Raw genomic sequence first — 144179 nt, forward strand, 5'->3', positions numbered from 1 at the left:
TACTCAGCTCCAGATGTATACGCCTGGACGGTACAATCCCTGTCTGTGAAAATTGGGGTTCCGTCAAAAAATGTAAAGACAAAATTGCCGCGGGCGGCGAGGGAGCAGGGAGCTTGCACGCCTCTTGGTGATGCCGGAGCCGGAGTGACGTCATATTCCGGCTCCGGCATCACTGCTGTGCGCGCGAGGGAGCTGAGCAGGGAGATCAGAGCTCCCTGCTCCCTCGCCGCCCGCGGCCTATTTGTTTTTACATTTTTTGGCGGAACCCCAATTTGTGATTCCGCGGAACACCAATTGGGAAACGCTGGCATAGATTATTGGGGGCAAAGATGTATGTTTTTTTTTTTAAATATTGGCTAGTTAGGGCAGTTCTGGTTAGTTAGCCTGGGTGTTCAATGCCGGATTAATCTGTTTTATTGATGTGTTAAAGTTAAAGTGTTAAAGTGTTATTATAATAAACAAGAAAAGTTACAGTCTTTGCTTTGAAATGCCTTTAACCCCTTAAGGACACATGACATGTGTGACATGTCATGATTCCCTTTTATTCCAGAAGTTTGGTCCTTAAGGGGTTAAACAAAGTCTACGGCCTTAATTTTTAAGTGTCTTCGTGTGTTACTTTCCATACGCATAGCTTATTTTAGTTTATTTTCTATAACATATAGAGAAAACTACTCAAATTTTAATTTACAAAGTGACAGAGAGTGACATTTTCTTCAGGAAGAGCTTAGTTAGACCAACATGATATAAAATGAATTACCAGCAATATTTGTTTCCTACTTAAAGAGTTTTAAATGCATGACTAATCAACCAGCAGAGGAAGTCATATTTAATGGAATAAAAAAATGGAAGACAGATTGCTGTATATTATCAGAAAAACAGCACATAATATAATCAAGAAGAAAATACATAGGAAGAATATTTACATATAAGATACTTCGCCAGGTAGAACACATAAACATGGTTATTATATACATCCATAATTCACTCCTTTGGAAATATGGCATAATCGGGTCTTACTCCCTGCTAAACCTTATTTATATATTCTTAAATGTTGTACTTAGTTTGGGTCAATCATTATGCAAGTAGTGAGATTATTCTAGTACTAATAATAAAATTATAAATATAGCTAATATAACAATTTTAGGTATGAGTTTTAAAGTAGTCAGTTATAAAGGTAAAAACCTATTATTAGTGAAAATGTGACTTTGCACAATAATGATATTGATACATATATACTAAAACCTTACAATCAAAATAAAATGTTCATTTTTTTCTTTTCAATGGGTCTGTATTTGTGACTAGGGAATTGGATCAAAATCTCTTTCCATGCTCAGTTTAACCCCTTAACCTTCTGAATCCTAACCCAGTCTAAAATATCCTTCCACAGCATGATTTAGCTCTCCAAACCAGACGGTGTAGCAAGGACTACGAATCCCGGCGTGCATTGCGACTGCTCGGAGGGGACCAGCTCAGCTCAAAAAGACAAACCACATCCTTGCCATTGCTATTTTAAGCTGAAAAAATAATTGAATGAGAATTAAATCGCAGTTTTGTATTTTTTTGTGGGGAATTGTACAGTTCCCGCCCCAAAGTGCTGCCAGGCGAGGAGGAGCCCTATGTTATTATTGTGGGCGGTGGAAGGGGCTCTCTCTGTAATGTATAGGGGAGTTTCCAGGAAGTGCAGTGGCCATATTGGATCTCATTGAGATCTAGCAACAGGGATTACATCAATTCAGTAGAATACAGCTCAGGAGACGGCTGGGGATTTGAAACATTTAAGCATTCCATCATGGCTGCCTGTGATATAGAGAGAGGAGGGGTAAGTACCCCCAGAGTAACACTGCCCCCCTTCAGGGGCAATCATGGGCATGGCTGGCAGGGCTGCAGCACACAGAATGTGTCCAGCACACCTTGGGCATTGGCAGGCTGCAGTACATGGGGCTCACTGGGAAAGAGCAGTTCTGTAGAAAGTGCTAACTGTGGAACAGTAACCATGGAAACCTATGGAATGTTCTTTCTGATTGCTCCACAATTAGATTACTGTTTATTTATTTTTGCCAACCAGTGTGAATCGGTATACATACATGTTTAGGTCACATTGATTCAAGATATCAGTTTATTATGAATGGGAAAGTTTCTCTGCCAGCAGCAGCAAGTTAGCCATTCTGTCTGTTACAGTTAAAATGATATCTTTTTATAATCTACCACTCCTCACTGGGCCAGATCAAAATAAGGCTCTGCCAATCCGTGATGGGGCATTGCATTGCTATCTTGTAGATAAGGCTCTGCCAATCAGTGGTGGGGTGATGGGGCATTGCATTGCTATCTTGTAGATAAGGCTCTGCCAATCAGTGGTGGGGTGATGGGGCATTGCATTGCTATCTTGTAGATATATCACTGCTCAGGCCGTCCTGCATTTCAGCTATGTAAATACTAATTCTATATATTTTCTTTATTTGGGTATTTTACGGAAATATAAATGTGCTTTGTGAATCCTATTTTTGAGTTTCATATGAAATATGATGTATAACTTTTACAATCAATAGTGATGTGACCTCTATGGCAGGCATTCTTTTACATGTGCCAAGAAATATTGTTTGGTACTGTCTTTAAGGCAGTCCCTTATAATATTTCAGTATTGTAAAAAATATATTCCGTTAACTGGAAGGTTATGCCATTTGTTTACATTTTTCAAACCATTTTATTTATTTTTGCAATTTTTATGGTGTGCGTTTTGTGTGCGTTTACAATATATATATATATATATTTTTAATTGTATTTTTGAAGCACCCAAAGGGTTAATCGATAGTCATTTTCATTGCTGGTCATTGGGATGCCTGTCCTGCTATGTAAATGAAGGGTTTCTCACTCCAGCTCAGCTTTCTTATTGTGGATGCCACTTTTGCCAGCCAGCTGTTTGACAGGAGCTTTGGACTTGGCTGCCTGTTTTATTCACTCTGCCTAGCTCAGCAAAGTCTACCCTGCACAATGCACTGCATAATGTGTGGAATTGCAATAACAAAAGCTGTAACAATTAAAGCTTAGTGGATGAAGGACCCTCATTGGGGAAACCTAAACGGGATTAACCTGTTAAATGTCACTTTAACTGAAGATTTAATTGGTATAAACTGCTTAAATGGCAAACCAAAACAGATGGGTTGTGAACATTTTTCAATGTTAGTTGCTAAGGTATGAATTGTTGAGAATTCAAGGTGCATTTCATATATAGGCTAAATTACCAGAATGGAAAATATTCAAGTCAATTAGGTCTTTAGATTGCCTGTTTTAACCTAAATTTGGTATCTGCTATCAATTCCTAACAATTCACCATTTATTGAATAGTGATGTTTGTGTGTCTTCCCTGTCTTTTTAAAGTTGCCATCTCTGTTACTCATGCCATGGACTACAACTCCTGTGTCTCTTCTAAAAAATAAATAAATGTTTTTTTTGTTTTAATCACTCTGTGGATTATTCATAAACTGCATTTGGAAAACTTGAAAGTCGGTAGCAGGGGCAGGAATTTTTTTTTTTTTTAACCTCTTAAGGACAGACGACGGATATATTCCGTCATGATTCCCTTTTATTCCAGAAGTTGTGTCATTAAGGGGTTAAATTATTAGCAAAACCTGGAATTGACTATGGATCTGATGCATATTTTAGTCTAAAATTGCAGAGCTATAAAAAAAACAAAAACAATGCTGGTTTCGATATTTCCATTGACAATTGCTGTGGATCCTCTCTACTGGCCTATGTTTTGCAGTTAGATTGTAGTTGCCACAATACATTGTTACATACCCAATATTATGTCTGTGTTTGTCAAGTTTTGTTCTGCAACTCTCTCTGGTGTTCAGTGGCGTGAAGTTATTTTATTTAGTTTGAATGACTTGCTTTAAGACACGATCCCTATCACAGCAGATCTTTGAGTGTTTGCCTGTATGTGATGAAGGTGCCATTGCCTTTCTAGTGATTGTATTTGACAGGTATGCTTGTAATGCAATTGACATGTATTGTTTTGCAAGCTCCTTTTTGACAGCACTACTGGCTGTTCCCTATTCCTTGCTCCACACTTGGCTGAAGTGTTTAGCAAAACACTGTGATTTCTGCGTTCCCACCAAATTCTACATCCTTTTCCTTGTTCTATTTATAATGTGGCATTACATTGTAGCAAGGCGCGTCACACATTCTAATGCTTGGTGTCTGTGAGAAGATGTCATGGGAGTGGGAGGCCTGAGGCCTTTTTTCAGTGTAACGCCTGCCTTTCTGGTTTTACAGGAGGTAAACTGGCAAAATTTTATCACTAAGGAAACCTGTAGTGTATATAATCTGTGTATAAAAGGATTGAATATCAGCATGATGTTCTGGGGAATGAAATTCTAGCAATTGTTGGAGGCTAGACCTTTATACCAGTTAATTAATTGTCAGCTGTTTTGAGACTCTTAAGGTCAGCGAAGGCTAACCCTTGGCTTCTCAAATGTTTTCCATCATACTTGACTACTTTTGAGGGGTCATGCTTGGCCATCAATCTTTTAGGCAATAAAACAACTGCATACCACCTGGAGTTACCGGATACTTGGTTCATCAAGCAGGAAGTGACGGTGTGTTCACAGCCAATCCCAGGGTCCCTTTCTATTTGTGGTGCGATTGCTGAGCATTCCCATACACTCATGCATAGGAGATTTGTAGTTTTGAAGTCCCACATAGCATTCACAGCCTGCCGGTAAATGTGCAATAATCTAAGCATACAGCGAAACACGCCAACCTTAGAATACATGATTTTTTTTTTTTCTTCTTACATTGAAATGTTCTTTTAAAAAGTGAAAATGTTAGTGGTTACAAAAATGTGGGTTTGTGAATAAAAGTCACAGAAAAATATTAATTGCTAAGTTTTTTTTTTTTTTTTTTTGTAATTTTTTTTAATTTATTTTTTTATTTTGTAGAATTTAGCTGGGGTCATATGTCCAGACATGACACACCCTAGGTATTTAGTGCACACAATGTTGGCAAACTTCCTTGAATCATCATAGCATCTCACAGGGTCCGTGTGGACCAATAGATCTTTCAAAATTATGCCCCTTGTATAGCAAAACGTTGTTGTGTTTTTTTTTTTTTTTTTTTTCTTAAAACAATGAGGCAATAATGTCCTTCAGATGCTTGGATCAGTAGTGAACACAGTCAACAATTCTGCTTTGGTCTGCTTGGTCCTTCTTGTGGCACTTCTCAAGTGCTTCGCTCAGTATCTTGGATCTGTATCCCCTCTGTCCGAATCTATCCCACGTTGCAAATATTTGCCGCTCTGCCACATCTGGGTCTGAATTGTTCCTGTAGACCTTCAAAAATTGTGGCTATGGCAGTGAAGCCTTGAAGTGCAGAAGATGGAAGCTGCTTGCTTTCTTGTAATGTATTGCGATCTGTCGGCTTGCTCTATAATGTATGTTTAAACTGGCTCCAGATCTTTCAATTCTCCCATCAAGAAATTCCATGACTTCAGTGCTGCATTTTGCAGTAAGCTGTACTGGCGAAATTCTCCATGAAAATATCATCTATAAACCTCAATTATGTCTGCGTAGGGGGTCAAAATGTGCTCTTATTCGAAACAATACATTTAGCCATTGGCATACATGGGTGCCATGCCTGCACGGATGGATGTGCCCAAGATTTGGAGAAACCACCTGTCCTCAAAACAAAAATAGTTGTTGGTAAGCGTTAATTCTAATAACTCCAACACATCAATTGATGAACCTTAAAATATGTCTCATTGCTTCCATGCCATCCTGGTGGGGTGGAGTATAGTATAGTGTACACACTGCTTACATCACATGTTAACAGAGTTACATCTTGATTTAGCAGTGTGATGGTTTTTAAATGGATTATCAAATCACATGTATAATGCAAGTTGGCTGTTATATGGGCTTCTTGAACAAATAGTTCGGCCACGTTGCCACAGGTTCTATTAACTCTTCTTTGGCAGACACAATAGGGGATCCAGGGAGATTTTTGAGTCCTTGTTTGGGATACAATAAATCATCCACTGGTGTTCTTGGGTTATGTTTCTACAAAAGTTTAAACAGATCTTGTCTAACCCACACTGCAGGACTCCTCCAAAAATAGCCTTCAGTATGAAAGTGAGGTCTCCAGGCTCCCTTTATACCTTGTTTTAGGGATTATCCCTGGTATTTTTTATAGTTTTGAACAACTATTCCTACACCCTTGTCCACCCCTCTAATCACTATAGTATTGTCTTACAAAGATTTGATTTGTTTCCGTTGGTGATGTTGTACTTGTGTAGTCTTTTTGTACTGAATTAAAAAAATGTTTTGATAGTAGTAGATTGATTTGGGTGTGGATCAAACAAACTATTTGGTTGAAATTGCCTTGTTTCTTCTGTCTCCAGGAGATTTACCCTTGGAGAAAATATAAATAAAAAATCATTAAGTCGTAGTGACCTTTTTAACTCTATATAAACCCACTTCCCATTTAAGTGCGTATGGTTGCACCGTAGGTACTTGTAATCTCCTCTGCTCAATACTAAAAAAATTTCTTTATCAAGGTAACTGGAGATCAAATTGAATACAAGCTCTCCTCTCTTTTGTTTAATAGCACTGCATGTTAATTTTGCATTAATTTGTTTGTGTATTAATATCTGCTGTTTAATTTGTAAACTTATTATTATTATTATTATTATTATTTATAAAGCGCCAACAGATTCCACAGTGCTGTACAATGTTTGGACTGACAGACACGTAGTTGAAACCAGAAAAGATGGACCAGAATAGTAGGGTTGAAGGCCCTGCTCGATGAGCTTACATGATAGAGGGAGTGAGGGTAAAGTGACACACAAAGTAAGGGTAGAGTATAAAACTATTCCTGCTCTAATAGTATTCACTGATGGCTTGAGTCTGATGAAAGATTAGTAATTAATCTGAAATGTTGATACTTCTCCAGCCACTGCCAATATGTCCACATGAAGGAGAGCATTCATATATAGTGTAACAACCCTTGATCAGTTAAATTAAACATAGCAATTGATACTTCCTTCTAATGTGTATGTGTATGTATGTATGTGTGTGTGTGTGTGTATATATATATTTTTTTATTTTTTTTACCTTGGCCACCAGAGGTTAAAGGTCACTCCAATGGATCTTACTGGGTTGTGTGTTGCTATAGAATTTTTTTATATGCATTGTGGCACACTGTTTACGTAAAAACCAGCTCCCACAGGGTTATTCACTAAAGTGAATTTAAAATTTAAAGGGCTACGCCAACTTTTTCTTTTCTTTTTTTCTATTATTGTTTAGTATTCCCCGCTGCAAATGCAAAAATAATAAAAAATATGTTAAAATATTACTGAATTCGGCACTCCCCCGTCTGACGGAATGGCAACCGTTGCAAGGTCTACTCAGAGGTTGGAATGTTGAACCGGCTTAGCCCATGCACATGCTCTAGGGAGGGAGAGAAGGTGGGAAGGCGGTAGGAAAAAATAAAAAAAATAAAAATAAATTTGAGGGTAAAGAGTAGTAGGGAGGGCTTCAGTGAAGGAGGGAGGGGAGACAAGCATAAGGTCATTACCACTGTTGCCAGCGTGCAGTGCGCACTGAAAATGGATGTGTTCCTGGCTGCCAATGTCACATGTGCTGGGGATGTAACTAACCTCTGGCACAAAAGTGAAAATATCTCCGCGTGTGCAGTGTTTCAATCTGAAATGCTGCAAATACAGATTTCAACCACCATGAAATCTGAAAGCAGAAGTGCCAAACTAGACATATTTCTAAGCCATGCTTTCAGTTCAGCTACTCTGGCCTTAAATGTACAGATGTTTTTTTTAAATTATTTTTTTTATTTATATTTTTGTACATTTCTTACTTTAATGAATAACCCGGCCAGTACTACAGAACTCATAGCTTATTTTTGTATATAATTATGTGTGTGTTTACGAATTAATTCTCACACATGTCTGTATATTTGTAATGCGTTATTTCTTTGTAGTGACTCTGGCTACCTCTAGAAATTAATCTTATGTTATACTCTGGATTTTTGAAAGCTGCACATTCCTCTGGAGTTAACTGTGTCTGTTATGCTAACTTCTTGCATAAACAATCTTTCTAATTTATCATGCACAAAAAAATGTCTGCCTCTAGCATCAGTTCTTGACATTCTTTCATGTCAAGCTTGGTAAAGCCCCCCAACCCCAGTTAAGAAAAATAAAATATTTTCAGACACGTCAGCGATATACTGTATTCCTGGTTTGTATTGTCCTTAAAGCGACAGTAAAAATATTTTCGTTTTATTCTAGTCTCCACTGGTTAGTGTTTTTTTTTATTTTTTTTTTAAGTTTGTTATTAATTAATAGTACAGTTCACATATGTTCAATTCTGCAGAATTTGCTGGTATCGTATAAATGTCTTTGCAATAAGTAAATGACAAAAATTCTGATTTATAAATGTATCTACCCCCAAAACACAGCAAAAAATAAAACCTAATTTGCTTTCGTTAAAAATGGCCATCAAAAAGCAATAAGTTATAATTGCATGAATCCTTACTGCTGATTTCTCATTGCTATGCGCTATTGAGTTGTCAGACTGTATGTGTTTTTCTGGCTATTAAAATGCCAAGACACGGTCGTCAAGTCAGCGGTTGTGATAGTTTCGTGAATATGTAGCATCTCTGATACGTGTAGCGGGAAATTAGCATTGTTCTTTTGTATTGAATAGCAACACTATACTGATTATTCACAAAACTGCTAAATTTTAGGAATTGCCCAGAAAATTGAAACTTTCAAGGCAAAAGTGCCAAGATAGTTGAGCTAAAATAAATAATTGAGTTGCTTTCTTTTGCAGCTGTTTTTGGGCTAAAATGTGAAATTTTGGAGAGAGGGGGGTGGGGTAGAGCGGAGCTAAATCTCGTGCCAGCAAGTCGTGTATATGTGGAGCTCCAAGCTAGCCGTTATAAGCCTCTTGTAAATTCTCCTTCCTGAGGACTTCCAGGGTGTAGATTACCTGTGAACCTCATGGTTCATAGCACCAAAAAGCATTGGTCTGACCTGGGACTGGGATCCTGCGATATTTGAGACTTGATGTGGCATATGGTTAGGCCTAAAATTGCCCCTTCTGCCCTTGACTCACAGCTTCCTCTGAGTCGTGCCCAGAGGAGGAGGTAGATAGACTTCTGGCACACTACTTGCTTCTGTGGAAGACAGTGCTCCCTATATGTAAAACAGATATAAAAGCCTTATTGAACAATATTTGCAAAATGTACCAGGCGGACATGGCAATTGTTTGTGAGGAGGTTACCATGCTGACAGGCTGCGTCACAGGTGTGGAGGAGGATCTGGAGGTTTACGGGTGGCACAGTCCACCACTGACCATACCCTTTGGGAATTGCAGAAGGGTTATCAAGACCTAATTTTCCGGGTGGATGTGTTGGAGGAAAGAACCAGGACAAGGAATCTTCAAATTAGCGGAATTCTAGATCAAATTAGAACAGTAGAACTTCTTCGTCATTTTTGAAGATTATTTTCCACATTGTTGTCTGCTAAGCAGGCTAAACAAATGGCAGTGGAGAGTTATATACAGCTTGCTTAGGTGGATAAGGGCATCCTGGAAGCCTCCAAGGACGTCTTAATGAAATTTTAAATAGAGGCAGATAAGTGAGAAACATGCCAGCTATTTATTATGAGCTCCCGCAGTTAACCCTTTTTCTGGGATATATTACGGGACACTTTTCAATGGCATAGGGCTTTTCATCCAATTACTAATTTCTCCAGGAAAGGGAGATACCATACACCTGGGGGCTATGCCGTCTCCAAGCAGCTGGAGCTTCTACACGTTTCTTTCAAAGCCTTGGGTTTGCCCACTGACTTATTTTTTATTTATTTTTTGCTTTCTCCATCTCTGCACTGCTGGGATATGGCACCAACGGTTCCTTTTTCCTCCCAGCTAACACCGGCAAAGTAATCATCTTACCCTGGACAAGAGTACCTTGCGGACTGGTTCCATTAGTGCCATGCACCATTTTGTTTTTCTTGAGTTATAGTAAATGCCTTTTTTCAGTTCATACTTTTTACAGTACATCTTGCGATGTTTACGGTTCACATACCAGTAGAATTTATCTCCCCCACTGCGTATAATGCGCTTTATATGGCTGTTAAAGAAGCAGGACATCATTATAATTGTAGCACCTATGCTCTACTCTTATTGCACCATTGTAGTGAGCTATGTTTGTTTATAGTAATGTGCTATATCATCTCAAACAGCTTCCTAAAATCACAGTTCTACTTTTGTGTGTTTCTGTGTCATATACTTGGAATTGCAACCAAATAAATAAATTTGAAATTGCCTGATGATTCATGGTACAGTTAAAACCTTTTTATGTATGCTTGTTAATTTTTGAAGTTGCTTGAACTTTAAACCAGTGCAATCATAATTTTATAGAGGTGTGTGGTTTTTTTTTTTTTTATAAACCTGAACAAGGTTGGAACGCACATGCCGCCTTCTACCTTGCAAAACACTGCACTTCCTGAGCGCAGTCTTTCTTCTTCTCCAACATGCAAAGCAGACCAGTAAACATTAACAGGAACATTGACCTGTCTGCTTTTCAGTGACATTGAATTTGTGTTTTACATTTTTGTTTCTTTAAAAGAAGCTAAATTTACTTGGTTTTTGGGTAGTAAAACAGCCCTTTACAGATTCACACGTTTTAACGCATAGTGTGCTTTCTTCTTGACTGCTGATCTGTAGTTTTGGCTCTTGAGAATCTGTACTTCTCCACAAGCCAGTCCATAGCGGAATTCAGTAAGGTGACAGTATCTCTGTGACCAGCCATCACTTTTTATATGAAATATAATAGTCAACCTATCTGGGATCGCATCTATTAAATCCATAAATAAGATGGCCACCAGGGAAGCCTGTGCATTTCACAGTGAAGCATTGAGGAGCCCTGTATGGCCTATAATGGTTTGTATCACAATGCAGTACAATGCCTTTTGATATTAATTTTTTCTTCCTCTCTTTTTAATAAAGTTTTACTTAAATTTTACTAAATAAATCAGGAATTGTGTACAACGCAGTAATAAATTGCAAGTTATAGGTCAAAATAGTTGTACTGTAATCTATTTTTCAGGCCCAGTTGTTTGGACCTAAAATTTGGAACTCTTGCAATTTTTCTATAGTATCCCGTTTAGTGAATAAATCCTTTATATCTTACAATATGACTTTTTGTCTCTTGTCCTCCTGACATACAGCAGATCTGCTTCCTCTGTTCTGATTACACTGGCTTGCTTTTTGCCACTCTGTTCTGTTTTGCTTTTCACATCCATGTTATCCCAAAACGGCTCACTTCAAACACTGGGTTTGGATACAGATCAAAGCTCCTCAGCTACCACAATCCACAGCAGGATAAGAGTTCTTTGCATATCTTCCTTATTTTTAAGCACTCTCAGAAAGCCTTTTGTGTTCATTCCCTCCTTATTTTGCATTGCAATGATCCCTGGTTGGCAGAGGAAACTGAATAGTAGATGTTCTATTGTAATAAAGGTGTGTGCAAATCTATTTGCCAAGTAACTGTGTTTATTTATCTATCTTATTCTACCCTGCCCATCTTTTGTGAAACAACCAGTTTTAAAATGTTTACTAAGCTGTGGTATTCTATTCAAATATAATATGCTTTGCTGTTGTAAATGCTTGTTATCCGTGTTACTTTTGTGACTAACCGGGTTAGAAAGGCTTTACGTGATAATTAATTTAAAGTGAATTTAAAATTTTAAGGCCAAAGTAGTCCAACTGGAAGCATATCTGACTTTTTCCAATTTTATTATTTCTACCTTTTAATTTAAAATTGACTTTGAAATTTTCACATTTGTGAATAACCCTGTAAGACTCAAATAATGTACAAAGTATTAGCCTGAAGACCCATGCTTTAATTTTAAAATGACTTAAAGCGTTACTATATGCACCAAAACAACTTTAGGTATTGAGGTTTATGAAGCAGTTTTGGTGTGTAGATCATGCCACTGTAGTCTCACTACTCAATTCTCTGCCATTTAGGAATTAAATCACTTTGTTTATGCAGCCCTGGCCACACCTCCCTGCATGTGACTTGCACAGCATTTCTAAACACTTCCTGTAAAGAAACCTCTAATGTTTAAACTTTATTACATGGTCTGTTTTTTTTTTTTTTTTTTTTAATCTCCTGCTCTGTGAATATAATTTTAGAGCTTGCAGGAGCCGTGTGTGTGTGTGTGTGTTTTTGAAGGGACACTGTAAACACCCAGACTACTATAGCTCATTGAAGTGGTCTGGGTGCAATGTCCCATGTCCCTTAACCCTACAGTGGTAAGTTTAGCAGTTTCTGAGAAACTGCAATTATCACCTTGCAGGGCTAAGTTCTCCGCTTGTGGCTGTCTTCAAGACTTCCGGGTGCTTATACATTCATTCTCTGCATGAGGACCTCCAGCAGATTTTCCCATGGGAAAATCCTAATGCGAGACGGCCATTGCCGCGCATGTGCATTAGGTCTCCCCTGTCGGCTGATGTTGACGGGGGAGGAGCGTGGTCGGAGCCTGACCCAGCGCCGAGGGACATAAACACTGGATTCAGGTAAGGGCTTTAACCCGTTCATCACCATGGGATGGGGCAAGAGGGACGGGGGCACCACAGGATTCTACAGTGCCAGGGAAACAGATTTGTTTTCCTTGCACTAGGGAATCACTAAAATTTACAGAGTAGGAGTTTTTTTAAACTTCTTAAGTTTACATCTGATAAATAAAACAAGGTTTTTTTTTTTGTTTTTTTGTGGGGTTTGTGCAGGCTGTGTCAGTCACAGCCAGGGGAGGTGTGACTAGGCCTTTTATAAACAAAGAATGGCAGAGAAATGAGCAGTTAGACTGCAGGGGCATGATCTATATACATTAAAAAAACTGCTTCATTAAGTTAAAGTTGCAGTATCCTTTTGTTAATCATTCTTCAGATGTTCTAATATTTAATAACAAACTAAGCCAAATGCCTTAATTGATCTGACCCAGTGAAAAAGGGGGTGTCCCCCCTTTTTCCATTGCGCTGGAAAAGGCAAACCCGTTTTAAAGAACAGCTGAGAAATTACCTTGATTTTTAATATTGGGTTTACTTAGCCTACATTTTTAAAAAATATATTTATTTGTGAATTGTTTAAAAAAAAAAAATAAATAAATAAAAAAAATATCTCAATGTAGAAATCCATAACTCTATACACTGTAACTGTGTGTATGCATTGCAGCTAGCAGCACCAAATAAAGCCTTCAGAGCAGAATAGAAATGGAAAATATTTGTATTTCTCATTTGCCTTGTGTGTCTTGTCTGTGCTTTGGCTGGATGTAATTTTGCTACATTTTATAAAACCAAAAACACCTGAATACAAGTTATAGCCCTATTTTCAGTGTTGTACTCAATGTTGTAAATGACCGAGAAGTGGTGGTTCACCTTTTTAATTCCATTTGAATTACTCAATTTGTTACAGTAAATTATTAACCTAAAGAGGTAATCCCAGCAAATTATGGTTCTCTAATCTGTGAACGAACTGCATATTCTGATTCTAAAGGAAGTAAGTCTGGCAAAATCTAAACAAATGTATACTATCTGAACACGCAGAGGAAAAATGTTATAAACCTGGCATGGTTGGATGTAATCAGAACAAATCAGAACACACTACTGGGGAGGGGGGAGGAAGCGTTAAATGACTCCTTGATTAAACATGCTCCTGAAGGGCTAATGTTTTGGCTAGATAAAATGCAAGAGCTGCCAATTATGTCTGGAATGTGTAGTATGTTTAGCATGCTATTTATGGAGTTAAAATAATGCAGTAAACCCCTATTAACTTTTTGAATGTATGAGTGAAGCTCAAAACTTGCTTACTAGGACATACTGTAAAGGGGCACTATAACTACTGTAGCATATTTTATTGGTTTTGGTTTTAATTTATTTTTGTGAAACCGTTTTTGAGTAGTTTAACAGAAATCGGGGCTCTCCTTTACCCCAATGCTTGGGGGTTTGCTGCTACTACAAAATTTTTACTCCATAAATGACATACTAAAATATTACAAACTCACACTGGAAGCTCCTATATCAAAGCAATTATAAAACATATGTTTAATCAAGGTTATACCCCTCATTTAGTAGTATTTGATTACATTCACCCATACAATAGTTGTAATGTTACAACTGGAAGGACTCGTGCACCAGCACTGCTCAATTCCGCTGAGGTGGTTATGGTGTTTACTGTCCCTTTAAGTCTTGTATATCCTTTCCTTATGGTAACATGAGCATGGCAATGCTCATAAAACTGAACTTGGCATTTTAGTTCCTATCCAAGAGTTAATTATTTGAAATCGTTAATCAAGTGTCTTTATTCCATTAAATAATTTATAGCTCTCTCTGTGTGTGTGTGTGTGTGTATTGTATTGTAACTAACCAGCAGATATGGATTTAAAGGGACTCCCTCCCCAGAACTTTACTTGTAATAGTATACTGGGTTATAAAGAATGTAGGAGACTAATTTAAAAGTATTTATCTATATGCTGTGTGTTATGGTCCTTATGTAACTGTGATGGTTAGGGAATTAACAGTTGGTAAACCTTTTAATTAGTGTTGAGTTCTTAAAGGACCACTATAGTGCCAGGAAAACAAACTCGTTTTCCTTGCACTATAGTGTTAATAGGTCCTCCCCCTACCCTCATGGCCTTCCTCCCGCCGGGCTCTAGGGGGAAGAAGGGTGTCACGAGCCTGGGCTATAGGCCCAGCCGAGACAGTGGGGAGAGTGTGGAAGGGACAGGGTTAATGACACCAGACCCCTGGTTACCTGTTGCTAGTCCCAGCAACCACTTAATTAACCCCTGCAATCCCTTCTACACTAACCCCCTAGTACACACTTTACTGCCACCACCAAGACTTTTAATCCCGGGCGTTTTAGGTTACTCCACACACAGTTATAGAATCACAGTTCTACTTTTACAGATCACACATATAATTAACCCTTTTTGGTAACGTGTTTACCTTAGCTTTCCTCTGGAGAGTGAAGCTCATAGAGTACAGAGGCACAAGCTGATTAAGTAAACATTTAATCTGACAAAAAAGATTCACAGTGCTGAGTACAAAATACAGAAATAAATGACATACAGATAACAAATTGCAAAACAGTACATAAAATAAAATAGGAGCAAACACAAGAAATTCCTTACATGTGTTTAGCCCATATAGAATTATTGTGGTATAGGTCTCCTAGAAGTTGCTGACCAAAGAAAAAAATGAATAACTCCCCTGGATAGTCCAGCACCCCCATTATATCTAAACTAGTTGTTTCTCAGGGGCTGACCCCTGGGGGTTGGTCTGGCAGTTTATTGCCCACTCTATGCAATTCCTTGTGTCCAGCTCTGGTGATGGTTATCTAGATGTTTTATAGTCTAGGCCTGGTGCAAGATCAAAGACCACAATAAATGTCATCCCAAGGTTTACAAAAAACAACTCTTAACATATCTCAACACACATCAAACACCAACTCATGCTTTTGGCATGACTGGGGTTAAAGGCTTACCTTTCTCCAGTGATGGTCTCCCTCAGCACTGGGGACTTTCCTCCCTCTTCCGCCGAATGCGCATGCACACGCATTCAATCAGTCCATAGCAAAGCATTCTTAATGCTTTCCTATGGACGCTGGCGTCTTCTCACTGTGAAAATCACAGTGAGAATCGCGGAAGCACATCTAGCGGCTGTCAATGAGACAGCCACTAGAGGCTGGATTAATCCTAAAGTAAACATAGCAGTTTCTCTGAAACTGCTATGTTTACCGCAGGCAGGGTTAATCCTAGATGGACCTGGCACCCAGACCACTTCATTGAGCTGAAGTGGTCTGGGTGCCTATAGTGGTCCTTTAACCCCTTAAGGACACATGACATGTGTGACATGTCATGATTCCCTTTTATTCCAGAAGTTTGGTCCTTAAGGGGTTAAAGGTAATTGTTATAAATATTTACAAACTATAAGAACGTTTTTTTTTTTTTGTGTGTGTATGATTTGGAATTTGTATTTTAAGTTCATGCAAGGTTTTACGTTCGTGTTTAGACTAACACAAAATGATTGCTTTCATACATTGGTTACATCTTCATTGAGGGAATGGGAGTGGTCACATTTCAACTTGCCCAAACCCAATAACACTTCATCATGTCAACGCTGACACTGCTGTGAAATAGTTTTATGAGTCTGGGAGTTTCTTATTCCAGCCAAAGGTGACGGAGAACATCTGATTAAAATTTAAGCAAGCCTATGGTTTGCAAAGGCACATGTTTGGTTCTTGTTATATTTGTTTCTCTTTTTTTCTGTTTTCCTTAGAAACTGTTTATTCTTAAATGAGCAATGAAGTGGTTTTTTTCCCCCCCATTTATATGATTTCCAATTGTTCAGTGACTATGAATTTGAACGTTGTTTCTGTGATTACTTTTTTGGTCGGTGACAAAGTCCCCTGGAATTGGAATTCCTGATTCAATTGCTAATGTCTAAGGTTTACATGTTTCCTTACTAATGTGGGGATTCACAGTGAATTTCAGATTTAAAGACATGTAGCCGAACTGTGGAAACATAGCGGACTTAAAGGGACACTCCAGGCACCCAGATCACTTCTGCCCATTGGAGTGGTCTGGGTGCCAACTCCCACTACCCTTAACCCTGCAACTGTAATTATTGCAGTTTTCATAAACTGCAATAATTACCTTGCAGGGTTAAGTCTAGACAGCCACTAGAGGGCACTTCCTGGTCCATAGCACAGGTTTCCTGTGCTATAGCATCGCTGGACGTCCTCACGCTGTGTGAGGACCTCCAGCGTCGCTCAATTCCCCATATGAAAGCATTGAAAAGCATTTTCAATGCTTTCCTATGGAGAGGTCTAATGCGCATGCGCATTAGGTCTCCCCAGCCGGCAGGCGTGATCAGTCCCCCCCCCCCCCCCCCCCCCGGCTGACGTGATGAATGGGAGGAGCGGCGGCGGAGGATGAAGCAGCCTTCAGCAACCGGGGATGGGAGAGGGGACCTGCAGTGCCAGGAAAACTGATTTTTCCTTGCACTGGAGAGTCCATTTTAAAGATTTAAAAAAAAAAAAAAAAAAAAACATTTTGGGGGATTTTTATTTGAAATTTACTTTGGGTGCTTACAATACAGATTTGAGTAAATAACCTTGTGAGTCTCTGAGTTATTAAATAACAATTGTCAATAATCCAAAGGGAATATCAAATTTAAGGCCAAAGTACCTGAATTGGAAGCACAGCTGACTTGGAGAATTTTTCTAGTTCAGTGATTTTGGCCATGGCTTTAGTTTTTAGTGAATAATCCTGCTTGATTTGTTGCAGCTAGTTCTTTTACACTGTGTATATAATTGTTTTATTTATCAACTTTTTATAACGTCTTGTCACGCTGCAGCAAAAAAGGCGTGTGGCTTTTATGATGATGGAACATATATATATATATAAATTGTGACTCAATTCAGCATGATGCCTCTTGAGTTACTTAGTGTCACTGTATTCACCAATTTCACTCATTAAACTGTTTATGGCGCCTGTCAAACCGCTGCCTTACAGTTTTGCATGAGTGCAGGTTTCCACTCTGCTCTCATGCTATAATGACTCGGTTACAAATCCGTTTGGCATTGGTGGAAAGTAGCTCCGCCTTCAGTCAGTCCAGGAGGTGATAGGCTGAGAGGAGTGATAAGCTATACAGTCATTGGGGGCTGGCCTGTGAGCATTGAGGAATCTTTCCTGCATCCCTTTGAATTGGTGAGATAATAGTTTTACATGTAAGTGGAAGGCATCACCCACAGACACCATAACAACTTCCTTGTGTTGAAATGGTTAAGATGCCTATAGGTTTCATTTTCAGTTATTTTTTTTTTTTTTTTTTTTTTAAGGCCTTGGTACTAGTTTGAGATTCCAAAACATATTTGGATTACCCTTGAGGGCATCCATGAGGAAGGTCCTGCAGTGTGCAAACCTGCTGTCGTCATGCTGAATAAACTGTTGGATCAAAATATGTTGATCAGCATTAAATGATCCCTCTAAACACCATCACAACTTTTTGCAAAGATAAATGTACATACAGCATACTCGGCCTACTATCCTCTAGATCTTTTGTTATAGGACCGCCGTAATTGTCAGTTCTGGGTTCAGGATGTCTATTTTATTTGTGATATGGTGTGTACATACTGCATGAATAAATTGGGCTCTGACTTCCCATGTACCTCATACATTTAATTAAGGAAATCCTGGAGGAGAATTGGTTACAAAGTTGGAATCTTTAACTGGAATTGTTGCCTCCAGCAGAGTGACAGTACCTTGTTTTCTCACCCTAATAAACACTACTGCATCACTTACTAGGGCTAATAAAGCAGCGGAGGCAAGTATATTAAAAGTTAAATCATGTCTACGCTATACTTCCATGGTGCTGTCATCCCATGATGCTTTGGGTGCACCCGGCCCTTTATGGAGAGATTATGCATGATGAGTTCATGCACGCTCGACATTATGTCCAGCAGTGCTGGGGTAAACTAATGTGCATGCTTTGCCCAGTCTGCAATGGATGGAATGTAAATTAAAATAAGAAATGTACCGTAGTCCAATTTTTAAAATGGAATAAAAAAAGAAATATTAGCGGAGTCGATATTGACAGTTTTTCTATTAAGTGTTAATACGTATATAGGGGGTTTAGAAAAATATACCTCTGTTATTAGAGATTTTTTTTTTCTTTTTTAAAGCTGAAGGAAGCAAGGTGAATTGTTGGTGTAGGACCCACCTAAGGTTTGCCTTGATATGACCTCTAATGGCCATTGGAGTGTTACTAAAAACCTCAATTTATTTAAATATGCATAGGGATTTGGGATAGTGTGCAAGTAACGATTTTCTTTGGTTTTTATCGTATGTATTGAGGCTGATGTGTACTATGGTCATTGCTGCCGCCCAGAAGTAGTGGGAGTCTGAGCGCATTACTTATTTTTGTGTATTTGCAAGGAAAATATGTTTCACTTCAGTTTTTTGTTTTTTTTTCATTTTACACTTTTTAAAAATGTATGTATTTTTGTTCAAACCATAGCATGCTTTTAAAAGATTTTTGGTTTGGCGATTTTGAGGATTAGTTAACCATTTGGAATAAATACTCCTAATGTGCGTTTTTTGTAGTGGATTTGGGAGTATATATTGGATCATTAGACAGTTGGAATGTACACTTTTGACCACAATTAAGCCTTGTATCACAGGGCACCTGACTCGTGGATGGAATGTCCTGGTATATGCTTGAGTTCATACTTACTCATGTATTTGCAAATACTTTAGGACTATTGGAAGACTGAAAGATTCACAGCTACATTTCCCTATAGATGTGAAGAGATCCCTGGCGTGCATGTCAACATTTGTGACAAGAACAGTCATTGCTTCCGATGTACAGGACACTAAAGGAAATGGAGTTGGACAGCTTCATAATTCCTCCCAATGCGTTTTAAATTTCAGAGATAAATTGTCCTTGCAAACTTGCCATAAATATCAACAATCTGGTAGCTACAGCCAATATCTGTGCTGTTCAACTCTGTGGCAGCAGGACCAGGCGTTGGGTGCCAAGAAAGCTTTATTTTGAAAAAAAAAATGTAATCTTCAAAATCACGGTTGTGAGAGAAAACACCCAAAGATGCTTTCTACCGTGAAACTGTTGTGGTGATTAGGGTATTCCTCAAACCTAGAATTTTAGCAGAAAAGGTCAGTCCCTGGCAGCCTGCAGCACAGCCTTCAGTGACGAAATTGTGGATCACGCCTTACAAGTGGTAGCAGTCCGTGATAAGCCGATTCTCAGCCAATCACTGCTCCTATCCTTGATATAAATTGCTATGATGGAAGCATAGCTCCTCCTCCATCATATCGTAATTGGAGGGCACACTGCAGGCTGCCAGGGACCAAGCATCTCTGTTAAATGTTGAGTAAACCGTTTACAGAACCCAATACCACAGACACCAGGGACCATAAATATTTCAATCCATTTAAGTGGCTGGTTGCCTACTGTGTTCCTTTAAGAGCATACGTTCCCTCTCTAGAGTAACCAAAGCCTGCAGCGAGCAATGCAAATACTGAAGTTAAAGCCCTGGATTTAATGGGTGGATCTTTCATCAAATGTCTGCCTTTATGAACACATCTGGAGTGGGCCATGTTAGGGATAGGAGACTGTTCTTTCTGCTTTTCCATCCGGATTATTTGAATGTAGATATATTAAATGATATGGCCCTCTAGGCACATTCTTTTACTCTGCTTTCTCACATTGCTTTAGTTATCAGATATGAAGAATCCCTCACACACGCACATCACATGTTTTAGCTGTTTTAACTGACCCTTGACGCACCATTGAAACAAAAGACAATTCATTAATGATGTACAAAAACGTATGTTATTAGATTGTTCCACGGTACTGTACAGTGCAACTATAAAAATACATATCCTCACCCTCCCCATCATGTATAGTACAGTCCATTTATCACTGGAGATCTGTAGATCATTGTGACTTAGTTTAGCTATAGGGCTGTAATAAACCAACATGTCAGTCAGAATAAAGCGACTGTCCTTTTAAAGCAGCACACCAACGTTTGACATGTACAAGGAAGATAATTATGCAATAGCATAGTTTCAAAGATGAGGAAGTTGAAAGGCCACAGTGGTTTGGCGGCCCAGCACCAGTCTGCCAACCAAGTCTGCCCAGTGGATGTTATGGAAACACTGTTGCATATTATCCTCATGTAGCTGATGGCCAACTTGATGGGGAAATGCCTGGGATAGGAAAAGAGTGGTCACAAATCACTTCTGCCTTGTTGGATTTGGGAATGTTGGGAGATGTGCAGTAGTTTTTTCCAAATTTTTATATGACAGGATCTATCACTGCAGCGAGGTTGAGCTGTACGGTCATAACAGCAGGGCACACAAAATAACTGATCAGAATTGAATTGTGCCGATCATGTGTTGTGTATGGCATGTCAAGATTCCAAAGTCTGAACCTAGTTTTAACGTTGACGTACAATAATATTTGGTGATTACTGTAACTTTGATTAATAAGCTTAAAGTGTAAATATGAGAGCTGCTATTTATCTAAGAACTGACATCTGTAACTCGCTGGATGGTCTTGTCGGAGAGTTTCTTCCTTTCTCATATCACGCTATCCGATATAACGTGTCCACACACATTCATATCACATGTCTTTGTAAAAGAAAAACATTGATAGAACATTGATAGAAGCATTCCTTTAAAAAAACAAAAACAACTTTTGATAGAATGTATTTACAATTTTCATTATTGGTGGCTTCAAATAAGGAGGGGAAGGGCTCCTGGCATGTTAAACCCACTGAGTACCATAATATAATAAGGTAAACCACTGCTTCTCATCTGTCTAGCGCTGAACAGGTAAAACATTGCAAAACAGTAATTACTGCTGGCATGCTTTAATTAAGCTACTTGCTTATTATCTGTTTGTGATTATACTGTAACTATTGCTGTGAGCTGTTTGATTTGTGAGAATTTGGCTAGCAAATTATACAATTTTAAAGTTTATTTCATTGGGTAGAATACACCTGACTGAGTTGAAACTGATAAAGGTACTTTGACGCATTCAAAATGTTATAGTGCTTCTATAAATATCTACATATTTTACTTTGTCGTATTTGCTCTTTAATTAGAAACTGTCATATTTTTAAGATGGATTTGTTATTTTTTTATTTTATAAAGTGCAATAGCTATTTCTTAAGCATTCAAACGGTTTGACTATTACTTGGCTACAATGAGCAAGTGGTCTTATGACCCGCTAAAGCTATGAATCGGCCAGTGAATTAGGTGAACATTTGCACAAAACTTAATTGTAGCGGATAACATTTGGCTGTCCATCACATTCTCATTTGCAACAGTATTTTCTTTTGGTTTTATTGTATATAAGCAGTTGTTACCTAGCATTCATCTGGTTGTTCGGTAGGAAAGCATATTCGACATACGAACAAACTACCAAACTTCCAGGCCACCCCTGAGAGAAGTGTGGCTCCAATTTACCTCCCCAGCCTTCTTTATTACTGTCTAATTGAAAAAGATGCGTCTATGTGGACTTAGCGCTCCGCTACATTAATAATAGGAACTTTCGCTTTAGTGATATTAAAAAAAAAAAAAAAAAAAGGACCTCAAGCATCAGGTGGCTCAGGTAAGAGTCAAACTGTTTCAAAATCTTTTGACAGTAGAAGGTACCAGGGACTCAAGGCAGCCTAATAACTACAGTAGTGTTTATAGTGCCTCGAGAGCACTTTAAACAAAACCTTTTGAGGGGAAAAAACACTTTGCAGGATTATTAACTGAATTGAGAATTCAAAGTGAATTTGAAATTTGAAGGTCAAACTTGCCAAACTGGAAAACATCTGTAAGTGAGTTATACTTCCAGTTTGGTTAATCTGGTGTTAAATTTGAAATTGACTTTGAATTCTCAGTTTAGTGGAAAAATCCTGTTGGTGTTGAACCCCCACCACCCATTGTTTATTAATTGCAAAACAGCGGTGTGCAGTGGTTATGGTGCTTAGTGTCGTCACATTAGTATAGGCTTAATTTTAAAAACAAACAAATTTTTAAGAAATAAAAAGTCGCAAATTGTTTTGGTTCACAAAACAGCTGGATTCTTAGCTCCCATGTAATGTTCTAATAATTCACTCTCTCTAGAACTGCAGTGAATAAAGGATCCAGGAGATGTCTGCTTTAATTTATTTGTTCTCCTATTGGCCTGCGGCTCAAATTGCATATCTCCTTGACTGACGTTTTGATTATTACTTTAATAACATTTTAATGTGACTAGGGGGCTTGAAGCCATTGCTGGGCTGGGCTCAGGAAAATCTGGATCCATTTCCTGTGAAAATTCTTCAGATTCTGAAATGTGTCATGGATTTGGTCTCTCACAGCAAATACTTTGATTCCGGAACAGCTCAGGAGAGTTTTGACGTATTTTTCTCGGATCTGACCGGGAACTGTAATATGAAAAAATATCTAGCAAAGGGATAATCAGTGAGGGCAAGAATTTAACTTGATCATGTTATCTTATTCTAGGTTTGTTTCGCTTTGCCTTTTGTACTGCATTCTGCATAGCAAAGTATGAAAAGAAATACATGCAACAGAACATATAGGCACCCCTACTCTGAGGTCAAATTCCACTTCTCTCAGGACAATTTGGTCAGCCACTACTCCATTGGAACTGCAGCACTGATGATACTTTGCCAAAATTTCAGAAACCCCTTTTCTCCTTTTTTAATTGCATTTCACACTTGATATTGTAATCCTCAGATGTTTAATATTTTAGTATATACCATTCCCTGCCTATTGTTTTAATGGGTATATCATGCAAGGTGGCACATCATGCAATAAATACAAAGTAACAAAATGGGGCTGTGTGACAATACATGGTGCGCTGTATGTTTCTGTGCCTCTCTGTATTATGTATATGTGAGCTATACATAGAACGCTCATGAATTCATTCTTACTGCGTAATTCTTAGTGAGGACCACTCCTGATTGCTTCCCAAGCATTTTAATCCCACAATGCTATGCTGTTATCCTGTTCATTTTAACACAGAATAGTGTATGTATATTTTTTGCTGCTCTTGTTGAGTTTTGGCATCTTTTTCTCATCCCATTGTTGACCTAGGTCAAGAATAGAAACTTCCCAGCTGGGATAACAGTTCCTTCATTCCTAAAGTCATTCCCATAACCTCCCGTAATACCCGCAGCCCTTGTCTGGTTTGTCCAAGAGCAATTGTTTTTGTGTTAAATATATTTTTCTTTAATTTTAAAGTCAGACTTGTATACTGCATTAATCACTCTTTGTGTAATAAAATGTTTCTAAAAATTAACTCATTCTGCATGAAGATCTTAAAAGCAAGATCTGAATTATAGACCTAAACTAACTTGAAGGTAAAAAGACAAATTATTTTGATGATTGGCTGGTAGTTGAGCTTTGAACATCGAGATACACGGGAATGTTTATGGACCTGAAGCTCTACGATGTCTCCCATAGTTCTGTTAGACCGCACTGATTGGCAGAGCATCCTGGGAAAACCTGCTTTTATCCTATTCTTGCATGGATTTGTACTAATAACACAGAAATGTTAGTTCAACATTAGCACTGCAGCTCTAAAGGGGACTTGATGAACATGGGTGCTGGAGAAAGCCCTTTTTTCTTTTTTCTTTTTTTTTCATTTTTCTTTTTATAATCGTTCCAAAGTAATTTTACAGGACCCAGAGGCAGTTAAATACCCTCCCCTCCCTGGTAAATAAAGGGTTAAAAGCCATTACATACTTACCTTTTCCCAGCACTGGGTCAATGCTCTGTCCGACGAGCGTGGGCGAAGCAAATGCCGCGGGCGCATGAGACCTCCCCATAGGAAAGCAACTGAATCAATGCTTTCCTACAGGGAAAAAATCTGACGCTGGAGCTCCTCCTGCGGAGCGGGAGGACGTCCAGCATCTGATACCGGACCAGGTCCGTTTTGATGCAGGAAGTGACTCCAGTTACTGTCTGGGAGACAGCAACTGGAGGCAGACTTAGTGCTGCAATGTAAACTGCAAAAGGGACACTGTACCCAAACCACTTCAATGAGCTGAAGTGGTCTAGGTGCCTTCAGTGTCCCTTTAAGTGAAAAACGTACCCACCTAAAACATTTTGCTGGGATCCCCAATGGTGGGCAAATATAGCCGCTCATGCCCTTGGACACAATAGGCTAACCTATTGATGGCCAACACAATGTCCATCTCCCGTATAGCTCTAAGTGGGCCTGCATAAGCACTGGCTGTCCTTCGGGTTGAACATTAGAAACCCCACAGAAACACCAAAAATTTCATCTGGGGTATATGTGGCAACTCCACTTAGAGGTGGTGACTATAGTATTGTTTTTTACTGTTGCTTCTTCATCTCATTGGGTGGAAACCCCAATCAAAATATTCAGATGGGATGGCCTAAAGTACTCTCCCTGTCCCCTACAAAATGGCAGTGGGTGGGGGCCCTAATAATATTCTGGGGAAAGGCACACTCTAAATTTTTATTTTTTTTAAAGCCAGATCGCAAAACAAAATCCATTTTCGTCCTGCAAGGGCTTGCTGCAGACTGAGCTATCATAGCATGTCTAAAGATTATAAAGGCTTTCGTATGCCATGTTAGCTATACCATCGCATGGAAAAAATTCCCATACTATGGAATATCATTAAGAGCACTCTTATTGGATTGTAAGCCAACCAATCAGAGCACTTTGGCAACAAAGTCTTGAAGTCTGATTCGGACTTCAGTGAGTTAATAAACCCTGTTTGTGTCAAACTGCTCGAAAATGCACTATAAGGCACTATAACCAATGCAGTGAGATGAAATGGTTATCATGCCTACATTGTCCCTTTTTAGGATTGAAGAACAACCACACTGTGTTTCAGAGAGCTGGTGGGGAACTGTTGTCATTGCTAGACCTTGGCTTCACGCCTGTGATTCTATTGTAGTAGACACTATAAATAAACTGTTCGCTATATGGAATGTCATTGTTGGTGAAATGAAGTCTGTGAATACATTTTGCCTCTACCACTCTAGTGAGTATTCAGTGTTTTCCTGTTTGGGTGTCAAGAACTGGACTGTAAGCTTTTCCAACTCTGTGTTTAGTAGGCAGTGTGAATTTAGAGACAGCAAGCCCCCTTTCCTTAACCCCTCAAAGAGCAACAAATAATTTGGTCATGGCAAGTTAGCCTTTTAAAGATCCTATATACAAATGGAATGTCCAATGCATTTAATAACAGGACTGCATAGATCTGCAAATGCTTAAAGAGACCCTATACTCACCAGAACAAGTACATTAAGCTGTAGTTGTTCTGGTGACTATAATCATTGTATGCAGGCATTTTCATGCAAACACTGTGTTTTCAGAGAAAAGGCAGTGTTTACATTTGGCCCTAGGGACAACTCCAAGTGGCCACTCCTTAGATGGCCACTGGAGGGCCTTCCTGGCTCAGTGCTGCACAGTAAGCAGCCCTGCCATTCAGCGTCTCCACGCTCTGCATGCGGACGATGAATTTTCCTCATAGAGATGCATTAATTCAATGCATCCCTATGAGGAGGTGCTGATTGGCAAAAACAGCCAATGGGAAAGCATTGGATTGGCTAAAAATCTGCAATTCTGATGTCACCAAGAGGGTGGGGCCAGCGCCGGGGGACCCGTGCGGCGCTGGAAATAAAGAGTTTTTTTTTTTTTTAGTTCCTTTTAAGGGGGTTAAAGAGGGGCAAGCCACCCAAATGGTGGGTTTTGTACTATAGGGTCAGGAATACATGTTTGTGTTCCTGACCCTATAGTGTTCCTTTAATAAACTCAATATTCCATATTGCCTTAGGGTCATCAGGGATCAGTGTAGACTGGCTAGTAGGGATCGACCGATTATCAATAAAGATACAGATATTGGCAATAATACATATCAGGACCGCTGGCCGGGCTTGTCATGAGGGGGCCAAGCAAGCACTTACTTATCTTCCCAGCAGCTCCCTTCAGCTCCCCTGTGTAAATCTTGTGAGTCCTGCGGCTGTCAGAGCGTTGCCACAGGTTACCATGGCAACGCTCCACGTGGCACACAGGCTGCGTGATTTACACAGGGGAGCTTAAGGGAGCTGCTAGGAAGATAAGTGCTTGCTTGGCCCCTTTCTGCACAGTCTATGCCACTGGACCACCAGGGAATGCTATATCCCCCCACTCCCTGGCCAGGTAACAAGCAAGGAGGGGGGACAGTTAAAAAAAACAAACAAAAAAAAACACCCCACTTCCTCCCCCCATTTAACACAAATTGCATACCTACAGAAACACACACACACTCTGCATTATATACACACACACTACACAAACACACTGCATTCATTATATACACACTCTGCATTCATATACACACACACTACACAAACACTCTGCATTATATATACACACACACACACTGCATTCACTTTACACACACCACACAAACACACCCTGCATTCATTATATACACGCTGCATCCACTACACATACACACCGCTCCCCTGTCTAAACAGACTGCATCCACTACACGTGGCATGTATATGTTGTGCATTTACCTTTAGAAATAGTTTATTTTTTCAAAATGGTAAATGTTCAGAATATCGGTAAGTTTATTGGCTATCGGCCTGAAAGTTCAGATTATTAGTATCTGCTCTAAAAAATCAATATCGGTCGATCCCTACTGGCTAGGTATAGTGATGAAGTGGCTGAAGTCACTGTTCAGACACTGACAAATCAAAAAAGACTGCAGGGGGAGCAAGGACAAACCTCAGCCACACTCTGTTACTTACCCAGGATACACATCTGTGTGTGAGTAAAGTTTACTTTACAGAGCAGGAGATTAAAAACTTCTAAAGCAAGTTAACGTCTGCTTGAAAAATGAAACAATTTTTTTCACGCAGGCTGTGAGAGTCACAGCCAGGGAAGGTGTGGCTATGTCTGTATAAACAGAAGCAAAAGTGATTCAATTCCTAAATGGCAATGAATTTAGCAGTGAAGACTGCAGGGGCATAATCTATACACCAACATTTCTTAATTGCGCTAAAGTTGTTTTTGTGCCTAGTGTCCCCTTTAGAGGTTAAGTTGAATGTACTCTGAGAAATGCAAACTAGTTTGAGAGCCAGCTATAGGTGGTTGGTTTTATGGAGTGTCAAATATCTAATACAGTGCCTTCCGGAGGAACGTGCTGCATGAAGCTTTCTTTTGCTGGCAACCCATTTACTGGCAGTGTGCCTGACCATAGAATATTTAACCTCAAGGTTGCTGGAACATTTTATCACTTGGCAGCCAGATGTTTATGGATGAAGAAGAACCGTTTCCTGTGATCAGTACTGGCTTCAGTAGATTTTTGGCTACAGTACTCTATTTGACTGTATTTATTTATTATGCACAGCAGCCATAAAATCGGAGCTGTAGCTTTTCTGTTGCTAGGGAACAACTCCTATTTTATTTCAGCCTGTATATTCCAATTAATTTTCCATTGGTTCATTTGGGTTTACACTAGTTAAATAATAGAATATGTGGGTACCTGCCAAAGAATGAAAATCAAACCGCATTAGCAAGAAGTAAAGAAAAGCAAACGTGAAATTTATTTTATTTTTCTCCAGCTATGACTTTGAAAAATTGGAGCTATTTTATTCAACATGGGGTACCCTTCCATTTACATTCGTCACCACAATAAATAGATCTTAAAATAACCAATTGTTGCCTTGGTCAGGCCACTCCCATTATTGCTTCTTAGGCATTTGGCATGTCATATTTTTATGACAGATTAAGAGACTGTAAGTCATGTAGTGCACATCTTACTGTTGTGTCCTTAATAGATAAAATATTTAACCCCTTAAGGACATAACTTCTGGAATGAAAGGGAATCATGCCACGTCACACATGTCATGTGTCCTTAAGGGGTTAAAGGGACACTATAGTCACCCACACCACTTCAGCTCAATTACTTTTACCCTTTTTTAACCCTTCAGATGCAAGCATAGCAGTTTCAGAGAAACTGCTATGTTAACATTTGGGGTTAAGCCAGCCTCTAGTAGGTCTTCTGGACAGCAACTTGGGACGCTTCTGTGACGCTGGAGGCATATTATGCCTCCATCGCACAGAGGGTCCATAGGAAAGCATTGAGAAATTCTTTCCTATGGACACTTTGAATGCGCGCGCGGCACTTGCCGCGCATTCAGCTCCGCTGACATCGGCTGGGGAGAAGAGGTTACCGGCGCTGGAATAAGGTAAGTGGCTGAAGGTGGTTTTAACCCCTTCAGCGCCACGGGAGGGGGTCCCTGAGGGTTGGAGGCACCCTCAGAGCAATATAGTGTCAGGAAAACCGCTTTGTTTTCTTGACACTAGTGATCCTTTAACCTTGCTCTGTAGTTTCTTAGTTCTTAAACATCCTTATATATAAAAAAAAAAAATAATGGTTTCTGTGTACGTGTGTGTGTGTTTTTTATTATTTTATTTAATTATTTTAATGTTTGGAAAGTTACTTCTCCAGTGGCAGGATACATGTGTGTGTGATTTGTCTTTATTGGGAACCGTTGCTGAAACACACATTTGTTAAAAAGTGCAAAATGTAACAGATTAACAAGTAGGGATCTACCGATTTATGGGTCTGGACGATATTATCGGCCATTATTTGGTATTTTCGGCAATATTGGTATCGGCAAATAGAGATGCCGATAATACATACCAGGGGCCCGGCGGTTCTTACCTTCCCAGCAGCTCCCCTATCCAACTCTCGCGAGTCCCGCGGCTGTTAGAGCGTTGCCACTGGTTACCATGGCAACGCTCCACAGGGGAGTTGCTGGGAAGGTAAGTAAGCGCTTGCTGTGGGCCCCCACTGCACAGTCTAAGCCACCAGGGAATGCCATATCCCCCCTCCCTGGCCAAGTAAGAAGCAGGGAGGGGGTACTAAAATTAATATAAATAAATTTTATATATATATATATATATATATATATATATAATATTTGTGTACGGGATTATGAAAGGGGGCGCACATTTAAAGTGAGTGTAATATTGATAAATAATAGTCGGTTGAGGTGTGCCGAAACCGACGAGAGGTTAGGCCTGCAAAAAGAGGGCCCACCTGGATATAATGATATGAAAAGAGGGTGTGGTGGGAGGGGAATTTCCGGAATCGACGAAGACAGGTAAGCAGGGGGTTTGCTGGGTTTATATAGGCCATAAATCCCTCCCACAACTTCAGGCATACGCCTTCTATTTGTGTACGGGATTATGAAAGGGGGCGCACATTTAAAGTGAGTGTAATTTTGATAAATAATAGTCGGTTGAGGTGTGCCGAAACCGACGAGAGGTTAGGCCTGCAAAAAGAGGGCCAAAAAGTATGAACGTTTTATTTATTACCACAATAGCAACATTATTTAGACATATTGTAGAAAGAGAGTCTGATTTTTCTCTGGGTTTGGAACGTACCGGTTGTATGCCGAAGATTTCCGGCGTTTCCCTCTCTACGATATGTGTTGGCACTTGACTACTTGATGCCGCGGTGGCGGCCCCGATCCGGAATGAATGACCCAAGAAGGGATTTGGATTAAGGCCAAGTCTAAGTAATAATGAACGTATGTATAGCATAACTGTTATGTAGTGAGTGCTTAGAATGTATTTAATGGGGTATGTGGATAAGAAGGGAGTCTTGTTCGGGTAGAGAGTAAGCATGAAGTGCTGTATCCCTGTCCAGAATGGTTTGATGGTACTGTATGCTAGTTATGATGAGATGTGGCCAAAAGTTGTAACTGCAACCATGGTTTCTACAAAAATGATTGACTACGTTAAAATCGCGAACAAATACTTAGAACATGTCAAAAGCCCTACTATATATATATATATATATATATATATATATATATATATATATATATATATATATATATATATATATACACACATATTTATAAATTTTTTATTATTTCTAATTTTATATATATTTTTTTTTGTTTCTTGATAAACCTGCCTGAGCAAGAATCATTCAGTGAGCCAACAATTGGTTTAAAGCATGATTAGTAATTTGAACCACAGGGGGGTTTTGGGTAGCTCGTTCGCAGTAGGGTGCAGACCGAGAATTCCTGCAAATTAGAACGTTACAAAACGTCAGCTGCGTTATTAATATCCTGGAACAGGCATACAACAGATATAAAACCGTAATTCTACCAGCCAACCATGTGAGCTTCGTACGAAATACATAACAGACAGGGACTGAGAGCGGCCTTTGTTAACTATATCACAGGCCGCTAAGATAGCAGAATAACGCTTAACTATTTCACCCCCCCAATTCCACCCCAAGTGTGTGCTGCTGCCACAATGGGGAAGATTTCGAATAACGCTGAGGTGTTGTCGACGTTCTCTAGCGTATCCGCCTCAGGTGGCCAACTGTCATATACCCACTAGACCCCAAACAATGCCGCGTACCCGACTGAAGCTGCAGCGTCAGTCCAGATAACTGGGGAATCGTCTGAGATGGGGGAAAAGAACGATGACCTACCAGTCCATGAGGATAACGGCGAAAAATGGCGTACCCAAATGATTGAATGTGCACGTAGAACGTTGTGAACGGTAGGCGAGCCGAGACAAGTCTCTACTAGCAGTCGGGGATTTGAATTGTATTCGTTCGTACGCAATGAAGGATAAATGATGCCTTGATGACCGACATGAAACAAGTGGGAACTCTGGTCCACCCTGTCATATTAGAATGCTAACGCTTTTACCTGCATTGCCTTATATAATTTACGTAGACTTGATAATTGAGTGACAGTATGAGTCAACGTATGGCAAATTTAGAACTTAACGTACCGAAAAGCCCCTAATGGGCTGCCAGTTAATAACAGTATATTTGTAATGAATAAAACTGGAAGCAGTCATATGTACAGAAGCATATTGAGGACCTGATGATGGTCTGCAGCAAGGGGAATATGAATATTTATTAATTTAATTATTTTTTGCATTTTCATACTGCTAAAATTAATTATGAAGTATACCCTTAGTTCGTAAGTGAGTAACGTATTGAACGTATTGAACGCATGGAACATCCAAGTATGATAGTTCCGACATACTGCTTGAATTACTGTAAGGGTATATAGACTCACCTTTGAAACTAGAGCAATAACGAGGCGGGAAACAAACCGCTAAGATACCTGGTCGGATCATCCGTCCTGTAACGTAGTGGGTCTGCACAACGGGGTCTGCAGGTGCGGCCCCCCCAAAGTGCTACGTGTGTGTGCGCGCGCGCGTGTGCTGGCTGACTAGCTAGTGCCGCCATGCGGCGAAACAATTACTCTAGGTTGGTGACAGGTGAGGCCCTGCTAATTGCCAAGCGGCTTGAGAGGCTCTATCTATGCGTTGGCGCAAGGGGATAGCGTGGCCACTGAGCGTTGTGGCGGGGTGTCGGCCTCTCGGTGACAGTTAACATAAGATAGACTGGGAGTGACAGGTGAGGCCCTCTCTATGCCACAATGCGAGGCGACTAACTATGATTTGGCCCGAGGGGCGTAGTACCTCCGAGTATGAGGATGGGTGTTGGCCTCGCGGGACCACTAACCTAAGGCGAAGAAGCCAGGGGGAATGATAACTAGTGGACACCTAGGAACCTAACAGCCAGCCATTGCTGCTAAGAGGGAAGGTTAGTTAGTGAGAGAGAGGACGTACCATGGGATGAAACATGAGGGATAATGAAGTAGAATTGTAAGGCTGGCCGTAGCTGGAGTGCCCTGCGAGCGTGTCGGGTCCAGATGGACAGTATTTTTTTTTTTTTTTTTTTATTATATAACGTATACCGTAGTGGAAAGAACGACCCTGCTAACAGGTTCGAGCTTTGGTGTTTAGCGATCTTGTAAAAGTGTGTAAAAGCGTACAATTGTGCACAACACCCTACCTACTGCCATTACGTGACGACACCAAAACTACCGTATGACATTATAATGTGACACAATAACCATTACACAATTCATATTGCGACTACAACACCATAATTAACCGTACGATAACGATTAACCATACCATATCTACAGATGGTAGAGACGAATTGTTGAAAACGTGATGCGATCGGGCCAACGTATGGTTACTGCGTAGGTAATTGAATGAAATGAAACTTGGATCCATCGAGAATTGAATGGTCTCTGGAGGTTTTGATGCGTGTATATGTGGGCGACGTCGCACTTTCGTGCCACTTATGAGGATCCTGTCAGGCTTATCCTGGTAGGGTGATGACTTGAAACAAGTGAGATTTATTCAGTACAGGTTACCAGAAGGGAATGCGTGAATTTTAGATAGGTTCCGAGGCCTATCTCTTTAAGTAATGTGGTGTATTTAACCCAGTAAGGCCCAATAGCAATCAGGAACAGTAACTGTACGACCCTTACAGGAGGAAAACTTACATAATTGTCGTCTTATTTATGTACAGCCTAGCGTAATTAGGAACATGAGATGCCGGAGACAGGAGTAGAGCGAAATTAAGACTTAGTAACCCCCTCATACATCAGTATTCACAACGCCGTATAAACGGAATGAACTAGAACTGCTAGGTATGAGGCAGTTCATACGAATAACGAAAGTCTGTGCGAAAGAGTGACCGTGTATACCAATGGAAAACAAAAGCGTTTATGCGAACGGATAACATACGAAAGTTTAACTGAAACGCCAGTTAGCAATGCACAAGGCGGAATCCAAGCATAATCATACCCTGATTAGCATACTTGTACATTTATAAACCACATTAGCTACACTTTGAGGAGAAATACTTTAATAAAATTATACCTTAACTGCCGTCGAGACAAACTGAATTCGTATATTTTAGACAGTAGAAAAACAAGGACGTTTTCAAAGAGTGACACAATAAATGCTCCGACATTGAAAGCTTTACCAGCGCTGTTACAACCAGAGTTTCGCTTCTACTGCAAAGCCAGCAAGTTAAAGTAAAACCGATTATAACTCCCATACGAAAGTAACGAACGGAACCATGAAAGAAAACAAATTGCCAAATAAACGAACACTTGCCATCCATTAACTGAAATGCACCAAGCAACATTGAAAAACCGTGAGGTAGCGCTATTAGTGAAACAAATTGACTAGTATACAAAAGCTGAAAATAAACCAAATGCGGGGAATAGCAGTGCTATAGCTGTATAATAGGGAATGCAGCACTAACAGGGAGATGACCACGAAAAAATTTTTTTGGGGGGGGGGGCAGGGGCTACCTCTGTAAATGGAGTAGTGTATTTAACCAAGAAGGCACCTGTTGCAATCATTGACCGAATGTGTAAAAAACTTTAACAGGAGGGAAGAAAATGAACAAATTGACAACCTATTAAAACACAGCCTTGTGTAAATCGGACTAATGAGATGCAGCAGCAGAGCATAAATAAAACTTAACATGACATACCCATGTAGCAAAGCACCTTACTGTATAAGTTACACAGTGAATGTAACCATGTGCCATCCTGACAAGGGTACTGCTGTACGTTTTAACTCAGGCATAAATAACAAGCAAACGCTGTATTTAACGAAAACTGACATTGACCAGTTAGGTACCGGAAGGATTCAACGTGAGCCATGTAGATGAAAGAAACCGTGTAGCTGAACGTGTGAGCAGGAAAGATGCTGTATAACTTACGATATAGCCGTTCGTGTGTTAGCTACCCACGTAATACTCACGAACACAAAGCAGAGAGATATGCAGACGGACTGCCGGCGGGCGAGAAAATGCTTGGAAGACGAATGAGCCCGTTCATACGGGTGAAAATTACTTACAGTTAACAGCAGAACTCGACGAATGCCTCGGTCCGTGTGTTATACTCACGAAACTAGTGGTACAGTTTCCCGACAGTATTTTTTGGCGCGTCGCGAAAATATGACGTCAGAGGTCTCCCTGACCGGAAGAGAAGGCGTGAATTTCCGGAATCGACGAAGACAGGTAAGCAGGGGGTTTGCTGGGTTTATATAGGCCATAAATCCCTCCCACAACTTCAGGCATACGCCTTCTATATATCTCCTTTATCTATGGATTAAATACAAGTTTCCCTTTGATAGAATTATCAATTTCATCCTGGTTTGGATGGACTTGATTGGTTGAGAAGAGGACAAGGACAAGCCGAATTAGGGAATAAGAGGCTTACTGTGGGTTTGCCCAAGGACCGAAGTAAGTGTCACACCATTCAACAACTGTTTTACTCCTTACCATTGCATGGCACCATGAGGCTCCTGGAACCAGAACTCTAAACACGACGCTTCTAACAACTCATTGCCATGTTGATGGTGCCAAAAACAAAAAAATAATGTTGTAAAATATATGTAGTTTGTGTAAAATGGGGTGGGGGGGAGGCATTTTTTTTTTTTTAAATATTATAAATATATCTAAAAATTTTAATATTAAAAAAAATAAAAATGCCTCCCCCACCCCATTTTACACAAATTACATACCTACAGAAACACACACACACTGCATTATATACTCTTTAAACTGCATTCCCTTTACGCAAACTGCACACACTGCATTCCCTTTACACTGCATTCTCTTTACGCAAACTGCACACACTGCATTCCCTTTACACTGCATTCCCTTTACGCACACCACACACACACACAGCTCCCCTGTCTAAACACACTGCATCCACTACATGTGGCATGTATATTTTGTGCATTTAACTTTAGAAATAGTTTATTTTTCAAAATGGTAAATGTACAGAATATCGGTAAGCTATCGGCCTGAAAGTTCAGAGTATCGGCTCTAAAAAAATCAATATCAGTCTATATCCTCTAACAAGCAGCACTACTGTACAAGTAAATCGTGCCTACTTAGAACATATACAGAAAACCTACAGTGTGTATGTATAATAACCACACAAAACTATAAACATGACATAATATCCTTGCTTGATTCTAAATAAAGGGGCATTCTAAACACCATAACCACTGTGGCTCAAAGTTCTCGGGTGCAGTCTGACGTAAATCTGTCATACTGTACAAATGACTGGAGACTTGACTTGCTGTGTCCGGGTCTCTGGTCCATCTGGTTTGACTTGGTTTGATAAAGCAGAAATTTATACTACCAAATTTACAGTGTTCATTGTTTGGAGAGCCAGTAAATAAAGACATTGTAATGATTATGGTTCTGTTAGACTGCAGGTGCTGTTTTAATTGTGGTCAGGGCTGCCATCTAAAATCCCAAGCAGTGTTTTAAACGAACAAAAAAAGTAAATATTTTTTAAAAATGTAAAACGTCCTCTTGCTTATTGCACCATAGACGCTTTACTTGCATTTAAATAGCGATTTTCTCCTAATATTCATTGGAATGACAAATGCTGTATTTGTAGGCTTAATGCTCTTGACCTTGATTGACATTGAAGGATGCTGCCTCCAAACATGAAAGAAAAGAATGCTTTATGAGTAGGCTAGCTAGCTCAAGCCTACTCGTAAATTTGCCATCGGCACAATGTATGCATAGTGCACTCTAGCATAGACAGAGGAGACTTTGCCTTCCAAATTTCAGTTGTGTAGCACAGCAGGACTTCAAGCAACTCCTATGCTAAGAGTAGAGTTTAACATTTGTTTTCTAGCCTTTTTACATGGAAGATTACCGTAGATTGGGTTTATATAGTCAGGCTGGGTTTTTAAAGTGACACGGTCACACACCCAGTCCCCTGAAAAACAAGTATTTCATAAAGATAAACTGTTTGAGAAGAACTCCTTGACTATATGGGAATTTCACTTAATTTCAACCCAGTCAAGAGATATACAGAGACAATTTAGGGACTACTTTGTCTCTGTATGTTTACTACACCTGACACTTTTAGATACTGGCTGTCTAGAACCGTCTCCCCCCACCCCCCCCTCCTCCCCTACCTTGCACAGGTATATGTTCAGGTAAGGAGAACTCACATTTGCCTCCACCGGACCACTATAATAAAGCTTATTACTTGCAGCTATTCCTCCACTTCCATAGGGAGAATTGGAGAGATAGCGTGCAGCAATTGCCCTGTTGCACCACCTCATAGAAATATATTTCTGTGGGGAGTGTTCCACATCTCCATGCAAACTGTGGAGCTGCCAACATTGGCCCTGAAATCTTTGCAGTTCTGCATCCAGGAAACCCCTCTAGTGACTCTGAGTGACAGCCCGTAGAGGTGGCATTAGGCAGCCATCTAAATGCTCTTTTCTCAGAAAACTCAGTTACATTAAGCTGCAGTGCTTCTGGTGCCTACAGTGTCCCTTTAAGTAGATAACATGTGGAGAACTATTTGTTACATTATACAGATGACACTCGGTGACAGAAGCCCAAGGTTTAGCATTCTGTATAGACGCAAATCACTTTTGTCTTTACAAATAAGCTCTATATATAGACCATATTTTCTCACAATATGTCTGTAGAGACCTACTGAAAAGGATATTCACTGAAGTGAACATTTACATGTTTTGTTAGAATCATGATTATTTTTCATGCAACTGTAGCCAGTTGATATACAATACCCCAGCATGTTTTAACTCATGACAATGTTTTTTAAAATGTTCCAGCTATTTTTAAATGCTAGTATTAGAAAAAGGATGCATCTGATTTTAACATCTCCACATTAGGCTGTATAGCATTGGTGTGGATGTGCCAGGGATGCAATGCGTTATTAGTAACGTATGGAGGCAATGGTTTATATCAGCCTGATGCCAGGCAGCCTGTACGTGGAATGCTGCCAAAAATGTCCTTCACTAACCTGGCACAGCAAAATTACATTGATCATTATTCACTTTGAAGTTTTGGATGGATTTTGCACAACTTCTCAGGATACCAGAGAAAATCTGGATGCCTTCTAGATCAGTTGGCAGGTGTGATGGCACCATAACAACTAAAAAGTTCCATGAATGCCCCCTGAAAGTACATGTATGAGGTTTACAACCTACTATAAATATAAAGTATTATAGCTAGATTTTTCGGCTCATACTAAATTTTCCCCAACATTGCAACCAATGAACCTGTCACGAAGTAACATTCCCTCTTATGTTAAAGTACACTTGTGACATACTGAAACACAAACATGAAACACAAACATGAGGGGGGCATAATAAGGGGTTTCAAAAATAAATTAATAAAACTGACTTTCATTGTCTCAGCTAGATAGTTACCCCATCCCCTTTCTTTTCTTGCTAACAATGATAGAATTCCTTAATTTTGTAATCCTTTGGAGTAGTGCAGTATTAAAGGGACTATCCAAGCCGATGGCAGCGTATCCTCTTTGCATATATTCTTTCTAGGAAACTTGGAGGTTTTTTCCACTTTGTCTGTCTGGGCCTAAAATTAGATCGCTTTTTTTTTTTTTTTTGTCATGGCGTCTGTGGACTGCAATGATTTGTTTAATATTGGTCAAACTGTAAACCTCCTTTTTAATCAAATACCTCACAAGGTGAACTATTACTCAACTGGTTATGCACATGAACACTTCATACACGTGTTCACCCTCTCTAACTGGCTCCTTCACAGATAACTTTTATCTGTAAAAGAGCTAGTGATGTTTCTATAGCTCCATTCGTGAGATACGTATGACTTGAGCTATTGGTAAGCTGATCAGGCAGCAGCTACTTCTGTCTGTTTGGGCTGCATTTTTCATGCTTTCGCATGAATGAGACTCTTGGCATTATCTACTACGCATTATCTAATCCTCTTATGGGCACAGACTTTAAAGGGGACGCTCTTAACTGGTCAGTGGCAGCTTGGCTCAAACCTTTCTCATACTGCTAAGAGGAAGTGAGCATGGAGGCAGGAGTGCTGGGCATTGGTGCCCCAACTTCATTGTTAACCCATTGCAAGACTGTTTAACCTCTGAAGTTAAATGACACCTCCTATGCCCACGACAATTTATAGGAACACTCCCACCCCCAGATCTACATAAGCGTGTTTTACTGCTAAATATTTAATGTTCTTTTAGAAAAAAATGTACATTATTGGAAAATGTTTAAAAAGGTGATTACAATGTTTTTGTGAGTCAACTGTATTGTTTCCAGAGAAGTGATGGTTCAACCTTGGTGGTGCATATATATTTAATTCTGCAGGATTCAACCTTGATTCTGAATATTCTGTTGGGTTTGATACAGAGTGGTCAAACCATACCCTCACAAATACAATAAAAATAATGCACATAATTATTTCATTCAGTGAAATTCAATTTGTTCAGATCTCTCTCTATCTTGTTTTTTTTTTTGGGGGGGGGGTTCGTGTATAATTTAAATTGCTAAACTGCAAGCCCTTTTCTAATTTATGCGCTCTGCAGGCTGTCTATTTAAGATCTGCACTAAAGATCAGATTTTTCCTGCTGATGTCTCTCTTGTAATTACTAGTATGTCTGGAATGTAGCATATCAAAACAGAGCAGGAACTCTGGATGGGGTCTTTGAGGTTCTAGTGTACATAGCCAGTGTCTGCTTGTGTATCTCACTAATATGGTAACTAACACTTTCCTAGTACAATAATTTGCTGTTGAGTGTCTTGTGTTGTAGTTATTGATTTTTTTTTTTTTTTTTTAAATTAATTTCTCCCTCTTTGGTCTTTCCTATATTAGGATGAAGACAAACGCATGCTCGCTTTGGGAGGCCACGTGGGGTTCGACAGCCTTCCAGATCAGCTTGTTAGTAAATCTGTAACCCAGGGGTTCTGCTTTAACATCCTGTGCGTGGGTAAGTTCCTTTTCGGTCTGAGAATTTGTTGTATCTGCATTTATGGAAGGGCAAATTTATATCCTAGTCATAAAACCTATTTATGTTCCACCTATTATTGTATTATTGTTGTAGAAACAGAGAGAATATATTGGGGATTGACAGATATTGTTTTGTTTTTGTTTTTTTAGAGCAGATACCGATAATCTGGAAACTTTCAGGCAGATTGCCGATAGCTTACCGATATTCTGTACATTTACCATTTTGAAAAAAAAGAAAATGTCTACACAAATCTACTGTTAACTGAACATGATTATGAAATTTTTCTTTCTTTTTTTTTTTTTTTTTACTGCAAATCTTTTTTTTTTTTTTTCATTAAGTGGTAAATGCACAACATGTACCTGCCAGTCAGATTTGTTTTATGTTTTCAAGAATGTTTGTGTGCAGTGAGTATTTGAATAATAAATGCAGTGTGTTTGTGTTTGTGTAGTGGATGCAGTGTGTGTGTGTTACCTGTCTCTTAGTGCCCATCCATTCACCTTAATGTTTCTCTCTTCTCTTTTAGTGGTCCCCCCCCCCCTCTACCCCAGTGTTCCTTCTCCCTCCCCTCCCCTGTACCTTAGTGCCCTCCCTTAATGTTCCTCTCTCTCGCCCCTAGTGTCCCCCCCCTCCTCCCCTGTCCCATAGTGTTCTCCCCTGCCCCGTGGTGTTCTCCCCTGCCCCGTGGTGTTCTTTCCTACTCCCCCCCCCCCCCCCACCCCGTCCCATAGTGGTTTTCCCCACCACCCACCACCCCGTCCCATAGTGGTTTTCCCCACCCCCCACCACCCCGTCCCATAGTGGTTTCCCCCCACCCACCACCCCGTCCCATAGTGGTTTTCCCCCCCGGTCCCATAGTGGTTTTCCCCCCCGGTCCCATAGTGGTTTTCCCCCCCGGTCCCATAGTGGTTTTCCCCCCCGGTCCCATAGTGGTTTTCCCCCCCGGTCCCATAGTGGTTTTCCCCCCCCGTCCCATAGTGGTTTTCCCCCCCCGTCCCATAGTGGTTTTCCCCCCCCGTCCCATAGTGGTTTCCCCCCCCCCCGTCCCATAGTGGTTTCCCCCCCCGTCCCATAGTGGTTTCCCCCCCCCCCGTCCCATAGTGGTTTTCCCCCCCCGTCCCATAGTGGTTTTTCCCCCCCGTCCCATAGTGGTTTTCCCCCCCGTCCCATAGTGGTTTTCCCCCCCGTCCCATAGTGGTTCCCCCCCGTCCCATAGTGGTTCCCCCCCCCGTCCCATAGTGGTTCCCCCCCCCGTCCCATAGTGGTTCCCCCCCCCGTCCCATAGTGGTTTCCCCCCCCCGTCCCATAGTGGTTTCTCCCCCCCCCCGTCCCATAGTGGTTTCTCCCCCCCCCGTCCCATAGTGGTTTCTCCCCCCCCCGTCCCATAGTGGTTTCTCCCCCCCCCGTCCCATAGTGGTTTCTCCCCCCCCCGTCCCATAGTGGTTCCCCCCCCCCCCGTCCCATAGTGGTTTCCCCCCCCCCCGTCCCATAGTGGTTCCCCCCCCGTCCCATAGTGGTTCCCCCCCCCCCGTCCCATAGTGGTTCCCCCCCCCCGTCCCATAGTGGTTTCCCCCCCCGTCCCATAGTGGTTTCCCCCCCCCGTCCCATAGTGGTTTCCCCCCCCCGTCCCATAGTGGTTTCCCCTCCCCCCCGTCCCATAGTGGTTTCCCCTCCCCCCCGTCCCATAGTGGTTTCCCCTCCCCCCCGTCCCATAGTGGTTTCCCCTCCCCCCCGTCCCATAGTGGTTTCCCCCCCCCCCCCCGTCCCATAGTGGTTTCCCCCCCCGTCCCATAGTGGTTTCCTCCCCCGTCCCATAGTGGTTTCCCCCCCCGTCCCATAGTGGTTTCCCCCCCCGTCCCATAGTGGTTCCCCCCCCCGTCCCATAGTGGTTCCCCCCCCCGTCCCATAGTGGTTCCCCCCCCCGTCCCATAGTGGTTCCCCCCCCCGTCCCATAGTGGTTTCCCCCCCCCGTCCCATAGTGGTTTCCCCCCCCCCCGTCCCATAGTGGTTTCCCCCCCCCCGTCCCATAGTGGTTTCCCCCCCCCCCGTCCCATAGTGGTTTCCCCCCCCCCGTCCCATAGTGGTTTCTCCCCCCCCCCGTCCCATAGTGGTTTCTCCCCCCCCCGTCCCATAGTGGTTTCCCCCCCCCCGTCCCATAGTGGTTCCCCCCCCCCCCGTCCCATAGTGGTTTCCCCCCCCCCGTCCCATAGTGGTTTTCCCCCCCCGTCCCATAGTGGTTTTTCCCCCCCCCGTCCCATAGTGGTTTTCCCCCCCGTCCCATAGTGGTTTTCCCCCCCGTCCCATAGTGGTTTTCCCCCCCGTCCCATAGTGGTTTTCCCCCCCGTCCCATAGTGGTTTTCCCCCCCGTCCCATAGTGGTTTTTCCCCCCCGTCCCATAGTGGTTTTTCCCCCCCGTCCCATAGTGGTTTTTCCCCCCCCGTCCCATAGTGGTTTTTCCCCCCCCGTCCCATAGTGGTTTTTCCCCCCCCGTCCCATAGTGGTTTCTCCCCCCCCGTCCCATAGTGGTTTCCCCCCCCCCGTCCCATAGTGGTTCCCCCCCCCCCCGTCCCATAGTGGTTTCCCCCCCCCCGTCCCATAGTGGTTTTCCCCCCCCGTCCCATAGTGGTTTTTCCCCCCCCCGTCCCATAGTGGTTTTCCCCCCCGTCCCATAGTGGTTTTCCCCCCCGTCCCATAGTGGTTTTCCCCCCCGTCCCATAGTGGTTTTCCCCCCCGTCCCATAGTGGTTTTCCCCCCCGTCCCATAGTGGTTTTTCCCCCCCGTCCCATAGTGGTTTTTCCCCCCCCGTCCCATAGTGGTTTTTCCCCCCCCGTCCCATAGTGGTTTTTCCCCCCCCGTCCCATAGTGGTTTTTCCCCCCCCGTCCCATAGTGGTTTTTCCCCCCCCGTCCCATAGTGGTTTTTCCCCCCCGTCCCATAGTGGTTTTTCCCCCCCCGTCCCATAGTGGTTTTTCCCCCCCCGTCCCATAGTGGTTTTTCCCCCCCCGTCCCATAGTGGTTTTTCCCCCCCCGTCCCATAGTGGTTTTTCCCCCCCCGTCCCATAGTGGTTTTTCCCCCCCCGTCCCATAGTGGTTTTTCCCCCCCGTCCCATAGTGGTTTTTCCCCCCCGTCCCATAGTGGTTTTTCCCCCCCCGTCCCATAGTGGTTTTTCCCCCCCGTCCCATAGTGGTTTTTCCCCCCCGTCCCATAGTGGTTTTTCCCCCCCGTCCCATAGTGGTTTTTCCCCCCCGTCCCATAGTGGTTTTTCCCCCCCGTCCCATAGTGGTTTTTCCCCCCCGTCCCATAGTGGTTTTTCCCCCCCGTCCCATAGTGGTTTTTCCCCCCCGTCCCATAGTGGTTTTTCCCCCCCGTCCCATAGTGGTTTTTCCCCCCCGTCCCATAGTGGTTTTTCCCCCCCGTCCCATAGTGGTTTTTCCCCCCCGTCCCATAGTGGTTTTTCCCCCCCGTCCCATAGTGGTTTTTCCCCCCCGTCCCATAGTGGTTTTTCCCCCCCGTCCCATAGTGGTTTTTCCCCCCCGTCCCATAGTGGTTTTTCCCCCCCGTCCCATAGTGGTTTTTCCCCCCCGTCCCATAGTGGTTTTTCCCCCCCGTCCCATAGTGGTTTTTCCCCCCCGTCCCATAGTGGTTTTTCCCCCCCGTCCCATAGTGGTTTTTCCCCCCCGTCCCATAGTGGTTTTTCCCCCCCGTCCCATAGTGGTTTTTCCCCCCCGTCCCATAGTGGTTTTTCCCCCCCGTCCCATAGTGGTTTTTCCCCCCCGTCCCATAGTGGTTTTTCCCCCCCGTCCCATAGTGGTTTTTCCCCCCCGTCCCATAGTGGTTTTTCCCCCCCGTCCCATAGTGGTTTTTCCCCCCCGTCCCATAGTGGTTTTTCCCCCCCGTCCCATAGTGGTTTTTCCCCCCCGTCCCATAGTGGTTTTTCCCCCCCGTCCCATAGTGGTTTTTCCCCCCCGTCCCATAGTGGTTTTCCCGTCCCCCCACCCCGTCCCATGGTAGTTTCCCGTCCCCCCACCCCGTCCCATGGTAGTTTCCCGTCCCCCCACCCCGTCCCATGGTAGTTTCCCGTCCCCCCACCCCGTCCCATGGTAGTTTCCCCCCCCCACCCCGTCCCATGGTAGTTTCCCCCCCCACCCCGTCCCATGGTAGTTTCCCCCCCCCACCCCGTCCCATGGTAGTTTCCCCCCCCCACCCCGTCCCATGGTAGTTTCCCCCCCCCACCCCGTCCCATAGTGTCTTTCCTTCTTCCCCACCCTCCCCTGTCTCATAGTGTCTTTCCTTCTTCCCCACCCTCCCCTGTCTCATAGTGTCTTTCCTTCTTCCCCACCCTCCCCTGTCTCATAGTGTCTTTCCTTCTTCCCCACCCTCCCCTGTCTCATAGTGTCTTTCCTTCTTCCCCACCCTCCCCTGTCTCATAGTGTCTTTCCTTCTTCCCCACCCTCCCCTGTCTCATAGTGTCTTTCCTTCTTCCCCACCCTCCCCTGTCTCATAGTGTTCGTTCCTTCCAACTGAGGGTAATATCATCAGGCATAAATCAACCTGCTGATAATAAATTGCACTCACAGGAACCTGGATATAGGCAAGCCCATCATGAGAATATCAGCATCGAAATCTCAGCATGTTAAAGGGATTTGGTTCCTCTCAAGTGTAGTAGTTCTTAAAGACTCTGCTTAAAAATCAGCATATCTCTGCATCCAGCGGATCCAGATGGTGTGGATCACTACAGGAGCTAGCTGATACAGGAACAACAATAGTGATAACATAAGAATAAAACTGAGAATAAATGTTATTGTTGTGACCACAAGAAAAACACAACTTATCTTATTGCTCCATATATATCCCAAAGTATATTATTATAAATCCTCTGGGATTTTAGTTGCCAGTGGTTCCAATTTGTTAAAAATGGTACGATCAGGTGCACCTCTGGATGTCCTGTTTACTTGGTGGTTGTTATCTGTAAAGTTCAAACATATTCTGCCGGGATGTACAATCATTTGTATCCAAATTTTGAAAGTTCTGAGCTTTTGTAAAGCTACTTCTGTTCAGAATTAAAAAAAAATAAGTTGGGTCTTAGTAGAATCCACTACGATATAAACCAAGTTGTTTATACTTACATTTAATGTGGGCATAGATATTGCATGCCTTTAAGCAAAGCTATTCGATTCCTCTTTTGAGTTGTAATATTGTAAAGCATTTCTTGCCTCAAATCTGTTTGCACACACTAGTGTAGTGTTTCCCAATCCCATCCTCAAGACACCGCAATGGTCCATGTTTTGTTAGAATCCCTGATGAAAGGGCCTTGTAGAAATGCTTAAATCCTGTAGTGTGTAGTGAGGGTACATACGTCCATGTGCCCACACATCCTTGGCGTGACTAACGCCATCGACTAACCCTAAGAGATACTTTTTTTGTGTTTAAACCTCTACAAAACTAGTTTGACATAAACTGCCATGGGGGTTGATGCCTTCAGACTATTTAGCATGACAACCATTACAAACATCTGCAGTAGCCATGGTTCTTTGAATACTCCTTTATCTTCTAACTGTTGATCGCCACTAAACAATATGGTGTCTTCCTAAATCCTGAATTTGTCTTGTTTTTGTGGCCAAAATAAGGACATTCCTGTAGTGTATGTATTGCCTTTTCTGCAGTGGTGTTTTTTTTACAAAAAACATTTTTCCCCCTACTAGGTGAAACTGGCATTGGAAAGTCAACACTCATGAACACTCTCTTTAACACCACATTTGAGACAGATGAAGCTAGTCACTATGAGAATGGTGTTAACTTGAGACCACGTACATATGAACTCCATGAGAGTAATGTGCATCTGAAGCTGACAATAGTGGACACTGTAGGATTTGGAGACCAAATCAACAAAGATGACAGGCAAGTATCATGACTTCTTCTTTTGTTTGGCTTCAGTGTAATAAAACAAATGCAATGTTTAAGGTCTTTTAGATCTTGGCAATCACTGAAGCAAGTTCATTCATAAAGTTGATATATTTTTGGTTCTGGTTTGAAGAATTTTCATTATGTTTCTTGATATGGCTACTATCTGTCTTGGTAGGTGGACAATCAGGGCTTAACATTTGAAGTCCTAGGGATGTACATCCTCTCTCTTCTTTTCTGCAAGCATTTTCTTAAGGCGACAATATAAGCACCAAAATAACTTTTGCTTAATAAAGCAGTTTGGGTTTATATATTGTGCCTCGGAAGTCTCGCTGTTTAATTCTTTGCTATTTAGGAGTTAAATCGCTTTTGTTTCTCTTTATGCTGCCTTAGCCACACCTCCCTGGATGTGACTGACACAGCCTGCATGAAATAAATGTTCACTTTCAATGTTAACTTACTTTAGAAGTTTTTATATTCTCTGTAGATTGAAGTTTAATCACACACAGGAGACTGCTGCAAGGTCTGGCAAGTTAACAGAGCAGCAGAGAACAAACTCTAAGTTAAACTGACTGTGCCATAAAGGAAGTGTAAACATTAGATCTCACTTTACAGAAAGTGTTTAGAAAGGCTGTGCAAATCACATGTAGGGAGTTGTGACTAGGGCTGCAAACTCCTAAATGGCAGAAAATTAAGCAGTGAGACTGCAGGGGGATGATCTATATTCCAAAACTGTTTCATTAAGCTAAAGTTGTTTTGGTGACTGTGGTGTCTCTTTAATACTTCTCAGGTGACCAAGTCCTCATTGAAACCCTGTTTATGAAATGTAAATGTCAGAGAGAGGGGGGGCGGAGCCAGCGCTTGATCGAGCCAGACGTGTCTCCGTGCAGCTCTGAGTGCCGGTCCCGAACACCGTGGCTTTTTGCGGCTAATAACTCACCTGCGAGGGTCCAGTGGGAATCCCTGTACAGATGGGGAAAAAGAATAAGAAGTACCGGGCAGATCCGGACTCAGGCTCCAGAGATATTGGAGCATATAGGCACCCAACCGCACGGCCAGCACCTTCCAAAATGGCGCCGGCTGGGTCCTACTCCTTTGCAACGTCGGACAACGATAGCCACCAGGATCAGCTTCCTGCCTCACCCCAGGTCCGCTCTGTGCCCCGAGCATCCCAGGCGGAGAATGATTCTGCTCCCTCCACCAAGGCAGATATAAAAGCATTGAGGCAGGATATTAAAGATATGTTTCAGGCAGACATGGCCCTCATCCGGGAAGAAGTCACCTCACTTACTAACAGAGTGGTATCAGTGGAGGGAGACATGGGAAGCACCAAATTGGCACAATCTGCCACAGATGCCACTTTAAGCTCATTACAAAGAAAATGTGATGATCTAACCGCACAAATGGCAACCATTGAGGACAGGGTTAAAGCACGAAACGTAAGAATACGTGGTGTTCCTGACACCATTTCAAATGCTGAAACTGCCCCATTACTGCAGGAGGCTCATCTCCACACTCCTACCGCCAAAACAGGCCAAAGAGCTATTGGTGGATACATGCTTCTGTCTGCCTAAGGCGGCCAAGGCACCCCAAGAGACTACTACTGATGTATTGCTCAAGTTTGCAAAAGACTCAGACAAAGGGGTCCTCATGGGTGCTGTTAAAGGTTCTCCCACGGTACCCTTTGAGGGAGCACACCTGGTCTTTTATAGAGACTTTTCCAGAAGTACCCTCACATGGCGGAGGATGTTCAGACCGGTTACACAACTCCTGCGAGAACACTCCATTCCATACAAGTGGGGCCTACACCGATTGATAGCGGAAAGGAACGACAAGACACACCTCCTGCTGCATATCTCAGAGGCAACACCGTTCCTCCAATTCCTGGGTCTACCAACGGAGACCGTCCAGAAGAACGCACAGCCATCCTGGACAGTGGAGAGAATTATTCCCTTTGTGCCCAGAAGGGCTGCACCGGGGACTACTGACTCGCCTACCTGAGGCATAAGGAGGGAAGATGCTACTGCCAAACGCAATATTGTTAATTTCTTTATTGTTATACGTTAACTTTAAGTCTCTCATGCACCCTGGCTCTGTAAGCATTTGCCTTGCATACTTACCTACTAGTTAACCCCCACCACAAGCTAGAATGAACTTGTCAAATAGCCCCCTTATTGACGTACAAGTTCATTACCACGTTCAGCCTAAGCACAGAGCCTTTTTATATACCCTCCTGGCTGGAGTAGGCCGTAGTTACAAGTTTTGTGACGCTTTTGTTATGATTGACCACAAACCAGTGCCTTATGCGCAACACGCAGTCAGCACCTCACTATGCCAAGACGCAGGCACACAAAGCATTGTACAAGCTCCCCTAACTCACTGTTATAGCAAACACACTCTGCATGCAGGATCTTGCAGCAACTATAAATATAAAACATAGGTCGTTATTATACTGATTGTTACACCATTTATGTAAGCATTGTTGTTTTTGCCCCACAGTTGTGATGTGCTCAGAGGTCAACGCTGACCGCAAAAATAAAGAATTAAAAAAAAAAAAAAAAAAAGTCAGAGAGAGAACCGTGTGTAATCAATCGGTCAAAGCAAAAATCTATTTATTTTTTTATTTTTTAAGTATCTTATCTAGATGAAAAAATGCTAACAAAGAATAAATCAAAATGCCAGGAAGGTCTCTGACTTATGAGGTTTCTTTCATTTTTTTTTATTTACATGAGCCACATCGTATTTAAATAATTCAGTAGCCTTTATTTCATGGTATATTACCTTGGATCAGTGTTTCCAAATTGGTGTTCCGCGAAACCCTAGGGTTGTGCGAGAACAAAATTGGGGTTCCGCCATGAATTGCCCCATCCAAGATGGCCGCCGCTCCCTGCTGTTCCCAGAAGGTCGTAAACAGCAGAGATCGTGCGGTCGCAATCTTAAGAGAGAGCGAGATTGCTACACACTTATGCTTGCCTGTCCTGTGTCTGCTCGCCCAGCGTCATTTAAGGTAGGAATTCCTCCCAGCCCAGTATAACTTCATTCCTCTCTCCTTCCAGCATTCATTAACTCTTCTCTCCTCTCAGGATTCCTCTACTCCTTTCCTCCCTGTATTCCTTCACTCCTCTCTCCTCCAGTATTCCTTCACTCCTCTTTCCTCCCTGTATTCTCCCATTCCTCTCTCCACTCATGTTAAGCTGCCTTACACTGATTTGGCATATTGATCCAAGTGCAATATCAAATTTATTTTGATAAATGCTCCATGTAGTTCCATATTCTCACAAGAGCAGGGGTTTGACTTTTGGTTGAAGTGAGGCTTGCTTGCATAGTGACACATAGTGTTCATGGGAGTAGCTGCAATTCTTTCTTTAACATGAAAATAGTGCATCCGCACTATGACGTCTCTGGGCATGGCGGTATTCAGAGTTGGGGCCCTCAGCGCCCTGTGTGCTCTGTCCATTGACAGTTCTGCTGGTGGCGCTTCCGGGAGCAATCCGCATAACGTTTCCCTGAGAGTGGTGGTTAGAGCTTCTATAGTTACAGTTTCAGGGAGCCCCCTGATGCGTATATTATTCCTCCTGGAACGGTTATTGAGGTCCTCCTGTGCATCCTCTAGTGCTCTGACCTGGTCTCTGAGATCTTGTATTGCTTGTGCTTGAAAGGAGGATGTTGTTGTCACATGCTCCATCTTATCCTCCATTTCAGTGGTCCGCTTGGTCAGGTCTGCAATCCCTTCTCTGATTGGGGCCAGGTGTCTGGTGAATTCAGACGTCATGTTTGTTTTAATTTCTCTCAGGAGTCTTTGCAGGTCTGCTTTTGTAAGTGGTGCCTGCTCCTGAGAGTGACCGTGCTAGCTGGTTTCGGATTCTGTGTCAGTGTCTGGGACGCCATCACCACGTGTGTGTTCCCGCTCCCCGCGGCTGCGGAAGATTGGGGCTACTGCCGCGTTGTGCTTAGATTTTCTGCAGCCTCCCATCGTGTGCCGAGGTATGTTGGGGTCTGTCTCCAGCTAGTGGGGTAATTTTCGGATGGGTTTGACCGCTATTGTGTGCCGTTAATCGCCTGCTTCAGCGGAGCTCTAACACTTTGCCGCCATTCTCCTCGGACGCCAGGCTCCGCCCCGCAATTCTTTCTAACTACCAAATAATATCAGTAGAAATCTGTGATATACCAACAAATTTAATTCTAATTTAACAAAGCAGTGTCCTTTGGTAATAAAGTAAATTAAAGCATCATTTCATAGTAAAGCGTTCTCTTTACTCTGACATTAAACAAAAGTCCTGCTTATGTTCATTTCTTTCTAAGAGCTTTATAAAAAACAAACAAAAAAAAAACAGCATCCTTTGCAGTCAGGTAGTGAGACCTGTTTAAGTGTTCTAATTTTTTTGCTCCAAGATGGATTCAAAATCCTTCTTAAGTTCTTTCTAAGAGCATGTGATAAAGTGAAGGCAGATAGGCCTATAACATTTAACCCCAGGGGGAGTATGTGTAGTAGGCAACACAAACCAAAGTTTAGTTATGGGCCCCTGGGGTGGAGTATTTGGAGAGCAGGGTGGGCCAATGCTCCACTCCGCAGTTTGCATACAACTGGGGAAAAAAAGTTCCAGGCCAGAGTTTTGCTATGTCTCCAACCCACTGATCAGCTGCAGATAATCAGCTGCAGCAGTGGGAATAAACTACTCCCCTGCTAGGCAGGTAAAGGGGGATTGCTGGCTTCCTCCCTGGAAGCAGGTAGGAGAGATGCTATTCTCTCTTGTGAGAGAGTCAAGGAGACTGAGCACTGAGTGTGCAGAAGGGAAAGCAGTTTAGGCTGGCTTGGAGCACTGGGAGTGCAGAAGGGAAAGCAGTTTAGGCTGGCTTGGAGCACTGAGTGTGCAGAAGGGAAAGCAGTTTAGGCTGGCTTGGAGCACTGGGAGTGCAGAAGGGAAAGCAGTTTAGGCTGGCTTGGAGCACTGGGAGTGCAGAAGGGAAAGCAGTTTAGGCTGGCTTGGAGCACTGGGAGTGCAGAAGGGAAAGCAGTTTAGGCTGGCTTGGAGCACTGGGAGTGCAGAAGGGAAAGCAGTTTAGGCTGGCTTGGAGCACTGGGAGTGCAGAAGGGAAAGCAGTTTAGGCTGGCTTGGAGCACTGGGAGTGCCGAAGGAAGCATTCAAGGCTGGCTTGGAGCACTGGGAGTGCAGAAAGCAAAGCAGCAGGCTAGCTGAGAGCACTGGTAGTGCAGAAAGGAGAGAATTTGTGTTTCTTTCTAGAAGGAATGGAAGCCACATGCTAACTGAGTGTGGAGTGCAGAGATCTGACAAAGGCACTAGGTTGGTGAAACCAATCATTGTTCTGTTATAGTTTAAACCCTTGAGAGCTAGGGAACTTGATGTTAGTAAGTGCTCAGACCGAGCTAGGTTTTTGTTTATAGGGATTTGTGTTACTGTTTTTTTTTTTCATTTGCTGCTGTATCTGTGGTGGAGTTTAACAATAAAGTGCCTGGAATTAAGTTGCCTTAAAAGACTGTGCATGTCTGTGCCCAAGAGGACCATGCTACCTGCAGACAAGGATCACAAACATTATAAAAAAAAAATGCAGAAGTATATATATATATTTTTTTTTTTTTATAAAACCAACCAACAACCATGAATTTGGACAACTGGTTAAAACAAGGAACTATCAAGAGAAAAATGATTACTATTTCTAATTGTTCGACGATTTTAGAAACTGAGAAGACGATACAACAAGAAATCAAGAAAACCAGTCCAAAAGAGTTGAACCTACTGTTCCTCAAGTAGCAAAAAAAAAGTGACAAATCAAAGAAAAAAAGAAAAGCACACAATGCTAGCCAATCATCTTATCAAACAAAGAAAAGAAAATATGACGACAGCTACTTGTCATTTGTATTCACAAGTGCCAGAAATAAACATATAATTCAAGCACAATGCTTAGTTTGCAAGAAAATATTGCCAAACCGTTCGTTAGCAGCTGCTAAATTACGTCGTCATTTTGAGCAAAACCACCCAGAGTACAAAGATAAAGACATTGCCTTTTTTTTAAGCGAAAGCTTCAGTAGTATCAGAAGACTAAACAGTTTGAGCAAAATATTTGAAAATGATGATAAAAGGCCACGTACTAAAATGTTTGTGCTACGGCGAAAATGTTTTCAGGGTTCCACGATGTTGGTATACTATGTCAAAGGGCTCCACGGGAAAAATTAATTTAGAACCCCTGCCTTAGATCGAGTGAGTCAGACATTTTTGCCAGGGTGAAACATACAGTTTTTAATTATGTAACACACACAGTCATTGCTTTTTAGATGGTTAATGGATAATTGACAAAGCTCCACTGTATCATTTTAGCCTCTGGAAATAGCACCTGTTGACAATGCTAAATATAAATAATTAGAGACTCCTTGCATAATTTAAAATATACAAAACACAGAGCGCTTTACATGGGGTTCTTCAGTGTCATCTGTCCTCTCCACTGGGTTCCCAGCAAGTCCTGCGGGACCCTGAGGATTCTTGAAATATTAGAATACCACTGACCTTCTAGAATTTCAAGAATCTCGTGTTTGAACACTGCTGTGAAAAAAAGGCTAATCATATTTGATCACAGTTAAAGCAGCTCATTTGGACAAGTAGACTATTTAAAAAAAAAAAAAAAAAAAAAAAATTTTTACATGTTACATATACCAAAGGGAGATTGATTGTTTTCTTGTTGAACTGTATCATCTGACCTGTCAGCCAGCGGAGGGAAACGGTTATAGAAATTCTGTAGGGCTGGAGAAATTGTATAAAATGCATAAAGTAACTTCTGGCAGACAAAGAGCATGATTGGAATGTCACCCTTTATCCCACAATGCATCATACTGATTGGTGAACTGGGAGCCTAAAATAGTTCTTGTTCAGACCACCAGTTAGTTGGTGAGAAACACAGGTTATGTGATTACTTGGCAGGCTAGTAGTGAAGTGGAAGATTATAAAAAAAAAAGCAAAAAGGTTTGGACTACACTAAATTCAAATAGGTTTGTTTTAACTGGCTAGCTCTGCATTTAAGTCTATATGTGTAAGTGATTGCCTAATCGTCTATGTATGAGCCTATAATTGTGTGTGTAGCTAGTGTATGGGAGAGCAGATTAAAGTCGAGCTATCCATTCTCTGGGGTTTAAGTCACTGGTTAGCAGTGCTTACTAGAGTGAGCTGTGCAGCAGAGATACAAGCATCCGTCCTTACTCTGCATTGTCTAACAACGACAACACCACATGATGCACTGGGCATCTGCAGGGAAGTGCCATATGAGTACAGGAGAGCCAACAAGAATGTCCTTGTGCGCATGCAGCACCATAGGGGTTTGGTTAATTGGCATGGTATTATTATTGGTATTTATATGTCTTTCCATGTAACCTACCAATTAGGAAATTCGATTTTTGGTTAGTGCCAGGATGGCATAAAACACATTATGCTATTGGATTAATTTCCAAAAGGTAGCCTCTCTCTGCCTCTGTACTACTATTCTTTATAATGCACCAACAAATTCTGCAGCACTGTACAGTAGGTAGGCTAACAGACATGAGGGTGTTGAGGGTCCTCCGCAAATGAGCTTACATTCTAGAGTGAGAGGGCAAAGTGGCACAAGAGGTAAGGGTAGGATGTATTTCAGTTATGGGGAAAAAGTAGGTTTCTATAATAGTTTACAGTGAGGGTTAGTTTCTTTGAATGACACTGTTGCAGGAAACAAAGCAAAATTGATTACTATGGTGCGCGGGAGGGAAAGCTATTTACCATTTAATGGATATGCTTTTCTAAATAATTGATTTTTAAATGCTCTTTTGAAGGAACAGAGTTGGTTGAGAGTCTAACGGAGCAGGCAAGGGAGCTCCATAGGAAAGGCGCAGACCTTGAGAAGTCTTGAAAGTGAGCGTCAGAGGTGCGAGTGGGAACAGAGGATAGATACAGATCTTTGGCAGAGTGTAGGGGCCTGAACAGCACATGTTTGTATGGTGAGGATTGGCAGGTACGAGCAGCGTACTGTAGTGTTTAGTATGCAAGCACAAGAATTTTAAATTGAGCCCTAAATCTTACTGGAAGCCAGTGTAAGGACTGATGGAGGCATGGGAGGTGCAGGTGGACAGGAAGACTAGCCTTGCTGCCGCATTAATTATAGATTGTAACAGGGAAAGCGGAGAGTATGTACGACCACTGGGGAGCGGATTGCAGTAGACAAGATGATCGCTACATGGGCAGATGATGTCACTCACAAGCATTTACTTGGACTCTGCAGTATGTTTTCAGCTACAGCTATAGAGACCGTTCATTATCTCCCATTACAGCATGATTAAAATTGTAGATGTGTGAAGTTCATACTTTTTATGTGAAAGATAACACATTAAAGAAGAACCGTCCCACGTCAGATTTTTGCACACAGCCAATAGCGAATGTTTTTGTCACTGGGCTCTGAGTGGGGGGTCCTGAATTACTGTCAAGTTGCACGCCAGGCTCCCTGCTAATAAATCAATTCAGACTAAGGGCTGGACATGCAGGAAGTAGTGTTTCAGTGCTCTCTACAGGGTCCTAGTGCCCTGTGTGTAGTGTGAGCTTGGGCTACACTCTATGGGGACAGTTAAAAACCCTGCTGTGAAAATTGGGACTTCCCTGACGCATTTGGGAGTCATGCCATGGGTGAGGGTGTGGCCAGGGGCGCTGCTGTCCTGAGAACTTTTAGGTGACTTAATGATAATTTATGCAACTAAAATATAAATGAGTGACTGGATTCTATTTTTTTTTCCATTTATTTGGACTGATTTCTTAACACATTTATTGTAGCTTAAAGGCAGATTACTGTGAATATTATTGCTGTGGAGCTCTGTTATGCAATGAAAAACACCAACAATATGGATCTCCTAGAAAAGAGGGAAATCAGGATAGAAAAGATGTACAGATGGATTTTGGACTATCCCTTTTAAATAAGGAACCTTGAAAAGTATGCCATCAGTCATGGACCTGGAAGGCCTTTTTAGTCCAAAGATTTGACACCCCTTGTGATCCAGCTAGAGTACAAATGTTCTTTGTAGGTATGGTTGATAGATCAGCCATGTTTTTCTGGACAGGGGGTACTTCATGTTTTTGCCCTAAATTTTGTTTTTCGTAGTTTAGAAATCCCATACTGTTGAGTTCTTATTAAGAATATTCTTATTGCAGCACTTGGATTCTACGGTTAACTGAGCACCCCTTGTGTTAAATCTGTCTATTTGGGGGGGTGAACCAGTCATTATTGATATTTGGCTTTGCAATTGATGTAGAAATTACTATCTAACTTGCATTTGTGTTGGTAGACCTGATGAATTCTCAAGAGTTTATCTGCATTAGTTATGCTATTCAGTTTAGTAAATTAGGTGTAATGAATCATCATAAAGTCAAAATGATAGGATCTCACTGCATTAAGAAGCCACTGCCATGATTTGGATTTAAAATGAATCTAGAATTTAATTTAACGAAATAAATTCTTTAAAATGCCTGCAGCACTTGTCACGCCACCTTTACTTATGAAGCCGATAAAATAATATTGCAAAGAATAATTTCTAATGACACAGCCTCATTGGTCGGTGCTGTCCTATGGTTATGCTATTGACTTATCAAATCCATCTAAAGGTTTGCCATGGTCAACTGCTAAAAGGGGCTCAAATTTGCCTTTTTGTATTGCTTCCTATTCTCGATCTTTCAGAATCTGTTCTTCTTTTCTTTGTATCTGATCTATTTATCTTTAAAACATTAGACAAAGTAGGGACTACATTGTCTTATGTATTTTTCAAACGCTTGAAAATCTTGACTAGGTTTTTTTGTTAAACCAAGTAGAGCTTGCCTTAATCTTCACCCTTTGTCTTATGTATCTTTTCCTATGGCAATCCTGTAATTTTTCCTATGACAATCTTGATTTAGAGAGAAATAGATTAGAAAAGAACAGATTCTAAAAGAGGAAGAGAAGTGGAAACTGGAGACGGTCAAGTTTGAGGTGACAGCCACTTTGAGTCACCAGCCTGTTCCAAAATGATGTCGCCTCACATAGTTCTGCAACTCCCTAAATACGTGTGTGTGTGTGTGTGTATGTATATATATGTGTGACTAGTGTGATTTATTTTATTATTTAAGTGTACATATTTTTTACAGCCCAGTGTATATACGTTGCATCTTTAGTTACACCTATTGTACAGTGCTACAGAATTTGTTAGTGCTTTATAAATAATAATAAACGTTACCCTGTCATCCATAGAATTTGTGGATGACTGGTTCACTTGCTTTTTTAAATGTCTTGATGAGAAAAGCTAGTGATTTAAAACACATTTCACCTGTGATCAGGCTTTTTGTTTTACAGAAATGCAGTGTTCACAACACACGCCTAAATTCTTTTGAAATACAATGTATCAGCAAAGAAGCATCCAAGTTAACACAGAGTTCTGCTTACAGTTGATCAAGATGAATGAGTTGTTGGTTATCCCTAAGGCTAGCGCCAACAGCTGGAGCAATTCACGTTACTGAAACCTGCGTAACAGTGATGTATAACCAGGTGACCCGAGTGTTTAACCCCTCAAGGACACATGCCATGTGTGACATGTCATGATTCCCTTTTATTCCAGACGTTTTGTCCTTAAGGGGTTAAAGCCATCGTTTACTTTTTGTGATAGGCCATAATTAAAGTGATCTTTCTTTTGCTGTTTGATTAGACTTTCCCAGAAGTATGTGAGCTGTCTGGAAGTTAGTTACCTGCCATAATTGTTAGAGGCATAAATCACAGGAAAGCATTTCTACCACACGCTTTCCAGTAAAGTCTTGGAGTCTTGGCAGTGACACGAGGTGTCTGTGGTTTTTAATTTTATTAATAACTTGTCATTTATAAATCCTTTATGCTGCTGTCATGAGAAGTACGTGATAGCTGGGAGCATGTTGTGAACTCCTAGTTTTAAAAAATAAAGAAAAGCCGTTGTAACAGTGACACATATTGGAAAACCCTTAAGACTTTTTAGTCTTTAAAATAGGAATTAAGGAGACAAAAAAATGAAAATATTAGACAAAAATAAGTGAATTAGAAAATGTTTCCGCCCTGCATATTTTCGGTTAAAAATAGCTTACCTTGAGCATTTCTCTTTATTACTGCTTTATAAATATATAATTTGCTTCTGTTTTGTATTGCATTTTTGACTACATTTCTTGCCTGCATCAAAGTAGATAAGTTGTCAAATACAAATGGGTTGTGTATTTTTTTATTTTTATAGTGCAAGAGTGTACAGACAAGCTTCATACGCCACAACAGCATTATCAAGCATAGTGTGATAAACATAGATTATCAGTAACATGGCATTAGTAGGGATTGCACTTTTTTTTTTTTTTTTTTTTTTGTATGATAAACGAATAGCAATAGTAGAGTGATATTTGTCAGTAATTTAGGGATTCACTGAGGCTTAGTTCTTTGGTTATCGTAACTGACTATGTGCCCTAGGCACTGAGTGAGTGATCAAACATATATGGTCTAGCTTAAAGTGTATTAGCAAGTTATGGGAATGCCTCAAGTTCAACATTATATACATCTTTACTTCAAGGTTAAGTTTGGTGACGCTTTTTATTCGTTAGAGTGGGTGTCAGAGCCCTAAGTTTTTTAGTGTGGCATTCTAGATTGTGTTCCTCGCTTGGTATAATGCGTGAAACATGCTGTGTAAGCTGGAGGCAGTGTGTCTGGCTGAGCACAGTTGGATTTTATGCTAGGGCAGGTAAGAATGAGCTTAGATCATTGTCTCTGGGTTTCGGCTTAGTTACTTTAGTCCGCCAGGTTGAGCAGGATTTGTGTAGTCGACCGTGTCTGCGTCGGCTCCATGGTTGGTCAGCAGGTGGTTCTCCTGCGGCTCTCACCGCTGTGCGTTCGCTTGGTAGGTGCCGCTTGTGCCCTGGAGCTGCAGTTTAGTCGTCCTGCGCTATGCGTTGGCGTATGGCGGTGGTTATGGTGTCGTAGGTCCGATCTGGCAGGGTGGGCTCTTTCTAACTGGATGCAGGGTGGGTGGCTTGTTGTTCAGTCCCTCTGGCCTGTTTTGTCGGGGTTGGCAGTTGTATGGTCTGGTGACCCCTGAGGGTCTGCTGTATGAGGGCAGTTCAGTAGAGTCCCGTTTTGTGTGTGTCTCTTTTCCCCTTATTGTTTGCCCACAGCCTGTACCTTGATCTTGCCAGCATAGCCTGCCAGTATAAGCCTGGGGTAGGCTGACATGGTGGTCTGATGGTGCTTGGCGATTTCCCCTTCAGTCAGCTTGTTCATTTCGGCTGTTCGCGCACATGGCTGGCGCACGGCGGCCATTTTGCGGATTATCGCCCGCTGGAGATTCCTTGCCAGGGCGGGTGTTGAGGCCCAGGCTGCCACTCTGCTTGATGCCCTTATAGACCGGGATGACCCCCCCGGTCCAGAGGGGGGGGGGGGAAGCAAACCTCCGGCCGGAGACCCGGGAGAGCGGCCGTCTCAACCCGGCTCAAGCACCATCCAGCTCCGGACCCCGGGCGGGTTACTGTCGGCGCCGGACAAGGTTTAGGCGGTATTCACGCCCCTGTTACTGGGGGTCTGTGTGGTCCCAGTGTGGGTTCTTTGTCCCGGGTGGCCTCCAATTTGCGCCGCCCGTCGGGCCCTGGAGCGGGAGCTCAGACACAAAACGTCTGATCCCGTCGGCGGTCAGGCCCCGCCCTGGTTGTGTATTTTTAATATTTTATTATTTTTTTTTGTGGGAGGATGGGGTACCAACTTATTTAAGGAGCACTCTAGGCACCAGAACCACTGCAGCCTGATGTAGTAGTTCTGGTGCATAGAGGCTATCACTGCATTGTAAGAGGGACTTTGTGGAACTGTCCTGTATGGCATATGCACACTAAGCAAGCAGGTCGGGGTGTGTGTGTGTGTGTGTGTGTGTGTACCTATATACCAAGTTTTGGCTAGAGCAAAGACTATATATTTTTTATTTTTTATTTTTTTTTTATATTATGGCTCAGTACACAGTTTTCATTGTGTGTCCCATCTTACTTTACTGAAAGTTGTTTGATTATGCTGGGCTTTCTGTGCCAATAGCCTGTTTCAATAGCATCCCTTACTATTCTCTTTGCCTGTGATTACAGGCATCCTTGCTTTTCATTCGGCCCTTTTTTATTTAATTTATTTTTAACAATGTTCTTAGTGAACCTTTTTATAAGTACACTCTTATAAATTAAAGAAAGCACTGCTAGTGACTACTTGATCCAATTAAATCCGATGTTACTTTGAAATATGTGAAATGCAGGAATACATTTTCAATGAATGGAGCCAATGACAATCTTTCATCGAATACATTAAAAGGGGAAACTACTTGTGGCGGCCTACTCACAGGGAACCTGAGTGTCGCCACCAAGGACTCCCTTTGCCTCTGTGATTATAGCTCAGAGAGCATAGTATAGTGTTATAGCTGCTATAGCAGGTTTATCCCAAGCTCTAGTCAAGACTTGGTGTAGAGTAAAGTAGAACTAATTTTATTGGGAAATATCTCAATATCTCTTGTGACATACCTAGCACCTAGGAGTCCATGCCTGACCAGATAATTGAATTGGCATCAAGACATCTTTGCACCGGTTAACAATTTAACATAAAAAGCATGGTTCAAGTTTCAAATTCCCCAATAAATGCTGTTATTGGAAAACTGTCTTCCAAATTAGCCACTGAGACCAGAAAGGAGCTCAGATAGGAAATGGCTGGCCTGAGTTAGTTGGGAGTAAAGTTTTGACAGTGCTGTGATCATTCTCCGATCCACAGCAGAGTTCCATAGCGCTGGGTTGGAAATCCTGGTCACCTAAAATGATGGTGCTCTCAGTTTATACATGGAGCTCCAACAAGTCATGGGTATGATCCCTCACCACCTCCTCTATCTCCCCTCCAAATAACATTTGGATAGGTGACTCTGAGACCGAGAGCACCCATGACAAAGTTTTACTGGACCACGGCAACTCTGCCATCCAATGAGGAGTTGAAGGTTGCTAAACAGTGCCTCTACGACCTTCCTGCGGGTCTACGATGTGTCTTGGGCCACTTGGAAGGGTGCTGGGTTGGGAGAGGCAATTAAGTTGAAAAGTTATTTTTAGAGGTGCGTGGTGGTTGGGAGACACGTACAATTCCTGGGTGATCTGTCACACTACCCCTTTTCTGTAAATTGCACCATTGAATAAAACATTACAAATCTTTTAGAACTTTTGTTACTTTTTTTGCATTTTCTTTGAAATTTTAATCAAATTTCCAAAACTTGCTCACAATCTACATCCATGCGGCACAGCTAGAGCACACACTGCAAATCAGGTTGGGAAATACAAACATTGTTTTTATTTCTCCTCTCCTCTGTACACTTTGACTGCCAAGTGTGAAGGACAGAGCTTACAGCAATGATTGCCAGAGAGCTAAATTGGACACCCCTTGTTGTAGGATAAACATGTGTGGATTCCTACATTTAGTTTTATTCTTCACACATAAGAAGTACACATTTGTTAAATACATAGGTAAACATTAAAATTGTAAGAAGTGAGTTTTACCCTTTAATTGTTGCCCCATTCACTGTATACATGAAGTACATGATAAGAAAGGTGACCTATTTTCATTTGAGCCAGTTACCATTTTCCCTTTGACCTCGCTCCAATCCTGTGCATATTTTGTTTATTTTTTTCTTGTTCCTGTGTCAGCCCTAATGTTCTTTTTGAGCTACTCGTTGCATGTCATCTCCGATTCTGACGGAACGTGGCTCTGTTGTAAGACACGTGCCCTGCTGGTGCACTTGCTCTTGCAAACGCCTCTGGAGAAAACCTCCCATTCAATGACTTTTGACTTGCAATAAAAGGTAGCTTTGTATAGTGTTCACAAGCCTAACCCACGCTACCGCTTCTGTCTTTAACCCTTAAATTCCCCAAGAGATTTTAATATTTTTTTTTTTTAATTGTTCTATAAATTAGTTAATGCATCAACCGAATTGAAATGCTATTTGTTGTTTCATTATTATTGTTTAGTGTGAATTTTCAGAAAATGTATATACTGCATTTCCTCATGGGAGTCCTGTTTGTTTGAAATATTGCTACTTTGCTATTTGCCATATGTTTCCACACCCTTTATGGTTGTCAGGAGTCTTGTTCATCTACCCGGACTCTTCCCATATGTATAATAATGCCACAGGAAGAAAGGTGTGGACAGATTATATAGATTATAGATGTGTGTTTTCATGTTGCTCACGAAAATGGAAAAAAAAAGTGTGTGTGTCAAATAGGATAAACAATCTATAGAACACCAATGAATGTTTTAGGCAGTGTTTTGTCTGTGAAACTGTTAATGTGTTTGCCAGGCCTTCTGTAGAGCAGCAATGTTTAGCAAGAATAGTGGAAAATGTTACCAATTTTCATAACTTCATAACTTGTGTTTTGTTGTTCACAGCCCTGATCACTATTAAATTAAGAGTTGTGTGTTAAAGGTCACTACTACATCTCCAGGCATTAAATGTATGCGTAAAGGGAGAAATTTATCAAGATGAAAACCAAAGCTGCTCTGGGGCAAAAAGCTAAATAAAGAGGAATCCCCATGGAAACCAGTAGAATGTCTCACAAAGTTTAGCACGGTGTTAAATTAACACCTGGTTGCTTTTAATAAATTTCCCCCATGATGTCTTATTTGTAGAAATACATTAATACCAGGTCTGCAAATTACTGGTGAAAGTGGTGAATTAGCTTTCCTACTCTCAAAACCTGGTTATATCGAAGATCCAGCTAGAGTCCAAATGTTCTTTGTAGGTATGGTTGCGAGATCAGCCATGTTTTTCTGGACAGACGGTACTTCATATTTTTGCCCTGAGTTTTGTTTTTCGTAGTTTAGAAATCCTATATTGTTGAGTTCTTATTGCAGCAATTGGATTCTATATGCTGCAGGATACCACTTATTGTTCCTATCAATATAGATGTGATATGTGTCCCGAAAAACATGGTGGACCTGGCACTCCTAATGCTTGCACTGTATACAATTAACACCATTTACACACTGACCTGGATTTCTTTTTTTTTTAAAGCCTAAAATGCTGCTGTATTAGGCACCTAAAATGATAAATATATATATTTAAGTCCATCACCTGACGTAAAGAGGTTTATTAGGAAATGGCAATGAAGAAAATGGTTACAATTCTACGATAACCACAGCTTTACATGGTGTCTTTTTGCAGTTACAGGTCAGTCGTTGATTACATTGATACTCAGTTTGAGAATTACCTCCAAGAAGAGCTCAAAATCAGACGTTCCCTTTTTGACTACCATGACACAAGGATACACGTCTGTCTTTACTTCATCACACCCACGGGTCACTCGCTGAAATCTCTGGATCTGGTTACAATGAAGAAACTGGATAGTAAGGTATGGTATGCAACCGAGGTGGAAATTCATACATTTCTGAGCAAGACAGTCTGTAGAGTGAAGTCACAACCAAAACAGCATGTTTGTCCAAGTGGAAGCTTGGCTTGTGCCTGTGGTGCAAACTCAACAGCCACATACAACGTGCACGTTTCTGGTCTGTTGCTTTTTCATCTATTTCTATAGTACATGCTCAACTTCTGCATATGTGCTGCTACTTGTGGAAGGGAGTGAGAGACTTAAAGGAAAAATCAATTTAAAAATGTGTGTGTGTGTGTGTGTGTATATATGTATATGTGTGTGTGTGTGTATATATATATATGTATATGTGTGTGTGTGTGTATATATATATATATATATATATATATATATATATATATATATATATTTAAATGTGACAATCTAGTCGTTTTAGTACCAAGAAAACATGCATATATTATAATTTTTTTTCTGCAGACCAGTTTGCAGCCTTTGCAAGCTCTTCCTCTTTTCCTCATTGAGAAGCCTGTTTGTTGGAGCCACACGTGCGCACAGCTTTCTTGTGCTTCTTATTGAGATGTAGTAATGCTCATTGAGAAGGGTAAAAGGCAGGCTATACTAGCCCGAATTCTGTGGAACTAGCAGAAGCAGCTGTCTGAAAACTGGGGAGGCGTTTCGGCTATGTTTAATAAAAGTGCCAATTTCTATTAAAATCCGAACTTATATAAACTGTCATAAATATTACAGACTGCTGAAGTGCTTTATGTGTCTGCAGTGTTTCTCTAAATAGTTAATTATTTGGAAGTTTTCCAATATGCAGTGAAAATGGAGCAATTTTCAGCATTACAAAATTCCCAAATTGTTATTATTACCGCCATGCTGTAGTTTACATAAAATATATACAAGGAGTTTAGTTTGGTTTTTGATTTAAAATTGTGATACCGGCAATATACATCCAGTCTGTTTTAAGAACAAAATTGTATACTTGCCAGGAAGCAGAAAAATAAATTAAAATACATGCACATGCTATTCACATATTTAGGAAATACTTTGAAATCTTCATTGCTGCAGTCATCTGATATTAAATATTGGTAAAATCACCATATTTAGTCGTAATTTTACAGATTTTTTTTTTTTTTTTTAACAAATGGTGGTATCTGTGTGTATACCCAAACTTACACACATCTAGTGGTGTAGTATAGAAAGTAGACAAAAAAAATACTGGAAAAATATATGCCCTCACCAGGAAATGACAAAAGTACACATTTCACATAAATCATATCTGTAATCTTCTTCCTCGTCTGGTGTGGTTCAACTCGATGTGCAAAAAGAATAGAAAATGTAATTTCACAGCAATCCAAAATGTGTATTAAAGTATGCACACTTACATACAAGTATCAGAATTACAGCTCCAAATTCTAGTGATTGATTGTCCACCGCACCCTTCCTTCAGGAACACTGCATTATACTTTTCATATCTAGTGTAAAATTCCCAGAGTGTGGAAACCATGATGCTTTAGGCGACAAACACTACAGACACATTTAAGTTGCGGTATAGCCTTACACGTTGCATGCAAACTTCTTCAATGGCAAAAAAAAAGTTGAAGCAATGAGTGTGTATGTGGTGTTGTGCACATATACTCTTTCCTACGTTGCTGGTTACTTGGATAATTGGAGAACGTGGTTCCTAGAACACACTTGGCGGCAAGCATAATTACAAACGGTGAACACATGCAGGAGTAGTCCATGCCAATCATGATACCCTGCTATATATGTTGGTGTTTTGCATCAGAAGCCAGTCTGTTAATTTTCACCACGCATCACAAATTGGCTTCGTGAACAAACCCAGTTATAATGCAAACCTAGAACAGGAAAATATATAGTTTTAGGTTGCAATTTATAGCTGCTAAAGAACAGGTAATGTTTCCCCAACAATCAAGCAGGATCTTGCAAGGAAAAAGATAGAAAGGAGAAATAGATAAAAATATTTTGAGCAACACGGACATCCAGCAATAGGGTCTGTTGATTGTCCCATAATGTAACAAGGCTATGAAAGCCACATTTTGCCAAAGGCAATGGGAGGGGATATCCCATATACAGCTATATTGCATCTTATGTGAAGAGTGTGTCCTATTTTTTAATTTTGCAAACAGTGCAGATTTCAATAGAAATGAACACTTTTCAATATAACTTAACCTGGTTACATCCCCCTGGCTTTCACACAGACAACAGGTTACTTCCTGGCTTGTTTAGTTCTTTGCACAATTGCCTGCCTCTTGAGTTCAGCTTCAAAGCACCTCCCTTGCAAAGACTTCTTATTGAGCTGCACTGGGAAGTCTGTGATTGGACAGCCGCACAAAGTCGGAGCAGGGCTTGAAGTAATGGGTTTGTAAACGTAGCAGACAAGAGAACTGCAGGTTTTTCAAGCTGTTTTTGAATATACCCCAATGAAAAAAATATGCATAATTTAATGCATGAAAGTTTTCATTGGTTTATATCTACTTAACAGGGATTTAAAAAAAATACAAATGTGCATTTGGGCAGTGGAGTGAAATTACAATCACCCAATCACATGCACGTAAAATTATCCAGCCACATCATACAACTGGTCACACTCATGCATCAAACATGCCTTGCTACACACACCTGACTAGCTTTACAATCACACATACATAAACATACACTAGACCACGGATCTTTATATCAATACATATACACTCATGCACAAACACATTAGCATGCATTGACCCTCCCTACACAGATAGCACACATACATAGTTACACACTGCATGTTATTCATAGACACGCACTGGCACACATAGAAAGACATATGTAATTTATTATTTTCCTCTCGCTCTGTCCTTGCCCTATTAAGGGTGGGAGATGGGCTTCATGCTTTGTCTGGTGTGTAGTGTTGTGGGGACAAGATAGTTGTGCACTTGTCAGCATAGCCTTTACTTCTGCTCTATCTCTGCTCGCTGCTCATGGTCCGCCTGCCAGTGGGTGCCATGATATGGACTCGTGCAGTACATGCTGAACTGTGTCCTCTCTTCTCCATCCAAAGCGCTGCCTGATATACAGTGTGTATGTGTTGCATTGGGGTTGGTCAGCAATATGACGCATCATAAAACTCTCTGTATACTAAAATAAATGTGTAGAAATCCATTTCTCTTGGTCTTTTTCTGTTTAGATAACTATATTGCTAGGTCTCAAAATTACCAAAATGTGTTCTAGAACAGCAAGTCGTATCTTTAGCTAAGACAGTGATCTCCTTACTCTATTTGAACCATTGGGAGTACACACTGTATGAATGTAAATTGTGAATACACAGAATAAAGGTTCAAAGTAAAGGAAAATGATCCGTGTGAACAAGGACCAATGCAGACACAATCACACACCCAATATTTTTGTGTCTCATTTTAAAGAACAATTGCACTTGTATATACAATAGGGCTTTGGCAGCCAGCTTCTTTAAATATTATTCCTAAGACTGCTGGCTGGCGGGCAGTTTGATAACCTCCTGTATGTTTTTTAAGAAGGCAGACTGCCAAGCTTGCTGCAGTGATGTAATAAAAAAGGCAGACTTAAGATTTAAAGCAAAATAAAATACAAAAAAATACATTAAATATTAACTTTGCAAGTGAAGCTAGATGGTTAATATTTTATTATGATTTTTATTTTAATATAGAGACTAGCAGCCAGTTTAAAACATGTAAGAAAAAAAGACTTTCAACACACACGTTAATGAATGGTAGTGATTAAACCGTTTTACAGGTCATGTGCCAGACCGTACCAGTCCAAATATGAAAGCTATGTAAATTTGGCAGTTGTCGGCCTAATTTATCATTTCTCAGACTACTACCATTATCTGATTCCTTACTTCCAGCATTGGATTTCTCACAGCTGTTGTTTTCTTTCCCTTACTTGACCCAGATGCAGAACACTTTTCTATTTTGACCCAGTGTCTGATAGCAACCATTGCACATACCTGATGATTTCCTAGTGTGTGCCCTGAGCCATTTCTTTTTTTTTTTATGTATCTAGAGTATGGCTAATCATGCATTTTGTCTCTTTATATAGGAAGCATTGATTGGTCACTGTGTATGTTTGTGACATGATTATTATAGAAATATGTAAAGGGATATGTATTGACCTATTTATTAATGACAATGTACAAATAACACAAGTCTATCCATGTTGAGTTGAGGAAAGGCAATTTTACCTACAGTGGTGAAAAACCATAAACTGTTCCAACCAATGACATTGCTCTGTTCCTTTCCAATCACATTGCTCCATACCTTTCCAAGGCAATGAATTAGAACGAACATCGATTCTGTGAATTTTATCTGAATTGAAGTCCCAGAATTGCACCAAATAGTTTGAAATGAATTTACGCCTTGGTTCGCTGCTTTGCGATGGCCCAAACGGAGGAACAGGCAGTTAAATAAGGATTTTATCCTAGTTTAACACTCCAAATATTTCAACTAATAAATGTAAATACATATTTCATTCAGAAATGAATGGCAATCTAGCTCATGCACTAGATACCAGTACGTGTGGTTAGTATATCGTGTTTGTTTAGCTTCCACATTCGTTAAGCTGTAACAAAACACCTGGTATAACACAATACTGAAAGACCTAATCCTTTGGCAGAAAGTGCTCTAGCGTTGTAGGTGGATGTTGACTTTTAAAATTAAGAGCATTAGAAATGTGTAACCTCATCCCCCCCCCCCCCCCCTCCCAAAATGAATAAAAATAAATTCCTTTTCTGGTTAAATCATTTTACATTAAAATGTAGCCATGACCCAATAATATTTGTGTCCCTTAAATGTAGGTTAATTTCAGAACACAACACCTAAAATTACAGTGATATGAAATGTTGTTGACTCTTTAAACAATAACCTGTCACTAATGCATTAATTCTATTGTTTTACAGGTTAATATAATTCCCATAATAGCTAAAGCTGACACAATTTCCAAGAGTGAACTGCACAAGTTCAAAATAAAAATCATGAGCGAGCTGGTCAGTAACGGCGTTCAGATCTACCAGTTTCCAACGGATGACGACGCTATGGCTGATGTCAACTCTACAATGAATGTACGTATAATATCAAAATACTTCTGGAAAACCTAGATTTCTCTAGTTTTTCTGATTGCAAGATTGAGATGGGAATTATGGCACAACAGCACTCCAACATTGTCTCCCCAACGTGTCTCCATATACTAAAAAAATAAAAAGAATAGATTGTATGTTCTGGAATGCATGTCTCCATCACTATTTTCTTTTCTTTCCCATTGATCCATATATTCTGCATTCTCCGATCTTTTAGTTATTACGTGAGCAGGTGATTATGTTGTGATGCAGTGTTAAAGGGCATATGAATAGGAAAGTTGCTGATGACCGATGCAAACGTTTTGTAAGATGCATGCAGAGTATTATCAATCAGGCATACTCTGGGCCACTTGTGAACTATTCAACCTGGACCAAAATATGTCCCTTAGAATCAGAGAGCAGCCGGCTGCCTTTCCTTTTTTTTTTTTTCTTCAAAATATTGCTATTCCCTGGGATTCTGCAGCAGTACTCTAGCGCCCTCTATAGCTAGATTGTTATATTGTAAAATATAGGAGCCTGCTGTCTAGTTCAGATGACGTTAAAGGTACAAGGGAAAAAAAACTACCTGATATTAATATAATTAACTTTTTGGTTGCCAAATAAGGTAGTAAAGGTTTTGTCCATCACACTATTATGCACAGGTTTTGGGAGGGGGGGCGGGGGGAGGGCTTTTTTTTTTTATATATATATATATATATATATATATATTGTCTGTCTAGCTATGTTTATAGGTATCTGCTTTTAAATATTGATAAAATACTGAATATTTTAGATATAGATAGAATATACTGGTGTCTATCTATTCCAGTATCGAATCTGCATTTTTATTCTTTGTGCCTTTTCTGATTAGGGTCCATCCAGTATTATGACTAATTGAAAGCAAAAGTACTCGAAAGAAAATACAACTTTGAGTTTAAATGTATTGACATTGGTTGTTCTGTGAGTCATCAATCAACATTGACATCTACTTGCTTTCTAAAACATGTGACAACTTGCATCTGTAAAATCATTTACATAAATGTTTAATCTACTTGCTGGAGTGCCATGTCCTGTTATAAGCATCGTATAATAAACTTTACTTTTGTGTCAGGGTAGTTCTAAAGATATTTTTAATATTGTGGTACTGTAAGCACCAAAAAAACTTTAGCTAAATTAAGCGGTTTTGATGAATCGATCTTGCCCCTGCAGAATCACTGGTCAATTTTCTGCCATTTAGGAGTTAAATTCCTTATTTATGCAGTCATTTTCAATCTGTACAATGTGTTTTTTTTACTTTAGAAGTTTTTGTCTCCTGCTCTGTTAAATGAACTTTAATCGCACACAGGAGGCTCCTGCATGTTCTGTTAGGCTATTAACAGAGCAGGGAATAAGACATTCTAAATTAAACAGAATGTGCAATAAAGGAAGTTTAAACATTAGATCTCCCTTTACAGGAAATGTGAACTGAGACTTTATAAGTCACATGCAGGGGAGATGGAAGGGCTGCATAAACAGTGAATTAACTCTTAAATGCCAGAGAATTGAGCAGTTAAACTAAGCTAATGGTTTTTGTGCTTATAGTGGCCCTTTAATTTACCATCTGGTTTATAAACGGGTACAGGAAAACGAACTAGCAAGATTATTAATCTGCTTCTTTCAGTGCTTGTTTTACATCGTGCAATATCAATTTCATGATAATAAAGAGTATTACATGTTTTGTATCTTTTTTTTCGTAGGGACATCTCCCATTTGCAGTGGTCGGCAGTACAGAAGAGGTTAAAGTGGGCAATAAACTAGTAAGGGCCAGACAGTATCCATGGGGTGTTGTGCAAGGTATGTGCCTGAAAGCATAGTTCTTCTTTTGGTCCTGTTTATTCCGATTAAGCCATAATTGCAATACAGTGGCAACCTATTTTAAAACCATATACAAAATGGAGACTGATCACAAGACGTCACATATAAGAGGACAGGTTTGCCTGAAATATTATGCAGATATGTTTATGACAAACTTAAATTGAGAATAGCAGAACGATTACACATTAATGTAAAGACCCAAATATATGTAGATGCGCTCATAGTTGTATCAAGGTGACATTTAAAATATTTCAAAATTATGTTTGAATTTGGTGAAGATGGTTGGTTTTTGACAGGTGATATTAAAATAAAGTTTGTGTGTGTGTGTGTATGTATGTATATATATATATATATATATATAATTTTACACACTAACTTGTGGATTATAGCATTCTATGTTAAAAATTTGCTAAATGACTTCACGTCCTCTTACATTACCCATTTATTTATAGTTGAAAATGAATCCCACTGTGATTTTATAAAACTGCGAGAGATGCTGCTCCGCGTAAACATGGAGGACCTTCGAGAACAGACCCACACACGCCATTATGAGCTGTACAGAAGGTGTAAGCTGGAGGAGATGGGTTTCAAAGACACAGATCCTGACAGTCAGCCATTCAGGTATATTTTTGGTATATTCAGCTTTCTCCACTTTTTCCAGCCTTACAACTGCTAAAACAAAAGGTTGTGGCTGTTGGGTAGGAAGCTATCATATGGGAGTAGGGCACAGCCATTGAAAAAAAAACTTTAACCAGTATCGAACATCACAATATTTATATAAAAAATAAATAAACTTAGTAGGACCTGGAAGAAACACCGTTACTGTTGTTTGCAAATTGGAAACCAAGTAGACCTTACATTCACTATTTATTTATTTTATTAAGAAGACCTCTCATGAATTTTACTTTAGTGGGTTTTTTGTTGTTTTTTTTGGTCTTAAAAAAGACCCATGTTAACAGCTCATGAACATCTATAAATAGGCTCATTATAGCAAGATCTCATGTTTTCTACTTTCAGCCTTCAAGAGACCTATGAAGCCAAAAGGAAAGAGTTCCTTGGTGACTTGCAGCGTAAAGAGGAAGAAATGAGACAGATGTTTGTGAACAAAGTCAAGGAGACAGAAGCTGAACTGAAAGAGAAGGAGAGAGAGGTAAATGGCAGCCGTGTATCCATCAACTAAATTGCTTCTTTGCAAAGTTAGTGTTCAGCGCTGCCAGCAGAATCTCCTTTAGCATCCGGAACGCAGATAGTCTCTCTCTGTGTCTAGCACTTGTGTAGCTCATAGCGATCTGTTGCCCAGCACTGTGCATTTGGTACCGAATCCATCTTTGGTCTAGTTTATGTATTACAAGATAAAGTATAGAGCGAAAACGTGTGGCATACATTTTGGTTTGGGAGGGAAGCTGTTTTCTGAACGGAGACAAGTTAACAGCTCCAGGGTACTTTGCTCACCCAGCGTTCTAAAAAATAGCTATGTGATTTGAGAGCAGAGTGACTAACTGACCACTCTGGCATAACTATACAAGATTTCACGGAATAAGAGATGTAGTTAAAGCTTTAACATGAAGTATCCTATCTCTAAGTTATGGATGTGTGGATTTTTGTTTGTCCTGACTTTGATGTGCCAATGCATCTTTTTTTTCAGTTACAAGAGAAGTTTGCCCATCTGAAAAGGATACATCACGATGAAAACAAAAAGGTGGAGGACAAGAGGAAGGAATTGGAAGAAGAGATGAATGCCTTCAACAGACGGAAAGTTGCAATGGAGACTTTGCAATCACAGTCATTCCAGGCGACTTCCCAGCAGCCTCTGAAGAAGGACAAAGACAGGAAAAAGTAAGTGTGCAATAACTATCACATCACCCCACCCCTAGATTGTGTAGCTGCATGCATTTATTGGATGCATAGGATGGTATTCATCAAATGCAGTTGGCATTACCAATGCTTTGAGATTGGTAATGTGTATTTACTAAGGTTTATATATGTCAATAATAAAATTAGTTTTTTATGAATCCACAAATGAAAATATAATTCATCAATGCATTTTACAGCGTAAAACTTTGCAGTATTAATCTTGGTTCCCTTGCCTATCTGTGATGTGTGACCCCAGCCGTGGGCATTGGAGTGTTTATGGTTTCAATCCTAAACATAGCAATCATCGAGATTACATTGTCAGCACATCTATGTGCACTCCTGATAAATGTTCTCTATAACACACAGTACTGATTATTGTGTTCCGCTATGTTCTTTCACTGGACCAATGATGTGGAAGGAAGCGGAGCCCTGAGTTCTGCAGCAGGATTTCTGTGTGAAGAGCTGCTCAGAACTGAAAGGGTTATTCACTAAGGTGAGAATTGTCAAGAATTCAAAGTGAATTTCAAAGTTAAGGCCAAGGGAGCTGAGCTGGATAATGTTTCCAGTTTGGCAATTTTGGGATTGAATTTGAATTAAAATTTTTGAGAATTCTCAGCTTTATTTAATAAATAGTTTTAGTCCTTGAGTAGCTATGGAAGCAAAGTTTTCCTGTGCTAAGTTCAGGGATACAATATCTGTTCGACTGCCACTTTCGCAAGTTTGTTTTGAGAAGCTAACTACACAGACAGATTAAGAATTGCGAGCATTAGTTGTGGCTAGTCTGTAATACAGTATCTGATTAACTTGGTCCATGACTTGTGCCCGATTTATACTATATCTTTAAATTTGGTTTATTGTACTCTACTGGCCAGTAAACCAGAACCAGTTTTACTAACCTGGATCTTCTGTTTACGTGAATGTATTTTAGGATATGTTTAGTCTCCAGCTATTTAAATCCAACTCCCAGGCTTTTCAGAATCTAGTTGTGAATCAGATGATTTGCTATGTCTTAAAAACAAAGTCGAAATATTGTAACAAAATTGATTTAAAAACAAAAGAAAAACGTTTTCTTTAAGTTTATAATTTGCTGTTTTCTCTTAGGATTTTCATCTAATGCACGATGTTTATTGGCAGAAGAGAACTTGCACAATTTTTATATGGCTATATCAGAACAGAGCCACCGGCTGCATCATGCAGTTGCCATATTTCAGACGCTTCATCAGTGGGAACCATAGTTTAATCCACAGGTTTCAAAAGTGGGAAACCCACTCTAATTAATCTAACATGTTGTTTACCCACTAAGTGTTGAGGGGTTAGCAGAACATCTGTTCACTGAGGGTATACTGAACAGTGAAACTGCTAACGTGGGCAATGATATGATCTCTGAACTCTGTATTTTATTAATAACTAACACTCATAGCATTTTTCTGAGAGGTTGCAGATTTAAAAAAATGTTTACCATTAATCAATTTACCAACATTAAATAGAGATGGGATGAACTGGAGGGTTGATCTGCGATCCATACAAGATGCATGTTCATCGTGGGCAGGAAGTTATATGCGATATGTTCAGCTTTAAGCTAAACCAAAAATTTTAGGATTGCTTGCTTTGGTACCCTTTTTATACACATCTGGTACCCTTTTTATACACATAAGTGTATGCCTTTTTTTCTGTGGGGAATGTGCAGAGGGGCTACTCTCAACATGAGCAGAACCCCTTTGATGTTCATATAATCAAAATGGGTTGTCTTCATGCATGCGGAGTGGGCATGGGGATACTACTCTTGTTGTGAATATAGAATTGCATCATAGGATGTGGAATAGTCTACAAACTCTGCAAATATGCACACAGTCAGTTTAACTGCTACCTTACGCCCTCATCCCGAACCTTATTCTAGCGGCAGCTTCAACAAAGAAATATTTGTCAAGGAGGCATAGGGAGTTCTGATATTGTCTATTAAGACTGGCAAAACACAGTTTTGATTCATGTCCATTAGTTCAGGAAATTAGTAGAACTTCACAGCATCTGTAAAATCCATAATCTAGCCTGTCCACTAGGATTCCTCGCTACGGCACAGAATCCCAAACGCAAACATCATGTGGATTGGATCATATGTGCATATGGCTTTTTTTCCATGGGTATATTTTTTGATCCTTTGGGGGTCTTAGAAACCAATGTCTCCTAATATTGAGGGGGATTTTCTCTGGGTAGGTGGGACAGCAATTTTACAATATTTTCCAAAGTTATCCTTATGCCTTGTGCACAAAAGTTAAATAAATATCCCTTTACCAAAACATATCTAAACTATTTTCAAAATAAAACCACTACATAATTACGCACTAAAGTGTGGATTGTTGGGAATTCGAAGTGAATTTAAAATGTTAGGTTAAAATAATTGTAATTCAACTACTTTGCATAAAACTTTCAGAAAATATTAAATTTGCTTTTTATTCCCAAAAGTACACACTTTAGTAATTAACGCTAAAAGTATAGGAAGCTTCAAAGTAGGGTACAAGTAGAGTGTACTATCTGGCAAAGAGTTTAACGTGTTCATTCCATTTTAATTTACTATTTAACTTTTAGTTATTTGTGTGAAACTGTAATTTTCTTTATTGCTCTGTTATTTCATTATTTTATTACTTTGTGTTTAAATTCTAAATGCTTAGCATCAAAATGATCAATCCAGGAAATGCATTGCTTGTCTTAAGACCATGTTTAAAAAGCAGTATTTAATTAATTTGACAACTTTGAGTTCTGCAGTTGTTTTTTATTTGTTGTTTTTTTTTTTTTAAATTAGTGAAGCCATGAGTATTTTTTATTTTTATTTCGATTACTAGCATAGGAGTCTTCTATGGAGCTTCCAAATTGGTTTTATGTATACAAAGGCCTGTGCCCTGTTGCTAAAATTTAAAATAAATGCTAGAATATATAGTTGAATGAACTGATAGACTTATCTTTTATACCAGGAACCGTAAATGGCCTATATTACATGACCAATATTAAAGGTGCAGCAACAAATTAAACTGGCAGACTAGAAACTCACTGTTGCTAAATTAACTGACTTTTTGTTGGTCTGGGTGCCATGTTTTTGTTTGGTTTTTTTTTTTTTTCTTCTCATTTTGTAATTTTTTTTTTTTCTTCATTTTTTTTTCTTTTGTTTTTTCATGCTTTGTTTCTTTTTTCAGTTAAGACGCACAGGCTTGCATGTCAAGATTGGACTTACACGTTCATGTCATTTAATTGCATGGATTCTGCCCATGCCATCCTTCTCTCCTAACATTGTGAATGGACCAAACCATAAAGAAAACATGGAAACTACAGAGTTTACAGATTAACCAATAATTTTAATAGGTGCAGATATGTAATATGAATTGCGTTAATTGTAGAAAATTGGTGCTTTCTAATTATCTATGCAAGACCATTGTACATTTAAAAACCTTACAACTGTTTCAATTTGTTGAACATATCCAAAGCAGACCCATCACTGTACTAATTACATATAAATTAATCCGTGACAATAATATTGTCAGGGTGTACGGATTCCTTGTGTTTATAAATATATTTTTTTTTTCCTTTTTTCCTCTTTATTTGGAAATATTTTTTAATTATCTATAATGCATATTTGGAGAAGTAAAAGTATTTACAAATGAAATAAATATATAATGGTTGTGTGAGTGTATGCTGCAAGGCCTGGCAATAATTCTATTCAGTTGGTTAAAGGAGGACTGGACCCTAAAAAGAGAGAAATATATATATTTACTTCTGTTGGAGCACTTAAAAATCCAACTAAAGGGCTAAAAAGTTGATATAGAGATTTTTTGTTTGTGTTTTTTTTTTTTTTTTTTTTTTTTAAACCTTGAACTGCTCTAAAATTTTGCTGTATTTTATTTACACCTGTTTTATGCCATTTGCTAATGGAACATTGAAATATACTTTTAATTTCGGAAAATAAATATATCCTCTTGAGTAAATTGAACAATTATTTTTTTTCCAATTTTTCATGATTTAATGAGCCAGGTATCTGAAAAAATTCAAAGTCGAAATTGTTTAAAATTTTTGTATTGGAGACATTTTTAATTTTTTTTTTTATTATTATTAGTTTTTATTGAGGTTGTTACAAAGCATATGTGTAGCATCTTTCAGCAGGTATTTTCAAAATTGCTGTGACATTTTAGCGGTTACGTGTCCTCTCACACCTCCAGCACTGCTTACACTCCAATACGATGGTAAATTCATATTTTTTTTAATGTTTCTTATACTTTTTACAGTGACAACGTTTTCATTTAACAGCTTTTATTTTATTTTCTATTATATTTCTGTGTCAAGAATGCCGAGGGGAGTCTGTTCTTAAATTACCTTGTATAGTTATTTAATGGGCATTTTAAGTGTCAAGCTTTTGCTGCACTTTTCAACAGACTAGCTTCAATTAGTCTCTGACTTTGCTTTGCTTCTTTCTTTGGGGTGGGAGAGGGGGGGGGGGTGACAGTGATGTCCCTTTGGGAACTGGGAACTGTCGCTTCTCTAGAAATTACACTATTTAATAAAACATTGAAAATCACCTATAACTTGTGTTATGCTTTCTTTTTTTTTTCTCATGTGATGCTCTATTTTCTAGTAAATTAATTAAAGATTTGAATGAACCAGTCTGTTTCCGTACAGGCACTGCCAAGGCACACAATGCAAATGAGGATGAGAAATAAATAAATATTTCTTAACCTCTCTGTATGCTTTATCTATGTTGACTGCCAAATACAGATGTTATTACAATGATAGTAGCAAAGATGAAAGCACCCAGTTGCAGGATAAAGAGTGATTTAATTTTCACACCCCGCAAGTTTTGTGAAGTAGTAAACGTCATATTAAAAATCCTGAGATGTGACAGTACCCTATTAAGGGAACAACATGGAAACAGACAAAATAATGGTCAGCTGAAATTTTCAGCTAATTTATTTTTCTATAACTGCACAGATTTGTGTACATTTTGGTGTACCATGCACTATGCAGGTTCCCAGAATGCAATGCATTTAGTGTATCCCAAGATGGTTATCCGTGCATTGTGGCTATGTGGGTCTGAAGTCCACCTGGCTGAGATAGAAAATTATCAAAATATAATATTTTGTTGTGCCAGTTGTACATGTAGGTTAGATTGTATTTGTAACCGAAATAATAACTTCAACAGTGTGACAATGCGGTCTGTGGGTTTAAAGTTGACCTGCGATGATCCCCCCCAAACTTGAAATGGTAGAGCAAGAAATATGGTAAATATATCTATAAATATATTTACCAGATAATCTACTTCTCATCAATCTCTTTATCTCTATCTCTATCATAACCTGACAAGTGTTGTGACTTCTGCACTGTTGTGAGAATCACAAGTAGTTTGAGTTAGAAAAAAAAAGGATTAAGTAGTCTTTGTCTTTGAGTATTTTCTAAAGACTAAAGCTTTAAAGAGACACTGTAGGCATTGGGACTGTTAAATCGAATTTGTTATAGTGCCTGGAGTCCTCTGGCGATGTTTCTCGGTTCAGTGTTAAACCATTTCTGAGCAGTTTAACTGTGAATAAGGGCTCTACTCACCTTCAGCCTGGCTCCAACTGGAGGTATGGCTAAGGCAGATACATCACCTACACTGTCCTTTTAAGGACTTGATCGTAGATGTGATTGGTAATTTAGAAGAGAACCGCATAGGCCAGGCAGGTTTGTTGCAATAGTTCTTCAGCATATCACCGTCTCACATCTGGTCTTTCATCCAGCAGCTGCATGCTTGGGAGCCTAAAATACGATCGGTACAACTCATTGAAAGCTTTGTTTCTGTGAGAACATATGTTCAATATAATTATTTCATCATCGCAGCACTTTCCTGTACAATTATCTTACATCATCAAGGGGTTGTAGACAACCAAAACCGTTAATACATTTAAAAAATAAAATAAAAATACTTTAGCACAGTCCAGTAGGTAACTGTCAGTCACATGTTCTAAATCCCACGCACCGGAGTGATCATGGTACAGTGCAGTCGCCGGAATCAGAACATGCAGCAGACAGTGTAGTTACCACGGCCGCATAAATACGCCTCTGTCTCTGAAAGTCATGGTTCTTTTTTTAACAGTCCACAATGGGCATTTTTATGCTGTAAATAATCATACTTTCTGATTAACATATAGTAAATACCAATTAAAAAAAAAAGCAAAAGAAGTACTTGGGTTTCAAGAAAAGAGAAGGGTAATGTATTTTAGTGAGTATTTTTAACACCCATGTTGTCAATTCTTTAGTTGCATGAACTTTTCAACTTCTCTTGATATAAACAACTGGTGAACGGTATAATCGGGGACTAAAACCTTTCCATGGACAGAGTTAACCCCCTTGAGGTCCTTTCGGCAAAAACATTTCCACTGACCACAAGAAACTAATTCTGCCAACTAAGAATTGGAAAGTTCTTACCCTAGCTAGCAAGCCATCATGGGAATTAAAGTTCCCCAACAGCTGGAAGACTGCCTGACCTTAAACTTGCAATAGAACCGTCAACATAGATATGTAAAATTTATTTAAAAAAAGTTTGTGATGTAATTATTTCTTAACATATCTTTAATCTTTATCAGATATTAAAAAAAAAAAAAAAAAAAGCATGGTGCTAAACAATGGATTGGCTGATATTATCGGTCTTCGAGGGTTAGTAAGGCTAAATTGTCTCAATGATGGGGGAAAAACTGTGAATTTTAATAATGGACAGTGAGCCCACATCTAAAACAAAATGCCCCAATTTTAAATATATTGTAAGGTTTGTTGGAATCTTAGCCAGTAGTCCTATGCCATAAAACAGGCACAGGTAGATGGAAAAGATTTCAGCAAACAAGATGATTAGAATTAGCTGAGTTTGCATGTTTAAAATGGACAATGTAACACAATGATTTTGTTTTCCTACAGCTACATTTTGGGAACTGCGGCTTTAATTGTTCTGGTTTATCTAATGGAAATGGACCTGTTGAGAGTTGTTTAGCCAGGCTTTGGTAATCACCAAATGCACTGTTGTCCAGCAGATTGCCCCAAAGATTTTTGTATAAACCCTGGTCAGTTTAATACTTTTATTGTATTACAGCACTGGTGAAATATGTTCTTGGTGCCATATTGTAAAATTCTCGGCTAGTATTTGTATATGTATTTCCTATAAAATTGACCACACAGCTATACATATGTATCTTTTGAAATGGCGTCACAGTGTCGATCAAAGTAATGTTAAACCATCCACTGTAGTATTGTGACTAACCTATTTTAGGTATTTTTTTATTTTTTATTTTTTTTTTACTCTGAAGCATTAAGGTAATTAACAAATTTTATATGTGTATATATATCACACCTGCCTTCTTGGTGGTTTTGTTTTTTTTAGCTTGCCATAGGTGGTGCACCCCCTTTCTTTGTGTGGCGAGTTCCAAATCTCACCCATGGATATTTGCATTTTTTTTTTTTTTTTAATTCTTTTTTTTTTTACACACACTTGGTATTTAAGGAGTGTGACAGTACACTTAAACCGTACATGTGGCATTAATTATGTGATATTCAGGGCATTTTAATTGAATTACCAGGTGTTTTAAATGTGTAATAGAAAAGAGGCGCAAAAGAAAAAAAATGTAAGTATCTAAACTTCCCAATAAAATTATTTAGGCATCAGTGGTGGTTACATAGAAGATGTGAAGAATACTTTTGTTTTCTTAATATATTAATGAGCCACTCAAAATGAAATTAAAATTTTGGGACTTGGTAGGCCAAGTCGTTTGATGCTCATTTATTTACATGTGCATCTTTCTTAGTGAGTGCTATATCCTTTGTATGTTTTAAAGATTTTTTTTTTCCTTTTTAATAACTTATTCAATACAATACACTATAGATCCATAGGTTTAATTTTTAAGTGATTTGTATGTATGTAGTAAAGAAGATATATAATGGTATTGTTCATGAGATTTGTACCCACAAGTTGTATTATATGTAGGATTTTTTTTCCCCATGTTCGGGCATCTTTTCAATATTCTGTTGGTAGTTAGCCTTGGAACATTTCAGGGGTTATGCTATTAAAGAGGCTGTACCAACGGATTATTTCTGTATGTAAGTTCCCAGGTAAGAGCATACACCTCTTGATCCCTCTTACCCATGTGTTACCAAATCCTTTGTTTAGTTACTACTTTAGCAGCAACTTGCCAGTGGTAATGGTAAATCAGGGAACTAGGGGATTAGGAGTAAAGGTGTATTGAATCACCTGAAAATATGAAACATTTAATAATGCTTATTTTATGATCCGTTTACAATGTTTATTTTATCTGATACAAGCAAATGCTAAAATCATTTGCTGGTTAGATTAACACCAGTAGTTCTTAACATTTTTTTAAGGGACTCAAATTATGTGCCTATCATTTACTTGGGAATCCATTCTTCTGTTGTCAAATGAAATCATTTTTGAAAAAAAATACAAAACAAAAAAAAGCTTTGTTAGACACATACCACCAGCGTCAGAGGAGTATCTATTGCATGGGAAAAGCAATGATGGTACATTAAACAGCATATTGTGGGCGAATATAATGCTTGCACAAACAAAGGTCTAGTTTCAGGTTGTCACTAAAGGGTTAAGAACCAATGCTTTGCACTGACTGCTATCTGATCGCCAGTGAGTCTGAAGGCTTGCATCAAAATCCTTTGACGCATCCGCCATCACCGCTATCTCAATGAGAGAGTCTGTTTTTTGTGCGTTCCGTACAGAGAACCAATTGATTTAGTCATTAAAACAAGACTGAGTACATGTTAGATCCCCTGTATAGAATGTATGTAAACAAGGGCACTGATAACATCATCTGTTTTCAGCATCATTTAGAAAAAGTTAATCTTGAACACTCATCTAACCAAAGTCCACATTATTTTCTTTCAATATATTTAAGAGCAGTTGGGTGACATAAAAAACATTGCCATATGCTTATGATTTTAGTCAAATAGGAGTAATGCTCATTGTTTCCTCTTATCATTTTTCCACTGTCACAGATGGAAAGTAGCGCTATATGTGCGGAAATCTGTACGTTTTTTGTTTTTCTGTCGTTTAACTCCTCCTGTGCTGGACTGGATTGCAAGAACAACTAATCCGTCTCTAATTTAAACGCTTTTAAATGAGTTTTCATACAGTTAAATGTTTATTCTTTAAAGACCCTATATTATTTAGGAGTCTCTTGTTGTGACCAGATTAAATATTTGTTTAGATTGTGCTGTTCTATAGCTGTTTTATTTCATTTGGTATACCTTTTTTTTGTGATTTTTATTTTGAAATGTTTCATATCATCTGTTCACCTTGTGACTTGTTTTAGCATGTGTGCATTCCTCCATTAAATTTTACTTTTATTTTGCATTGTGTGTTGTTTTTTTCTTTTGCATCCACCTCCTCTCCACAACCAATAAGATCATTTTGTAAGAAGTCATATTGTGAAGGAGCTCACTCTCTGGCTTCATGTCAGCTTGGCTTTAGTCACCAGACATTAGAAGAACCAACAGAAACACCGGTTCAAAGTGATTGTTCGTTTCAGTGCTTGGAAATTCTAGGTAGATGGAGGAGGTAAATAAAGATAAAGAGCCTTTATGAAAAAAGAAAACCATTAATGGGTTTGCAAACATAACCAGGTGACCATGCTTTAAAGTCTTGAGAGGGAATGGACAGAAGGGAAGCTGAAGGGTAGTTCTAGTGCAGTCTAGAAGAAAGAATGTAAGAAATCACCATCAACCTGTGGCCGTTGAATGGTAAAAACTTTTGAATAAGTTGTTTGAAATGTTTTGTGCATCACAATCAATCTTCTCAAATGAAAGCCATGTATTTTAGTAAAATTGAATTCCTGTGTGTAGGTAAGAAGAAAACTCGTCTTGAAATGTACATACTTTGTTGGGTTTACAAGTTAACAAATCACAATCTCTTAATCTCCTTTTTAAGCCAGCAGAGGCTTATGAAAGTCTCTGTTGTCTGAAAAAGGGACACTGTAGACCTCGGTAGTTATGTGAAGAGTGTGTCCTTTTTTTTTGTTTGTTTTCATTTTACAAAAAGTGCAGTTTTCTATACAACTTGGCACTTTTATAAATTAACCTGGTTACACCACCCTGGCTATCATTTAGTCAACCGGTCTTCTTACTTCCTGGTTGTTTAGTTCAGTGGAGCTAAAATCAGGAGTCAGCCAATTTATCAGAGCACCTGCCTTGCAAAGACTTCTCATTGAGCTGCATTGGGAAGTCTGTGATTGGACAGCAACAGAAATTGGGCTGGGGAAAAAGGGAAGGGCTTGCAAAGGCTGCAGACGAGAGATCTGCAGTTTTGGCAATCTGTGTTAGAATATACTCCTAATGAAAAATACATAATCGAATGCATGTATTTATGATTTCTCATTTGGGGGGGATATCTACTAGACAGTTTTATTTTGTGTTTGGGTAACTGAATGTCCCTTTAATCCATTGCTAGATGTTTTCATGTCCTAAACCTTAAAGGAACTCTAACATTGTATTAATATCTTATCTTGGTTATATACTATCTTTTGTTTGTTTTTTTTCAATTAATTTGTGAAGATATCCCTTGCCTATTCTCCCTGAAAGCCATCTTTTTGCCCTTTTGTCAAATTCTCTAACAGATGCAATGCATGCTATTTTGCAACTGTTCATTGCTTCTCAAAATTGGTTGACATACTATTCTGCAGGCAGCAAGAGACATGATTTTGAAAAGCAATGGAAGGTTTCAAAATTATGAGCACTGGGTGAGAACTGAAAATCCAACCAAGCGTTACATAAAGGTGGCTATCAGAAAGAGGAAACCGTCAAGTAATTTCTGTAAAAATGATTAACAGAAAATGTATTTTAAAAAAAATTAATGACTGTTTCTTTAACATAGATATTGGATCTTCAAGCAAAATTGACTAAGTGACATTTTATTAATATTTTTTTTGTAGGTAATACTGTCACCCTGTCTCAAATACATGTAAAAGGAGAATGGTTGGGTAGTGGACTTTTTACTTGCAGGGGGAGTCGAAGTAAGGTGGTGGCTTTGGTGCGAAATGTTTTGGACTAATGGACTGCGCATTCTTGAGTTATTTATGGAATGGGGTGGGTGGTGGTCGAGTAAGAGCACCCTCTCACATTATAGCTATTTGGACATGTAGACTGGGCATTCTCTGGTAATTTTATTAATAGACGAGTACCGCCTAGACCATTTGTTTTATGCTGTAACCCTTTGCCTAGGAAATGGAAGTTAACACTTCCTTGAACATGGAGTAGAAAAAGTAAATTAGTATATTAGGCCCCCTCCAGTTGATCCCGGAGTCCAGGGCTAAAAATTTCTTCAGTAGCCATTGACTATTGAAAATTCAGCCCTGGTGAGTGTGAAATGTGTACTCCAGAAAAGGCTGTAGTGAGTAACTTTCAAAACCTGACTTAAAGGCTAGTGCAGGCCTTTAAGTTCATGCAGGATCACTCTGGTGTGGGACTTACTATGGTGCACACTAAGATTCCACAAGGTTGCCTGAATGGCATTATCCAATGCCTGGCTCCATTAGGCATAGAGGTCTGTTGGTTTCTAACATTCGGTAATAATACATTGACCTCAATATATTTATTGCAATAAGTGTAATCCAGATTATGCTTTTCATTGAAAAGAAAAAAAAATGCAGTTCTAAAAATAATGAAGTTGAGTGGACTGGATGTATGATATATACACACACATTCCACACTGCATTAAGAAAGTATATAGACTCCTTTGTTTTTTTCACTGCAACCCTATGCTGCATTTGTTTACAAGCTTTTTTTTTTTTTCCTTTCACGAGCCTACACTTAACCCCTTCAGGACGGAGTCAATAGTGCACGTTCTGATCAAAACAAAACGTAAACAAAAACTAGAATTTGCGCTATATGTCTGTTCACCCGTAGTTCCCCTCTTTCAAATTATATGCACCCACACTTATTATATATCATTTTGTTCAGGAGAAACAGGGCTTTAATTTATCATTAACTATTCATATATGGAACATAATTTATTATGAATAATTTTTTTTTTTTTTAAATTTGCATTTCCGTCTGACATTTTAACTGTGAATGTCATAATACTGTTAGGTTTTACTGCGAAAACATGCACATATTTGTAATCGGCGATGTGTCACGAGTACAACAGTACCCCCCATTAACAGGTTTTGTTGTTTTGGAAAGTTACAGGGTCAAATATAGAACGTTCCATTTTCAAATTGAAATTTTCCAGATTAGTAATGTTACCTTTGAGACTGTGTGGTAGCCAGGAATGAGAATTACCCCCATAATGGCATAGCATTTGAAAAAGTAGACAAGCCAAGGTATTGAAAGTGGCGTATGTTTAGTCTTTTTTAGTAGCCACTTAGTCACAAACACTGGCCAAAGTTAGCGTTCATATTTGTTTTTGTGTGAAAAAAGCAAAAAACTAATATTTGGCCAGGGTTTGTGACTAAGTGGCTACTAAGAAAGACTGGACATACCCCACTTGCAATACCTCGGGTTGTCTAATTTTGCAAATGGTATGCCATCATGGGGGTAATTCTCATTCCTGGGCTACCATACGCTCTCAAAGGCAACATAACCAATCTGGCAAATCTCAATGTGAAAAAAATGAAATGCAAGCCTTATATGTGACTCTCTAACTTTCCAAAACACCATAAAACCTGTACATGGGGGGTACTGTTATTCTTGGGAGACTTCACTAAACACATATTAGTGTTTTAAAACCGTAAAACATATTACAACAATAATATAGACCATAAAAGTGCAGTTCGCTTGTAAAAAAATGCTAAAAACTTCACTTTTACTTAAAATATCATCGTTGTAATACAATTTACCAGTTTGAAACACTAATATTTGAGTTCAGCGAAGTCTCCCGAGTAAAACAGTACCCCCTATGTACAGGTTTTATGGTGTCTTGGAGAGTTACAGGATCAAATATAGTGCTTGCGAATTAAATTCTCTGCACTTTCTCACTGTGTTTTCAGGCATGTCAATCAAATTTAATTAAATCACATAATTATGTTAAAAGATTATTTAAATATACACTTGGAATTTTAATATATATGCATTTATAGGTATTTAAATTCTACGTGTATACTAATGTAATCTTTTATGTAATATGTATTTATCTATATATATATTTGCGGTTATTTTATTTTAATTATACGTATACATACATATTATATATATATATATAGGAAACATGGGGGGATGGTTGCACTCACCTAAACATGCTTAAATGGGGTGCTGCTGGGGGCCATATTGTGTATTTATTATATATATATATATATATATATATATATATACACAGGGAGTGCAGAATTATTAGGCAAGTTGTATTTTTGAGGATTAATTTTATTATTGAACAACAACCATGTTCTCAATGAACCCAAAAAACTCATATCAAAGCTGAATATTTTTGGAAGTAGTTTAGTTTGTTTTAGCTATTTTAGGGGGATATCTGTGTGTGCAGGTGACTATTACTGTGCATAATTATTAGGCAACTTAACAAAAAACAAATATATACCCATTTCAATTATTTATTTTTACCAGTGAAACCAATATAACATCTCAACATTCACATTTACATTTCTGACATTCAAAAACAAAACAAAAACAAATCAGTGACCAATATAGCCACCTTTCTTTGCAAGGACACTCAAAAGCCTGCCATCCATGGATTCCGTCAGTGTTTTGATCTGTTCACCATCAACATTGCGTGCAGAAGCAACCACAGCCTCCCAGACACTGTTCAGAGAGGTGTACTGTTTTCCCTCCTTGTAAATCTCACATTTGATGATGGACCACAGGTTCTCAATGGGGTTCAGATCAGGTGAACAAGGAGGCCATGTCATTAGATTTTCTTCTTTTATACCCTTTCTTGCCAGCCACGCTGTGGAGTACTTGGACGCGTGTGATGGAGCATTGTCCTGCATGAAAATCATGTTTTTCTTGAAGGATGCAGACTTCTTCCTGTACCACTGCTTGAAGAAGGTGTCTTCCAGAAACTGGCAGTAGGACTGGGAGTTGAGCTTGACTCCATCCTCAACCCGAAAAGGCCCCACAAGCTCATCTTTGATGATACCAGCCCAAACCAGTACTCCACCTCCACCTTGCTGGTGTCTGAGTCGGACTGGAGCTCTCTGCCCTTTACCAATCCAGCCACGGGCCCATCCATCTGGCCCATCAAGACTCACTCTCATTTCATCAGTCCATAAAACCTTAGAAAAATCAGTCTTGAGATATTTCTTGGCCCAGATTTCAGCTTGTGTGTCTTGTTCAGTGGTGGTCGTCTTTCAGCCTTTCTTACCTTGGCCATGTCTCTGAGTATTGCACACCTTGTGCTTTTGGGCACTCCAGTGATGTTGCAGCTCTGAAATATGGCCAAACTGGTGGCAAGTGGCATCTTGGCAGCTGCACGCTTGACTTTTCTCAGTTCATGGGCAGTTATTTTGCGCCTTGGTTTTTCCACACGCTTCTTGCGACCCTGTTGACTATTTTGAATGAAACGCTTGATTGTTCAATGATCACGCTTCAGAAGCTTTGCAATTTTAAGAGTGCTGCATCCCTCTGCAAGATATCTCACTATTTTTGACTTTTCTGAGCCTGTCAAGTCCTTCTTTTGACCCATTTTGCCAAAGAAAAGGAAGTTGCCTAATTATGCACACCTGATATAGGGTGTTGTCATTAGACCACACCCCTTCTCATTACAGAGATGCACATCACCTAATATGCTTGATTGGTAGTAGGCTTTCGAGCCTATACAGCTTGGAGTAAGACAACATGCATAAAGAGGATGATGTGGTCAAAATACTCATTTGCCTAATAATTCTGCACTCCCTGTATAATATATACATATTATATATATGTAACATCATTCTAAGTGTATTTTAATATTAATATATATATACTTATATTAATATTAAAATACACTTTGTATGACGTTACATATATATACATATTATAAATATATTTTAATTTTACACATGTTAAGTTTACACATGTTACACATGTATATTTTTTTTACTTTCCCACCAGCAGGGGGACTGTCTGATATTTCAAACAGTCCCCCTGCTGGCAGATCCACAGCCATCTTTAGGGGGCCATGTGATCGCTCTTTGAGAGTGATCACATGGCTCCCGGGGGCCTCATTTGCCAGTGGGGGGCTGCCTGGGCTGTCAGGCAGCCCCCCAGAAGAGGATCGCGGCAGAGGTGAGTACACCTCTCCTCCTGGGGGCTTAAGCCGTTACGACGTACCATGCCGTCGCAACGGCTTTAAAGCCCATTTAATGCGGGACGGCATGGTACGTCGTAACGGCGTTAAGGGGTTAATATCAGAAGACCATGTTTTAAATTATATTTTTATAATAAGAAACTGAAATGTTACATTGACATAAGTATTCAAACACTTTGCTATGACACTTGAAATTCAGATGAGATGCATCCCATTTCTATGGATCATCGAGATGTTTCTACACTTTGAAGTCTACCTGGGGCACATTAAATTAACTGGACATGATTTAGAAAGGCACACACCTGTCTATATATGTTCCCACAGTTGTAAATGCATATCAGAGCAAAAGCCAAGCCATAAGGTCAAAGGAACTGCCTGGAGAGAAAAAACTGTGTCAAGCCACAAATTTGGGGGATCCTACAAAAAAAAAAAAAAATGCAAGCCCGATTGAAGGGTCCCACAAGCACAATGGCCTCCATAATTCTTAAATGGAAGAAGTTTGGAACAACCAGGCCTCTGTGTTGAGGGGGAGCTGAACACAGAAGCTCAGATATCCTTAATGAAAACCTGGGCCAGAGGTTCACCTTTTAACAGAACAATGACCCTAACCACAGAGCCAACGTAACGCAAGAGTGGATTTGGGACAACTCTAAATGTATTTCCTTGGGTGACCAGCTGGTGCACGTACTTAAACCTTATCAAACATCTCTGGAGAGACCTGAAAGTGGCTGTCCACTGAAAAAGTTTGAAAGGACTAGGGGAGATGAGTGTCAGAAACAACCAATATCCAGGCGTGCAACATTGCATTATACTAAACTATAACTAATTGCTGCTAAAGTTCTCCAACTAAGTGCTAGACTTGTGCACATATGAGTTGTAGCTGCTACAAATGAATCAAATGCCTTTTCATTTGAGGCAAAACAAACAATCCGTCCAGGATTTACTTAGGGAGTCTTATTCATTGAATAAGACACCACAGGTAAATCCCAGATGGATCCCATTCATTCTGCCACAGACAGGCATTCGTAGCAGGTTTAACTCATTTGAGCACTAGTCTACCAAGTAATGACCTAAGGGTCTGAATACTTATATTAATGTGATATTTCAGGATGTAAATATAGGTCAATGGTGTAAAAAAAAACACACTTTTTGCTTTGCCATTATGCGGTATGGAGTATAGATTGGTGTGAAAAAAAAATAATTTTGGGGCTGCAACATTAAAAAAAAGTGGTCTGAATAATTTGTGAATACACTGTATGTATATATAAGTGTTTAGGATAAATGTGTTTTAGAAATTAGTAAAAGATGCATTGGTCTTGTTTGTATTGCATTGTATGGTTTTGAAAACATCACAGATCGTTTAATACAGTTAAAACAATATATATCCACATGGACTATTGCATTCACAAAAGTACGTTTGTAGGCAGAACAGAGTCACTGGATCAAAGTTTTTCTGTACTCCAACTCACAATACTCTGTTATAAAGAGCAAACAGTGCAACATTGTATGGTATATAACCAAAAAACAATTTTGTACTCACAAATATAGGAAAGTAAAAAAGGCACATCATTAACACAAAGGATCCGCTGGAAGGAGCTTCGACCTATTCCATGAAAATGCACCAATAACAAAATTTTAAAAATATACAATAACCCAGTGTTTATACTTATTTGGATTATTTGTGCATTGTGTATGGGCAGGAGAGCAAATTCAGATTTTTTGTTAATTAAAAAAAATAAATAAAAATAACTTAATACCACCCCCCCCCCCCCCCTCCCCTGCTTTCCTTTGGCTGGGATGGGGGACAGTACTAAACCCTGGTGATCCAGTGGGGAAGCCCTGGTGGTGCTAGTGGTTAGAGTGAGCTCTAGCTTGCAGCTCATGCTAGAGTTCACCCGTGTGAGATTTGTAGCGTTGCCATGGTAACCGCAGCAACACTCCGAGCACACGAGAAGAGAACCCGGCGGAGCTGCAGGTTAGGGCTCCTCCGGGTCCTCTCTCCCTCCCCTGCCAGCATTACAGTTCTAGCTGGACTGTGAGGTAGATCTGAGGCATGGTTCCTGGTGCTATGATTATGTGATTAGCAGCGGAAAAACAGTAATTTTACTTACCGTAAATTCCTTTTTTCTTTGTATAGTGGCAGTATTCACAAGTGGGATGTTCCTTCCGGTCTTGGACAAGAAGCTCCCCCTTCTTTTAGATTTATAGCTGTGCTCCGCCTGCTGCCTCTATAAAGCCTGTAAGCCCTGAACACTCACCAGTAATAAAAAAAAGAACCAAACGGAGACCGAGTAATGCAAATTCATTTAATCCACATCAAAGCGGAGGGAAAGCCAGTACTGCCACTATACAAAGAAAAAAGGAATTTACGGTAAGTAAAATTACTGTTTTTCCCTTCGTATAATGGCAGTACTCACAAGTGAGATATAGCAAGATCCCTGCAACAAAATAAAGGGTGGGAACTCAGCAGGCCACAGCTTGCAGCACCTTACGCCCAAAAGCAGCCTCAGATGATGAGAATATGTCCAGCCTATAATGCTTGATAAAGGTATGTAATGAAGACCAGGTAGCCGCTTTGCAGATGTCTTCAGGTGATGCTGCTGCTTTTTCAGCCCAGGAGGTCGCCATAGCCCTAGTAGAATGAGCTTTTAATGGGAATCTAAGAGGAATCCCTTTAAGGTGATAAGCCAACCTGATGGTATTTGTCAGCCATCTAGCTAACGAGGGTCCGGAGACAGCACCAACCTTACATTTGCCTTGAAAGTAGACAAAGAGATGATCTGAGGATCTAAACTCCTGAGACTTCCGAAGGTAGATCCTTCAGGGATCTCCTAACATCCAGAAGATGCCACTTTCTTTCCAGATCTGATGTAGGTGATTGACAAAAGGCTGGCAGAATAATAGGCTGGTTAATCGCAGCACTTGATATAACCTTGGGCAAAAAGGAAGGCCTGGGATGCAGTACCACCTTTTCTTGATGAAATATGGTGAACTCCGGAGAAGAAGAGAGTTCGGATCTCACCTATTCTCCTAGCGGAGTTGATAGCCACCAGGAAGGCAGTCTTTAAGGTAAGCAGCTTGATGGGGACTTGAAGTAATGGTTCAAACGGTGGTTCACAAAGGGCTTGAAGAACCAGACACAAATCCTAGGTAGGAAAAGGAACCAGATTGGGAGGCCTCTTCAACCGTATGGACTTAATAAACCTTCGTACAAGCATGTTTGAGGCAATGTCACGAACCAGGAAGTGACTAAGAGCTGAAATCTGGCCTTTGAGCGTAGATACCCCTAAGCCGGCTACAAACCCATCTTGCAAAAAGGAAAGAATAACAGGGATTGAGGCTTTGGCAGGATCCGAACCCCGAAGTGAACACCAGGTTCTGAACTTCATCCAAACCCTGAAATAAATTTTCGAAGTGGACAAGCGGACAGAGGACAGCAAAACATCACATAAATGGTCAGAAAGACCATGACCTTGAAGGATCATCCTTGCAGCAACCATGCCGTCAGGTGAAACATCTCCAGGGTTTCTACGGGAAGAGTCACATTCTCTAAAATGTGAGAAGAAACTGGGAGATGCCAACGTGAGATGGTTATGTTTTCTACTTCTGAAAACCAACTTCTGTTCGGCCAGAAGGGTAGGACTGCCAAAATTCTTGCCTTCTCCCATCTTATTTTCTGAACAATCCGTGGTATAAGAGCGATAGGAGGGAAAACAGAAGCCATGTCGAAGTTCCAAGGGATCGAAAGACCATCTAGGACATCTGGGAAATCCCCTGTACGGAGAGAAGCAAATCTTTGTACTTTTCTGTTTCTCCTTGTGGCCAACAAATCTATCTCTGGCCTGCCGAAGCGAGAAACTCGCTTCAAGAAAACTTGGTTTGATAGCGCCCAGTCTGCCTGAGACCAATGGCTTCTGCTGAGGTCGTCTGCAATAATGTTTAGAGACCCTCTGATATGGGTGGCTGATATTGCGAGAAGATTCGCTTGGGCCCAGGACATTATGTGGTAGCAGAGATCTTGTAGAGCTTTTACCTTTGTGCCCCCTTGGTGATTCAAATAAGCCACCGTAGTGGCATTGTCAGACTGAATCCTCATTGACTGATTAGAGATGACTGAGCTGAAGGAAACCAGAGCCTTCCAAACCGCTTTTAATTCCCTGAAGTTTGAGGATGCGCATGCCTCTTCTCTGTTCCAAAGACCTTGATGGAACTGAGAACCTAGATGGGCGCCCCAACCCGTCTGGGAGGCATCTGTGGTTATCGTAATCCACTGTTTCTGTGCAAATGATAGGCCCTTGGAGATGTTGCTTCTGTCTTTCCACCAGTTCAGTTGTCTTTTCACCCCCTCGGATAGGTGGAAGGCAGAGTCTAGATCTTCCTGTTTTCGTGTCCATTGGGAAAGAATGTCCCATTGCAATGGTTTTGATGCTGCCTTTGCCCAGGCCACTGCCGGGATTGCAGAAGTGAGGAGGCCTAGTAACCTCATTGCATCCCTGATTGAGCTTAGGTTTTTTTGCAGCTTTGATACGGCTTTTAAAATCTTCAATTGTTTCTTTATTGGTAGAAAAAGAGAGAGGGACTGTGAGTCTACCCGAAGCCCCAAGAATTCTAGACTAAGTGACGGAGTCCAGGTTCAGGATCCAACAGTGATCTTTTAAAACCTTCATCGCAATCTTGAGATGAAGTTTTAGCAGTTGCCTTGATTGAGCTTTCAGGAACCAATCGTCCAGGTATGGAACAATCGAGATACCTTTGAGACGTAAAACTGCTGCTATGGGTGCCAGGATCTTTGTAAAAACTCGAGGAGCTGAGGACAGGCCAAAGGGAAGAGCCTTGAATTGCAAATGGAGAATCCTTCGCTTTCTTGTTAGAACCGTAAATCTGAGAAACTTCCGGGAAGATTCTGAAACCGGTTCATGGAGATAAGCATCTTTTAAATCTAACTTTGCCATGTAATCTCCCTTTTGTAAAATGTGCGTTACAGACAGAATACTTTCCATACGGAACTTCTGGTACGGTATGCAGGTGTTGACTTGTTTCAGGTCCAGGATCGGCCGAAAGGATCCATCTGGTTTATGAACCAGGAAAAGGCGTGAGTAAACTCCCTGAAATTCCCAATGTTTGGGTACCTTCTCTACCACATCTTTTCTTAAAAGAAGGAGCGCTTCTGTTAGGAGAGCCTCTGTTTTTACCCTTGAAGGATAGCTTGACAGTAGGAAGGATGGACGTGGTCTTGACAAAAACTTTATCCTGTAACTTTCTGACACGGTTCTTATAATCCACCCATTTGAAGTACTCTTTTTCCATTCGTGGGCGAAGAACCGAAGGCGTCCTCCCACTCTTTTGGCGTCAAAACTTCCTCTGTTTGTCTTGCCTGTTGGATTCTTGTCTAGACCACTAGCTGTTGTTCCCACCATGTTTGTGAAACCTGCGAAACCGCCCTTGGTAACGAAAGGACCGCTGACCCCTGTACTGAAATCTTTTATATCCCTGGGTTCTTGGTTCCAGAGGTAGGGCTTTCTTTGTATCCGACATCTGTTTAATAATGTCTTCTAAAGGAGTACCAAAAAGTTTGTTCCTCTCAAAGGGTAATTCACATAAGGCTGCCTTAGATGCTGAATCAGCTGTCCATGTTCGTAGCCAAAGCGCTCTTCTGGCTACTGCTGACAACCACATAATTCTTGCTGATAAACGAAGAAACTCCTCAGAGGCATCTGAAAGGAATTCATTGGATAGTTTCAGTAGGAACATGAGATGGGAAGGATCTGTATCGGATTTTCCCATAAGGGAATCTTCCAGGGCTTGTAGCCAAACGCTTTGAAGCTCTGAGAACCGCTGAACCTGCAATTTCAGCTCTGCACGGATATCCTGCAGCCTGGAAAATTCTTCTGCATGAAGTTTCGGCTTGTTTGTCCATTGGTTCTCTAAGACCTGAGACTTCTCCAATGGGTATAGTGGTTTTCTTTGACAGCTGGGCAATCTGAATATCCACTTCAGGAAAATCTTCCCATTTGTCTTCAGACTGTAGCTTGAACACCAGTTTAAAATGCTTTGAAATAAACGCACGTCTTTCAGGATTCTTCCATTCTCTATGAAGGATATCCAAAATTTTAGGAGACATTGGGAAACCTTTAACCTTACCCTTGGTATGTTCAGTTTCTTGTACAGCCGTCATTACTTCTTCAATAAATTTCTTCAGCTCTTCTGGTGGGAAGCCCTCCTCCACACTTGAAGCCAGGCTGGAAATATCCGAAGGGGAAGAAAAAGAGCCGTCAGACACAGAAGGAGATCTATTCCTCCTACGGTTTTTAGGCAGATTCTCTTGAATAGCCGGTTGTTTCTTTACAGAATCTTTAAAAGACTCAAATGTCTGGGACAAGTTTTCCTGAAACCAGCCCAGGAAGGATGCCATAGCTGTCTGTTTTGTTTTCTCTAGTAATTCTGAAGCGCACTGATTACATGTCTTTTTGCGACATCCGTCAGGTAGAGGTACAGCACATTCCAGACAACATAAATGCTTAGACTTGCTTGTGGCTTTTTTGGGGACAGATGTTGACATCTTGTCTTTATCTGCCTTATCCGGAGATATAGGGCTGGACATATCTGTGAAATACCAGAATAGTAAATAATAAAATACATTAATTGAAGCATGCATAAGCATAGGTGAATAAAAGGAGAGTTTAAAGAGTTAAACCTCACCTTAAACCACCTAAAGTCCGTGTAGGAGGGCTGGTAACACGGAGAAACAGAACTGTACACCCACCCTTGGAGTAAGAAAGGTTCTGCACAGCTTTATATTCAAAAATTTTGAATTTGGCGCAAACACCTTCTTGCGCATGCGCAGTAGCGCGATTCCGTGTTCAGGTGGAACGCAACGCCTCCCGGGCGTGCGTTCCACCGCTGTGCGCATGCATAAAGCCACGAGGAGGACCGCCCGGGAACTCAATGAGCAAGCCACATAAATAGCAGTACCCGGTCGCGTTCCGTAACGAGAGACCGGAAGTACTGTGCCACTCAGATCCTGCCCGGGGAGCTATCGGGCACTAACCTCCTCGATCAGCAGCCTGTGCTGATCGCACCATTCTCCACCAGACCGGGGGAAACCTGTCCGTCCCGTTTGCCGGGACAAGAAGAACTGGTGAGTGTTCAGGGCTTCCAGGCTTTATAGAGGCAGCAGGCGGAGCACAGCTATAAATCTAAAAGAAGGGGTAGCTTCTTGTCCAAGACTGGAAGGAACATCCCACTTGTGAGTACTGCCACTATACGAAGGGAAAAAGATCTTGCGGTGCCTGAACCGCTGGTCTAAAGTGTTTTTAGAAGAAGAAAAAAAAAAAAAAAGTTAGACACAACAGGGTAATCCCTAAATCCTGGACTGGTAAGGGGTACTTGAGGGCTGGGTTTGGAACCCGTTCTAAAAGTATTTTTATGCCCTGCACTTTATCCCCAGCCCAGACATTTTGTGGCTGTCCAATAACAGACTTCCCAATGCATCTTAAAGGACCACTATAGGCACCCAGACCACTTCAGCTTAATGAAGTGGTCTGGATGCCAGGTCCATCTAGGATTAACCCTTTCTGCTGTAAACATAGCCGTTTCAGAGTAACGGCTATGTTTACCTATGTGTTAATCCAGCCTCTAACTGTGATTTTCACAGTGAGAAGACGCCAGCATCCATAGGAAAGCATTGAGAATGCTTTCCTATGAGACTGGCTGAATGCGCGTGCGGCTCTTGCCGCGCATGCGAATTCAGCCGATGACATCAGAAGAGGGAGGATAGTCCCAGCGCTGGAAAAAAGGTAAGGGATTAACCCCTTCAGCCCGGCAGGAGTGGGACCTTCAGGGCACTATAGTGGTCCTTTAATGAAAGGCCTTGCAAGGCAGGTGCTCTGAGAAATTGCCTTACTCCTGAGGTTATCTCAACTAAACTACACAAATAGGAAGTAACAGAATGGTTGACTAAATGAGAGCCAGTGGGTTGTAACAAGATTAATTCTTAAAAAGTGACCATTTCTTTTGAAGAGTATGTCCTCTTTAGCTTGCTGAAATGCATTGGAAAATAAAGCAAAAGTCCTTTAGGAGTCCTGAGTATCCCTTTAAGGGCATTTCTTAATTTTGAAATGTCAGCTGTTTATTAGCTAGTTACCCAATTTGGTATCCTTACACATGGCAATCCCACATAATGATCCCATGTTTGTGTTATATTGACTGTTTTGAAATTTCAAATAATTTTTCTATTCATGAAATTTCCATAAATAATTTTTGTTGACAGTAAGTTATGTAACTACAGTATTGTAGCTGCTCCCTTTATATCTTTAGTTGCTAAATAGATATTAAAAACGTTTGCCTGTATTTAGATCATATTAGACTCCAACATATTTCTGTAAATCCTGTTCATCAAAACACAAAACTCACAAAATATTTTTTTTAAAGTTAAGACATTTATTAGAAAAAAAAAAACTCACAGCAATGTTTAAAGAAACATTTTACAATAGATTCTGCCTTCTATTCATTTAAAAAACACAAAAATAAAAACCACACACACACACACACACACACACACCATGGTCATGCCTGTTCGACTTTACAAAGAATAAGAGTTATTCAGAATAGATATATCAAATAAAATAAAAAAGTGCTTACACAAAATCTCAATAAAATAAACATTACATCTGAAATAAATATGTACAAAATTACAAAACTGAAAAGTAATTCAGGCGCCCAAAAAAAATAAAATTAAAATATGCATATAAAAAAAAAAAGTTAATTGTAAAAATTGACTTGGCTTAATAGGAGCAATTAATGTTGTCCTACCAACACCTCTTCAAACCAGGAAGAATATTATAATTAGATACATGAATTCCTCATATTCCCTGTAAGAATCACCGTGTCCCTAGCAATCTATGAGATTGATATATTAACAGTACAGCTATAATCTTCCACATTTAAAGGGCTGTATGTTTGGCTTGTACTGTGCAAAATATGTATAGCTTTGAACATGCACATTAAAATTGAGTGTTCTTACCATAACCACTACATTATGTTGCCTAGAGAGCCTTGGCACCATCATCTGGCTTCATATCAAATGCGTAGGAGCAGTGTGATATAAACCTAGGAATTTTTTGTTTTGAAATTAAATGGTGAAGAGGCACATTAGCTACCATAACCACTACAGTGAGCTTAGTGTACCATATTACTTTAAGTTCATCTGAGCAGTGAGCTAGGTCATCCATGTTTAGCATATGAGCTTGTATATAATGCAAAAACAGGTGTCTGGAGTATATTTAAAATGGTATTAAATGAGAGCTAGGGACACATGAGATTTGCCCCCCACAAGGCCATTTTCTTACCCGGTATTGGATATACAAATAAAAAAATAATTCTGTATATATCTCTACCGTAATCACATTTCACAGAATGATTTATTCATTCAAACAAAATGAATAAAAAGAAATTAAAAAAGCGTTCATTCTTCCACTTGGAATTCTTAAACAATGCTGGCCAGATTAGCCAAAATGGATTTGTATAACTTCAAACTGGAGTTAGTTTATTTTATTTGCTTGACAAATTCCATGGCATATGGCTTTATTAAATGTCCATGAGCACCGATTTTGAGATATATATTTAAAGTAAAAAATGTATCCAGGTACATAGATAAGTGCTCTAGTTTTCATTACTATATCAATACTACAGTATAAAGGAGAAAAATACATTTATATACACACACAGTATAAAACCAAAAAAAGTGCATGCCCAATTGGCAAATACAGTTTACAGTGAGAAATACAATATGAAAAAAAATAATAAAAAAATAAAATATATATATATACACACACACACACACAGGGCTACATTTTTCCACTCACCTATTAGCCATTGGAGAGCAAAAATTCAGCCTTGGCAAGTAGAAATTCTCCCCTGATGAGTATGCCTATTCAAAGCTTGCAGTGGCAAGTTACTTTTTGGCCTGTCTTGTAGCATAGGACCTGACATTTTGAGCCCTGCATATATTTACACACTTTAGTATCTATGTAGACCAGGGATAGGCAACCTTCGGCACTCCAGAGGTTGTGGACTACATTCCCCATAATGCGGCAAAGCATATGGAGTGCCGAAAGTTGACTATGCCTGATGTAGACACACTCTTGTATGTCAACACCCCCCCTCTACCTCCTTCGCCCCCCCCCCCCCAAAAAAAAGTATGCTATAGTGTTGCGTCTAACATACATGAAGTTAAACCAAACACTACAGAGTATTCTTTCGCCTATATTGTACACAATACAGTTTAATAAAACAGTAATAATATAAACTAATAATAAAAGCAAGATTAATGGATGGATGGAGAACACACAAAGTAACCGTGTGGGCAGTAACCGTTCTGAGCAGCCAAAGTATTCGTGCACATTATAGGAATGTTCCAGCGAACCTGGGTTGCATTTTACCCAATACCTTTAAAAAGAACACTATATATAGAATATATAAAATCCCTGAGTGTTAATTTATAGCTTATATTTAAACATCTGTATAAGGCTCAGTACTGTATTTCAAAAAGTAAACTAGCTTTTGGTAGCTAATTGTATCTTGGGAAATAGTCAATTGGGTTATTTAAAGAGGACAATTCAAAATGAGTTTTGATTAGTTTTTGTCCTGACCTGACTGACATTCTCCATTTCCCCCTCCCTGTTATATATTGAAAACAACTTCAATAACCTGGATTGGGGCAAGAAAAAACAATAAAAAAATAAAATAAAAACACTCCACACATGTATCATACAGAACACTGTACCAAATGAGCATGTCACAAGAACATCATCTCCTTCCCCCAAAGAATCTCTTATTAGATTATCTTTGGCAGCAGAAAGACCAGAAATTTGGCAAGTCCATTAGCTGTAACCTTTCAGTACAAGCAATAGTTTATTTTCCTGTATTGCTTTTGGATCCTTATTCGGTTCCTATTTCCTTTGGCACAGACCTGGTACCTCCTAATTTAATGAAGGGTACAATACGATGAGGCATTGAAAGCCGCCTCCTCTGTGCCTTCTTCACTGTACAGATACTTGAATCCATCATAAAACTCTGTCTCCATTATATCCTGATGAGCTGACTCTGAGGCACTGGTGAGAGGATCTTGGAAAGGCTTGCTCATTTTTTGTCTAACGACAGTCACAGCCTGTGCATTGCACCCTTCAGGAGAAGATATATTAGCCCTTTTCTTTGACCGAACAGCTTTGCTAGTAGAAATAAAAACATACACCGAGTTGGATGGCATTAGCATTTCAAGGTGACGGTCAATCATTTCCTTACAGTTGATAAAATCTGCACTTTCAATCTGAAAAGAGAAAAAAACTGCTAAATTAGGTCAGTTGAAATTTCTTAAAGAGGTTCAGTTAGTTAGCCATATGTAACCATTTCCGGATTGCCTCAGATCAAGACAGGTATTCATAAACAGTCATACCTTTTTCTAAAAGTTTAGAATTTGTTTTTTAAGTGTCATATTTTCCTCAATCCATATACTTTTCTTTTCTTGACTCATCTGACCAGCTGCTGCTTAAAGGAACACTATAGGGTCATGAACACAAACATGTATTCCTGACCCTATTGTGTTAAAACCACCATCTAGCCCCCCCCCCCCCGATCTCCCTTGCCTCCCTACATATAGTAAAATCTTACTTGTTTTCAAATCTGCAGTTACTGCTTCTGCCGACATCATCAGAAGTGGTGGTCTGAGCCAATCACAATGCTTCCCCATAGATTGGCTGAGACTGTCACGAAGGCAGATAAGGGGCAGAGCCAGCACAAGTCAAACACAGCCCTGGCCAATCAGTATCTCCTCATAGAGATAAACTGAATCAATGAATCTCTATGAGGAAAGTTCAGCGTCTCCGTGCAGAGGGTGGAGACACTGAATGATAGTGCCCCAGGAAGCACCTCTAGCAGCCATCTGAAGAGTGGCCAGTGGAGTTATCACTAAGCTGCAATGTAAAGACAGTATTTACTGCAAAAAGCCTGAAGGGAATGATTCAACTCACCAGAACAAATGCAATAAGCTGTAGTTGTTCTCGTGACTACAGTGTCCCTATAGTGCAGTTTCCCAATCACAGCGGCAGGCAAATTAGGTTAAGCAGCAGTTGATCAAATAACAGTAAAGTCTATTTTGAGCTGTCTAAGCAGCCATGTTAGTCTTTCTGCTGACCTAACTCTTCTAAGACATAGGAGCACACAAATACTAAATAAAAAGTTTTTTTTTTGGAGACAAAATATGATATATCTAACTAGATATATCCATCAGGGCGTGACAAATTTGCTTTGAATCTAGGAGCCAGCTTTAATTATAAAAAAAAAAAAAGTTAGGAGCCTTTTTTTTCCCCCCAATGACAAAAATACTATTCTTAAAGGAACACTATAGTCACCAGAAGCACTGTAGTGGTTCCGGTTTCTAGAGCCTGTTCCTGCAGGCTTTTCAATTTAAACACAGCCTTTGCAAAAAAACATTGATTTCTTGCATCTCTGTGAGGAGATGCCAATCGGCGCAGCATTTTGCTGTGCATGCTCAATAGCTTCCCAACACATTCCTATGGAAAAGCAATAACTAAGCTGAGATCAAGATTGATAATTCAGCTATGAGGCAATCCAGCTGTAGCAACACTGGCACACCATTTGGAAAAGGTAAGTAAAAACCACCATTCCCATGTGATTGTCTGTCTGTGTCTAGGTTTAGGTCACCAGCTCACCTCCAGAGACATTTTTTATTATTTGATACACTCAAATAGATATACACATACAGATTCATAGATACACACAGACAAGTACACATACAAATATACACACACAGAGAAAAAAAATAAATACATAATTTTATCCACCCTCCTGTTTCCTACCTTGTGGGCACAGGTGGGGGGCTTTCCTGTGGTCTAGTGGGATTGGGCAGCAGCATGTTACAGAGGGGCTGGATGTGGCTGATGGTAGTGAGCTGCCGCTGGTCCAGACTCCCCTCCTGTCTATCCCCATGCAACTCTCTGTGCACTTGGGATGAAGATAGGGAACTGAACTACTTCCTCCCAGCGCTGAACCAGTGCAGGGGAATGGGAGGGTGGGCAGTTCTGCGGAGTGGGGCAGGCAACGAGCAGAGCAATCTTTATCTGGTTCCCTGCGCAGCCTGTAATTCCCCTGCGCAGCCTCAGTGCCCTACAAAATTGTTACAGTTCTTTACTTCCTTCCAGCGCGCAGAGATCAAGAGGCAAGAGGAAGAGGTAACTTGTTGACATATCTCAGGCGCCAGGACAAAATTCGCCATGAAGCCTAAGATTTGTTGAGCCCTATACATAAAAAAAAATAAAATAAAAAAATAATAAAAAAAAATGAATATTTAAAAAACCAAAGTTTGAGCAAATACACTCCAAACCAGTGACCAATGGCAAAGAGCAAGGCACGAAAACAAATTTACCCACCCCCATGTTTCAACGAACAACCTCTCAATGGTAGAGTGGTTCCATTTATTTTTTGTGCTCTGCTCCTTCTGCCATTTTATCAAATTTACTTTTAATTTGCAAAATGTTAAATTCAATAGAATTCCTGACAATTCAGTAGTGCTCACCCTTGTTTAATAGAATTAACCAGTTAAATACACTTCATAAATATACAAGCAAAACATTTAAAAATGTTAGGCCAGACATTCTAGTGGATCACCCTGAAACAGATTTTCTTTCCTACATATTTACTGCCACAGCCATAAAAAACATCCTTATCCAAGCTTGATCATATTAGGAAAATTATTTGGTACCTTTTCTCTGTAAAGCGGATTACTTACAATTTAGGACAGTAAAATACTCAAAAGGTTTCTGAAACTTGGCACATTGGAAGCTTCCTCCCACCACCCATAAATTGCATTAGACCAATTTCAGCTTCCTTTGATACTCAGCCAGGTGCTCCTCCCCATACCACAATTTATTCCTATTGCATTTTCTAACATACAGTTTTGCCACAATGGCATCAAATTGACTAAGTCCAACATGTCACATAGCCGTTTCCTTGGATAACCACAAGGAGGTGAGAATGCAAGTTTCCAGCCTTTGCAGCTACTAACTGATGTTATACACGGTTGATCGTGTTTTACGTATAAATTATAGAGCAGAGGAACAACTACTATCCCCTTGAGATTGCAGCCTCCTGCAATGATGTGATGATAATGTGACAATGCAGTGCAACACTTTCATGCTTACCTTTGATTTCTTCAACAGCTCAGAAGTAATCGGGAACCAATCAGCAGTCATCAACTCCAACTCCAAGGTGATGATTACCAAAGCTAATGTGGAGCCTTTAAATTGCAATAACTGGTGGCATGCCATGCAGTGCTGCACCTGTCTAGTCAAGAGTGCAACATGGCGAGAGGGATTCATTTGAGGATGGCCATGGAAGAACGAAGGCCAAAGGGACATCACCATGGCATGAAACTGATACAAAAAAAAAAATAGTTATATATTAATGTCTTTGGTCAATTGTCTACCATTCATGTATCCTCCCGACCAAATGAGGCAACCAAAATTAAGTTTACATTAAAAGGCACACATTTGTTTATTTTTTTACATGTGTTAATCCATTATCAACCATTAGACTTTTGAGCTTCTATTGAATGTAAGAGCAAATTTAAACATAGCCAGTCTATTGTGTTTCCTTAGTTGCAATTACAAAAATCACATTTCCTTATATAGTGAAGTAAAAAAAAATTAAAAAAAAAAAAAAAATTAAAGGGAAGGGAATCAAAACTGGGAAAGAATTTTAAACGAATTGTGTGCAAAAACTAAGGCAAGTGATAAATTGCATTCCTGAGCAACTCAACACTCAATGTCTTTTTGCAAAAAGAGACTAGAATCTATGAAGTCATTGTGACAAACAAAACTTAAATTCAGTTTCCACACTTTTCCTCAATACTTTGTTTTAGAATACAGGGACAATACCAGCAAATCTTAAAATCAAAAAATTGACCATTTCTAGTGGTCTAACCTTTGGTTCATTTTCCGAATGAGTAAAATCACACCAGAGGTTTATATCGTAAATTATGCTAGATGTGCTAGAATGAACAAAGCGAAAGCCTTGCTAAGGCCAAAAAAAAAAAAAAAAAAACAATCAGCCTCTTGGGTATTAAACAGGGTTAAAAATGTTCAGTCAGCGCATGGATTGGTACAGACGTTTAATTCCCTGTGCCATGCAGTTTTGCCTTAAGATGCAAATAGCCCTTTCTCTGCTTAAATGAGCCCAGCTCCTTCCACCAACATAAAAAGATCACAGAGAGCTATTGGCCTTTTATATAAGAGACAGATCATATTTTAAGTGCCAGATGAACAGAATGTTTAAAGAGCGGCCAGTGTGAATGAACTGGAAGCTTTCATGGTGCCTGGTGGAAATAAAATATATATAAAAACACACCCACCAGACAGATTTCTATGTACAGTATTAGAGAAATATTTTTGCAATGTTACAAAGATATCATCGTGTAGAAATTTAAAGAAGAAGAAGAAAAAAAAAAAAAAAAAAAAGAATCTAGATTTTTTTTTTATTAAAAAAGAGAAAGAAAATGAAAAAAATAATTGGTAGCAAAGAAAAATAAAGTCACTTTTCTTTTACCATCAGACTAATTTGGTGACTGGTAAATAGTTTCAACAACATAGACCTTATTTGGCATTAGCAGACATGTGCATATGTGTTCCTGTTGTATTTAATAAACTGCTCCTATGAGTTGCATATTCTTACAATGTTAAGGAAGTCCACTGGTGTAGCCATGTACAGATCCCACTGCAGTTTATCCAGTATAAGTCTTTCCATCCTCAAGATCTCAGCAGATGAACACATGCACTCACTCTGTTCTACAAGATCCTTCACCAATGGTATTACCTGTAACAAATGAAATTAAATAAAGGCGGAGCCAAAACTTCCAACATGTCTTTGTGTATTATGTATTCTGGTATATGGGTTGGGGAAGCGCAATTCTAGAAATAGAAAGTTATACAAAATGGCTCAAAGCTTTCATTTGCCACTAGTGAATGAGAATTTAGCCCTGGTGAGCATGGCAGAACTAGGTAAATGAAGATGATGAAGTTACCAGTATGCCATTTCAGCTATAATGCCAGCTAGACAGCATTAACTAATACAGAGAACCTTTGAAGAGCAGATGACATTGGAAGAAAAAAAAATATATATTCACAATATGGCTTTAATGGACATTAAAGGCACCAAAACAGCTTTAGTTTACTAAAATCAAACCCCTGCAGTCTTGCCAAACGCCATCTTGGACAATCAACATCTCCTCATATCAATGCATTGAATAAAAGCATCTCTAAGAGGAAAGTTTAGTGTCTCCATGCAGAGGATGGAGATCCTGAATGTCAGTGCTGCACACTTTGCAGCACTGCCCCAGGAAGCACCTCTAGCAGCCATCTAAGGAGTGGCCAGTGGAGGTGTCCCTAGCTGGGCTGTATTGTAAACACTGCCTTTTCTCTGAAAAAACAGGGTTTACAGCAAAAAGCCTGCAGTTGTGGACTATACTCACCAAAACAACAACATTAAGCTGTGGTTCTGGTGACTATAATATCCCTTTAAGTAAGTTGGCATCTGATTGAAAAATTGAACCATTTTCTTTTCATGAAGGATGTGTGAGTCACTGCCAAGGGAGGTGTGGCTAGGGCTGCATAAAACAGACTCAAAAGTGATTTAACTCCTAAATGGAAGAGAAGTAAGCAGTGAGACTGCAGAGGCATGAGCTATACACTAAAACAGCTTAATTAACCCCTTAAGGACACATGACATGTGTGACATGTCATGATTCCCTTTTATTCCAGAAGTTTGGTCCTTAAGGGGTTAAGCTAAAGCTGTTTTGGTGACTATCCCTTTAAAGGACCACTCTAAGCACCCAGACCACTTCAGCTTAATGAAGTGGTCTGGGTGCCAGGTCCTTCTAGGGTTAACCCATTTTTTCATAAACATAGCAGTATGTTTGTGAATGGGTTAAGCCTTCCCCTATTTCCTCTAGTGGCTGTCTCACTGACAGCCGCTAGAGGCGCTTGCGTGATTCTCACTGTGAAAATCACAGTGAGAGCACGAAAGCGTCCATAGGAAAGCATTATGAATGCTTTCCTATGCGACCGGCTGAATGCGCGCGCAGCTCTTGCCGCGCGTGCGCATTCAGCCGACGGGGAGGAGAAGAGGAGGATCGGAGGAGGAGAGCTCTCCGCCCACCGCTGGAAAAAGGTAAGTTTTTACCCCTTTCCAGAGCCGGGCGGGAGGGGGTCCTGGCACTAGTGTGGTCTTTTAATGTGAAAAAATATAAATAAAAAAAAAAACCTCGACAGATTCATGCTTTGGATTAACTAGAATGTTACCAATTAAAGTTTTGCAATGTTATGAACAAAAGACAGGCACAATAGGAGTGTCAACATGCACAAGGAGTCTCACAGCCAGAAGAAGAAATGGTTACAGTACAAGGATAAATACTTGGAGTTCAAAGAAATGTGAGCTTGTATTACTACAGGAGCGTGGACAATAAAGGGCAATTAAAAAAAGTGAGCAGAAGTAGATTAATAAGTAAGAATCCTGGGATGAAAAAGCAGAATATTTGCAACTGTATTCTAAGAACAGATTCGGTTTCTCCCATGCTGCCCCCCCTCCCAGTCTTGTTGGTGAACCAATTCTGAGCAGAACAGTAATGAGAGGTGTGGACATTGTAACCATGCTACCCTATATTTATAATTGTGCTGCTTCTGTCCCAGACTGGGCTCATCAAAAATAAGAGGGGGCTTAAGGGAGCACCATGGCAGACCAGTGATTTGAGGGGTGGTAGAGCACGGTAACCTTTTTTGTCTTCTCTCCCTCACTCTGTACAAGCTATAGAGGGAGAGGCATGCAGCTCACTATACCCCTGCACAGAGCAAGGTAGTGATTTTTTTTTTGTGTGTGTGTGTATCCCTATCTATATATGCCTGTGCCTATAAATTTGTGTCTGGTTTAGTAAGTGTGGGTGCCGGTGTATATATCTATGTAGCCAGTCTACCTGCCCTTATGTGTGACCCTGCCTTGGGCTCAAAAGCCAGGTTAACCCTAGCAACGCCTCCATCACCTAAATATGACCTTCCTCTATTATAAACCCAAAATGCCCATTTGGATTTTGACGTTTTGGTTGTCTTTAATTCCATGATGGTCTTGACATGGTTTGTGTGTGCAGCAAGTTGCATCGAAAAAAAAATATCCCCTAGAACAGGGCTGTCCAACCTGCGTCCCCCCAGATGTTGCTGAACTAAAACTCCCATGATTCCCTGGCTATCTGTTTCATTGAAAAAAATCATGGGAGTTGTAGTTCAGCAACATCTGGGGGGGCGCAGGTTGGACAGCCATGCCCTAGAACCAACCCTGTCTAATCTGATAGAAGGATTACATATAGAACAGCTAAACCACCTTTGACCTGGTCACTACGTGATATTTCAGCTCTTACACCTACAATAGTATACTTTGCATGGTCAGCCTACTTTAACCGGCCACAAACTGTCCTTCATGCTATACAACAGTTTATAAGAACTCAAACACAATGCATCTAATGTTAAAAATGTAGGTTAGCACTTGTTTGCTCTGTGGTTAAGACTTCCTGTAGCATAGTTTTCATATTGTATGCTGTTGTTTTAAAGTTCTTTTTTAAACTCTAGAAGGAAATGGCAATTTTCAAGAAGTTCTAACTTGTTTAGTGAAGTTACATTCTCAAGTTTCAAAGCCATTGATCGTAAGTGTTTTAATAAACAATGGACGCACACAGTATTACGCTACACAATTGGTGAGTGCAGAAGTGTAGTGGTCCTAAAGAGATGCGGAGTCCCCTGACCCACTTAACAAAAAGGCAGAAGAGCTTTGCATTCTGGAGAGCTCTATTCTATACACCAGTGAAATCAGCTAGTCCTTTGCGGTGTTAACACACTGGTGAAATACACAAATATAAACAAAACAAACCACTTCAGGACGGAGTCAATAGTACACGTTCTGATCAAAACAAAACGTAAACAAAAACTGGAATTTGCGCTATATGTCTGTTCACCCGTAGTTCCCCTCTTTCATATTATATATCATTTTGTTCAGGAGAAACAGGGCTTTCATTTTATATGAAATATTTATATATGAAACATAATTTATTATGAATAAAATTTAAAAAACTGAGAAATTAAATTTTTTTTTTTAAATTTGTAGTTCCGCCTCACATTTTAGCTGTACATGTCATAATACTGTTAGGTTTTACTGCAACAAAAAGCACATATTTGTAATCAGCGATGTCTCACGAGTACAATAGTACCCCCTATTAACAGGTTTTGTGTTGTTTTGGAAAGTTACAGGGTCAAATATAGAACGTTCCATTTTCAAATTGAAATTTGCCAGATTAGTAATGTTACCTTTGAGACAGTGTGGTAGCCCAGGAATGAGAATTACCCCCATAATGACATACCATTTGAAAAAGTAGACAACCCAAGGTATTGAACGTGGGGTATGTTTAGTCTTTTTTTAGTAGCCACTTAGTCACAAACACTGGCCAAAGTTAGCGTTCATATTTGTTTTTGTGTGAAAAAAGCAAAAAACGAATATTTGGCCAGTGTTTGTGACTAAGTGGCTACTAAAAATGACTGGGCATACCCCATTTGCAATACCTTGGGTTGTCTACTTTTGCAAATGGTATGCCATCATGGGGGTAATTCTTATTCCTGGGCTACCATACGATCTCAAAGGCAACATAACTAATCTGGCAAATTTCAATGTCAAAAAAATGAAATGCAAGCCTTATATGTGACTCTCTAACTTTCCAAAACACCATAAAACCTGTACATGGGGGGTACTGTTATTCTCGGGAGACTTCACTAAACACAAATATTAGTGTTTTAAAACAGTAAAACATATTACAACAATAATATAGTCCATAAAAGTGCCGTTTGTTTGGAAAAAAATGCAAAAAACTTCACTTTTACTTAAAATATCATTTTTTTAATAAAATTTACCAGTTTTAAACACTAATATTTGAGTTCAGCGAAGTCTCCCGAGTAAAACAGTACCCCCTATGTACAGGTTTTATGGTGTCTTGGAGAGTTACAGGGTCAAATATAGTGCTTGCGAATTAAATTCGCTGCACTTTCTCCCTGTGTTGTCAGGCATGTCAATCAAATTTTAATTAATCAAATGACATAATTACGTTAAAAAATGACTTAAATATATACGTAGAATTTTAATATATATGCATTTATAGGCATTTAAATTCTACGTGCATACTAATGTAATCTTTTATGTAATCATATGTATTTATCTCTATATATATATTTGCGGTTATTTGCATTTTATATATAGATAGATATATATAGAATGTCATTCTAAGTGTATTATGTTACCAATATATATATATATATTAATAGCAAAATACAGTTAGAATGAAATTACATATGCATATATAATTAATTTTAAATTTTGTTTCAATATTTTATTTATTTATTTTATTATTTTATTTATTATTGTAATTAGACGTATTTATATATAATATAGGTGTATATATCTATTATATATATAATATATATACATATTATATATATGTAACGTCATTCTAAGTGTATTTTAATATTAATATATATACACTAATATTAAAATACACTTTATATATATATATACACATATACATACTTTTAATTTATTTTTTAACATGTTTAATACATTTTTTTTACTCTTCCTACCAGCAGGGGGACTGTCTAATATTTTAGACAGTCCCCCTGCTGGCAGATCCATAGCCAGCTATAGGGGGCCATGTGATCGCTCTTTGAGAGCGATCACATGGCCCCGGGGGCCTCATTTGCCGGAGGGGGCTGCCTGGGCTGTCAGGCAGCCCCCCAGAAGAGGATCGCGGCGGAGCTAAGTAGCTGCGATCTTCTGGGGGCTTAAGCCGTTATGGCGTTCTATGCCGCCGCAACGGCTTTAACCCCTTAAGGACCAAACTTCTGGAATAAAAGGGAATCATGACATGTCACACATGTCATGTGTCCTTAAGGGGTTAAAGCCCTTTAAAGCCGCGACGGCATAGAACGCCGTAACGGCGTTAAGGGGTTAACAAGATAGTGCAACTATAGTAGTGCACAAAGTGCACCTTAAATTTATTTGAAAAGAAAAGCAAGAATACAGACGTTTCGAGCAGAGCCCTATCTCAATGCATCCTGTTCTTGAAGAACAACATTTATTCTATATGCGTTTCCCTCCTTTTTTTCTGTATTTCACTTGGTCTGTACACTGGAAGAGCCACAGTGTGTGGGGGACAGCTGCACGTCTTGAGCTTTAATTGCATTTTTCTATAGGTACCATGGTAACCCTTGCCTCTATATATCTGTGTGGACAAGGTAGTCAGACTGAAAGTGCTGGAATGAGTCAGCATATTGTCAAAGCATGAGTTTTGTTGGAATCAGAGTGATTGAACTAGTTATTCAATAGATCCTACCTCACGTTCCTCATTGGCTTTGGCTGCAAGGTACAAACACGTCACAGAGATACATCGAAGGTACTTTGCCTGGGCCTGTAAAAAAACAAAACAAAAAAAACAAAACAAACATGAATAAACATTTAGAATTATGTATATATTTTTTCACATGCCAAACATAATTTAAGAAGTCTGAGGCTGTGACCTGTATCAGCAGTTTCACTTAAGACTGAACTGAAATCAAAATGCTAAATTTTGAAGAAATTTGCCAATGCAGAGCGGATGTTTTCTTAAAGGGACACTATATAGTCACCATATCAACTACAGCTTAATGTAGTTGTTCTGGTGTGTATAGCATGTCTCTAAAGGCTCATTAATGTAAATACTGCATTTTCAAATAAAAGGCAGTATTCACATTGCTGCCTAGTAACACCTCTAGTATCAGTCACTCAGACAGCCACTAGAAGTGCTTTCTAGGTCAGTTCTCCACACTCTACATGGAAACGCTGAATGTTCCTCATAGTGATGCATCGATTCAATGCATTCCTATGAGGAGATACTGACTGGTGCTCCGCTTTGCCATGCGTGAGCATTATCCCTCCCAATGCTTTGCTATGAGAAAGCATTGTATTAATTGAGATAGTCAATATCTATGTGGAGTCAAGAATGCAGAATGTGGGTGGGTGGGTGGATCCAGCCATAACAGACTCTTGAGTCGCTGGAATAAAGTTGTGTTTTTGCCCTTTTTTTGTTTTTTAGATTGGTAAGAAGGAGGGTAGGCAATCTAATTTTTTTTTTATTTTTTTTTTTTAACACTAGTGTCAGGAATACACATTCCTATTCCTGGCAGTGTTTCTTTAAAAATTTAGGAGCCAGTTTTTATTTTTCTCCAATTTGATAAAAAATAAAATTAAAATAAATTAAAGCACAAGGTTACTAAATAAATTAGGCACGCAAATTACCAAGCTCTTTGGTATTGGTAAGTTCAAATATATAGATTATACAAGATAATTAACATCTCTTTATGAACACTCTTTGAATACTCAAATATATAATTTAGGCAGGTTACAGACCATCTCATTGACATGAGTGTGATGGACATCCCATTCCAAAACCATGGCTATTAATATAGATTTGGACCCCCATTGCAAATCTAACAGCTGCCACCCATCTGAAAAGCCTCATCACAAGATTATGGATTTTGTCTGTGGGAATTTATGCATTTGTGAGGTCAAGCACTGAAGTTGGACGCAAAAAACCTGGCTTGTGATCAGCGTTTCAAATCATCCCAGAGGTGTTCAATGGGGTTGATGTTCAGGCCACTCTAGTTCTTCCACACCAAAACATGTCTACACGGACCTTGTTTGTGAACATTCACACTGAAACAGGAAAGGGATATCCCAAAACTGATGCCACAAAGTTAGAGCTCAATTGTGTAAAATGCCTTTATACTTTGTTGCATAAAAGATGACCCTTCACTGGAACTAAGGGGTCTAAACCAAAACCTGAAAAACAAAAACCACAATCCTAGGGCCCTAGACCATTTTCCCCACTTCCAATAAACTTTACAGTAGAGGCTATACATTTCTATGGCAACAGCCACATCCAGATTATTCCATCAGACTGCCGGATAGTAAAGCATGATTTATCACTGTAACCAAAACTAGTTTTTTCACTGTTTCAGTAATAGCAAGCTTTATGAATTAGAATCTACCAGTGAAAAAATTGGCAGCATTGTGATATTCTTTGATGATTTCCAGTAATGGTTGCTTATCAAATGTTCGAGAGGTGAGACTCTGGGAACTCATAGCCCTATTGAATTTACGTAAAGGGTATTGCATTTATATATCTGTAGAAAGGTAGCCTATTGAAATCCTCCATATAAGTATCCTGTTTTTTTCCCCCGCTATACCATTGTTACAGGTTTTAACTCGTTACAGGTTGAAGCCTTCATTTTGCCTCAGAATGCTACGTCTGATGCAACGCTTTGTGTTAGCCCTCCATTATGCTAGCATACAGTAATAAAGACTTATCTGAGGAACTGACATCTGGAAAACCTTTATTTTTCTATTTAAACCTGTTTAACACTTCAGCATCCCAATAATGTGATTACTTGGAGTCTACCACTTAGTTGTTGCGCTTTGTACCTTCTATGTCACAATAATACCACTTACAGTGGACCAGAAATTTCATAATTGACTTGTGGCAAAGGTGGCATGTTATAACAGTGCCATGTTTAAAATTAATGAGCTCTTTAGTACATCCAAATTGTATTGCTAAAATGGGTCTACGGAGATTTCATGGCTTTGTGCTGCATTTTATCTACCAGTTAGAAATAGGCAAGACAAACACAGGAACTCAATTAGTAAGAGCATCCATATACTTTTTGCCATATATCCTATGGCTGCAGTACAAGTGGTTGCAATGGTTCGGATCCATAGAGACTGTTACTGCAGCCGCAGTGTTTTTAACCTGCTGCTTAAGGACACCGCTAGTGGCTGTCACTCACACATCTAGTAGAGGAACTTACTGGTTTTGGGCTTGCAAAGATTGCTGGGCCGACATTAAGCACCTCTAGGAGACACTGAACGCTACCCAGAGACACATTGAATAAATGCATGTCTGTGAGGAGATGCTGACTGGTGCAGTGCACTCATTTGCCATGTATGTGCACTAGCTGATCAATACTTACCTATGGGGGTTGGCTGAGACTAGCATTTATGATCTCATTCGGGGAGGAGGGTCAGTCACAGAGAAGCCAGTGCACAGAGAGAAATAAGGCAATTTAAACTGTTGCCCACATATCCAATTAGTTACCAGAACATTATAGTATGAAGAATACATGTTTGAGTAAGCTTGTTTGAGCATGGCGCTCAACACTCTGTGTCCTTGAGATTCCAGCTAATCCTGTTGCATATACAGGTCGTTTGTTCACCTATTGTACAGCGCTAATAAGAATAGTCTTTCTTCAAAGAGTAACAGTGTGAGGGAAGAGTTGTGCAACCTCCTGTGCCCCGTAATGCTAACTGGGGAGTTCTCTGGACTCCTCAGACAGTGCATAATAATGCATAATCAGGTGAGTCTCCAAGAGCCTCTATATAGTGGACCTAGACATGAGCAAGCCCCCTATGAGAACCATTAAGAAGAGATTACCTTCACAGATGCCAAAATGCGGTTAAGAATGTTGACTGCCAAGAAAAAGGTCTCCGGATAAAAGTGGAAGAGTGACCTTAATTCTTCAATCCACAGCACAGCCTGCTCATACAGCGATGGAGAGATATCTGTGCCCTGCAGGATGAAATACATGTTTTTCAGAGTGTGCACGCAGATTACGTTTTATACAAGAGCTACATTCATTAAATAGCGCACATAAAAAGGTACACTCCACTGCCCAAACTTGTTAAAGAAAAAAAGAAAACTGTTAGTAGGCATACCCCAATGAAAACATGTATATGTTTAAATTATGCATTTTGTCCTTGGGGATATATCTAAAAAGTTTGTAGAAGCTATATATCTCTTGTCTGAAGCCATTACAAACCCTTCCCCTTCTTCCCCGGCCCAGATTTTTTTTTTTTGGCTGTCAGAAATGCAGCTTAATAAGAAGTATTTGCAATGCAGGTGCTCTGGACAATTGCTGCCTCTTGAGTTTAAGCTCCACTGAGCTAAACAAACCAGGAAGTAACATGACTAATTGTCTGAAAGGGATGAGGGTAGCAAAGTTAAAATCTGCACTTTTCCATTTGACAAAACAGGACACTATTTACACATAAAGCTCTTCAGCAAGCTTAAATGGACACTATAGTTACCAGAAGAACTACAGCTTATTGCATTTGTTATGGCGAGTATAATTATACCTTCAGGCTGTTTGATGTAAACACGGTTTTGTTTACAGAGAAAAAGGCAGTGTTTAGATAACAGCCTAGGAATCGCTCCACTGACCACTCCTCAGATGGCTTCTATAGGTGGGGCAGTGCAGCACTGGCCTTCAGTGTCTCCACCCTCTGAACAGTTAGCAAAGCTCATTGGCTGATGAGAACAATCAGGGCAGAGTGGTAAGGATTAGGAACCAGGTTAAACAGATACCACGTGGTTTGATTACTTACATGGGGTGAAGGGCACCAAGGCACTCTGTAATGGTTATGGTGCATACAATATAAAAAAGTTCATACCTACAAGATCCAGCTCACTCACTAATTCATTAAACAGCAACTTCAATGCTCACAGACTGTACAACACATCTTTACTCACAAAGTGACAAATAAATAAAAACTATACAGGAATCTGAGGAGGCTGCATGCACCTTGATGGTGGATCCTTGAAAGGAAGGAACCTTCCATTTGGTGGTTTCTGACTGGAGGCCATTCTCTAGCTGTGATGCAAGACGTTGGCTTTCCAAGAGGCCAATGAATTTCATGGTACTGGTTGACTGGTCCAATTTTCAATGGTAGGCACAGATATCTAAAAAAAAAAAAAAAAAAATGTAAAACAAATTCTGACTTATTAATGAGCACTCTTTTAGAAAGATCAAATCCAATTTTTCACTGTTGATACCAAGGTGCAAATTACAATGTGTAACGATGCGATATTAAACAAACCTCTTCAGTCGGTCACGATCATCCATAATTGGATAAATGTATTGTTCAAGAGTCACACTAGTTTTCTTGAGTACATATACATTGGAAACATTTAAATAAGGCAGGAATTGTGCATAAACCTGGTGACTATGAACCTTGAGGCTTATAAGCAATATAAAAAAAATAAAAAAAATAACGTTTAACCATTTACAACTATAAAGCGGAAATATAGCCAAGTCTTTCCTTGTTGGATTCTATTTATTTTCTGCAGTCACACAATGTATTCTTGAGAGTACACTATGGACAAAAAGTCATTGTCTAAATGAAAACTTATCAGGGAAATTACACCATTAAATAAAATTCAAATAAAACACCCCCTCCCCCCATAAAACTGTACTTTCACTTCTCACTTGAGATCCCTTCCCTTAATGAAAGCAGCAAGCTTCAGATAAGCCAGAGGGTGCAAGGCATGACTCCTAGCTCTCAAAATCAGGACCCCACAAGAGGCAGAGAGCTAGGCCCAGCAGACCCCAGGCAAAAGTCAAAACGGTTATCAAATGATTAAATACTTACATTGGGGGATGCCAGGGCACAACTCTCTCCATAACCACAACAGCACGCTGCACTAGTTATGGTGCTTAGAGTCTTCCTTTAAATTTGCATGTCATGCCAGGTGTGTAAGGCAGGGCACATACAAACATACATGTAAATGGTGAGACTTAATCAGGAGAGCAAAACTCCTAGGTAGGTTTTATTTTTTAACTATTGACTTTTGAGAGTCACCCCTGGAGGAGTGTCTAATGCAGAATGTACTCTCTCATTAGTCATACGAATGATGATGGAGAGTGATAAGCTGATAGAGTCCGTTGAATATTCCTGCTGCCGCCAATCACAATCCAAGCTAATGTTGAAGCATTAGGCAGAGAATCAGAGAAAGTCTGACTGAGTGCAACCCAATTATCTCTTTGTACAGTGCTAAGGAATCTGATGGCGCTATATAAATAATAATGACCTCATTCACTATTAAAATCAATCAAAAAAAATATTTTAATCTATAACAGTGGGATGTTGCTTGGGAACTCCAGGCACCTTAGAAGATTAAGTTGTTATGAAGCCTAAAGTGTTCCTTTAAGCCAGGGAAGCTTGCTTTAAAATTAGGTAGGGTAAACTTTCAGAATTAAAGATATAGGCTATGTATGTGCCCTCAAAATAGTATACTAGATAACATTTAATACCACAAATTGACATTTGTCACAGTATGACATACAACTTTACTTCAAACATAATATAAGAAAAGTGGTTACAGACTGGCAGCTTTTTAGCTAAAAAAAAAAAAAAAAAAATGTTCAAGTCATTTTGACAAGCACCATAGAACTCTAAGATTATGTTTATTCTTACCATGGAATTATACAGAAACCAGTGGGGCATTATGGGTTTAATCAATAACACATAATTATAGAGAATAAAAAAAACTGAATGGCAAAATATAAGCAATAATATTGGATTTAGAAAATATATCTATGCAATAGTAACAGGTTGGCCATTTTTTTTTTTTTAACCAATTTGTACTGAATTCACTACAATTTGGGGTTTAGTGACTTCACACTTATTTGTAAATAAATCATAGGGGTCTCAAGAACGACCAATGCATCACATAACGACTCAAATGAATTACAAAACAAGCAGTGCAGAGAGGAAAGCGTAAATAAACAGCACACCATATTACAAACAAACAAGAAAAAGTACCGAAACTTACATAAAAAAGGGAAGTTACGGGAACAACAACATAGCAGTAATAGAACACACAATACACACACACATATGACCAAAGTTTCCCAGCCAGTAGATCAGATTACTTAGGGGAAAACATAAAAAGTTACCAACCCATAAAAATTGTGTGAAATTAGTTTTGTAATCTGCTAATATAGAACATAATATTAGAAATGTATATATAAATGAGTAATGTAGCTCCCCAATCATCCTTACAAAAAAAATAAAAAAAATAATACACATAAGAAGTTTGTTTGGGTTCAGTATTATCCTGTAATAATAATAATAATAATCCCACCCCCATCTGACAGTTAGGGATAGGCTGGGGACCGTTGCAGACCCTCTCAGATCTCAAACTATTTGGGCGGGACCCATGTCCCCCCACTCCCCCCTGTATGTTGGGGTCTCACCTCTCCAAGGCAGCAAGCACTGAGGTCAGCACCCCCATCTAGGTCCCCCCAGCTCCCTCTATTATTGGGGGCCACTGGCGGGGTCCTGGCAGCGCAGAGAGGGGCTGTTACAGTGCACAAGGTCGGCCCCCGCATCCAGGGACATATCAGGCGGCTGTGTGCAGGCAGGATGCAGCCACGGCCGGCGGAGGGTCATCAGACTGGGCGGCTCAGGTATCGGGGTGCTTTGAGGTACTGGGGGCAGCAGGAGAGATCCTCAGACCAGCTTATTGTTTACAGCGACTGAGGGGGGAGGAGCCTGCAGGGTGTTTGAATGCAGCAGGCCACGCCCACAGAGTGCGTCCACTGACAACGTGACTCCTAGTAAGTCAGCCCTGCTCTCTCTCTCTCTCTCTCTCTCTCCTCTCTCTCATCTCTCTCTCTCTCTCTCTCTCTCTCTCTCTCTCTCTCTCTCTCTCTCTCCTCTCTCTCTCTCTCTTCTCTCTCTCTCTCTCCTCTCTCTCTCTCTCTCTCTCTCTCCTCTCTCTCTCTCTCTCTCTCTCTCTCTCTCTCTCCTCTCTCTCTCTCTCTCTCTCTCTCGTAGTGATTTGCATACCCCACATACCCACAGCCACAGGGGAGGACTCTTTGGCTGTACAAATATTTGTATGGTACGAGTACACATAGAGACATTTTGTCACTTTCTATTAAATAATTATTAATTAATAGAGCATCAACTAACCTGACCAATAGAACAATAACTTACTTGGAAGTCTCACTAAAGTCACATCTTGTAAATTCCCACAGGACTATTGTTCATGGTATGTGCTTAAAGAAACACTCCAGGCACCATAGCCACTACAGGCCAGTGTCCAGCTCCTTTCAGAAGGTTCCGTGACACGCTGCAGACCTCAGGTGTGATTTGAGATCAATAGTAAATGGTATGACTACTTAATCTGGGAGAGTACCATGGCACTCTGGGTACCCGTAATCACTATAGCAGGCTGCAGTGTTTATGGTGCAGTGAGTGTTGCTTTAAAGCTCCCATTAAAAAAATATGGTATTTTTAGTCTGGGGCTAACTGCATGCTGACAATAGTAAATGTATATATCCAAATTGCTGTGTTCCGCTCTGTCTGCTATTCTAAAAATTGGTCTGAAAAAATCACCAAAAAGATCTGCAAAGTGTCTGTTTATCCTTTTCCAATGTAACATTTGCCCTTACTGTGCTTGGACATGTCATTTTCAAAATCTTTACCAAACATTTAAAAGCAACAGAGCTTCAAATAATAAAATATTAATATATACAAGGAGTGCAGAATTATTAGGCAAATGAGTATTTTGACCACATCATCCTCTTTATGCATGTTGTCTTACTCCAAGCTGTATAGGCTCGAAAGCCTACTACCAATTAAGCATATTAGGTGATGTGCATCTCTGTAATGAGAAGGGGTGTGGTCTAATGACATCAACACCCTATATCAGGTGTGCATAATTATTAGGCAACTTCCTTTCCTTTGGCAAAATGGGTCAAAAGAAGGACTTGACAGGCTCAGAAAAGTCAAAAATAGTGAGATATCTTGCAGAGGGATGCAGCACTCTTAAAATTGCAAAGCTTCTGAAGCGTGATCATCGAACAATCAAGCGTTTCATTCAAAATAGTCAACAGGGTCGCAAGAAGCGTGTGGAGAAACCAAGGCGCAAAATAACTGCCCATGAACTGAGAAAAGTCAAGCGTGCAGCTGCCAAGATGCCACTTGCCACCAGTTTGGCCATATTTCAGAGCTGCAACATCACTGGAGTGCCAAGACTGGGCCAAGAAATATCTCAAGACTGATTTTTCTAAGGTTTTATGGACTGATGAAATGAGAGTGAGTCTTGATGGGCCAGATGGATGGGCCCGTGGCTGGATTGGTAAAGGGCAGAGAGCAGGGCCGGCGCGTCCATAAGGCGGCACAGGCGGCCGCCTTAGGGCGCACGGGCTCTGGGGGCGCAAGATTTCAGTGACCGGCAGGAGGGAAGCTCTCCCTCCTGCTGGGCCACCATCTCTGCCCCCGGTGCTGCGTGCGGCTGTGCTGAGATCAGACGCGGCGAGGGAGCTCTAACCTCTCTGCTCTGCTCCCTCGCGCGCTGCCTGTCTGCTGATACCGCGGGAGCCGGAATATGACGTCATATTCCGGCTCCCGCGGTATCAGCAGACAGGCAGCGCGCGAGGGAGCAGAGCAGAGAGGTTAGAGCTCCCTCGCCGCGTCTGATCTCAGCACAGCCGCACGCCGCCCAGCAGCCCCACTGGACACCAGGGAAGGATTCCTCATCCACACCAGCTCTCCAGGTAGGGAGGCTGGGTGGAAAATATTTATTTATAAAATAATTAGTGAGTGTGTATGTGTCTGTGTGTGTGTGAGTGTATGTGTGTGAGTGTATGTGTCTGTGTGAGTGTATGTGTCTGTGTGAGTGTATGTGTCTGTGTGTGTGTGTGTATGTGTCTGTGTGTGTGTCTGTGTGAGTGTATGTGTCTGTGTGTGAGTGTATGTGAGTGACAGAATGTGTGTCTGTGAGTGACAGAATGTGTGTCTGTGAGTGACAGTGTGTGTCTGTGAGTGACAGCGTGCGTCTGTGAGTGACAGCGTGTGCGTCTGTGAGTGACAGCGTGTGTGTGTGAGTGCGTCTGTGTGTGTGCATGTGAGTGTATGAGTGTATCTGTCAGTGTATGATGAGTGTGTTTGTCAGTGTATGAGTGTGTGTCTGTCAAATCAGTGAGAGTATGTTTGTCATTGAGTGTGTGTGTGACTGTCTGTGTCTGTCAGTGACGTCTGTGTGTTTGTCATTGAGTGTGTGACTGTCGGTGTGTACAGAGTGTAGCGGAGCTCAGTACAGGAGCTTCTGTTTCCTGTACCTGGCCAGACTGACAGGAGGTGCTCACAGAGAGAGCACTCCCTGTCAGTTCGGCCGGGTACAAAAAACTGAAACTCCTGTACCGCGCTCCGCTCCGCTACACTCTGTACACACTGACACACCAGGAAGGGGAGTGTGACCACTAAAGGGGTGTGGGGTGCACCATGGGACAGGGAGGGAATGGGAGAGAAACACCAAGAGACAGGGAAAAGAGGGGGTAGGGGAGAAGAACACAAAGGGACCATTAATGGTCAGGGAGGGGAGAGGGGCTGGTTAAGAGTCACATAGGTGAAGATGTTTTTTTTGGGGGGGAGGGGGGCGAAAAAATGCATCTTCGCCTATGTACCTAAAAATCCAAGCACCGGCCCTGGCAGAGAGCTCCAGTCCGACTCAGACGCCAGCAAGGTGGAGGTGGAGTACTGGTTTGGGCTGGTATCATCAAAGATGAGCTTGTGGGGCCTTTTCGGGTTGAGGATGGAGTCACGCTCAACTCTCAGTCCTACTGCCAGTTTCTGGAAGACACCTTCTTCAAGCAGTGGTACAGGAAGAAGTCTGCATCCTTCAAGAAAAACATGATTTTTATGCAGGACAATGCTCCATCACACGCGTCCAAGTACTCCACAGCGTGGCTGGCAAGAAAGGGTATAAAAGAAGAAAATCTAATGACATGGCCTCCTTGTTCACCTGATCTGAACCCCATTGAGAACCTGTGGTCCATCATCAAATGTGAGATTTACAAGGAGGGAAAACAGTACACCTCTCTGAACAGTGTCTGGAGGCTGTGGTTGCTGCTGCACGCAATGTTGATGGTGAACAGATCAAAACACTGACAGAATCCATGGATGGCAGGCTTTTGAGTGTCCTTGCAAAGAAAGGTGGCTATATTGGTCAATGATTTGTTTTTGTTATGTTTTTGAATGTCAGAAATGTATATTTGTGAATGTTGAGATGTTATATTGGTTTCACTGGTAAAAATAAATAATTGTAATGGATATATATTTGTTTTTTGTTAAGTTGCCTAATAATTATGCACAGTAATAGTCACCTGCACACACAGATATCCCCCTAAAATAGCTAAAACTAAAAACAAACTAAAAACTACTTCCAAAAATATTCAGCTTTGATATTAATGAGTTTTTTGGGTTCATTGAGAACATGTTGTTCTTCAATAATAAAATTAATCCTCAAAAATACAACTTGCCTAATAATTCTGCACTCCCTGTAGGTGATTTTCAATGTATTATTTAACGGTATAATTTGCAGAAAAGTGGCCTTTTTCTTTAAAGGGAGACTGTAGACATTAGAATCACTACAGCTCAATGTATTGGTTCTGGGCATATAGTCTGTCCTTGCAGGATCAGCAGTGTAAATGCTGCCTTTTCACTTGGACAGCCACTTGAAGGATTTGCTGGTTGAGTTCCTGGAGATGCTGAATGCTCACTATAAATGTCAAAATGTCTGTGTGTGTGTATCTATGTGTCTTGTCTGTCAGTGTGTGTATTTGTGTTTGTGTGTGTGTATTCTGTGTCATTGTGTATCTGTGTGCATGTCTGTGTATCTATGTGTCCACGTATGTATCGATGTGTCAATGTGTTTAACTGTGTGTGTATCTGTGTATTTGCATGTGTGTCAGTGTGTGTGGCTGTGTATCTCTGTGTGTATGTGTATCAGTGTGTGTGGAAGTGTATACACTACACACAAATGCACGCCTGCATTGAGACTTCAACATTCACACACACTCCATACAAAAAATGCTTAAATTCAAACACACATTGTGTGTGTATACAGTGGCGTACACACGATCCATGGGGCCCGGTGCGAAAATTGATCCTTGGGTCCCCCCTTTCTCCCCCCGGCGCTTACTCTGCGCAGGCCAGGGCCGCTACACATGGCGGCGGGCACCTGGTCACAGGGCTACGACCACGATGTGCACGCCAGTGCATGATACACATACACTTAAAGGACCACTATAGGCACTCAGATCACTTCAGCTCAATGAAGTGGTCTGGGTGCCAGGTCCCTCTAGTTTTAACCCTGCAGCTGAAAACATAGCAGTTTCAGAGAAACTGCTATGTTTCACTGAGGGTTAATCCAGCCTTTAGTAGCTGTCTCACTGACAGCCACTAGAGGCGCTTCCGCAATTCCGCTGGGCGGTTTGAATGCGCGCACGGCTCTTGCCGCGCATGCGCATTCGGAGCTGAGAGGCGGATCGGGGCCAAGGGAGCCCGGCGCTGGAGAAAGGTAAGTGCTGAAGGGGTTTTAACCACACACACACTCTCACGAACAGACGCATACACACTAGCTAACAGACACACATTTACTGACAGACACACACTCAGAGACAGACACACATACACACACTTATAAAACATACACTCTAACTGACAAACACACACTCACTAACAGACACAAACTAACACACACACAGTAACACACATACTCACTGGCACATAAACTAACACACACTGACACTCACTAGCAGACACAAACTAACACACTCAGTGACACTAAAAGGTAGGAAACAGGAGGGTGACTTAAACATTTTGTATATGTGTGTTTTTGTTTGTATGTATGTGTGTGTGTCCTTGCGTGACTGTCTATGTCTGTCTGTGTCTGCCTATCTGTATGTGTGTCTGTCTGTGTCTCTGTATGTATGTGTGTGTCTGCCTGTCTGTCTGTCTGTATGTATGTGTCTGTATGTCTGTCTGTCTGTGTGTGTGTGTGTGTATGTATGTATGTATGTATGTGTGTGTCTGTCAGGGGGGGGGGGAATCAGTTTCGCACTGGGGCCCCATGAATTGTGTGTACGCCACTGAGTATAACATTCTAAAAAAAAGGAATCTGTATTCATTTTAAAGCTATGTTCCTCAATGTTTTTTCATTAGACTGATTTTTTTTCTTCCAATTTTTAAAATAGGCTAAATAAAATTGTATTACAATAAATAAATAAGTAATAAAATCTATTTTCTATTCACAAAATGCTACTCCATCATTTTTCTATTCCTATATTAGTGGTCTTAACACTTACCTTGGTTTATGTAAGGATTGTTCCAGTCTTTCTTTTAAGGCATTTCACAATGTAAACAGGAGCAACATAATCCATGTTTGTTGCTCGTATGAAACCGCACAAACAGTATCAGACTATTTTCATTCCAGTGAGAATGATTCAAGCTGGGAGGATGTGGTTGTGAATAAGTAGCTAAATACTGTGATGATGAAATGCTATATTTGTTATTAGATTTCTCCACACCTATTAATTAGACTGGACTATAACTAAAGCAGTAGAGAACACACCTGAAAAGTTAGATTCCTTTCTGTTATATATGTGCATGTGTGACAATACCATTGAGTTAAGTTTAGGTATCTTTTTCATATAATATAGTGAGATTGTATATTTATTATTTAAAATAATTTATTTGAACAATGTATAGGGACTTTAGCAATTAAAAATGTGACAAATAAATTTGTAAATTACTGAAGTCTGTAGTGTAATTTAACTCGCCTGGAAAGAACTAAACTGAATACAATATAAAATACTGAGTCTATTATGAAACTATGACGTAAGCACCATGGCTTGTCATAAGTACAGGGCGAGTGCATACTTGGAACCAGTGTTTCAAAATACTAATATATAGACATATTTTCTCTCTTTTTTTTATCTTACACTCATTTTAATCAGGACCCAAGGCAAAATCCAAAATTAGAGACCTTTCACGTTTTAATTATCTCAAACACAGTACCTAACTGAACCAGAACAAATCTCTAATTCTCTTTAAGTTCAGCTACCTTGACTTTAAATTTGAGATTCACTTGGACTTTCTCACTTCAGTAAATAACCCTAACACTGTTTCAGCATATGCTAATCTTATGCATTCCCTTACTTCCATACTTGACTTGTTATCACACTTTGGGTCCCTTACTGGTTTTAAAGTTAACTTAAATCTTGTGTATTGCCCTTTCACTTGTTGGCCCAGAACTAAGGTTTAAGATTCAGGCTTAGTTTCAATCCCTTTGGTACCTACTGCCAATCCAAGAAAATTAGGTCCATTTAATTATGGTTCTCTTTTTCACACTCTTAAGACCAAACTTGCATAATGGAAATCTAAACCAGTTTCCTGGATCGACAGGGTTCATGCTATTAAAATAAATCATTTACCATGGCTACTGTTCGCCTTTCAGGTTCTATCAGTTTCTTAAGTGGGATTAAGATTGCTTTTGATCTGAAATCAATGTTTATTAAAACAAAAAATAAGTATTGGTTTAGAGTAGGAGCTGCTACCAAAAGAGTGTAGCTGCAGTTGTCCTTCGGGAGAGTTCTGTGGGACAGCAGTAGTAAGTTGTGAAGTTGTCTTGTGATGAAGGCAGAGGTCTTAGCTCACAAGGACGGGGATAGAGAGAAAAAACAGGGGGATAGAACATAGACAATATAACATAGCATTGTATGTAGCCAAACATGTAACATAGGCATACAAGAATGTCTTTTGGAGTGGTACACATTTCGGTAGGGCAGTACTTGAAAAAACCTTCAAAGTTGCAAATATATGGGGTATGCACAATCACTCTTCATGGGGGAAGGGAGATAACTAAGAAGGGTGAAGCTCCTGTCAGGCCTTAAGAAAATAGTTGTTGTTGGTTCAATAGGCCTGGGGGTAAAGTCACTACTGGACTCAACTGTGTTTCAAAGGAAATAAGGTGCCCTGAGGGGAGTGCTGGCAGCTTAAGAAGGTTGGTGAGCTCGATCAACTAGTTGGGCAGTTTTTCGGGGAAGATAATAATTCAAACAGCCATTAAGTCTGATATTGTAACAGCTAAAGTTTGGTGAGGGGATGTTAGTGTTTTTCTTGATTTTGGTAGGTTTTCATTTCTGTTATTTTAGTGCTGTGTACTAATGCTCATCTTTGGTAAGAGATCAATCATTCAAAAAGAAAACGTATCAGACTCATAACTTATGCTCATTAAATTTAACATAAAATTGTATCTATACATTTTGCTAGAAAATGTATAGATTAGGAGAAAAAAAACTATTAAAAAAATAGGCTTTTCTCTCAGCTTAGTCAATGCCTCCCAATACTATTTCCCCTCCTCTCTACCCATAAACAGTGTGCTGCTTATTCTCTTCATGATCTCCATGATCTCAATGAATGCATTGCTGGCTTTTTCAAGTATAAGCAGCAAACTTAGGCAGAAAAAATAAATTGACTAAATATATAGCGAAAAACAATACTACCTGCAGCTGCCAGACAGGGGAGAGACCACCCACACAGCTACCCGAGTGAAAAGGTCGGGTAATAGAGCCCTTGGTGCTTTCTCAACATGTTTTATATACCTAAAATGTATAAATATATCCACAGAGTCCCTAATTATTGTTAAACTCACAGACTCCAAATGTTTCAAGCACCTTGAAATAACTTTCCCTTAGAAGGGAGATCAGGATCCTTGGGCGGCAGTACAGCTATCTGTACCGGAATCAGGAAACAGGTAGGTAGGTATAAATTGATTTATATTATTTAAAACCAAATAAAATGTTATGTATTAAAATAAATTATTAGTCTCTGGTCCTTCGTGTTTCGTTTCAAAAGAAACTTCCTCAGGTACCAATATCCTTAAAATACACAATGACAAGAAACAATCAGTAACAGAAAATCATCCTACCCATCCCCTATCTTCTCTTCCTTAAATAGGGCTTTTCCTGATTTCCTTCCCTCTCTCTAACTCCCGCGAGAAGCATGCCAAACCCGTGGGAGTTAGAGAGAGGGAAGAGATGTAATGTACTGCTGCAGTCTGCTGGGCCCCCCCGCAAATACAGGGAGCCGGGGCCACCGGACCACCAGGGATGGAATCTCCCCCCTCCCTGAACCAGGTAAGAAGTAGGGAGGGGGGGATAACAGTTATTACATTTAATGTGGAGGGAAGGGAACACACTCTGCATTCACTACACACTAACACACACTCTGCATTCACTGCACTGACACACACTCTGCATTCACTGCACTGACACACACTCTGCATTCACTACACTGACACATACTCTGCATTCACTACACTGACACACACTCTGCATTCACTACACTGACACACTCTGCATTCACTACACTAACACACACTCTGCATGCACTACAATAACATACACTCTGCATTAACTATACACACAGCATCCACTACACAAACTTCCTGTATTCACAGTACACACACTACATCCACCACACATTCAAACACTCTGCATTCACTATATAGAGACACTGCGTCTAATACACACACTACATCCACTACAGACACTGCATCCACTAAACACATTGCATCTAGTACACACAAACACTACATCCAGTACACAAACACACTACATCACTGTACACACACTACATCCACTACTCAAACACACTCTGCGTTCACTATACACACTGCATCCGCTACACAAACACACACTCCACATTCACTGCACAAACAGTATTTAATACACACAAACACTACATCCATTACACACATTCTAATTCACTTCCACTATACACACCACATTCAGTCCTGCATCATTGTCAGCGGACTAGGTAGGAGTCCTGTGGGCGAACTCGTGGGCGGGGGCCCAGACCTTGTGCTTTGTCAGGGGCCCCAAAATTTCTGGTGGCAGCCCTGGCTTCAACCAATCCCTTTTCGACTCCTACACTGCTGAGGGCCAATCTGCTTCCTCCATTTCTTCCTCCCACTTAAAACAGCTGTTTAGAGTTCTCTATTTTAGCTGTGTGTTCTCTGTATTCACATCCCATTTCCGGCTTGTGTTTCACCATCTACGTCCATGCGTTCCATGGTTCAAATGAAACTTTATTGTTCATATAGTTCCAACACACAGTATATAAAGGTGCTTGAAAGAAAACAAAAATCAAAGTAATAATGAAATTGAAAATAAATTATCAATAAATAATATTATGCAAAATTATATAGGATTGTCCAGTGGGGCATATCCACATAAACTCTCACAAGTGCAACCTCCATAGGTCATTATAAAAAGCAAACCAAATCTATGTCTACATTTATACCATATAAACGATTCAAATGCATGCATGTTTCCATCTACTAGACAGTGAATTATTTTTATTTGGGCAGTAGAGTGTCCCTTTAACCCCTTAAGGACACATGACGTGTGTGACACGTCATGATTCCCTTTTATTCCAGAAGTTTGGTCCTTAAGGGGTTAATCTTGTGTTTTTTCATTACTTTTATTTTCTCTAGGTTGTCTAATGGGCAGTTGTTATACACAAAAAATATTGACATACAGCCAACCTATAGAGGAACAAAACTACACAGCAGAACATTGTTTAGGTAATATAGCCCAAAATAAATAATGTATTGCACTCACAGACCACTAAGAGGGACAAGCACATGAGTAACTCTTAGATATTCTTAATAAAATTCCTAGTCAGCATGGATCTTGATATCATACTGAAAATAAGATGTAAAAAGATGGTGCAGGACGTTCTTTATTCCGTAAAAAAAAGTATTTCAATGCACTTAACTTATATGAAAGAATGCATAGCATATTATGAATAACTTCACCCAACCTGATGAATGAGCAACTCCCTATGTATTTTGTCCCTCAGATTTTCTGAGGGGCTTCCAGTTCATCAAATTTCCGATTAGTGCAAAAGATAAAAACCATAATATAAGACTACGATGCAATGGAGAACATCAATATAACTGGCAATTTCCATTCCTTTTTTTTTTATTTGATCAAATTCCTGTAGGTATATTGCATCTAAATGTTGTATTTTCTTTCTCTAACTCTCTTGTTATATTTTTTATATTTCTCTTATATAATTTTTTGGTTGGCTAGTTACTATGATGGAAGAATTTTGTTAGTGTTGTTGAGGTCACTTGGGAGTGGACTGAGTAGCTTGGAATATCTATAGAGTAGTGAACTGCATAAGTAGAGGCAGCAGAGATCCTCGGACAAAAGGTAGGTTTAGCAGAGTGAATGGAAACAAGGCAACTGTTACAAAGTCCATGAGTGCAGGGAGCCTTTTGGAATTAATATAGCAAAATAAGTAACAATGGAGTTTAGCATGAGTGGAGACTTGGAAACAATGTACATAGTAATATAGAGTATACCAAGGTCTGATATCAGACAGACATAAATGGGTGATGCAAGAGAGTAGTCAGGAGGAGGGCTAGAGTGAGGAGCCAACAATGGGGCACAGGGACAATGTGAGAGAGTAGTCAGGAACACAAACTGAGGCTGCAAGGCAAGAAGGTCATACACAGCAAGGGCAACAACGTTTAGACATGGCAAGGCAGGCCAGAATGACTCACTAATCGAGCAATGAGCCAAGCCATGGGCTGCACCCAAATCAATTAGACACTAAATGATATCACTGAGTAAGAAACAAAGGTCTGAGTAAACCCTTGCTTGAGCATTGATGCAGTAATTCATGTTTTATCATCCTGGATCTTTCACCATTGCACTGACACATGCAAATGTAGGTAGTGTGAATGTAGCTTTGACTATTGTTGAAGATAAAACGGTCAAAATGTGGTCAGATTTATTCTGAAAAAATTAAATTATGTCAGGATTCTCCAGACAAACTTCTTTGGTGGGTACATCACATCTATGAATGGAAGGGAAGAGCAACAACTGCATGTAAGTTACCTAACAAGGGGCCAGGTATGAAACTACTGGTATAAGAGATAAAACAGAAATAGGACACAGTGGCGCTAATCTTTCTAAAAACTGGTGCAGCTAAAATAACCCAAGTGTAATGTCACCGTTTACACTTTAAAAAGTGATAAGATAGAAAAAAGGTGCTTTGCGCACACAGAAAAGTAGATTTTACCTTACACATAAAATTTCTCAGGTAAGCACACTACAGGTTGTTTTTTAAAAAACCTATATACAAATAGATAAAACACACATAATGTAACCTGTATATAACAAATAACGTGAGAGGAATATATCTTCAAACTCACAATTTTCAGAGCCTTTTAAAGTTGGCTCTAAACTTATAGCGCTCGTCATCTCATCCTTGAGATATACAGTAGAAGTGCATCAGGTATGCCCACAGTAACTTGGAACTGGTAAAATTGCAGCAGACTCCAGAGTCCAAATAAGGTATGTATAAAAAGTTTATTTAAACAAAAAGTTAAAATAAAGAGGTGTATATATATATACAAATAAAATACAAAAAAAGCACAACACGTTTCAACCTTTTAGTAGGACCACCCCTTTCTACTTTCCCTCTTTTCTATACCACCCCTTTCTACTTTCCCTTTTTTCTATACCACCCCTTTCTACGTTCCCTTTTTTCTATACCACCCCTTTCGACTTTCCCTTTTTTCTATACCACCCCTTTCTACTTTCCCTTTTTTCTATACCACCCCTTTCTACTTTCCCTTTTTTCTATACCTTCCCTTTTTGAATATATGTACATTAATTGTATAGTGTGTGATTTAAAGTGCTTTTGTAAAACAAAAGCACTGTATGCATATTGCAAAAGTGGGAAATAATAACGGCTCCGTATTTTATTTATCCTCTTTTTTCTGTATGTCTCTGTCATTTGATGATATGAACTATTGGCAAACTGCCTGAGTAATGATGGACGTTTCATATACCGGAACTAACTTGAAAGTCCCATTAGTCTGGCAGATGATTTCGGGGCACACGTGATGGGAAGTGACGCGTCGGAATACATCAAGCCGATATGACATCGTGGAGCTAGGACCGGAAGAACTGTGCTACTTTATAAGAAATTATACAGATCGTTTTTATGTCAGACATGTTGGGGAGGGCTATAGGTATGGGTACATAGCCGGAGGTGCGGCCATACTTTGGTTGGCGTGACCCTTCCGTTTATGACCATATTTGGAAGGGGTTGATAGTTTATACAGATGTTTGTAATTATTCACTTTGTTCCATGATTGTCTTTGATATATGAGTTTCTGAGCTCAATATCAAGTTATATGCACTTGAGAAAGACCTACTAAAAGGTTGAAACACGTTGTGCTTTTTAAAAAAAAAATTTGTATATATATATACACCTCTTTATTTTAACTTTTTGTTTAAATAAAACTTTTTATACCTTATTTGGACTCTGGAGTCTGCTGCAATTTTACCAGTTCCAAGTTCCTGTGGGCATACCTGATGGACTTCTACTGTATATCTCAAGGATGAGATGACGAGCGCTATAAGTTTAGAGCCAACTTTGAAAAGGCTCTGAAAATTGTGAGTTTCAAGATATATTCCTCTCACGTTATTATTTGTTATATACAGTGTGAAGAAAATAGACTTTTATTTAATATTTTCTACTTTATTCAGGCTTTTTCCTCCATTTACTGCATGGATATTGAATATTGGTTTGGTAGTTTGAAACTACCGAACACCGACCACCCTCCTGGCTCATTAACTTCAAAAGAACCGACTATTAAGTGCTCCCTGGGCGGCCGCTGTTCGTATAGCCGAACACCATGTGGAATAGAAAACGGTGGGCCATCTTGTTCGCACGAGGGGAGTCAGCGGGACTTGGTCATTGAGTGTCTGGAACTAAAATCGGGCACTCGACCTCACGAACCACCGCTGAAACTACCGAACGCCTGCTTCCTTTAGTTACCGAACAGCCAGGAGAGCGCCATTTTGGTAGTTTTGTTCGTACGGACAAGGGGAGCAATCGCTCCTATGAGCCAGGAGGATCCATTCGGTACTTTGTTCATTTTTTACCGTTTTCTGAATTGACCGACCGCACATGCTGAATTTGTGGAACTGTTTTGGACAGGAGCCTCATGTGTGGTCGGTAACATATGACTTCCATACTTTTTAAGAACCCCTGAACCAATCTGGGTGAAATTTGGATATGTTTGTCACCCAGATCGGGGCTATCAGGGGATTATTTGTGGGGATACCTTGTGGGGAAAGGGGTGTTCCAACTTTTGGGAAAATTGTGTGCCCTCTGCCTGGAGATAATTGATTTATTCTTTAACTTATCTCAATATCTCCCAGGCAGAGGGAAGGCGTGTATTACTGTAAAACTGTATGATGATTGGTTAATGTCTTTGTTTGCTGTGGGAGGTCCTCTTGCAGGAGGATTTCTCTTAAAAGCCAGTGTGCTTTCAATAAAATTCATTCCTGTTACACCCTTCATGAAGTCTAAGCTCATGTTTGGGGAATATTATATTTGCTGGGGAGAATCGTCTTGGAAGCTGCATTCATCTACACTATTCCTCTACTCCCTGCTGTAGCTATAATCACTTATGCTCAGCTATTGGGAAAGGAATAGAAGACCGCAGTACCATAACCACTGCAGGCCTTAACATACAGGTTACACTATGTGTGTTTTATCTATTTGTATATAGGTTTTTTAAAAACAACCTGTAGTGAGCTTACCTAAGAAATTTTATGTGTCTACTTTTCTGTGTGCGCAAATCACCTTTTTTCCTATCTTATGAAACTACTGGTGTTGCATCTAGTACAACCACCACAAGACTCAAAGACTTTGGGAGCAACAGGTAGCCCTCAATCTAAATGCATCTCTGATCAGGGGCCTAATCGAATGTCCTCGCTCCAAACAGAGCACCAGACTCAGTTCATGTCAGATTGTCTGTTCTCCACATGGCCACTTTGCTGGACTGACGTGATTAATTACACTTAATTTCCTACGAGGAAACACACAGAGCTGCAAGGGGGAGAGAGAATTGGGAGATAACTTGTACCTGCTCTAGCACACCCCCATCAGTCCCATCCCGCTTTTGTTATCCAAGGACCCCAGGGAAGACATTGAAATGGTATGGAAACAGGAGGTGGCTACAAATTCTCATTATCTGTGTGCATTATATGCATGTATTGTTGCATGTGTCAATTTGTGTGTGCATATGTATCTGTAATTCAGTGTATGTATGAATACATCCCAGCATTTAAACACCAACACTACCTACAAATACACACTTGCACACAAATTCCAACACTACACACAAAAACACTGCAGCATTCAAACACAAACGCCGTACAAAATACTGCCTACATTCAAACACATAGAACCTACACACAAATTACATCTTGCAAGAATGGGCAAATGATAGCTCTCCAAAAAATAGAAAGTACAGGGCGCCACAGTCACTATGTGGGTAATACAATGAATGGGGGTTAAAAAAAGGCATAAAATAGTAGGGTAAAAACAATAAAGTTTATTGAAAAAAGATATAAACAATCTTAGCACAAAATATATGCAATATGTAAAAGATATATAAAAGCCACAATAGGCTAAAGACCCATAAGTATAGCAGCTCAATACAACATAGTAAGAAAGTCAAAAAGTTCAAATGCTAGAGTGCAAAACAGACAGAGTGAGAAGGCATACAGCCCATCACTGGTATAAGTAAACAACACTCAGCCAAACATAAAAACTGCACAAGCAAAATATGTAACCAAAGTACATGTGAAAAATAAACTGCTGATACCAAATTGCAGGGTCCCAAGTGATGCTCAACGCGTTTCATCTGTGCGACTTCCTCAGGAGCTTCTTCTTTCTTCCCATCTCCTCTCCTTTTAAAATCTGCCGGTCCGTCGGTCTGTCAAGCCATTTCCGTAATGGCGCATGCGCACGTCTCGTCACGCGCGTCGACATACATCATGACGCACGCGTGACCGATCCGCGCATGCACGACCACGCTGGGACGCAAAATAACTTTATTGGTCCTATACACATCCGCATTATGAACGTCCTACATCAAAAGCGTTCATATTTAATGCGGTGTGTGTGTACAGACCTGCCTAACTCCCAGCTAACCCCTAACATCAATTACTATCAGCCTTAACATAAATATAAATAGGACTGATGGGGTGCATTAAGTGAATGAATAAATAAATAATGAGTAGATAAATAAAAAATGTAATCAAATATATCAAAAAGTATATAGCAAAAATATAATTGAATATAAATAAATGAAGAAATATATATATATATATATATATATATATATATATATATATGAAGGGAAAAAAATATATATATAGTATAAAAAAATATAAAAAATAATAATAATAAGTCCATTTATATTTCAAATGCATAATATAGGTTATACATAAGGAAATATGTTTATGACTATCTATACATAATAGTGACAGTCTAACTATACATCAGCGGACTTAAAGGATATAAATATCAACAGTAGGGGTATATCTATCATAAAATCGAATATAATACATATATACAATTGCACAATAGCGGAAATGTAAATTTGTCAATTTCGAGGACCATAGTGTGGTACATACTTGTGAATAAATGGTATTAAACAATGGAGGCATAGAACATCTAAATATTCATAAAAAGTAAAAATAAATAACATATATAGATATATATATATTACAAAATGTATTAAAAAATATATATATATATATATATATATTAAAATACACAGGAGGAGAAATCTATAGAAAATCAATCCAGATAAAAGTAAGAGTACACTAAAGTAAAAATGAAAAAAATGAAAAAAAAACATATAATAATGAGAGATAAAAAAGAGAGGGGGATTAGTACAAAATCAATCAATCCATAAAAGCCAATATATCCAAATCTGTGTTATGTCCTGGGGGGACAGAGGATTTAATTTTGTATATCCATTCTGTCTCCCTCATGGCCAACATTTTTTCAGTGTCTCCACCCCTCCAATGTGATATAATCATGTCAATCCCAATGCAGATAAAATCTTTAAAATCAAACTCTTTACAAGCATTGCAATGTTTGGGTACACTATGCTTCACGTTCTTATTCTTAATCCCATTAAAATGTTCTAATAATCTTACGTGTAGTTTTCTAATAGTACATCCTACATATTGGACACCGCATTTGCACTGCAACATATAAACCACAAATCTGCTTTGACAATTGATAAAGTGCTTAATTTTAAAGGTTTCTTTGGTCACTGTACTGCAAAAATCCGTAACCTTATTTTTCTGGAATTTGCATGTAGCGCACCTTCCGCATCTAAAAAACCCATTAGGTTTCTCCGATAAAAATTGACTCTCTCCTTAACAACCGCTTTCTTAGGTAAAATACTAGGGGCTAAAATATTCCTCAGATTATTAGGTCTCTTATATATTACTTTAGGTCTCTTTGGTAAAATCTTTTTTAAAAATGTATCTTGTAATAAAATAGGCCAATTTTTTCGAATCGATTTCTCTATTAAATTAGCTTTATTATTAAACTTAGTTAAAAATGCAAATTCTGAACAGTTCTTTACACCCTTCTTCTTTTTGTTAGCATTAGTAAACGTTCTCTAGGGTAATTTCTATCCAAAAATTTCTTATTTAAAATCTGAACCTGCTCTCTAAAAATCCTCTTTCTCTGTGCAATTTCTAAAAATCCTCATATGTTGTCCCTTAGGGATATTAGTTAACCACTTACGATGGTGGCAACTTGAGAACTCGATAAAACCATTTCCATCCGTTGGTTTAAAAAAGGTCTTACTATGGATTTTCCCTTCTTTTACAAACAAAGTGAGATCTAAAAAATTAATACATGTATCGTGAATTTCTTCTGGGAATCATGGATGCTGTCCAGGAGGTGGGAGGGTCTGGGAGGGAGGGTCTGCTGCTGATTGGCTGGAATGTGTCTGCTGACTGTGAGGTACAGGGTCAAAGTTTGCTCAATGATGACAAATAGGGGGCGGACCGCACATCGCATATGTTCGCCCGCCGTGGCGAATGCGAACAAGCTATGTTCGCCAGGAACTATTCGCCTGTGAACTATTCGGGACATCTCTATAGCTCAGCGGTAAATCAGATCTTCCATGTCATGACATACTCGTGCTAGATTACCGTTAAAACTCTGTTTTAAACACAACATTTGTTGATTTATACACAGCAGTGAAATGTTAAACTAATATATATTGTTGTGCCTGTAATAATAACCCTAGACGAACATAGCATGTAAACTTCAGACGTGCCTAACCTAATAATCATTGTCTGTTACACACTCCTAGACTATAGCATGCAACTAACTAACACATATACGCTAGTAATGAGTACTGTTATCCTGTTAATTTTATTATAAATATGTGCTGTTCACTCTTGCCATGACTCGCCTTGAATGCCTGTACTCGCTGATGTGGCAATACAGGACTTTATGTTGTCTAATATCATGCACATGAAAAATAAAGAATTTAAAAAAAAAAAAAGGTACATTAATAATATGCAGTGACACCAACTTTGTATTAGATTATGACCTTGATACCACAAGAGAAAAATGAAAAAGTTCAGAATCAAATGCTACATCAAAGACAGCACAGAAATGCTCTAAAATAATTCCCTCTTTTGAATTAGATGATGCTGGAGGTTGTTCGATTCTGGAGTTAAAGATTATACATATAACTCAACATCATGTAATATGTACTTCAGAATTGATAGATACCTAGTAGATTATATTACTTTGAATTATATTATAAAAACAACAATCCTAACGATAGATTGGTCAGACCATGCATCTATAATACTACACTTAAAAGAATTACACTGAGAAATAACCCTCTAGATCATGGAAATGAAATGATTATTTATTGCATGGATTGGAAGATGTTAAATTAGAAAAAACAGCCCTATATAATTATTTTATTGTTACTATTTCCCCTGAAATCTCATATGAGCACATCTGAAATGTCCACACAGCGACAATAAGAGGTAATTTTCTACAGAGAGCATCTTAGTTAAAAAAACTAAATTCACAAATAAAAATGTAATTTAAATTAGAAAAGGATTTATATAATCTCCAACAAGCAAATAAATTTAGCCCATCATCTAAATGAGCTCTAATGATAAAAGACTTAAGAGACAAAATAGATATGACTAGATTACAACAAACTACATTAATGTAAAGAATAGACATGTGCAATTCGTTTCGGTCCGAATATGAATTCGGACGAATTTCAGGCAATTCAGACATTCGGGTACTTCCGAATGTCCGAATAGCCAAAGTGCCGAATTGACGAAGTGACGAATTACCGATGTCCTGAAGTTCAGAAATTACCGAATTGTCGAATTTCCAAAGTTCCAAAGTGTCAAGTGCCGAAGTGCCAAAGTTGCCGAAGTTCCGAAGTGCCGAATTGCTGAAGTCCCGAATTTCAGAATGCCGTACCGAACCGAAAATGTTTCCCATGCACATGCCTAGTAAAGAACTAAACAAACTTTCTACTCAAAAGGAAACAAGACTACTACAATACTGGCAAATAAATTAAGAAACGTTAGTTATCAATCTAGAATTTAATATTTAAGAAATGATACAGGAGAAAAAATATTTACATCCAAAATTCATTAACAATTTGTTTGCAACTTATTATAGATCCCTTTACAATTTGAAATTTGATAAAAACCCAAAACAACCATCTATATCCGAAATTGAGAATTATTTGGAAAAGATTATTATCCCTAAAGTTAATGAAAACCAAATGAAAGATTTAGACAAATACATTTAACCATCAGAAATACTAAAAGTGACCAAAGAAGCTCCAATTGGTAAAACACTACATTATATAATAAAATAATTTAAAGAAATCCTAATATCACATCTCACCAAATTATTTAATATATGTATAAAAACAATGGAGTTATGTCCCCAAAAGCCACCCAAGCACAAATTATAAAAAATCCTAAAACAGGTAATGATCCAGGCAAATGCCAGCATTTCAGATCCAATATAAACATAAAGGGAATTGCTATAGGTGATCAAACACACATAATAGGACTATTTGCGGACAATGTAATCCTTGTACTTAAAAATCCATGTACATCTCTGAAATATTTAGAAGAAACCTTATTGGAATTTAGTAAACTTTCCTTTTACAAACTTAACAGAAACAAAGACAAGCCTTATCCCTAAATATTCCATTACTAGAACTAACAAAATTAAAATATAACTTTGATTAGAAAGAAGATTATATCTTTTTTTTTTTAGATATTAATCGCTGCAAAAATCTTAATCACATGATAAATTTGCATCTTAACAATAAAATGGAAATAAGAGCGGAAATGCATAGACGGGGTAAATTTGATCTCTCATGATGAGGGAGAATGGCGTCCCTTAAGATGAACATCTTTCCAAAAATATTATATCTAATTCGGACAATCCCATTAACTATTCCAAATTCCTTTTTTAGAAAAAAATCATTCAGATATCATAACATTTATTTGGCAGAATAAGAAAAGTAGAATTAAATTAACAACATTACAAAGAAATAGAACATATGGTGGACTAAGGAGTACCAGATTTTAGAGACTACTATATAGCAACTAATGCTTCTATAGCTATTACATTTAACAAGATATTTCCCTAAATGGTTACAAATAGAAAGTGCTGTTACATCAGAACATTCGCTACTGGAATTATTATGGTCGACTAACACCAAATGTCTAGAGAAACCTAAATTATTCCCTACTACAAAACTAACTCTACATGGATGATATTAGGATGATTTATTCTCTATAATTAAGCCAGATAACACATTTTCAAGGATAATGTCACTTTTTGTCCTAAATAAATTATTCCATGAGATATTTCTTTGGAAATCTTATAATTTAGAAAAAATGTATGATTTCTTTATATCAAACACATTAACGTCTTTTAATACATTAAAACAGAAACATAAATTAGATGATGCAATGTCTGACCAATTTAACATAATTTCATTAAAATGACTCGACGTTTTCCAAATTCAATCATTAGATCAAAAATATGACACCTTACAATTATCATATTTGGAAAACATATATTTAAATAATCCTACCCCAAAACACCCAATTTCTATCTGTTACTACTACAGGGAGTGCAGAATTATTAGGCAAGTTGTATTTTTGAGGATTAATTTTATTATTGAACAACAACCATGTTCTCAATGAACCCAAAAAACTCATTAATATAAAAGCTGAATATTTTCTGAAGTAGTTTTTAGTTTGTTTTTAGTTTTAGCTATTTTAGGGGGATATCTGTGTGTGCAGGTGACTATTACTGTGCATAATTATTAGGCAACTTAACAAAAAAAATATATATACCCATTTCAATTATTTATTTTTACCAGTGAAACCAATATAACATCTCAACATTCACAAATATACATTTCTGACATTCAAAAACAAAACAAAAACAAATCAGTGACCAATATAGCCACCTTTCTTTGCAAGGACACTCAAAAGCCTGCCATCCATGGATTCTGTCAGTGTTTTGATCTGTTCACCATCAACATTGCGTGCAGAAGCAACCACAGCCTCCCAGACACTGTTCAGAGAGGTGTACTGTTTTCCCTCCTTGTAAATCTCACATTTGATGATGGACCACAGGTTCTCAATGGGGTTCAGATCAGGTGAACAAGGAGGCCATGTCATTAGAGTTTCTTCTTTTATACCCTTTCTTGCCAGCCACGCTGTGGAGTACTTGGACGCGTGTGATGGAGCATTGTCCTGCATGAAAATCATGTTTTTCTTGAAGGATGCAGACTTCTTCCTGTACCACTGCTTGAAGAAGGTGTCTTCCAGAAACTGGCAGTAGGACTGGGAGTTGAGCTTGACTCCATCCTCAACCCGAAAAGGCCCCACAAGCTCATCTTTGATGATACCAGCCCAAACCAGTACTCCACCTCCACCTTGCTGGCGTCTGAGTCGGACTGGAGCTCTCTGCCCTTTACCAATCCAGCCACGGGCCCATCCATCTGGCCCATCAAGACTCACTCTCATTTCATCAGTCCATAAAACCTTAGAAAAATCAGTCTTGAGATATTTCTTGGCCCAGTCTTGACGTTTCAGCTTGTGTGTCTTGTTTAGTGGTGGTCGTCTTTCAGCCTTTCTTACCTTGGCCATGTCTCTGAGTATTGCACACCTTGTGCTTTTGGGCACTCCAGTGATGTTGCAGCTCTGAAATATGGCCAAACTGGTGGCAAGTGGCATCTTGGCAGCTGCACGCTTGACTTTTCTCAGTTCATGGGCAGTTATTTTGCGCCTTGGTTTCTCCACACACTTCTTGCGACCCTGTTGACTATTTTGAATGAAACGCTTGATTGTTCGATGATCACGCTTCAGAAGCTTTGCAATTTTAAGAGTGCTGCATCCCTCTGCAAGATATCTCACTATTTTTGACTTTTCTGAGCCTGTCAAGTCCTTCTTTTGACCCATTTTGCCAAAGGAAAGGAAGTTGCCTAATAATTATGCACACCTGATATAGGGTGTTGATGTCATTAGACCACACCCCTTCTCATTACAGAGATGCACATCACCTAATATGCTTAATTGGTAGTAGGCTTTCAAGCCTATACAGCTTGGAGTAAGACAACATGCATAAAGAGGATGATGTGGTCAAAATACTCATTTGCCTAATAATTCTGCACTCCCTGTATTTATCCTCTTTACCAAATTGTATACTAAAATTCATGTTGGATTGGGAAAATGATATGCAACTTCAATTAGATCTCTCTGAAGGGCATAAGAATAGAGATGCCCTGAGTGGTGTGACTCGATGCTTGACACATTTAGAAAACCATCTCAAAGTTTTGTATAGATGGTATCTGGTACCAACAAGACTTACATTATTTTCCCCTCTGAAATAATTCAGAACTATGCTAGAGACAATGTGGTGAAATAGGAAATATGTTTCACGTATAGTGGACATTCACTAAATTTAAAAGCTTTTGGGATATTATACTTTCACTAATGCCGATTATTGCCCCTACAATTACGAATTGTTACCCTAAACTAGGTTTATTCAAATTACTCCCATTTTTTTTTAAAATAAGACAGAAAAAATTGTAATGTCCCATATTTTAATTGCAGCCACATCTTTAATTCCAAGACACTGTAAAAATATTACATAACTCTCTGAAGGTGAGATTATCAATTTCATTATAAATTAGCTTTGAGACAACCATCACCATTATTAGCAAATGTGAGTTTTGTTTGGGACACCTGGGACACAGAAGTAAAAAAAAAAGAAGAAAAAAAAAAGAAAAATGCAAATAACTTGAAATGAAATATTTATTTACTTGGCAGAAATATATATACAATTAAATTATATACGTTTTTTCTTTCTCTGTTTTTCTATTTTATTATTATTATTGTTTGTAACTAGTTAAGATTAATATATTGTACATTAGTGATTTATATATACATATTAAGATCAATTATTACATATTACACCCTACCCTTTTCTTTCCCCTATCCTTTTGCCCCTTACTTTTCTTTTCTTTTCCCCTTTTAATATTTAAATTTATTCATACTAGTTATTAATAAATCTTCTAATATTGTACTGTTGATTTATGTGATTTTTATGCTTACAAAAATGTAGTTCACAAAATGTTCACAATATTGTTATATACCGTAATTGACTTAATTTCAATAAAAAAATATTTGAAAGGAAAATAGCTGTAGAGAAGGAAGCTGCAGTTCCTGAGTCAGTCTGTGTTGAAAGAATGGGTGTCAGCTGGTAATATGGAGCCACCTCCTGGTAAATTACAAAATTTACAGGAGTTTGTATGTTACTTGGCTAATGTTACAAAAAAATTACAGGGCTGCTCAGCACTTAAAGAGAAGATCTTGAAAATACATAACACCATTCAGCAGATGCTGCACAGCAGTAAGGTATTGGTTAATGTACCCCAGCCTTTGCTGGGATTACTGTCTTTTGCTTGCAGAATCATGCCAATTGGGAGGGATATCTTTAACAATTGCTAGATTTAAATAGGCTCTTTACGCATGTTACAATTTCAGCTCAGATTAAGGATCATCTCTGGATTTAGAATTAATTTCTACAAAAGTTTAATGATATGTGTTTTTGGTAAGCGGAATTTTTGGCCGCTGAAGAGCTGCAACTTTTTACTGATGCAGCCGGACCAGGAGGTTTTGGGATCTTTTGGAGATGGTGTGTGCAGAAGTGGCTTGATCACTGGGTTGAGGTTGGTTTTTACAACCAACCTTCCATTACTGGAATTGTTTCCTATAGTAGCTGCAGTCTTTTTGTGGGGAAAAGAATGGGGTGGGTCTTGCATAGTTTTTCACTGTGATAATCTAAGTGTAGTCCAAGTTAGTAATACCTTGCATGCCAAGTGTATAAAATAAATTTAGTTTTTGCTTGTTTACAGTTTAACTTATGGGTGAGAGCAAAACATATTCCTGGAAAGCTTAACCCCTTAAGGACGGTGGGCATTCTATGTCGTCCTTGGGGACCCGGCTCTAAACGCCAGCAGACGGCATAGAACACCCAAGTCGTCCTATGTACTTACCTGGTCGCCGGCGATCACTGTGTGGGGACTGACCTGGGAGCCCAGGGAGTCCCCCTCCTTCCTCTCTGGCCCCCGTGGGCCATGTGATCGCGTCCATAGCAACGACAGGTACTCCCCCTGCTGCCTGAAAAAGATAAAATAAAAGTTAAATATACAGTTTAAAATATATACTTAGATCATATATATATTTATTATATATATGATCTATCTTTATATATACATATACATACATACACATACACTGTCTAAGTGTATTTTTTTTTTGAAAACTTAGCAAATTTATTAAAAAGAAAAAAAAATCAAATATCACATTGACATTTAAGTATTCAGACCCTTTGCTATGATACCTGAAATTTAGCTCAGATGCATTCTATTTCTCTGGATCATCTTTGAGATGCTTCTACACTTTGATTGAAGTCCATCTGTCACAAATTGAATTAATTGGGCATGATTTAGAAAGGCTACATGTGGGGAAGTCTGCAAAACAGTTTCTGCTACATGGAAAGAGAAAAGTGGCCCCATAATTATGCGATGGAAGAGGTTTGGAACAACCAGGAATTGTTCCTAGAGTTAGCTGCCTAGTCAGACAGAGAAATCAAAAAAGGCCTTGGTAACAGAGATGACCAAGAACATTAAGGTCACTCAATGTGAGCTCCAGAGATCATGTATAGAGATGGGAACAACTTTCGGAATGACAACCATCAATGAACACCACATCAATCTGGCCCTTATGGCAGACTGGCTTCTCATCCCTGCAAGACATTCAATAGCCTTATTGGAATTTGCAAAACAAGTAAAGGACTGTCAGACAATGAGAAACAAGATTCTCTGGTCTGATGAAACAAAGATCGAACTCTTTTTTAAAATGTATTTATTTTTAAATTCTTTATTTTTGAGGTGCGTTGAAATTCACGTTGGTAACATGTGACAGGGTTACAGTATATGTAGATGAAGCATAAGCAAGATATATTTGTCGTATGTAACGCACCATTTTTGGTAGTATATAACATGGCTAAACATTGGACAGAGCAGAGGTTTTATATGACATGTGTATCTCTCTTTGTATAGTTTGCAGACTTGATCTGTCCTAGGTGTGTCAATGTATACATGTCTCTCTAGTGACAGGTTAAGTTCCTAATGTGGTTAGTTGTCAGTCGACTTGTCTTTGTGATGTGGTCGTGAGTCCATCGAGCATATGGGCGAGATGTACAGGTGCCTCAAGTTGTGTGTCTGAGTATGGTTCATGGGTGACAGAGTTGTGCCAAGGCTTGTTCCGAGGCCGCTTTGTGAATAGGCTCCTGACATCTGGGGTGGGTGCCCCTAACCAAGTGGGAGTGTTGGGCTGGAGGACGCCAGCTGGTTGCGGTGGAAGTGTGAGTAGCTGCGCTAGCTTATTGTGGTGTTGGTGTCGTGTCTATCACTGAGCGCTGTGGATAAGGTGAGTGTGTAATATAACTGTTAACATAAACTTTAAGAGCGACAAAGCATAACCAAATTATATAAGAAGTAAAACGAGATAGAAAAATGCAAATATCTTTTGCCCGTTTAGCCTAAAAAAGGTAAATTAAGTTAAATGCGGAGATCGTCCCAGAGGTTAGCGAGTTCTTAGTTAGTTCGCCAGTTCCTGCCGACTCTTATTGATCCATCTTTAGGGCTGCAGTGTGTCTCTGTCCCTAGCGTATATATTAATATTAAAATACACGTACAATGATATTAATTAAATATATATAATTTTCATTATATATATATATATATTTATATATAATATAAAATAAATATGTAAATACATAAAAAATAAAGAAAAAAAATATATATGTGTAAATTCGTTCTAACTGTATTTTAAAATAAATATATATATATAGATCTCAAAATAGATGTAGAACAAAATAATATATATATCTATATACATAAGTATATAAGTATATATATCACTATATATATATATACCTATATAGAAATAAAAATTATTGTAAAAAATGTAGTACATATATATATATATACTTATATATACACGTGTATATATATAATAATTCTACGTATATATTTATGTAATAGTTTTACATAATTATGTAATTTTATTAATTACAATTTGCAGGACCTGCCTGACTACCCAGGCCAAAAATCCATGGAATTTAATTTCCAAGACACCATAAAACCTGTACATCGGGGGTACTGTTTACTCGGAAGACTTCACTGAACACAAATATTAGTGCCAAACATAAATTAACCATGGCAGGGGTATACTCGGATACCCCTACCCCACCAGGTTCTGAGCCACCGACAGGACTCGAAACCTACCAACTTACCAATCACCACAATTTGCCATTTCCATAAATCTTCCTAATGGGGAGCCTATTTCCTCTCCTTCAGCTCCCTATCCCGCCACAGGCTCAGACCTTGAACCCTTAAGACGTCTGAGCTCCGCCACCCTGAAGAAACAGTGCTTTCTGCATTCCTTCTTGCCAACCCAGGTATAGGAGGTCCCATCCCACTGCGGAGAGGTGAACTTAATCCGAGTGGTAATATCCAGGCAACCCGACCTCCAACTCCCCGTGCCGCACTACAACACCCCCCAATTTTCTCACGAAGCTTGCCATCAAACCATTAACCTTACCCCAGCAGCGATCGATAGCCACCGGGTCCCGTACATGCCTCCATTGTCGCCTGGGGACCACATCTCCGACCACATGAAACATCACCCTGGGGAGCAGGTCTCTCAGCTTATTGAGGTCCTGCTTCATCCCTTTAACTAACCTACGCTGTGGTACCATGCCCAGATCGCTGCCCCCAGCATGAAGAACCGGCAAGTCCGGCCTATTCCCACCTGCCACCATCCGAAACAGCGCATTACAGACATCTACCCAGCAAAATCCCCTGTACCCAAACCATCGCACTGCCAACTGTTCCTTCGGAAAGCCCAGCTGCTGACCCTGAAATCGAGCTGCAGCCCTCCTTTCGGCCCAGAAGACAAACAAATGCCAGACGATCCATGCGACTTGATCCTAGGGAAACAAACAAAACATAAACACCAACTCCACCGGTATCCCCCAGGCCCTCTTTCTAGTCCAATAAACCCAAACGCACTTCCCCAATCCGAAACGCCCGGAAAAGGCTAAAAGAAACGCCGCCTGGAACAAAGACTCCTCAAACTTATCGAAACAAACCTCAACACTCAACAACACTCGAATCAGATTCCCCAACACGCGTACCGACACTGCACGCCTAGCATCAGGCACCCTACGTCCCCTCCGATACCCCTTGAGCGCTTGCCTGATCACGAAGGACTTTGTGATATCCTCTTTCCCATGCAGTTTGAACCAGAAAGCCACCACCGCCGGGGAAACACCCTTCGCTAATAGCTGGAACGTGAACCACAGAAAAGCGTTGAGAAACGATTCCCCCACCAGTGATGTAGATTAATTTAGAAATAAACAAATATGTTTAAATGTCTATCTGTTCCTGTCCAAATCTGAGATGATTAAATTGCGTATACGCAGAAGTAAGTTCACTCTGACACATGGAGTTCAGGTTAAAAGCACTTCAGAAAATTTAATGGCATCTGGTTAGAAAACGGGTATGCAGACCCTTTTAACCCCTTAAGGACAGACGACGGATATATTCCGTCATGATTCCCTTTTATTCCAGAAGTTGTGTCATTAAGGGGTTAAAGGCAAAATGACATCATCATTGAATATCAGATAATAACAAATAAACATCATTAATTGGATTAAATGTTAAGTGACTATATCAGTGTCCACCCATCAATATTATTAATTGGCTCAGGGATTTGAGTGACTAGCTAGGTGTCCTCCCACCGGGAGGTGGTATTGTTCTGGACACGGGTGTGGACAGAAGGCTCAAACGCCATCTTTCCCAGCATGAGGTTTACTCGGTGGAAAGGGGTGCTTGAGCGTCATTTTACACAGTCAGTGATATCAGGTCTTGTGGTCAGGTGCAAGGTTCTCTTATGAATAGAACATTTCATTAGTACAGTGTTCTCATGGCCTTCAAATTATACTATATTGCAAGTTAAAGGAAATTCAGCAGTTCCTGGGTTAGTCATGTCTTTATAGAAAATACAGTCTCTGTTCATTGTGTTAAATGTTGCTGGGAAATTCTGTCATGTAATGTAGTTTAAAATGGATTAAAATGGAGGATCTGTCAGGTAATGAGGACAAAATGGAGGGTTTGTCACAGTGTGAGGTTAAAATGGAGTTAGTACAATAATTCAGTACAAGTTCAATAAAGATTTTTTAATAATTCTACATCACCAGCACCCGGTCCAACCCCTCCCATGACTGTTCCCACAAACTCCAGACCTTACTGTAGGTGGCCCAAGTGGCTGGTGCCAGAGATGCCCTCACGAGTCCCCCAAGCAGGACGCTCCAAGCTGCCACATCTAGTCTGGGCAAGCCTGCCCCACATCTAGCGCCCCTGGAGCCACTGTCCGAAACCGGGACCACTGAAAACGAGACAAAGCGTCAGCCACTACGTTCAAGTACCCAGGCACAAACTACATTAAGAGACATGCATAGTAAAACAAAGCGCCACAATAGCCTCACTACCGGCTTCGATGAAGCCGACAAATTATTTACTGCATGCACCACGGACATGTTGTCCGAGAAGAAGACCACCTTCCGGTCCCGCAGTCTATCGCCCCAAAGGGCCAGCGCCACCACCACTGGGAACAATTCCAGGAAAGCCAGGTTACGAATGAGGGGGCTCTGTCCCCATGCATCTGGCCACCTTTCCGCACACCAACTCCCGCCGAAGTAGGCCTCAAAACCCACGCTACCTGACGCATCAGTAAAGAGCTCAAGCTCCGCAACTAACATGCCAGCCTGCCGGAAAAACACAGTCCCATTGAAATCCCGCAAGAAGACATCCATACCCCCAAGTCAGCCTGCATGGATGACGACACCCTGATGAAATGATGTGGGGATTGCACACCCTCTGTAGCCACAGACAGACTGAAAACCCTTCCCATCAGAATTACCCTGCAGGCAAAATTGAGCATCCCAATCAGCGATTGTAATTGCCGAAGGGTCACCTTGTGCATCCGGACAACTGCGGACACCGCACTGCGCAGCCCCACTAGCTTCGCAAGAGGCAGCCGACACTCACCGAGCACCGAATCTATCTCCAGGCCCAGGAAACTAAGGCATGCCGTCGGGCCTTCCGTCTTATCCGCTGCCAGCGGTACTCCAAATTGGCCCCCAACCCATTCAATGGTCCGCAGCAGGTGCAAACAGGTGGAGGAGTCAGCTGGCCCCACGCAGAGAAAATCGTCCAGATAGTGCACCACCGCTTTGCTCAATGCCTCAACCCGCACCGCCCACTCCAGAAAAGGAACTGAACTTCTCAAAGTAGGAGCAAGAAATGAAACAGCCCATCGGGACACACAAATCAACAAAGTACCCCCTGTCGAAGAAGCACCCTAGAAGGTGATGACATTCCAGGTGAACCGGTAGCAGACTAAATGCCGCCTCCACGTCAACCTTGGCCATCAAAGCCCTACACCCAGCCCCCTTTTTGTCAATGTCGTCACTTTTTCGTCACTTTCGGGTAGGAGAGGTGGTGAATGAGCCTAAATTTCCCCAGATCCTTTTTGGGGGACCACCCAACAGCACTTCTTTTTCCAGTTTTTCCCACACCACCCCCGGGAACTCTGCCACCGACTTGAGGTTGCACAACCCCCATGTCCCGCCCCTGTCCCGGAAGGGAATAAAGAAACCCAGCCCGAAACCAACCCGGAGCAATTTGGCATCCACCCTATTACCGTAGCGGCTTAGCCATGGCTCCATCGCGTATAGCTTCACTGGGCTTAAGCGCCGGGGCAGAGGGTGCGCCCCCCTGGCCGAGGAAGATACTCCAGTTCCCCCCAACTTTCCCTTCTTGAAGCATTGGCTAAGCCCGTCGGAGCCCCCGCAGCCCGAGCGTTCGTGTTTGAAGTGACAGGAAGTTACCCACTTCGTTGAAAAGCCAGCATAAGCCCTTATGGAAGGTGGCCGATGAAGCGGACTGCCCCCTTGTGCCGGCCATTTGCTGAAAGGGCTGCGCCTTCTGCGCTATCATGAGCTTCATCCAGAGAGGCAAGTCCATCTGATCCCACCTCATACCCGAATTGGCTGCTAGCCGCTGCCGGAAATGCTCGTCATACTGCCACCATGCCAGCCCGCCATAAGTGCGGTATGATTCCCAAATTCCGTCCAGGTAGCAGAACAGCGATGAGCATATTCCCTGCGATTTCTCGCCCAGGACGCCGGTCAGTACACAGA

General features: G+C 40.0%; 2 protein-coding genes across 4 annotated transcripts; one reads left to right on the forward strand and one right to left on the reverse strand.

Moving 5' to 3' along the window:
• Positions 1–1684: 1684 nt before the first annotated feature.
• SEPTIN8 (septin 8) lies at positions 1685–100332 on the forward strand. 2 transcript variants are annotated; one of them, XM_063447409.1, is made up of 10 exons: positions 1685–1819; positions 39130–39244; positions 44965–45160; positions 61371–61557; positions 66470–66631; positions 68362–68458; positions 68932–69100; positions 69497–69629; positions 70125–70315; positions 99824–100332. In XM_063447409.1, the coding sequence occupies exons 1-10, from the start codon at positions 1790–1792 to the stop codon at positions 99984–99986; spliced, it is 1443 nt and encodes a 480-aa protein (XP_063303479.1). In that variant the 5' UTR covers positions 1685–1789; the 3' UTR covers positions 99987–100332. The 2 variants fall into 2 exon arrangements, with proteins under 2 accessions (XP_063303479.1, XP_063303480.1); XM_063447410.1 differs by lacking the exon at positions 99824–100332 and adding an exon at positions 73519–74304.
• An 848-nt stretch (positions 100333–101180) lies between these two features.
• On the reverse strand, positions 101181–114083 carry CCNI2 (cyclin I family member 2). Of its 2 annotated transcripts, none has more exons than XM_063447411.1 (5): positions 113807–114083; positions 111353–111510; positions 110206–110340; positions 107074–107148; positions 101181–101474 (listed from the first exon to the last, which is right to left on the reverse strand). In XM_063447411.1, the coding sequence occupies exons 2-5, from the start codon at positions 111464–111466 to the stop codon at positions 101313–101315; spliced, it is 486 nt and encodes a 161-aa protein (XP_063303481.1). In that variant the 5' UTR covers positions 111467–111510; positions 113807–114083; the 3' UTR covers positions 101181–101312. The 2 variants fall into 2 exon arrangements, with proteins under 2 accessions (XP_063303481.1, XP_063303482.1); XM_063447412.1 differs by lacking the exon at positions 101181–101474 and adding an exon at positions 106729–106962.
• Positions 114084–144179: the final 30096 nt, after the last annotated feature.

Source organism: Pelobates fuscus, chromosome 3 (genome assembly GCF_036172605.1).
Source record: "Pelobates fuscus isolate aPelFus1 chromosome 3, aPelFus1.pri, whole genome shotgun sequence".
Classification (NCBI taxonomy): domain Eukaryota; kingdom Metazoa; phylum Chordata; class Amphibia; order Anura; family Pelobatidae; genus Pelobates; species Pelobates fuscus.

Bases quoted from the DNA above. Each gene is read 5' to 3' on its own strand.
- SEPTIN8 (XM_063447409.1), top strand. From the start codon at position 1,790: ATGGCTGCCTGTGATATAGAGAGAGGAGGG. The intron at 66,632-68,361 runs GTACGTATAATA...TTTTTTTCGTAG, and splicing joins ATGTCAACTCTACAATGAAT to GGACATCTCCCATTTGCAGT. The intron at 69,101-69,496 runs GTATATTTTTGG...TTCTACTTTCAG, and splicing joins CCTGACAGTCAGCCATTCAG to CCTTCAAGAGACCTATGAAG.
- CCNI2 (XM_063447411.1), bottom strand. From the start codon at position 111,466: ATGAAATTCATTGGCCTCTTGGAAAGCCAACGTCTTGCATCACAGCTA. The intron at 110,341-111,352 runs GTGCATGCAGCC...TTCATCCTGCAG, and splicing joins TTCAAGGATCCACCATCAAG to GGCACAGATATCTCTCCATC. The intron at 107,149-110,205 runs GTAATCTCTTCT...GTTTTTTTACAG, and splicing joins GCATTTTGGCATCTGTGAAG to GCCCAGGCAAAGTACCTTCG.